This window comes from Callorhinus ursinus, unplaced genomic scaffold, assembly GCF_003265705.2.
Source record: "Callorhinus ursinus isolate GAN/ISIS: 27379988/994484 unplaced genomic scaffold, GSC_fseal_2.0 scaffold11, whole genome shotgun sequence".
Classification (NCBI taxonomy): Eukaryota; Metazoa; Chordata; class Mammalia; order Carnivora; family Otariidae; genus Callorhinus; species Callorhinus ursinus.
In genome coordinates this window covers 16,195,058-16,339,236 of record NW_027397073.1, presented here as the reverse complement: position 1 = coordinate 16,339,236, position 144,179 = coordinate 16,195,058, and the positions used below count along the sequence as shown (strand labels likewise).

Here is a 144,179-nt window from a genome sequence, read left to right as displayed (position 1 = left end):
ACACTAGAAACGCACACAACTTCTTGATCTTATTTTCTACAATCAACTAGACACATTTCCAAAAAATGATGAGGAGTTTCCATATACATTTACCAGTTTACTCATTTATCCAATGGATTTACTGAACCACAAGTCTGAAGACTGAAAGATGACTTGGAGCTATGCAGCTCCTGGGCCCACCTGCCTCCCTCCCCCAGCGCCCTTCCCTGCTCTGCTCTGCCTCCCGGAGCTGACCCTTGAGGCCCAGGCTCCCCAGCTCCCAGGACCACTGGCTTCCTGCTGCATTGGACCACAGGGAGGCAAGAGATTGGAGAGTGGGGAGAAGAGAAAAGTCACCCTCTGGTGGGATTTCTAAGAGGACATCCCTCTGTCATCGTCAGTAGCTCCAGGTCCCATGGGACAGGCCCACCAGGGTTCCAGCTTTTGCCCTGTGACCCGGAACTAGTCGTCCTGCCGCCTCCCTTCACCCGCGAAGCCTAGGGAATGGTAGCTTCCTGCTGATGCTCATTTCTGGGTGACCCCTGTTTGTTTCAATCACTTGTACAACCCCATATTGAATGCCTGAAAATAGTTTTTGTCTTCCTGGTTAGACCCTGACAGATAGAGAGATGATTTAGTTCACTTATGTTGGAACTGAGGCCCCGAGAAGATGTGTCTTAAGTAACACAGTTAAAAAATTATAAGAAATGTCTACCACGTGTAAGGCACTGTGTTAGGCTCTGTATAGACAATAAAGATGGTAAATTCCTAGGCCCTTCCTAGGAGCTTCTCAGCCAATAAGAGAAATGAGGTATCGATACCAATGGCTATAATACAGGACGGTACATGCTAAGGGCTATTAAAAATCCGACCAATTATGGAGGTTCGGGTCAGGGGCTGCAAGATAATGAGGGAAGGTTTCCTGGGTATTTAAAAGCTGAAGCAGGGGCTCCTGGGTGGCTCAGTCGGTGAAACGTCTGCCTTTGGCTCAGGTCACGATCCCAGGGTTCTGGAATTGAGTCCCGTGTTGGGCTCCCTGCTCAGCGGGGAGTATGCTTCCCTGCCCCTCCCATGGCTTGTGCGCTCTCTCCTGCTCACTCTCTCTCTCAAATAAATAAATAAATAAAATCTTAAAAAAAAAAAAAAAAAGGAAGAAAAAAGAAAAAAACCTGAAGCAAGCCTAGGAAATACACGGTAGGATTTTGGCAGGAAAGCTGGTATATGCCCGGGGTTGGGGAGGGGGCTGACCATTCCAGGCAGAAGAAACAGCCTCAAGGTGAGACTCTGGGGGAGCGGTGGGCTAAAAGGTAGGGCCACTGCATTATTTATTGTTTAAACAGAACAGGTTTGGGGCACCTGGGTGGCTCAGTCGTTCAGCGTCTGCCTCAGGTCATGGTCCCAGGGTCCTGGGATCGAGCCCCATATCGGGCTCCCTGCTCAGCAGGAAGCCTGCTTCTCCCTCTCCCACTCCCCCTGCTTGTGTTCCCTCTCTCGCTGTATCTCTCTCTGTCAAATAAATAAATAAAATCTTTAAAAAATTAAAAAAAAATAAACAGAACAGTTTTGAGGATGAAAAGGGACACTATTTTTTTTTAAGATTTTATTTATTTATTTGACAGAGAGATACAGAGAGAGAGCAAGTAGGCAGATAGGCAGGCAGAGGGAGAGGGAGAAGCAGGCTCCCCGCCGAGCAGGGAGCCCGATGCGGGACTCGATCCCAGGACCCCGGGACCATGACCCGAGCCGAAGGCAGCCGCTTAACCGACTGAGCCACCCAGGCGCCCCAAGGGACACTATTAATACTTACACAGAGACCACAGGCAGAAACCAGGGCCATGCCTGGGAAATGGAGACTGACTCAGGTAAATCAGGAGGTACGGTCACCCACCAGGAACTGGGCAGGGCCCAGATCGGGGGGGATTTTCCACCCCGGACTGAGGAGTTTGGACCTCAGGCTTACTGGGAATCTCTGGGAATCCAATCAAAGCAGCCATTTAGGGAGGAATGGAAACCATGCTGTAAGATGCTCACCACACGTAGCAGGGTAAGGATGGAGGGCTCCTGCTCTCCCTACCTGACATGGCCTGTGGTCCCTGCTCCAGCAGGAACACCTCATTCTTCCATATGTCCTGTTGGACCTACCACAAGACATGCCCAGCCAGTGTGTGGGACTTGAGAAAGGGGAGAGAAATTGATGGCATAAGACTTGTCTCCCAGGGGAGCTGCCAGTTTTGCAGAGAGATAAGACTTTCAGGTGTTACACAGGGAGCAATATGCAATTTGCAAACTCTAGTGTCATTGAATCTCAAAAGGCACAACTGAGGCAGGGAGCGTTTCTGGTGCTAGGAGGGGAGAGGTCAGGGTGGCCTGGATCTTCAGACAACGTGCCAGGAGCGTGGAACTTGAGCATAGTGTGGAAGGATTAAATTTTGGCTGGTGGGGAGGTGGGGAGGGCATTCCTGGTAGGTGTAGCAGAGCTGGAATGAGCAGGTCATGTGTAAGGGACAGTAAAAAATTGAGCTGGTGGGGAGAGAGCCCTAAAGGACAGGAGCTGGGGGCCGAAAGGCACAGGGTTTCTCAGGAGCACAGCACACGAGCGAACGGCAGCGGGAATTCTACTTTTCCCCTTCACCCGAGTGCAATTCTGAGCAGAGGGGGGAGGCAGTTTGCAAAGCCAGTATAGCACAGGGGTTAAGGGACAGACTTAGCAGCAAGACTGCCTGGGTCCACACCCTGCCCATTCACTGTGTGACATGGACAAGCTCCCAAAGTACAACAACTATACCTACCCCAGAGGATGACATGAGGACTGTGGGAGGTTATTCCTAGAAGTGCTTAAAGCAGGGCCCTGCACACAGGAAGCACTGAATTAGCAGTTCTCAGCCCTGGCTGAGCATTAGAGTCACCCACCAGGAATTGGTATTCACCATTCACTATAATGGTGAATACACGTCATTATGCATTCATCCAAAAGCATGGGCTGTGCAACACCAACAGTGAATCCTAATGTAAACCACGGACTCTGGGTGATAATGATGGCTCATGTAGGCCCACTGATGGTAACAGCTCTACCACTCTGGTGGGGGATGTTGACTGTGGGGGAAGCTGTGCGTGGGGTGGGTCAAGGGCGGATGTGGAAACTGTGCTTTCTGCTCAGCTTTGCACTGGACCTAAAACTGCTCTAAAGAATGAAGTATTCAAAAGGGGGAGAAATACCAGGGTCAGGGCTCTACCAAAAAAAGCAATTAAGCAGCATCTCAAGGATGAAGGGCTTCACCATGGGTATTTTCTAAGCTTCCCAGGTGATTCTAAAGGATAGCCAGAGTTCAGAAGCATTGAGCTAAATGAATGTTAGCTCTTGTATGATCGTGAAGGAGGTAAGGGAGTTGGTAAATTGATGGAAGAGGAGGGATCTTAAGGGTGGTTCAACATTCGCAAATCAATCAATGCGATAGAACACATTAATAAGATGAGGGAGAAGAACCATTAAGGTCCTCTCAACTGATGCAGAAAAAGCATTTGACAAAATACAACATCCTTTCCTGATTAAAACTCTTCAGAGTATAGGGATAGAGAGAACATTCCTCAAGTTCATAAAATCCATCTATGAAAAACCCACAGCGAATATTATCCTCAATGGGGAAAAGCTGAGAGCCTTTCCCTTAAGATCAGGAACACGTCAAGGATGCCCACTCTCGCCACCACTGTTCAACATAGTACTAGAAGTCCTAGCAACAGCAATCAGACAACAAAAAGAAATAAAAGGTATTCAAATTGGCAAAAAAGAAGTCCAACTCTCTCTTTTTGCAGACAACATGATAACTTTATGTGGAAAACCCAAAAGACTCCACCCCCAAATTACTAGAACTCATACAGCAATTCAGTAATGTGGCAGGATACAAAATCAATGCACAGAAATCAGTTGCTTTCTTATACACTAACAATGCAACTGTAGAAAGAGAAATTAGAGAAACGATTCCATTTACAATAGCACCAGAAACCATAAGATACCTCGGAATAAACCTAATCAAAGAGGTCAAGGATCTATACTCTAGGAACTACAGAACACTCATGAAAGAAATTGAAGAAGACACAAAAAGATGGAAAAATATTCCATGCTCATGGATCGTAAGAATAAACATTGTTAAAATGTCTATGCTACCCAGAGCAATCTCTACCTTCAATGCCATCCCGATCAAAATTCCAATGACATTTTTCAAAGTGCTGGAACAAACAACCCTAAAATTTGTATGGAATCAGAAAAGACCCCGAATCGCCAAGGAAATGTTGAAAAAGAAAAACAAAGCTGGGGGCATCATGTTGCCCGATTTCAAGCTATATTACAAAGCTGTGATCACCAAGACAGCATGGTACTGGCGCAAAAACAGACATATAGACCAATGGAACAGAATAGATAACCCAGATATGGACCTCAACTCTATGGTCAAATAATCTTTGACAAAGCAGGAAAAAACATGCAATGGAAAAAAGACAGTCTCTTCAATAAATGGTGCTGGGAAAATTGGACAGCCACATGCAGAAGAATGAAACTCGACCATTCTCTAACACCATTCACAAAGATAAACTCAAAGTGGATGAAAGACCTCATTGTGAGACAGGAATCCATCAAAATCCTAGAGGAGAACATAGGCAGTAACCCCTTTGACATCACCCACAGCACCTTCTTTCAAGATACATCTCCAAAAGCTAGTAAAACAAAAGCAAAAATGAACTTTTGGGACTTCATCAAGATAAAAAGCTTCTGCACAGCAAAGGAAACAGTCAACAAAACAAAGAGGCAACCCACAGAATGGGAGAAGATATTTGCAAATGACACTACAGATAAAGGGCTGGTATCCAAGATCTATAAAGAACTTCTCAAACTCGACACCCAAAAAACAAATAATCAAGTCAAAAAGTGGGCAGAAGATATGAAAAGACACTTCTCTGAAGAAGACATACAAATGACTAACAGACACATGAAAAAATGTTCATCATCATTAGCCATCAGGGAAATTCAAATCAAAACCACACTGAGATACCACCTTACACCAGTTAGAATGGCAAAAATGGACAGGGAAAGAAACAACAAATGTTGGAGAGGTTGTGGAGAAAGGGGAACCCTCTTCCACTGTTGGTGGGAATGCAGGTTGGTATAGCCACTTTGGAAAACAGTGTGGAGGTGCCTCAAAAAATTAAAAAGAGAGCTACCCTATGACCCAGCAATTGCACTACTGGGTATTTACCCCAAAGACACAGATGTAGTGAAAAGAAGAGCCATATGCACCCCAATGCTCATAGCAGCAATGTCCGCAATAGCCAAACTGTGGAAAGAACCAAGACAGCCCTCAACAGATGAATGGATAAAGAAGATGTGGTCCATATATACGATGGAATATTACTCAGCCATCAGAAAGGATGAATACCCAACTTTTACATCAACATGGATGGGACTGGAGGAGATGATGCTAAGTGAGATAAGTCAGGCAGAGAAAGTCAATTATCATATGGTTTCACTTATTTGTGGAACATAAGGAACAGCATGGAGGACATTAGGAGAAGGAAGGGAAAAATGGGGGGGGAATCGGAGGGAGAGATGAACCATGAGAGCCGATGGACTCTGAGAAACAAACTGAGGGTTCTAGGAGGGAGGGGGTGGGGGGATAGGTTAGCCCGGTGATGGGTATTAAGGAGGGCACGTACTGCATGGAGCACTGGGTGTTATACGAAAACAATGGATTGTGGATCACCACATCAAAAACTAATGATGTATTGTATGGTGACTAACATAACATAATAAAATAAAAAAAAAAAAGGAGGGATCTTTGCCTGGGCATGTATCAGGAGTGATTTTTGGCTCTCTTGTGGCACAAAAGTGTTAAGCTTTTGACAGCGTTTTGAACCTCTGGGAGCAAAACAGGCTGACCAGATATTCTTTAAATAAGAAATGAGCAAACTGACTTCAGGAAGGGGAAAAAAAAAAAAAACCCTACAGCGTTACTACCATCAGGCTTAGTTAATAGACAACTGAACTCTCTTATCAAAAGAAAACTCAAGGGTGGTTGGAAACAGTCCCTACCACGCACCCAGGCTAGCATAATGCCCAGAATGTGTCCAGAAATCTCAAGGTACATTGTGACCATAGAAAAACTCCTACATTAAATTGTAAATCCATCTTTGAAAGACATGGCATCTTGAGAACAGGACCAAGAACAGCACACTCCTAGACACTGGAGGACCCAGAGCTCTTTTATAAAATCAAGTTAGCTTAGAATCCAGAAAGACCAGTACTGCTAACTCACCAAACACCCAGCACGCCCAAAATGAAACTCTGGAATTTCCTATCCAAACCTACTTCTTGTGGCAAAAAAAAAAAAAAAAAAAAATTGTCATTCGTTCTACTAATCATTCATGGGGCACACTTCAGAGTCCCATTTTTTCATTCCCTTTCTGCATCCAATCTAGCAGGAACTCCTGGCAGAGGGATCCAGAGCCTGGAGGCTTCTTGCCACCTGATCCAGGACCACCCTGGATTGGGCCACTTCCTCCCTTGTCTGGATCATGGCATTGCTGTTTGCAGGTCTTCCTTGCTCTGCCCTGTGTCCTCTGCAGCAGCTACAGTGACCTTGCATGCTCCCACCTCCAGCTTCCTTCTGCCCCTGCTGGTCCCTCTGAAGAGAACACTCTGCCCCAGGATAATCCCACCACCGCCTCACTTACCCTCCCCACCTGTGCTCATAGCCCCTCAGCAGAGACAGCTTCCTTCTGAGACTCCTTCCCTTCGCTGCCCTCCTTTACTCTTTGTCACCTGACACCACTGGCTTTGCTGGTGTGACTAATGTGTGACTCTTTCTCTGTCCCTATCCTATGAGATCAGGACTTCACTGTGCTCCCTCACAGGGTCCCCAGGGTCTTGAATGGCTCTGGCATACAGGAGGCCCTCCATGAATCCTGATTTTTTAAGGCAATCCTCATGATCACTTCTCTTTGAGTTATACACCAGCACACACGTTAGTAGGTCTTATTTTGGAAGACGGCTCTGGTAGAGGGAAATGCAGTGAGTAATGTAATAGGACCCACGGGTACTGGGAGACAGAATTTTTGGCTTCTAATCCTGGCTTTGTTCCTAACCAGTTGTTAAGAACTTGGATGAGCCCCATGATCTCTCTGGGCCTTGGGTGATCTATAAAGTAAAACTCAACTGGGTTTGACCAATTAAATCAACCTTTCTTAGGTGCTGGACCTGAGTGTCAGTATTTTTTAAAGCGTCCTTCACGTGTAACAGAGAGCCAGGAGCGGGACAGTCCTTAGAGCTGGGCTTCCTGTGTGTCAGTGGGCACAGGAATCCCCTGGGACCTTGTTAAAATGCAGAATCCGATTGGCAGGGCGGGGGGCAGGGACTCGGGCAGTCTAACGAGCCCCAGGGGCTGCAGCTGCTGTTGCTGCTCCAAAATCAACTTTGAAGGGCAAGGTCTTAGAGTCGCTTCCAGCTCCAGGACTCCAGTGTTTGTAAAGAGTGAAAGTCCCTTTATTAAATTCTCAGAAAAATATCCACCGTCGCTTGACTCACTGCTCAATTTGAGCTGAGTTCCCAGTAAATGCCTGACAAGCTGCCCCCGCAAGCAGCTCTGTGGGTGTTGGAGCTAGTTTTGCTTTTTTAGAAAACCAACCACTGCACCCAGGTGGCGGGGGGGCAGGGGTGTGTGTGTGTGTGTGTGTGTGTGCACAAAACCAGACCCGAGAACTTCTCTCTCAAAAGCAGCCTGAGAGGCCTGCAGTCAGGGAAGAAACTGTCACAGGTTGATGGCTTCTCTTTGTCTGCTGCTCTGCCAGAGACTTGGTGCTTGCTATATCCCTCCCTGTCATTCTTCTGGGCCATCTCATTGTGCCTCTGCCTTGCTCCCGTCTCTTGGGACACTGTAGGTGAGCAGGGCTTGCCCCTGGCAGCCGGTAGGAAAGCAGGGAGCCACAAGGCACCTGGGAGGAGCAGGCTCAGGTTGTAGGAAAGCTGATCTAGGCTGGTGAGGAGGAAGAATCCTCACCCTACTGGCGTGGCAACCCAGGGAATGGGAAATGACAAGGACAGAGAGGGGGCAGCCACGTAAAGATCAGAAGCTCAGACTCCCTGGAGCTCAAATGGCCCCAGGGTCTGTTGACATAGTGGCCTGCTCCTACAGCTCCTGCAGGGGAGAGGCCTTTTATAATTACTTCCTGTCTTCACAGTCCTCTTAGACTGCATAGTCTCTAAAGTAATAGTCCGCTGACCACCAAGAAGCCACAGTAATTCAAATCAGGTCCCCACATTCATGGGGAGGAACCATGGAATGGTTCTGCAGGGGAGGAAAAAGTTTCCTCGACCCTGTCAGGGTCCCTGCATGGGTCTGAAAATTAAAAGACAAGGACAGACTAGCAGGAGAAAAGCATACATATTTTATTTAATTTTTGCACATACAAGGGACCCTTCACAAGAGAATGAAGACCTGAAGAAATGACAAGAGCAGAAAGCTTTTATACCTTTTAGACAAAGAAACACTAAGTTTGTGACGAATTGATAAGACAAAGGGGTTTGGGCTAGAGGTAGCAAATGGTGAAGAAGTAAAGTAACTAGGAAGATAAGAATGAGTTTGACAAGGTTGTGTACAGATCTCCTGGCCCCAAATTCCTTGTCTCTGGTAATAAAAATGGCTTCCCTCCTCCTGGCCCAGGAAATGTACCTTTCACATAGGATTTATGACCTGTTTCAGGGAAGCATGGAAAGGATGGTTGGGGTAGGGGTGGGGGGCTCAGACCTTCCTCCTTCTGCCATGTTTAATAATTCCTTCAGTTTAAATTATTTTATATGCCAAGGTGCCATATTTTGAGGAAGAGTGCCTGAACCCTATCAGCATTTCCCCCTCTCTTGGCAAAACTGTGGAGAATATAACAAAAGTACTGAATGCATTATGTAATTTATCCCACAAATCCTTACTGAATGTCTGATGATAGCCAGACACTGAGCAGGCCCTGGAGGTACAGCAGGGAACACTGGACACGTTTCTCTTCCCATGGAATTTACGTTCCAGCTGGGGGATACTCACAATAAACACAAATACAAATAAATAAGCATCATGACTGGAAGCAATCCAAGTGTCCATCCACAGGTGAATGGCATAACCAATTCTGGTAGATCCAAACAATGAAACACTGGAACACTGTTCCATTATTAAAGGAAGGACCTATTGACACACGAAAGGACACAGATGATTCTGAAGATAATTATGGGGAGTGAAAGAAGCCAGATACAAAAGAGTACATGCTCTATGATCTCGTTTATATAAAATTCTAGAAAAGACAAACCTGTCTCCAGGGATAGAAGGCAGAGGGGTTGCTGTGCAAGATGGGTGAGAGAGAGGGGCAGAAGGGCTGGGCTGCAAAGGGGCACTGAGAAATTGTTTGACGGTGGGAGTTACGTTCATCTTGATGGTGGTGATGGCTTCATGGGTGTGTGCATGCATCAAAGCTTACCAAACCGAACACTTTAAAGATGTGCTTCATTGTGTGTCAACCGCACCTACACAAAGCTGTTCAATGTATGTACACACACACACACACACACACACACACACACACACACACACATACATTATGTCATGTGCTATGTGAAAAATAAAGATAAGAAGGTAGGACATGCTGGGGGCAGGTGGGGTGGTACTATGGGTGGCTGGTCAGAGAAGGCCTTAGTGATCCAGGTGAGTTGGAGCAGACATGAGAACTAGCCATGGGGCTATGTGGGGAGGGAACATCCCGGGTAAAAGGAAGAGCAAGTGCAAAGGCCCTGTGGGAGCAAGCTGCTAGACCTCATTAACATCTTTGAGCTCTGAAATGGCCCAGAACTGAGTTAAAGCATTAAGATCGCCTGGGTGGCTCAGTCGGTTAAGCATCTGCTTTGGCTCAGGTCATGATCCCAGGGTCCAGGGATCAAGCCCCGCATCAGGCTCCTTACTCAGCGGAGAGTATGCTTCTCCTTCTCCCTCTGCCCCTGCTTGTGCTCTCCCTCATGCACACTCTCTCTCTCATACTCTCTCTCTCTGTCTCAAATAAATAAATATATCTAAAAAAAAAAAAATTGCCCCAAGCTTCACATACAGTCTTGCATCTGTCCTGACCACCCAGGTAGGGTCCATGTCTTTAGCCTGAGCCTGGCTTCTTAACATCAGCTCTGGAAATCTGCACTAAGATTATCATTCAAGAATTCAGAGATCGGTTTGATCCCATCTTCTCTGAAATGGGCAGGCAGCCTGATTCCGCTTTCAAATTCTTATGACGAAGAAACACTGTGTCTAACAAAATACAGACGCCCTCAGGGTAAGAAGAATTAACATTTACTAAGCATCTGGTAAGTGCCAGGCACTGTTCTAAAGACCTAATGTGTATTATCTCATTTAATCTTTACCCAATCTACCCAGCAAGGTAGGTACTATTATTATTCCCACTTTACACATCTAGAAACTGAGGCAGATAAGAGGATAAGCAACAGGCCCAATTAAGAGGGGCGGGGGCGGGGGCGGGGGAGGGCCAAGATTTGACCCCAGGCAGTAAGACTCTGGAGCGAGCCCTCATAAATATCCACATGTGGCCTCACAGCCTGTTACAAATCCTTGATTCTTAACCAGTGGGCCCCTGCACACCCCCACTGGCCCAGTCCACGCCTGTCCCTGTACATGGCCGGGACAACTTCCACATTTGGAGCGGTCTTAGGGACTGAATTGTGTCCCCCTAAAATTTCTATGTTGAAGCCCTAACCCCCAGTGTGTTGGTATTTGCAGATGCAGCCTTTGGGAGGTAGTTAGGGTGAGGTGAGGTCATGAGGGTAGGACCCTCATGATGGGATTAGTGCCCTGATGAGGAGAGACAGTAGAAAGCTGGCTCACTATATGAGGACACAGCAAGGAGGTCACTATATGCAAACCCGGAAGAGGGTTCTCACCACAACCCCACCATGCTGGTACCTTTATCTCAGACCCCAGCCTCCAGAACTGTGAGAAATTACTTTCTGTTGGTTAAGGCCCCCAGGATGTGGTATTTGTGAGCTGACGAATGCAGGCAGGGTCAGGTGGACCATGCCAGGTACAAACCCCTCTCATAGGTCCAGCTCATTCTTGGGTTCATCTGGGGCTCAGGTGTGGCCTCGAGGGGTCCTGGGAGGATCGAGAGAGTTGGCCTTCCTCACCCACATGAGTGGGACTCAGGCTGAGGCCTGGGCTGACGTCTTAGGAACTGAGGGGTTGAGGTGCTGGGACTGGCCCAGCCTTGTAGGACTCAGAAGAAGGGAGAGGGCAAACCAGGCAGTCAGAAGTGACGGAGTTTGGAGGCAGGCAGAGAGGAGGCTCAGCGTCCAAGGCTCACAAAGAACTAAAAGTAAGGGGAGGAGGGGGATAGAGTCAGAGATACGAGAAGCTTCCAGGCATGATGGGGCAAAGATAGGGGTAAATTTCATGGGAGGCCCTTGGCTGAGTGCATGAGAGGCAGGAAATAAGGCTGTGCTGGCCAGGACAAGGACACGTGTTCCCACACCAAATTTTGTTCTTAGTCTTGCCCACCTGCAACCACCTGCCCTGCGCCCCTCCCTTCAGAGTTGGAGCAAAGCCCATCCCGGGCCTGATTTGGTTCCAGCTCTTCTCCCTTGTCAAGCACCTTCTTTATGATGCTCACCTTTAAAACAGACTCAAACGATCGCTAGGACTAATGCCGTGATGTCTACAGCAGTGAGACTCCCCATCTTGTCAGTCATCAGAAGTGCTGGACCGAGATTCCGTGATTACAAATTGAGACTGAACCCCAGCTGGCCCAAAACTTCCCAAATGTTACTGGTCTGCTCTAAGTCCTCAGAAAGTGGTGATGGAGTGGCATTTACAAAGACATTTAGCACTCGTCCAATTTCCAGGGATTACTGCACCTTTCTCTGTCCCAACATCTTGGGAGGGGCTCCTGGATCAATCTGTCCCCTGTTTCCAAACTAGCATTGATTTGCCCTGAGAGCCAGCACCACAGTGAGAGCAACGGCCCAAGTCCAGCCCTCAGGAAAAGATGAGTGTCCCATTTCATGGCTCCCATAACCATTCACTCCTCTGACACACTTACCTAACCAAAGTCAAAACCAGAATGGGAGGACAGGCTGTGAATTCTCGGCACAGACCCATTACCCTGGGGACTAAATGGGAGTTTCTCGTCAGACCCTCAGGACTCATTCAAGAAACGCTCCAGGCATGGTCTGAGGAATGACTACAACAATTCATTCAGGAGGAATGCCCGCCTGGGCTCAGTGCTGGGAACACAGAGGTCTTCGGGGTGCTGAAAGTTCTACCAGTCATCCTTAAGACTCGTTAGACCTACTTAAGCTCACAGGAACATGAAGTCCACAAAATGCTTTCCAACCCCAGATGAAATGCCTTTTCCTATCTTAGTCAAGACAGCAAGATTCAGTCATCTTTATTTCTACCCAATGGTTCCTCGATGAAACACATTAATTATATCTCACCCTCCAAGAGGGAAATAGCAGAGGGAAAATGCAGCCAAGCTATGCTACCTTTCCTACCTCCAAGTTGCCCTATTTTTAATCAGTTCCAAAATTATAGTTCCACGTAGGGACATGTTCAAATTGCATAAAATAACTATTATTTACAGGGTATTCTAAATTCTTTGCACATCTTGATTTAATCCCCATACCAATCCCATAAAGCAGTACTACCATTATCCCCATTTTGCAGATGAAAAAACTGAGTCTCAGAGAGGCTAAGTAACTTGCTGAAGATGATACAGTGTATAAGATCTGGGATTTAAATCTAGACAACCCAGCTTCATACCCTTGCTCTAAATGGTGGAAATAATCTCCTGTCCTTTGTTAGTAAAGTTGATGGTGACAATTCTGTTAGCAAGACAGGTGCCTTGAAGTGTTTCTTGCAGGAATACAGATGTTTTAAACTGATTCTCCAATACTCATTTGCCCAGACTCATTCTTGGCCAACAACTCATGGTTTTTAGATGTTTGGCAAGGAGTTTGGGTTTCCCTGGGCGATCATATCCAGCAAGCGGCCTCCAAAAACCAAAGTCTTAGACAACAAGAACTTATAAACAACTCTTTGCTATAAACTGGAGTGGCTTCGAGAATAAAACACAGTGTCCCAAAGCTCCTGGCATCTGTCTGTCCACCTAGATGTGAGGAATAACTAAAAAGTCTAAGACATCACTAAAATCACAGAGTCCACCATCTAAAAACCATCCAAACTGGGTTTCAGGTACAAACATGAATGAGAAAAACAGCTTCAACCTGGGTCTGAGTTCCAGCTCACCTGTTAAATGTCCACTTCTTTCCTGTCTTGGAAAATGTTCCACTGATTCTAACACTTTTCAAAACTATTGATATAAAAGTATCCTGGCTCTAAATACAACTACTATGAGCTAGGGCAGAGTGATTCAGAGTAACTCTGGGACACACAGCTTTCAGTGAATGGTCAGTAAAATGATATTAGTTACTAATACCTAATATTTGGTGCATGCTTAATGCACGCTTTGCTGACCATTCTGCATGAATAATCTCATTTAAATCATCACAAAAAATCATTTTATGAAGACACCTAAGCATGGAGAAGTTAATTGACTTGCTCCAGGCCACACAGCTAATAAGTGGCAGAGCACAGCAAAAGCAAGTGTGGACTTTGAGGAAGGACCCGGAGAATTTTGTCATCATTCACAAACACATGAGGCTGCGGGGATAAGAGATAACAAAAATCCCAGTCCCTGCCCCTAGGAGCTGAACTTCCAACAAAAAGCTGAAGCAAAACTCGATCTCACAACCCTGAGATCATGACCTGAGCCAAAATCAAAGATCAGACGCTTAACCGACTGAGCCACCCAGGTGTCCCAGTCAGAGGGAGGTTTTTAAAAATGCAAACCTTCCCATGATCCTCTGCTGCCCCAAACTCCTTCCTGGTCTGGGCATCGTCTTTAGGATAAGTGTGCGAACCTCTTAGCTAGGACACGTGGGTTCTGGGTCCAGCCCCAGCCTGCCCTCCCGGCTGTTCCCCACTGCAGGCTGCTTTCCCGCCAGGCCCTGCCCGTACCCCTGCCAGAGACTGAATGCACCCCAGTCACCCCAGGAGGCGGTGCCCTCAGGCCTTTGCTCATGCTTTTCTCACCCCAGGGGACGCGTGGTCCTCCCCTCCCTCCCATCCTCCTTCTCCAGGCCCTTCAAGGCTTCATGCTAGCGGCACCTCTAAGAAAACTTCCCGGTACCTCCGCACTGGCCCCTCACCTACCCCCACCCGGCAGAGTCTGACTTAACGGGCCTTTACTCTGGTCTTCCAGGATGCTTTCTCTTCAGCTCCATCTTAACACATGCTTGGTGTGGTATAATAAAAATGAATACTCAGCCTTCGTCCAGGTTCCTGGCACATGGCTCCTAAAACCCTTGGAATCTCTGGAGTGATATCCTTTGCATGGTAATGAGAACCCTTAGGTAGCTTCAGGAGGGGGCCCGGTCCCAGGATGACCAAGGCATGATTACAGGGTTGGAACCTCCAGCTCCACCCCCAGGCCTCCAGAGAGGGAGAGGAGCTGAAGACTGTTAGTCACCAGTCATACCTACATAATGGAAGCCCCATAAAAACCCCTAAAGTCCTGGGTTCAGAAAGGGTCCAGGTTGGTGAATGTATCAAGGTTCTGGGAGAGTGGCATACCTGGAGAGGTCCCCAAGTGCTGCAGCCTTGACCCCATACCCTGCCCTACGTGTCGATTCTATTTAGCCATTCCTGAATTGTACCCTTTATACCAAAATGATAATCGTAAGTCAAGAATTTTCCCTGAGTCCTGAGTTGTTCCGACAAATTATGGAAACTGGAAGAGGGAGAGGAGATTGTGGGAACCCTCTGACTTTGTAGCCAGTCGGACAGAAATGAAATGTGGGTAATCTGGTGTCTGAAGTGGGGGTGGGGGGACAATCTGGAGGGAGTGAGGTCTTAAACCTACGGGATCGGAGGCTCCCTCTGATTATTTGGTGTCAGAACTGAATGGAATTGTAAAACAGTCAGCCGGTGTCAGAACTGGTTGGTACCAGGAAGAAAAACCCTGACTCATTCTGCTAATTGTCTTCTGATGTGTCTGCCTCCTCCGCTGGATTGTGAGATCACAGAAGACAGGGGCGAGACCTTCTCTTACCACCCCGCACCCTCCCATCTCGGGCTGTGATGAGAACCAACAGAGTGCGCTTGATGCTTGCAGAGTAATGAATGGAATAAGAATGAAAACAATTATTCTATAGGCAAAAAGGAGCCTTAGACAGTTGTTTTCAAGTGGGACAAAGAGGCTTGCAAGTAGGTGATTTAAAAAGATCAATTAGGTCGGTGTTTGACGGATAGAGGGGGTAGTAGATTATGGTTTGCCATGAATTCCTCCCATCCACTTACGCACGTCTTATTGCTGTGTGACTTCGCCACTCCACTCTTGAAGGGGTGGCAACTGCTTTCGTGCTGCTGAAATCTGGTCCAGTGTCTTGCTCTGACCAGGGGGATGTGGGGGGCTTGGCGTTACAGTGGAGCTCAACAGGTTCTAGCCTACTGGAGGATAGGAGCCCAGGTGGAGGAGAGCTGAGGTGGCCCAGCCGGCAGCCAGCATCAATGGCCAGACCTGTTGGTGAAGCCATCTTGGACCTTCCAGATCAACCAATCCGCCAACTGACTCAAGTGGTCGGAGGGAGCATTGAGTGAGCCAGGCCAAGCCAGCAGAGGAACCACAACCCGCCCACCAAACCAGGAGAAATAATAAGCCACTGCTGTTTCAAGGCACTCTGTTTTGTGGTGGTTTATTACATAGCTTCTCAGCCTCAACACTATTGACATTGTAGACTGGATAGTTCTTTGTTGTGGGGACTGCCCCAGCCAATGTCCAATGTCCAGCAGCACCCTTAGGCTCTCCTCCCTGGATGCCAGGAGCATCCCTTTCCAGCTGTGACAATCAAAAGTATCTCCAGACATGGCCAGATGTCCCCTGGGAGCAAAAACACAAGTGACCCAGGAAACCTTCATATTGATTTTTCCTTCAAAGTCTTGAGGAATCAATATCTAGTTTGAGGCATAATTGGAAAAATGTTCCTTCCCCCCTGACCCATAGATGCCTCCCAGGTGGCCCAGATGAACCCAGCTGGTATTTGGGGAACCAGTACTACATTACCAGATAAGTTGGTCAGCCCTAAGTCAAGGTAGGCAAATGGCAGCACTTTTTCTTTCTAGAATGTTCAGATACACCACGTATTCGTTTCCTAGAGCTGCCAGAACACACTACTACAAAGAGGGTAGCAAGAAAACAACACGACTTTATTCTTGCACAGTTCTGGAGGCTAGAAGTCCCAAATCAAGGTGTTGGCAAGGCCGTGCTCCTTCTGAAGGCTCTAGGGAAGAATCTTCCCTTGCCCCTTCCTAGCTTCCAGTGGTGGGGGGCAGTCCCCAGCATTTCCTGGCTTGTAGCTAAATCCCTGTGGTCTCTGCCTGTCTTCACATGGCTATGTCCCCTCTGTGTCTGCCTTCTCTTTTTTATAAAAACACCAGTTATTGAATTAAAACCCATGTTAATCCACCATGATCTCCCCTTCATTTACATAATTACAGCTGAAAAAGCTTATTTCCAAATAAGGTCACATCCTGACATTCCAAGTGAACATGAATTTTGGCGGGGGGACACTATTCAACCTGTACACATCATGAGCAGTCTCGTTCGTGGTGACTGTGCCGGCCTCCTGGCCTTCATCCCCACCAGGGCCTCTGTAGGGTCGGGGCTGAGCTGAGGAGGGATGGGAAGAGCAGCCTCACCGCTCCCTCTGATCCAGGTTTTCGGGGGCCCAGTCCACCCACCTCACCTCCCCCTCACTCCTGCCTCTCTTGTAATTGGTGCTCAGCACAGCGGGACGCGATCATGACCACTAAGAGGCCTCCTTGCTGAGAAGAGGAGTGTGTCTCTCTAGGTGTGGGTTCCTGGACAGATTTTTATCTCTTGTTCAGCTGCCTTTCTTTACGTTGTGTTCAGAAGAGACCACAATTCCTCGTTTGTGTACACGCTGTTTGCAACTTGCTTCCTATGATGTAGAAAACATCTAGTTGCATTTTCCTCCCCTCGTCCCAACCCGCACATCTTCTGAAAAAAATAAATGTTTTGATGCTACAGGGCAAACCATGCTATTATTGATGTTGCTCGCCCTTGGAATGCTCTCCCGGCTTTCCACTCCTCCGCCTGCCAGGCACACTTGACCTGTGCTATGCAAAGGTCCCCACAGCACTGATCAATCTCCTTGGAGCCGTCTCACTTGTCCAAAGTACATGGAATGACAAGATCAGAGCGGCATAAGGAAGGGGACCCAGGGAGGATGGAGAAGGACCGTGCCAGGTAAGGAAAGAGGGAAGATCAGAAGGTCAACTAAGAAGCTCTTGACCCCAGAGCAGAACTGCAGATTAGGCCTATCACACCAGGAAAAAAACCCTTGGGAAACACAGAAATGGGAGCTTTTGAACATCTGAAAGTGAAGACGTAATGACCCAAAGACTAAACTCAGGGAGACTAAAAACAAAAGTACTTTCCTTTGGGGGAACTATGAGTTTATGGTGGTTTATGGTGACCAATGATGGCAAAAAAAATTTGAGACTAATATTATAACGAACAACCAGTGTTTAATCTTTGAAAGGCATTGGCACAAAATACAATTCATTTGCCTAACCAGCATTTAACACACTGGGAGAAGTCAAACTACTTGGCAGGTGAATGTTTTAGGATGTAAGGAATTTTTCGTCTTGGGGCAGCCTGGCTGGTTCAGTGGGAAGAGCATGTGTTAACTCTTGATCTCGGGGTTGTGAGTTCCAGCCCCACGTTGGGTGTAGAGATTACTTAAATAAATAAATAAGTAAATAAATAAGAATTTTTCACCTTGGGCAATTACATTGGAATCACCTGATTGAATTAGTCAAGGTTAAGGTCAAGCATCAAAGGGTTTTAAAAGTTCCCTGGGGGATGTTCATGGGCAGCAATGTTCAGAACTTTATGGGTGTAAAAAGTCAGAACTTTCAAAAGACCATTAGTACCCAGCACATTGACTACGAAGCAGAAAAATGCAACCACATCTATTATTGTACTGCCCCACCAATACTCCTCGCACCATGACTGAATGCTTTTCCCAGTAAGTGAGCTACTTTTCCAAATGGCAAAACAGGAGTTTGGAAAGAGTACACTCTGTCATCTCAAGTCTTCAGTTGGTACCATAAACCAGTGCCCTGCTGGGCTTCTGGGACGAGAATGAGGACTCTGTGCCCCGTCCACAGCTCAAGTTCTCTTCCTAAATTTCTCTTCCCATTTTAACCTGCCCACCTGCCCCTGGGCTTCATCGTGGTCTTCTAATTCCTCCATCCCTGAACTCCCTTACCCCACAAACACTGGTTTTGCTTACATTTCTGGTCCTGTATTAACAGCAAATAACATAAATAACAAACTTCAATTCTTAAATGGCATGCCATCAGTAAAAGAATGCTCATTAAGTCTCCCTTCTGGCTAAAAAGGTGAGTATAATATTTTAGCTTAGTGTGAGACTAAAATTAATCAATCAAGAAATATGGATTGAGTGCTCAGAGGGACAAAGGCAAGAGTGGGAAACCCACGAAGAAGTACAGTATGTAGATACTCAAGGATCTTACCATCTAGACCAGGGATTGACAAACTATAGCCCACAGACCAAATCTGGCCCCCTACCTGTTTCTGTAAATGAAGTTTTATTGGAACACAATCATGCTTAAGAAGAAAATATTGTCTATGGCTGCTTTTACACTGCGATGATGGAGTTAAAGTAGTTGTGACAGAGACCATTTGGCCTTCAAAGCCTAAAATAGTTACTATCTGGCTCTTTATAGAAAAAGTTTGCCAATGCTGATCTAAATTAACATCATGTATATTTTTGGTACATATAAAGCCGTCCACCCACCTATCCTCTTAGTAAATATTTATGTTGCACTGTACTAGGCCCTAGGCGTTGCGTTAGTGTGAAACAGAGAAGGTTCCTGCCCCCCTAGGAGGTCCACAGTCTACTGAACTGTCAATCCGAAGCAATAAATAAGCACCAAAGCTGGGGGCCCTGTGCAAAAGAGAAGAGGATGTCTGAGGCTGGACAGAGCCGTGGTAACTAGAATTATTGTGAACCATAGAGATGGATTCTGAGTTGAATAGGATGAAGAGGAGGGAGGGGAAGGCCTGGGCCAAGATGGACTGAAGAGGCAGTCTACTCCATGGATGAGGTTCGGCAAGTGGCAACTGGACTGGCTCCCAGTATACTGGGGAGTGAGGGGGGAAAAGGCATGTGATTTGTTCACCACTTACCTTCTGTACTGGACTTGAGGTTTCATGAGGGCAGAGACAACACTTGCGTTGTTCATTTCTAGTTCTAGCATTATGTAACATGCCTGCCATATAATAGTAGCTTGATGAATATTGTTTAAAGAATTAAATAGTAGATGGGGGCGCCTGAGTGGCTCAGTCGGTTAAGCATCTGGCTCTTTGTTTTGACTCAGGTCACTATCTCAGGGTCGTGAGATCAAACTCCGCATCGAGCTCCATGCTCAGTGCAGAGTCTGCTTGAGATTCTCTGCCTCTCCCTCTCCCTCTGCCCTTCCCTGCACTCGCTCTCTCTCTCTCTCATAAATAAATAAAATCTTTTTTTAAAGGATTAAATAGTAGACAAATAAATGAATGTCTTGAATATCAGTTTAGATATTCTGTAAGCCAGTTGAGTCAAGCATTTCAATGATTCAGAGATCATTCAGTGATAAAATGATCTCTGATCATACTTTGATACAAAAGAGTGGTTAGGAAGATAAGAAAGCTAGTGTTTATTGAACAACTACTACATAGCAAGAAACTTTACAGGCATAAAATCATTTAATGCTTTCAGCAATCCTTTTATTTTGCAGATAAAGAAATTCAGTTTTGGAGAGGTTCAATAGCTGGCTACGGTCACACAGCCAGAAAACAGTAGAGACAGAATTCAAACCCAAGTCTTTGTTATTCTCAGATCCAAGGCTATCGGCACATGCACATGCCTACCAATCATTTTCGTACCATGCTCTGCAGAACTCGGGCTCCTCAGAGTCCCCATAAGGAACATCGTGACCAGTTCAGTAGCACTGGGGACCGAGAGCCCAGACTCTGCACCCAGCTTCAACCAAAGCCGTTCTCATTTTCTCTACTTCACATGTGGAGCTTCCTGATTTCATCCAAAAAATAGTTCTTGAGGAAACGAAAAAGAATAGAAGCCACTGTACTGGACCATACTACTTCCTAAAATAAAGCCAGAAAGCATGGTTTCCGCCTTCCACCATCACCAGTGTGCTATGGGATCATGGCCAACCACTCCTCCTTCCTTCCGGTGTTACACAAGAAAGATTCAATGACAGTGCCAAAACCCTGTTTCATTTCTTGACTTGCCAGAGAGAACAAGATTAAATGAGAAGCTCATTTAATGAATGAAAATGGCTGGACACCTTGAATACAATTCTAGATAAAGTTGTAATCCCATCAACGGCAGCAAATTAGAGGAGTGTGAACAATTTACCAGACAGAGCTCAGCTGGACGCCTTGGCTGGCGCCTGCTCATAGCATCTAACATTAGGATGCAAAAAGCGAACAGGAGCCAATCTTTTGGCCTTACCTGATAGCAACCAGCCCATGACAGAACACAGGGACCTTTGCAAACCGTCCACACAGGCACATTTACTTACCGATAGAGATGTAGCACATGAATATACTGATTCTGGAAGAATTTGTAACTGGAAACAATGCCACACTCATCGATGCTCAACCATTCTTATACCAAGTTACCTCTGGCTTGGGCTGACCTGATAATGAAGAAATAAGAATATTCTTATTACATTAAGTATTTTTAGAAAAGAAAATCCTAAAGCTATGAACAAGAATGGGGAATAAACACTAGGGATGAGCATGATAAAGTATGTCGAGTTGGGGAACTGGAAAATCTCCCTTTCCTTGATTCAAACGCATCGTTCAATAAGCATGACTGAGCACGCTACGTGCCTAAGATGGTGTGGTGCTGGGGTGAGGATGAAGCATACCAAATGAAAGATGCTCTCCCTAATCTCAAGGAGCTATTAAGAAAAATTATCAAAAACTTGTATTGAGGCAAAAATGTGGATGGTATCTTCTTTCAATGTCACAGGGGGACAAAGGTCCATCTAAGAATCATCTAGGGGAATGTACTCTGTTTAATTCAATAATTACTACTGATTAAAATCCCCAGATTTAGTGAAGTTACATGTAAACTGGTAGATTTTTATCCAACGGAGATGTAAATAAGCTCTGCCTGGCAGAAAAAAATAACTCTGTACATCATGGCTTATTGACCAGTGTTTTACCTGGGTCAGCAATCTTATCCTAACATTGTTTTATGAAATTGCCTATAAATACCTAATTCCTCAAATGTCCTCTGACCAGGACTTCCTACTTTCCAGTTCCCTCTTTACTCAAAGAATTGAACAAAAACCACTGAAGTGTTTGTTTCATATTTGCATGGAAGTCCCTTGACCTTTGGAAAATTTATACTTCGGCAGTGCTCAGAGTTGAGCCTATGTTACGGCACAGACGAGGGAAGAACGAAGTAGAGGGACAAATGCTGTCTCCTGAGGATAAAGGAGTCTGGGGTTAGCGTCTCCCAGGCTGGGACTGTGCACACCTGAGGGAGGTCTCATGGGAACTGCCCTAAGCCTTCTCCCTCAGAAGGAGCTCATCCTGCCCTTGTGATGCTGATGGACTCATCTGGTGAAACCCCCAGGAATCCCATTGACCTCTTGGGATTTTCTACCCCTTGTGACAGGCGAAGGAAGGTTTCCAGTGTGTCCCAAGGAGCTTTCCCCCTAGCCTCCGTATCACTGAAAACCTATCAAAATGTGCCATGTGTGTAGGAGGAAAGCCCAGTATTGGGAAACAAGACACTTTCTAGATCCATCCTTCTTGCGTTTCTGTCTGATTTATCACAGGATATTTGGTGAGTAGCCCCAGAGACTAAGAGAAGAACTGCATGTGCTTCTGAGACCTGTACCATGGACAGGACCTGAGCATGCTCAGAGCCCCTGCCTCCCTCTCTGTGTCATGTCTGATTTGGAGTCTCCCAGCTAGGCTACCTCTGTGCTAATACCATGAATGTGCTTGGTGGCAACTGTGGTTGTTACTCCTTGCCCCCCCCCTTTAGGTAGGTGCCTGACTAATCGGTCCCCAGAACCAGGAGCAGACAGATCTGCGTGCAAGGACAGATCCTTCTTTACCAGTGGCTTGGCTGAGTCCCTTCCAGGCAAATGACTAAACCACCAAAAATGAGCTTCCCTGAAAAACCATCAAGGAGGTTGCTGATCATAATTCATTTCTGCTGGTTCTTATCAGCCTTGTGTTCCCCGTACAGTCAGTTTTATTAGATTCCTTCTCAGGAAGCATCTAATTGCCCCTTTTTTTGTGTATAATTGACTCTTTTTTTCTTTTTTTAAGAAGGTATATAGGGTCTCTTGGGTGGCTCAGTCAGTTAAGTGTCTGCCTTTGGCTCAGGTCATGATCCCAGGGTCTTGGGATCAAGTCCCGTATCCGGCTCCTTGCTCAGTAGGGAGCCTGCTTCTCCCTCTGCCTGACACTCCCCCTGCTTGTGCTCTCTCTCTCTCTCTCTCTCTCTCACACACACAAATAAATAAAATCTTAAAAAAAAAAAAGTATATAAAGTATGCATGCAACTGGGCCTGGGGACCTCATTCTAATCACTTGGACCCCCATTTTTTTTATTCAGACTGATCAGGGCTGGTTGATGCCCCCAGTTTCTTAATGGCTGACTGGTTTTTTCCTTTTGTGCAGTATAGATCTGAATAATCAGCCAAAAATGAGACTTGCACAGGGAAGTGGTATCTTGTACCTTGTGGGTGGTTCTCTTTTCTCCCTCCACTTGCTGGAAACCTCACCCAAAAATCCTACCCTTGTTTTTTAAGCCTACCTGCAGGTCACATACTAAGAGCCACCTTCAGAATGTTTCACAAGCATCTGGCTAATATGTGTGGGGACTGGTGGCCAAGTTTAGGGTATGACCAAACACTGGGGCTTCCTGAGGAGCCACAGGGGCCCGAGTATGAAGACTCAATGGTGGGGGCGCCTGGGTGGCTCAGATGGTTGAGCGTCTGCCTTTGGCTCAGGTCATGATCCCGGGGTCCTGGGATCGAGTCCCGCATCAGGCTCCCTGCTCCTTGGGAGCCTGCTTCTCCCTCTGCTTCTCTCTCTCTCTCTCTCCTCCTCTGTCTCTCATGAATAAATAAATAAAATCTTTAAAAAAAAAAAAAAGACTCAATGGTGGACTCGTGCATGTCCCTCCTCTGAATGGCTGTGGACAAACACTGAGAAAGAGGGGGACCCTTGGCTCTGGCCTTGTCGAAGAGCCTGAGCACACAGTTGCACACCCCAGCACCCAGACCAGAGATGAGATTTTATTACGACTTTGGCTAAGGAAGCCTGGCCATTTCAGAAGCTGGCTCTTTTCTTCTTCTTCTCTAGAAAAAGCGATCTCAGAGGAGAAGAGTTTTCTGTGAATCCTCAGGAAAGACCACTGGTGCCTCTATGTTTTTGAAGGTAGAGACATAATCCAAGAAAGAATACAACCCACAAGGTACAAGAGACCATTTCGCTACCCTATTATTTTGCTTCTACCTTCTACTATTACCTTTTAATAACAAATCCTTCTTAGCACTGGGGGTACCTATTTGGGGTCAGGTCTGGGTTATGTACTCTCCAGTCCAGGGGGAGTTCCAGTCCCCTGCTTTTCCTCCATTGGGTACCCTCTGCCTTGGTTTTGATTTCTTTACTGCTGACTAGCCCACCTGAGGAACGCAAGCAGCCAGAGATGCATTTAACCAGTTTGGGGATATCAAGGAAAGAGTGATGGAAGATTTCAGTAAGTCATCTGAAGCAAAGTTATTCATGCCATTCCTATGCACACAGGAAATGAAGACTGTATTATTTGAAAAAAAAAAAAATTACCGGTGTGGGAGTCACCTAACCAAGAACCACAATGTGAAGTGAAAAAGATCACTAAAATGTGTCCAGGAAGTTACTCGAAGAAATCCTCCAGAAAAAAAAAAAAAATCATCATAGAGGATTTAGTTGTTCAACCGGTCACTCAGACCAAACTTCCCAGGTCCTTTCCACAAGTAATGCTTTAATAATGCCTTCGTGAGCCTAAAACCATGGTCCACAGGGAGATTTCAGAGGGTAATTAACGGCTGACGGCTACCAGATATTATGCAGTGAAGCGAAGCGTCTGACTTCTCAGGAACTTTCTGGGAAAGCAATGTCGATCGAAAACAAAGGGTGCGCCTCTGGGGCCCTCCCGAGTCTGTCATCCTTTCATGCCGGGTGAATCTGAAAAACAAAAATCCCTGACATCACCATTGGTTCCGGGACTCCTCTGACTTTCCTGGTTCTGTTGGTGGCTCTTTGGGAGAGAAGGAGCCCCGCGCTGCCCCCTGGCTTAGAGAGGGCTGGGCGTGGGCACTCGGGCTGGTGGGCAGGTTTTCTCAGGACCAGATGCTTCATCGTGGGGGGCTTGTCCTGTGCACTGTCGCGGGCTTAGCAGCACCCCTGGCTTCCACCCAGCGAATGCGACCAGCACCTCTCCCCCAAGTCGTGACCATCGAAAATGTCTGCAGACATTGCCAGTGTCCCTGGGGAGGGCAGCCCCAGCGGAGAACCAGGAATCCGAGTGGAGGGCAAGGCAGCTGGAGCCCAGACTGAGAGAGAATTCCCTAAGCCGATAGCCATGCCTAAGCCGATAGCCATGCCTAAGCCGATAGCCACTGCCATCTCTCCTTTCTCTTTCTTTCTTTCTTTCCTGCCTGCCTGCCTGCCTTTCTTTCTTTCCTCCAAGTCTTTTCACTGGGTTCAAAAAAGGACATAGCCGGGGTGCCTGGGTGGCTCAGTTGGTTAAGCGACTGCCTTCGGCTCAGGTCATGATCTCAGGGTCCTGGGATCGAGCCCCGCATCGGGCTCCCTGCTCAGCGGGAAGCCTGCTTCTCCCTCTCCCACTCCCCCTGCTTGTGTTCCCTCTCTCGCTGTGTCTCTCTCTGTCAAATAAACAAAATCTTTAAAAAAAAAAAAAAAAAGGATATAGCCACACATGCCTCCAAAAAAGACAAGTTGGTGAAATGCAAATGAATCTCCAGGAGGGAGGTATTTTGAAACTGGGAAAGTACTGTTCCTTTGGCTAGCATTTTTGGGCAAGCATGTACTCATCGATTCGAGAAGGCATTTAACACTTGATTAGTCACCGGGTGTGTTATTTCATTTCATCTCTTTTAAATTCCCTGAATGGTTATTAACACCTCCTGCATCTCGCGGATGAGGAAGCTGAGGCTCAGAGGCGACAACTTGCTCAAGATCATGCAGCTCAAGGGACTGCTGCCCTGGGGCACCCTTCAAGGTTGTGCCCGCTGACAGTGTTAGCGTGCAAGGCGTCCCCGGAGCTGCACAACTCACGCAGCCCCAGGAAGGCAGGTCTGTCTGAACGCAGAGGACCCTTTCCGCTCTATCTTCTGCGTACAGGGCTAAGCACCACTCTGGAGAGCCCCACGCTTGTAAATAACATTTCACTCTATCCAAATGGGAGGTCCCCACATCTCCTAACCTTGGTGAGCCGGTCTCATATGCCACAAAGCTCAGTAGGATACATTTAGCATGGACAGGGGAAGGGCCCTTAGGCCTGCAAACGGTGATTCTGGGGATGCCGAGGGTCCTAAAGCAGAAGTGAGCTAAACTCTTGGTGGAAGAGGCTGGATATTAATGGTCACAACTGTGTTGTAGAAGAGGAATCCCCTCTCCATATGGGTGGACCGGTTTCTTAACCGTTTAGGAATTGGTTCCAATTTGCAGGGCCTGGTTCAAGATGAAAATGAGGGGTTCCTTGTTCAAAAATGATTAAGCTATTTGAGATGGCAACAACAGAGCACTACACTGAGCCCTGGGGCCCTTCTGGGTGTGGGGATCAGTGTGTGAGGCTCACATCGTGGGATCCTGAGGCTGGCCCTGCCGGGTAGACACAGCCCCGGGAACATTCTGCTCACAAATGTCCACTAGCTCTTCCTTCCCTTTGATGCCTTTCCTGCAGCTTCTGATGTTCCCACAGCATTTCCTTAATCTCAAGGTGTTCTGTTTAGAAACAAGGTTATTCCTTGAAAACAAAAAAGCATTCCCAAACTGAAACACCCAAGCTCTCTGAATATCAGGATAAACATAATTAATTCAGGAGAATACACTTCCTTCCTTTCCTCAGGAGGAGTGTGCAGGAAGCAACTTTGTGCTTTGACCTGAGGTTCAGCTAATGCACATAACAGGGAGAGAGCTGGAAAGCTGAAAAAGGAGTATGCTTGCATCAAAAAGGAAGACAACCACTTGGGTTTGGAACACAGCACAAGGACAAGGAGAGAAGCCTGATGAGCTGCAGGGATCTGGGATGGGGGGGCGGGGCGAGCGGGGGGCGGGGCGAGGATTGAGCCAGAGAGACTGAAGGGAGGATTGTAAGAAGTTTTGTTCTGTGGTTGTTAATCGGATCCTCTCAACGCTTTAACACTCTTTAATAAAGACTTGAATTGCATTTCTGGTGCGTTTTGGTTATAGGGCATTTTAAACGCAGCTGTGCTGAGATTGGACCCCATGGGATCCCTGGTCAACAGGTGTTACCCCTTCTCGGTCTAGATGGTAAGTTAGTCGCACAGAACAGAAAGAAACTCCATCTGTAAAATGGCAAATAGACAGCTCCAATCCAGATTATGTGATAAGTACGTTTGGTGGTTGATGGTTCCGATTGGTATAAAAAGGCCAGATTTGACATGTATTACTATTTACTTAGCAATCACAGAAATGTCTAATGGAAATACTGCTCTCAGCTAGGTTGAAAGAAGTCTCAAAAACAACTAACTCCAAAGGACAACGTTCATGGTAGCCACCTTGCGTAAGGATGATGTTTAGAGAAGACGTGGTGAGTGTGGCTGAATTACTGTATGAATAGATGACTAAGCCAGAATGAGTGCGGGTCCCACAGTACTCAGAAAACCAAGAAAATGAATGGCAACATGCTGTCCTTTCACTACTGAGGAAATGTTGCCCACCACCCCCAACAAACATGCGCAGAAAGAAGCAGCTTTTCGGTTAATGCCAGTGTGTTTGCTTATCCATTTCAGAGGTTTGAGCAGGTGATGGGAGCAAGAGCTGTGGATTGGACTTGAGATAAAAGTTGGTATTTCTCAGTATTATTGAACAAAGAATGTTAGGGCTAAATGTAAGCATAAGGCAGCAGGAATGGAACCTGAGTTCAATTTCAAATCTTTTATGGTATTTCACAACTAAGAGGGTAAGTTGTATTCATGACCTCCGCTACTGTTTTAACTCCATATAAAATATAGAACAAGGGTTGGCAAACATATAAAAGTATAACTTCAGAAAGAGAGAGAGAAGAAAGGAAAGGAAGGGAAGAAAGGGAAAGAGAGAAGGGAAGGAAGGCATGGAGGGGAGAGGAGGGAGGAAGGAAGAAAGAAAGGCAGGAGAAAGAGACGTAGAGAGTCAGATTTAGAATCATCCTCCAAATAAAGATATTTGGGGTATTTATTGCTGGTCTGGTAAATTTGCCAAAGATGGGAACCATGCAATTTACATATCTTATATCCCCAGTTAGTATATTGACTGGACATGGCACATAGGTAGGTTTTACTCCCCACGAAAAGCGGTGAAGTTGGAGTCAGAAGTTCTAGTTCCAACACGTCTGTTGACCGTTTTTTGAGTGGCCACATAGCACCGGGGGTTAAGAGCTCCAGAGCCAGATACCCTGGGTTCACATTCCGGCTGCACGCCTTACTAGCATTGTCAGTAAGCGTGTCGCAGCCCCTCCATGCCTCAGCTTCCTCATCTGTAAAATGGTCTGTACGTCATAGGTTGTTATAAAGATCAAATGAGTTACTGCCTGTAATGCACTTAGTACAGGACTTGGCACAAAAGTAAATGCTCAGTAAATGTTCGCACTAATTATTGAAAAAAAATGCGGCTTCAGTTGAAAACACTAGCCCATCTGACTGGCAGTGACGCTGGGAGCTCTGCAACACTTTTTTTTTAATAGCTTTAATGAGATATAATCCACATGCCATATAATTCACTCATTTACAATGTACAGTCCAAGGACTTTCAATATATTCAGTTGTGCGACCATCACCACAATCAATTTTAGAACATTCTCATTTCCCCAGAAAGAATCCCTCACTCCTTAGCTTTCAAGTCTTCATCTTCCCATCCCTCCATCCAAACACACACACAGCCTCAAGCAACCACTAGTCTACTTTCTGTCTCTGTGGATTTGCCTATTCTGGACACTTCAGGTAAACAGAATCAAATGCTACGTGGTCCTCTGTGACTGGCTTCTTTCTCTTAGCACGACATTTCCAAGGTTCATCCACGTTGTAGCACGGGTCAGTATTCAGTCCTTTTCACACATTCTGCAACCCTTCTCGGGAGCAGGTGTTGGGGCAGAAGGATGACTCCCCGGCTGTCCACAGTCCTCGGATGCTTACTCAGACAATTGGGAGGGCAGTAGGGGAAGGGCTCTAGAGGCTGGAAATCTCTCCTGATCAGGAAGCATCATAGGACTGGGGACCAAACCCAGGCTTTGTCACTTGTCAGGGACAAATCTACATCTAGCTCTGCCACGTACCTGGTCAAAGTTCCTCATCTGTAAAAGGAGATGATGCTAGTGTTCTAAGGATTAGAATAATCCTTACGTAAATGGCCTAGGGAGAATCTGCTACATAATTGGTTTCTGAGGTGATAATCAAGGAAAGACGTCACTTGGCTTCATCAATTTCCTTTTCTGCTGTGAGTTACCACAATAATTTTTTTAAGCGATACACCAGTTAATGTCTAAAAATCTCTCCTCATGGAACATTCACCTGTAATAGTAATTTCAAGATGAGACTCCTCCCATTCCCATGCCCAGGGTCCACTGCTATGGATAGAAAGGGAAGAAAGGACAAATCAAACTGCCAAGAAGAGTTGGGGTGACGCTGGGAACCTTATGTGTCATCTCTGACTCCTCCCCAGGTGACTGCTTCCTGACAGTGAAGTCCCACAGGTTACAACACTGACAAACACGGTATTTGACTCATAGAGACGGTTCAGTCACCACCGCGGTGCTGACTATAAAGGAGAAAGGACAGTTAAGTCAGTCTGTGGTTCATGTTTCGTGGCTTCTCTGAAGTTTAGAACCCTTGAAGACAGATTTATCATTCTCTGCTAGATGTGGACAACCAATTACTGATTGAGCAAAGGGCCCTGGTGGCGTTCACAGACACCTTGGAGAGGTAACATGCTAACTGGAAGGAACGCAAGATTTGCATGATTTTATTTTGTGTTTTTTTGTGTTTTTGTGTTTTTTGTTTTTTAGCTGTGGGGTCCAGAACAAGCTGCTTCCTTTTTAAGATTTTATTTATTTATTTGACAGAGAGAGAGAGCGAGAGAGCACAAGCAGGGGGAGCAGCAGAGGGAGAGGGAGAAGCAGGCTCTCCACTGAGTAGGGAGCCCGATGTGGGGCTTGATCCCAGGACCCTGGGATCATGACCTGAGCTGAAGGCAGATGCTTAACCGACTGAGCCACTCAGGTGCCCCTAAACTGCTTCCTTTTTAAGAAGAAAATTTGGTTTACTTTTAGTTGTACAGATTCTAAATGCATACATTTGTATTTGTAAAAATACATCTCAGTACCTTCTCAAGAGGAAGGGTTTGCTAGACTTTCAGACATTTTTCTATCCATGTATGTATATCATCATCTAAATATATATATATATATTTATATTTATATAACATTTATATTTTATTTATATGTATATGTAAATATATCTGTATAATCTCTATCCATGTATGTATATAGTTGTCTAAATATACATATATAATTTTGTTGCATGCATGGCATTAAATTGTGTATCCTTCCCAGGCAGTTGGCTTATCTTACTTAGTAGTAAGCGTTGGAAGTCTTCCGATGTCAATCCAATCCATAAAGGGCTGCATCATTTTTTAAACACTGCTCAGCGACATCAATATTGCATAGCACGGCAATACCAGGCTTAATCTCTGTGTTCTTGTGTTGATGACATAGAGCCAGGCTGCAGTTTTTTACACTTACAAAATGTGTCTCAAAACAAACAAACAAACAAACAAAAAAACCCATCCTGCTACATGCTTCCTTGGGCACATAAGTGGTTCTCTATACTAAATACCAAGAAATGAAATTGCTGAATAAGGGGCGCCTGGGTGGCTCAGTCGTTAGGCGTCTGCCTTCAACTCAGGTCATGATCCCGGGGTCCTGGGATCGAGCCCAGTTTCGGCAGGAGGCCTGCTTCTCCCTCTCCCGCTCCCCCTGCTTGTGTTCCCTCTCTCGCTGTGTCTCTCTCTGTCAAATAAATAAATAAAATCTTTTTTAAATAAATAAATAAGAAATTGCTGAATAAGAGAGCATTCACATATTTTATTTTTTTATTTTTTTTTAAAGATTTTATTTATTTATTCATGAGAGACAGAGGAGGAGAGAGAGAGAGAGGGAGAAGCAGAGGGAGAAGCAGGATCCCAAGGAGCAGGGAGCCCGATGCGGGACCCGATCCCAGGACCCTGGGATCATGACCTGAGCCGAAGGCAGACGCTTAACCATCTGAGCCACCCAGGCGCCCCTCACATATTTTATTTTGATAGATACTCCAAAATGGGCAGGGCCCTTAACAGAATAGTAGAAGGATGTGGTGATGAAGGGCCGGATTCCTGAGTTCAAATCTTAGCTCTGCCACTTCCTAGCTCACCTTTGCTCTATCAACATTCTTCATCTGTAAAACTAAGATAATCACAGTATCTACTTCATTTCATTGTTAGGGAAATGACGTAAGTACAAAGCTCTTCTAAATGGTAGAGTAAGAACTCTGTATTAGCTGCTCTCAGGAGCTTTGGGTTTAACATCAGTAAAAATACCCAAATATCTTCCTCTTAAATTAGAGAACAGACCAGAGGTTATAGGAGAATTCTTTGAATATTTAGAGCCCTCGATTGACGCCAAGTTTTCTTTTGGCCGATCTGCCCCGTTTAGATAGCCGGTGGTGTGGCTGCTCTCAGCAGGAAAGCTGTTGCCAGCTCACAGGGTCAGGGAAGCAATCTCAACCCACGTGCAGAGAACAGGGAACCAGCTCCCCTGGAGCTGTCAGGAAAGCCAGCTGTCAGAGTGCTTTCTCACTGGGGACAGGCAGGATTAGTTCTGATTACCCAGCCTAATCCAATGGCAATTGGTGCCTGCATGAGCCATCTGAGTTACTACAGATTTGGACATCGTGTTAGTTAGGGAAGAGTACCCTCCCCAAAGATGGGTTCTGGGAATTTGGGGAGGTGGGTGGGAAGGAGGCAAACCAGGGGGGAGACAGAAAATGAACATGTCTTGGGTACCTTCTATGTGTCAACCCCCAGGCTGGATGCTTCAGAGACATTATCACATTTAATCCTCACAGCAAAACTACCAAGGCAGGTGTTCTTGCCCATTTCACGGATAATGACTTGAAAGCTTAAGGTAACTTTAAAAGTGTTGATGTAACAAACTTAATTTTTTGCTGTCTGCAAGTGACAGGGTTGGGAAATGAGTCCAGGTTTGGTGGAGCTCAAGCACTGTTTTCTTTCTTGGGTGTGATTTTAGGGTTGTGTGTGTGAAATAGAAGCTAGAAAAGAAGCCCATGAAAAGATGCTCGATATCATTAGTCATTATGGAAATTCAAACAAAAACCATAATGAATGAGATAGCATTTCACAACCACTGGAATGGTTATAACAGGATAGGCAGCCAAATGTGGGCAAAGATATAGGGAAAATCCTCAAGCATCGCTGGGGTGGGAATGTAAAACAGTATAGACACTTTGGAAGACAGTTTGGCAGTTCCTGAAAAAGTTAAACAGGAACTGAACAAAAGACTCAGAAATTCCATTCCTGGGTATCGACCCAAGAGAAATGAAAACATATATCCACCCAAAGACTTGCACACAGATATTCTTAACAGGATTATTCATAATAACCTAAAATTGGAAATAACCTAAATGTGCATTGGAAACAACCTAAATGTCCAATGAGCGAATAGATAGACAAATGGGGTAAAGCCATACCATGGAATACTATGCAGCAATAAAAAGGAGCAAACTTGGATACATGGTACAATATGGATGAACCTCAAAAACATTCCAGTGAAAGAAGCCAGACACAAGAGACCACATATTGTAAGATTCCATTTATATGAGATATCAAAAAGAAGCTACAGAGACCAAAAGTAGACTCATGGTTGCTGGAGGTGGAGGCAGTGGGGAAAACACTGATTAATAATAAATGTGCATGGAATTGCACTACTGGGTATTTACCCCAAAGATACAGATGTAGTGATCCAAAAGGGCACGCGCACCCCAATGTTGATAGCAGCAATGTCCACAATAGCCAAACTATGGAAAGAGCCTAGATGTCCATCAACAGATGAACGGATAAAGAAGATGTGCGGTGTGTGTGTATATATATACATATATACAAGGAATATTATGCAATCATCAGGAAAATGAAATCTTGCCATTTGCAACAACGTGGATGGAACTAGAGGGTATTATGCTAAGTGATATAAGTCAATCAGAGAAAGACAATTATCATATGATCTCACTGATATGAGGAATTTGAGAAACAAGACAGAGGATCATAGGGGAAGGGAGGGAAAAATGAAACAAGACGAAACCAGAGAGGGAGACAAACCATAAGAGACTCTTAATCTCAGGAAACAAACTGAGGGTTGCTGGAGTGGAGGGGGGTGGGAGGGATGGGGTGGCTGGGTGATGGACATTGGGGAAGGGTATGTGCTATGGTGAGTGCTGTGAATTGTGTAAGACTGATGAATCACAGACCTGTACCCCTGAAACAAATAATACATTATATGTTAATTTAAAAAAAGGAAAAAAAAATAAATGTGTATGGGAGAGCCTGGATGGCTCAGTCCATTAAGCGTCCAACACTTGATCTCAGCTGAGGTCTTGATCTCACAGTTGTGAGTTTGGGCCCCGTGTTGAGCTCCATGCTGGGCATGCAGTCTGCTTAAAAATAATAATAATAATAATAACAATAACAATAATAAATGTGCATGAGGGATCTTTTTGGGATGATGAAAATGTTCTAAAACTGATCGATGGTGATGGTTGCACAACTTGATAAATTTACTAAAAACATCATTGAACTGAACACTTAGAGAAGGTGAATTATAGGGGTGTGGAGCGGGTGAGCAAAAAAGAAAAGGTAAATTCTATAATATGCAATATATGCCTCAATAAAGTTAATTTTTAAAATAGAACCAAGGAAATGTGCCCTGGAGGTTTGCTTATATGCTACACAAATTTTTCTAAAAACTGAAGTGAAGTTCACATAACAAAATTAATCATTTCAAAGTGAACAATCCAGCGGCATTTAGTACGTTCATAATGTTGTGCAACCATCAACTCTGTCTAGTTCCAAATCAGTATCATTGCCCCAAAAGGAAACCCCCTACTCCCTTTCCCCCTTGCCCCAGCAACCACCAGTCTGCATTCTGTCTCTATGGATCTGCCTAGTCTGGATGTTTCATATAAATGAAATCATACAATTAAAAAAAATAGAGGCGAGAAGGAGACAAATATTTCATAAGTTCATACTGAGTTCATTGCAGCCTTACTTGTGATAGCAAAAGACTGCAAACAACCAAAATGTCTACTGGTAGGAATATGCTTATCTGTTTATCTGTTAAATGGAATTTTCTATTTTTAACAGCAATGGGCATTATAAATGAATAAGGCAGTTCTGTATGCTTTGATCTGAAATAATCTCCAAGATACATTGTTCAAAAAAAGCCTGGGTGGCTCAGATGGTTAAGCGTCTGCCTTCGGCTCAGGTCATGATCCTGGAGTCCTGGGATCGAGTCCCACATCGGGCTCCCTGCTCCTTGGGAGCCTGCTTCTCCCTCTGCCTCTCTCTCTGTCTCTCATGAATAAAGAGATAAAAATCTTTTAAAAAATAAAATATAGAAGAGAGTGTAGAGTATGCTATCACTTGTATAGGCAAAAAAAGAAGAATATTCTGATATGCTTATTTATACACATGATTCTAAAAACACACAAGAAACTGGTAATGTGGTTGCCACTGCGAGGAGACCCAAGTATCTAAGGAAAGGGGTGTGGGGAGCCTGTTAAGGACAGTGACTATGTCTGCAGATCCTTTTGGATAATTTAAATTTATACATGTTATTACCTAATACAATTTAACTTTTAAATATTAATAGCGAACAAATCCGTGTGCCTGACAGTGTGCCTGGCACATATCTGTGCTGACCCCCGAGGTGTAGCTGCTGCTTGCTCTGCATTCAGAAGTTGCTCAAACTTCTTTGGCGGTAGAATAGAGTCTTTCCACTGGTACTCCTCCCTGCTATTTAAAATCTATGACAGTTTCCAATTTTTTAAGGGAGGGCTAAAAACAAAGAGCTCAAGGTTAAATGAAACATGTGAGAGAGTTTCGTACCTCCCTGATTTTACGATTGAAAAATGCCCTGAAACGGGGAGCTCAAGTGACTTTTCCAGGGTCACACTGCTTGTTAGTGGCAGAGTCCACGATTCTTGATTCTGATTTTCAACTTACTCTCTCTTGAGAGGATATATTCCTCTGCCGGGCTTATCCTGGTCCTTTCTCAGGGTAAAGACAGGGTAGAAAGGAAAGATCATGATGCTACCAACATACAGAGCATGACAGTGTTGTTAATGAGACCAGCGGCCATGGATTAACTGGTTAACATCACTTTGGTTTGAGGTTGAACGTGGTGGGCTGAAGGCCCTGTCCCTTCCGGGCATGTGTCATCAGAGTCCTCACGGTGTGGTGAAGAAACCCTCTCTCTGGCTCTTCCTCATCTTGTCCTCTGCTTTCTCCTAGGCTCCCTGTGTGCCTCCTCGGAGAGAATATCTATTTTAAATTGGACCAAGAGGTGTGCAATTTCAGGCATCTGCAGATAGGGGAGCCCCTGGGAGGAGTTATCTTCCCTTCTGTCCTCTCCCTGCCTGGGACGGGGAAGGAGTGCTGTGGGGAGTGCCAGCGTCCCCTCCGCCACCTTCCTCCACCCTCCTTCCCCCAGCCAGTCACAAGGTCTCAGGAGAAAGCTGTGTGTTTTGGCCTCCGCTTGCCTTGTTTTCTGAAGAATTATTTTTATTGTTCATTATCAAATTGTTTTTAGTAAAGTGTGCCTTAGAGATAAGGTGCACCACCCCCAAGGAAAGCGGGGGAGTAGTCCTGCGTCCGTGGAGTTCGTTGCATTCAAACACAGGATTCTTCTGTGGGAGATTCTTTTCATTTGTTTGGCCTGGAGTTTGAAGCAGGCCCATCCTAAACCCTGTAAAGTATCCACGCTGCCCACGACTAACCTCGTGACTAAGGGAAGAGATGGCTTGACTTTAGAGTATATCCCAAACCTCCTAGACTGGCCATTTCCCCTGTCCTCCTAACTGCATTCCCCTATGCCTCTCCCATCACTCAGCCTGGGGACCAACGTGTGGAACCTCACCCTTCCTGCTTCCTGAGCCCTGATTGGTCCAAATTGGTCAAGAACTCTTGCTCAGTGATTGGCTTATAACCTAATTCTAAGCCAGTCAGCACGCGGCTCCCTCCAGAAAGTGGTTCAGGGGTGATCCAATCAGTGCAAAGCTTAGGTCTTTTCACTGCGTCCTGTAAACAGGAAAAAGAACGCGTGCGGAGCCCAGGGGAGGGTACCATTTGAGACTGTGGAAAGCCAGCCTGAGGTTGAAACCAAAGCTCAAAGAAGAACAGAGTCTCCAGAAATGCAGAGAACCAGAACCAGGGACCGAACTCCTGGACTTTTCAGTTGTGTGAGCAGTACATCCCCACTGTTGCCGTTGCTTAAGCTAGCCTGAGTTGATTTTTGATTGTTCCTTCTCAAAAGCATACCAAAGCATCCATAGCTTCCCCACCCTGGCCCATGGTGCCTGAAATTCCTACCACTGGCCCTCCATTCCACATCTCCGTGTCATACGTGCCTTCGCCAAGGTACAAGCAGAAGGGACAGATTTAAGATTAGAGAGCTTAATCAAAGAATGCTTCTCCAAGAAAGTTCTGGGGACACCTAACATAACCACATGAATTGGAGCTCCATTTGTATTTGCCTCCTGTCTCTTTCTGCCCTTTGTGTTTTGTTTTGCTTTTTGTTGTTTACACAGAAAGAACACTTTCCATCTGGTTCTTATGTTCAGTGCCACCAGTTTTCAAACCCCAGCTCAAGTGCTAGCTTGTCCGTGAAGCTTCCCCTGAGAGCCTCAGCTAGAAAAAAACAGCCCCCTCCCAAAGGGTGAACCGCTTACCTCAGTGTGCCCCGCCCACACTCAGTATCCCCCTACAGACACACTCCACTGAGAGATGTTTGCCTGCAAGACAACTCCTGGGTTTATCTTTTGTATTTACCCCAGCTCCAGCATACTGAGGCCAGGCCTTCCACATCTCTTGAGAAGGAGGCAAGTTTAGTGATTGGAAAGAATAGATTTTCCTCAGGAATTGCAGGCCAAAGAAACGGCTAAAGCAATGGTTCTCAGGTGTGGGTCCCTGGACCACACCATCAGCATCACCTGGGGACTTTTCAGAAATGCAAATTCTTGGGAACTTCAGAACCAGAAACTCTGGGGGTGGGACCCAGTAGCCTGCGTTTTAACAAGCTCTCTGGATTCTGTTGCACTTTAAAGTTTGAGAACCACTGGACTAGAGGAAAATCTTAAAACTACTGACTGAGGAGGAAATGAGCCTGGTTATCCAAGAGCAGGACCGAAGATCAACGTGAGTTGTGGGTCTTTTTCTCTCATGTAGGTTGGGCATTTATTCTCTCCTTTTTGCCAACCCTAAGATGACATGCTTACTTTCCCCCAAGTTTCTTTACATTTCTGAAGTTCTAGATTTCCTTTTTGGCAGAATTAAACCCAAAATAACAGGGTTCCTTGTGGATCTGTCAGTAGCTCAAGCAAAGAATTTATCAAGCTACTCTGATGTGTCTGGGCAAAAGCTGTGGTGTAGCTCAGTAAAGACAGTGCAATAATAAAGATGTGCATAACATTCTTTGGAGCTGTTCATGAGGCCTGCTTGTGACCCTCCTCTGCTCCGTCCCTCAGCGCCTGACTCACCCTCACTCCAGAACAAGGAAGCATCCTGTTCATTATGCACTTTCATCACTGACCTCGAAATTCCTCGAAATGGCTCCTGAAATGCCCCCCCCCCCCCCGCCAGCTACTGTCTCCGCTCAGCCCCCATGGCTGGCCCATTTCAGAGTGTTTTCACATGCCCTCACTCCACTATGCCTCTGTCCAAGCAAAAAGGGATCAGTGAAAGGGGCAGCTAGAATCTTTGAGAAAAGACCGGACTTGTGCCTTAATTTTCGTAATAATCACAGAGATATCACCTTGTATGCAGAGATTTAACTTTACTCTCCATTCCTATGAATTATGAGAACTCATATTTAAATATGGTACGGATATATGCTAAGAAGTATCAGATCCGATGATGTTGAGAAATCTCTACCTCTCCTTTTAGATAATAAATATACCATCAACCATTTTCAAACAGAAAATAGTTTTTCTTATTTATTGCAGATGCATTCTAAAATATAATCCTTTTTTGTTTTGCTCTCAAACCCACTGTTTTTAAGTACAGAAAGTTCCTCAAAAAATCTAATTGCCTATGTTATTTTTGTTTTATCGTGGCACCGAAGTCAAAAATGTGTCACTTCCACTATAATAGTTTGTATTATGAAAGCATTCAGAAGTTTTAGCAAAAAAAAAAGAATTTTTTTAATTAACCAAGGAGAAGAACTGAACTTTGGGGAGAAGCTAGGATGTGACAGATACTTAGGTATATTTATCATGTCCCCATCACTCCTGTCAGAATGGATGTTGCTACCTTTGTTTTATAGGTGAGAACCCTGGAGTACAGACAAGCTGGAAAACTGTGCTAGAGTGAGGATTTGATTGGAAATCTGACTCCAGAGCCTGGACTTTACTCAGCAGCCCCTGCCCCCACACACACACCTCTACCCAGATTAGAACATCTACTGCTTCCTCCTTGCATAGGCTGATATCTACATGCAGGTGTGCATGGGGCACTTAAAAACCAGTTAGATTGGGGGAGGGTGGTTTTTGCAGGTGACAAAAACAGGAATTCCACCCCACCTAAAAGTCTTCCCCAAAGTGTGAATGTTTTGCAAAAACTTCAAAAGGACAGTGTAATTTGGCACCAGATTTGTTTTAATTTGTTTTAAATCTTGATTTCCAAGATCTGAACATGCTTATTGACCCTCAGTGCCCGCTAATACAGAATTTGTTAATTTGTTGATTCAGAAGGTCACTCACAACATCCTGGATTTTGGTTCAGAAGCCTCACAGCAAAGCAGCTCATTCAATTTACCCTTAGCTGGTATGCTGTAAAGAAACATGTATGTAACTGACACCCGTCATCAGTGGTTTTTAAGTTTAGATGTGTTTATCCAAATGCAATGTGACAGTGGCACCATTTTATCGATGGATTTTTTTTGATTGACTTTTTGCCTTAGATTTTTAAAGACTCTGTTTAACAACTGGAGTATAAGATCATGCCTATAGTTAACAATACTGTGTTGTACACTTTAAAATTTATCAGGAGGGTAGATGTCATGTTAAATGTTCTTCCCTCCATTTTTTCTTTTTTTTTTTTTTAAAGGGAAAGGAGAGGAAAGCAAATCTACTTAATGACTTGATGAATGTCTGCATCAGCCATTTTGAAATGCCTGATAGCTTTTCAGCAATTTGCATTCTGGGTGTCATTCTGTGTCCACCCAGAAAGTGGGGATTTTCAATCACTCATATAATCCAAGAAATAACTTTTGACTGAAATCCTCAAATACTTCAGGCAAAAGGATCTGGGGCCTGAGTTACCTGGATAATTACTTCAATTTTTCATGTTACTTTGCAAAGCCTTTGCAGATCACTCCTTCAAGTCATCCTATCTGTTTGTTTTCTCTAAGTGTTGAGATAGCCCTGATGTGAGTCAATTTTAATTATTTAAACAGACATGAAAAAAATCATTTCCAAAAAAGGGTTTGAATGGACTTAAACAACGAATGTTAATTTGGCCACTTTAAAACCCTAGATAGCCAAATATGCCAGACAGCCCCTACTTGTTCCCTTCTGTTCCATTTCATAAGGAAACCATCGGCTTTGTTCCTTATTGCAGAAAATGCAAACAACTACATATTTAAAGCACAGCCATTCCTTATGTAAAAACCAAAGTCTAGATACTTACTTTTCAATACCTTTTGTCCAAGAGACATGATAGGAGGGCTGGCTCGGCTGTGGGTTCCCCAGGCTGTGTGGGAGGAATTGATTGGGTGTCCCTGCTCCTGGGACTGGGGATTCAGAGGAGTTACAGGGTTCAGGGTCTTTTCCACGTTCGAGTCAAAGCACAGTTGGGTCTGTTTCCAGAAAAGCTCCTATCTTCCTAAGAGGGAAAATTCCGTGCCCAGAGAAGTTCTGGAAGAAGACATTTTCCCCTTTGCCCTTGAATGAACTAGGTCATTGCTGAAGCTGGATAATATTTTTGAGCATCACTGTGATGAAACTTGAGGGCTGTTTCTGCAGGAGGTGTGACACTTCTTGACGCGGCCGCCAGGGAGGCCCTGGCAGAGGGGCCTGGTGAAATGCAGCTCCAGTGAGCTGACGAAATGCAGACGAGCTGTCCCTGAGGAAGTGGCTTACCTCTCAGAAAAGCAGAATCTTGTCTGATAAAGTCCCTGAGGCCAGAGTAACACCAGCAGGTCTCATACCAAGAATACCAGGCACTGAAGTACACATAGGAAACCCGTGGAGGGGGCGGAGGGGGTAGAGGGGAGGTGAAAAGAAGAGACACTGTGTCATTCGTTTAGAACTGGCATTACAGTTCTCTGAAGTCCCCTGAGAAACGCAGAAGCCACAGCAGGGCAGGATTCACCCTCCTCCCTCCTCCCTCCTCCCGTCGCGGTCCTCCCCCCACATCCCTCCCTCCCCCCCCTCTCAGTTTCTCTCTCACACACGCACACGCACACGCACATTCTCTCTCTTCCTATTTTGACTATTGTAGTAAGAAGAGAAGAGAGGAAGAGCACAAGAAAACCATAGAGAAATACCACAAATCCGTCAAACTGTCAAGAATTGTTCGTGTTACATACCAAAGTAGAATTTGTCAGGCGGACATTTCTTTGAAATTTGTCCAAATCCAAGACAGAAGATAAAAAATCCTGAAGTATTCTGCTGTAACTAATTTGCCTCTCTGGAAAAGTGTGTGCCACACCTGGAAACAGACAGCTTGGAAAGAAACTTCTTAAGACACTCACAGAGAGGGCTAAAATTAGCAGCTCTGAGTGGGTGACTTTGAAAGGGACATAACTGGATATATTCACTCTGTCCTGGGCAGTATAATCCTCAAAAGCAGATTGTTCTTACGTAGCGCAGTGTGTGCATCACTACACCTGGATGGAATGACATTTTCCACAAGATGAAAAGTCATCATCTAAAATTATTAAATATCAAGAAGTATACGGTTGATGTGTTCTGTTTCTCAGTTTTATCTTCATGTGAGAAGAAAGATATTGAACGCCGAGAGACCCTAAAATAATGTCTGTCTCTTTGGGAACACATCTATGAAATGCAACCGGATGCAGAAATTACCACCCCTTGGTGATGGCAGGCATCAGCTGATTTTATTTAAAGCTGGATCCTCTTCATAGAGGCTCTTTCCAAGTAAAAGGAGAGAGCGTTGTTAAGAGAGCCGATAAGAGGAAGGTGTGATGATAAAAAATAAATAAAAGTTATCACACAGCAGCAAGATAGGATAAAGACAAAAGGGAATCAACATCCCAGTGCAGTAAACAGACATATATGGTCGTGAAAGAATTGCGGCCTGGGAGTTCTTAAATGGAAAAGTTGACGCTCATTATGAAACTTGCTTTTGTTCCCGACGGTCTGAAATATGGACTCCTGCAGTGCCTAGCATTCATCTTCTAGTAAAATAAATTTAAGGAGCAGAGGATTTATATATATATATATGTATATATATATACTTATATTTATATATATTATATATAGTAGACTTGCCTATATATGTTTTATTGTTCATCTCATTAACCTGCAGCCATAGAATTTCTGTTTTAATCTTAGGTTTGGGGAGCAGGAATAGAAGACAATCAGAAACAGACCTTGGGATTAAACTCAATGAGGCCAGGACACTGTTCTGAATTTTCTGTGATTATTCAAAGGAGGGGATGGATGGTTTAAGGTGTTGAAGAGAAAAAGGAGGGCATATATTTGTGCCCTTTCAAAAGCATCAAAAAATACCGGAGTTTGTGATTAAAAATGAACACCTAAGGATGTGTAGCACCATTTCAGGTAAAGTAGTATGGCATAAAAGAAAATATGTGTAAGTTATCTCTTTTTCTGAAGCTAGAGGAGGATAAACAAAGCCCTCCCTCTGTAAGGGGATTGTCCATCCACAAAGCAGAGTTGGAAATGTATTTTTCATCAGATGTCTTAATTGCTTCTCTCAAAGGCTTTTGGGGCTTTGTTATTTTCTTGGCTTCTCAAATGAACAGGTGCCTCACATTTCCTTGGCTTGCTGGGGACCAGATCTAGTCAGTTCCCAACTAATCTGAATATTTAAAGCCAATTCATTAGGTTTGCAAGCTGCTTTTCACTCCCATAAATTGGGCTTGAATTGGTACGTGAGGAGTTTATCTGCTCATTTTATCCTTCCTGGCAGAGAAGGCCCTCAAATGTTCGTGTCTAATGATAGGAGTGATGAATGCCCTGTCCAGCAGAGCACATTCTTGGCAGAGGCTCGGTACCAATCACATGTCAGGTCAGATCAGATTTTCTGCCAGGGTCCTTGGGCCAAGCTGGAGCTGAGGCAGCCACTCCAACTTCAGGACACAGTCATCGTTTGTGTGAGTCCCCCACTACTGAGAGCATCAGCTCGGGTTCCCTCTCTCAGCAGTCCATCCCTACGCAGGGTCCAGGGGTTCTGATAGTTTCTGCACTGTGTCTGGCATCTTGCTCAGCAGACACGACCTGAATCCAACTCTTGCAACTTTCATTCAGTTCCCCGTATTGCCAATCAGGTAGGTCAACTCAACAGGCATTTTGATCCCTTAAGTACAGTGGCAACAGAAAGATCCATGTAAACAGGGCTGTGTTCTCTCGTGATGTTTCTCATACCAGGTAGCAGATAAAATTCTTCATTAGGATATGAAGTTTAAAAAATATTTGCTAAAGGGACACCTGGTTGTCTCAGTCAGTGGAGCGTGCAACTCTTGATCTCGGGGTTGTGAATTCAAGCCCCTTGTTGGGTGTAGTGATTACTTAAAAATAAAATCTTTATAAAAATACTTGCAAAATAATTTTTAAAATGCAATTTTCTCAGAATTCATATATCCGAAAGGGGCTTTTCCAAATATATGAATGTTGTTTGGAAGTTAGATTTCATTTTCTCCCGAAGTCTCAAAATAATAAATGGGTTACAGAACACCTTACAGAACTATTTAATCCATCATGTTCCCAAAGTACCGTATTTCAGCTTCCTAAAACCACAAGGATCAAAACTAGGTTAAAATTCAATTTAACTAAATATGAAAGTCTAAATATCTGCAAAAAAATATCCAGACTCCAACTTCCAAGATAAAATTTTGGCACAGTTTTAGTTTCATTTTAAAAACAGACATTCAAAAAAAAAGTATTACAACTCTCAGAACAGGAGCAAAATTCCAATTTTCATAAATTTGTATGCTAAACTCTAAGACAATTACTAAGTAAAATTAATTAGTTGAACAGTGTGTAGAAATTTAAATTCTAAAAAATATTTGTGTGTGCTGTTTATACTATTTTATAAAATTTTCCTCTTTAAGGCTTTACTTCTGATTCTAAGAGCAATATAAACTCTTCACTGAAAATCTTTCATATTTTGATTTTGAAATCTCCCACTACCCAGAGATAGCCACCATCTTGACATATTTCCTTTGATCTCTTTTATTTTCCCTTTCTGGGTGCTCATACATTCAGAAAGTGACATTAATGGGTGAAAAGTATGAAAATTTTAAGGTTTTTGAAACATATCATCAAATAAAATGCTAGCAGTTATATTGTATTACATTTCCACCAGCAGGTCTGAGCCCATCCATCTCACTGAGAGGACAACATCTGGCACTAAGCACATCACTGAAAATAATCTGGTAATCTAAGAAGCAAAACTGGTATTTTAATGTACATTTCTTTGATTACTAATAAGGCTCAAAATTGTTTCATGTGTTCATTGGCCCTTTTTCTTTTACAGACTGTCTCTAATTTTTTTGGTCAACCTTGAGTATTTTCCTTTGGCACATATAAAAGAATTTCATATGTAATTTGCTAGATATGGACCCTATCTTCCAATTTATGGTCTGACCTTTTATTTGTGAAGTTCTGATATACAGAAGTTTTGAATTTTTATTTACTAAAAACGATCTCGGGGTGAGGAAGGAAGGAGGAATTGTTTAATGAGTTCTGGGTTTCAGTCTTGCAAGATGAAAAGTTCTGGAGTTCTGTTTCACAACAATGTGAGTATACTTAACACTGCTCAGATGCACACTCAGAAATGGCAAATGTTGTTATTTTTTAAATGACAACAAAAAAGAAAACCATCTTTTTCCTATGGTTTCTTCCTGGACCTCTAATGCCACCAACCCTCTGTGCGCTTACCTACCATCCATGCGGCTACAGGCAGAGCAGAGAGTAAAGTTGGGTCTGAATCAAGCCCTTCCCCCTTTTTCATGTCACTTCATCTGTGCTGATGTCCTGGGTTCATTTGTATCTTTTTCCTTAACCCAGATATCTAAGATTCTCAGTTTCCTTGCTGTTGTAGGGGCTTCCACCCTTTGCAACTAAGAGATTGATATGGATAGGATTTGATTTGAAAACTAGATTTTCCCCTCATTAAAAATATAATGAAATGGGAGTTAAGACTTTTAACTGTGACTGAATAAAGAGGCTGGAAAATCTTCTCCCTCGAAAGCAACTATAAAGATGGATAATACAAAAAAATAAATAAATACAGACAAGTAGCCATTTTAGTGCTCTAGATATCAACCAGAGGCATGCAAAAATTTGAGAAGCACTTATGATTGAAAAAGTTCTCAATTTGGGGCACTAACAATGAGTCTCCATGGCATTCTTGCCCACACTTGCTCCCATTCCCCCACCCAGCTCCAAGGTCAAGGAGGTTCTGCTAGGGCAGGCTGGGAACACTGGCATTTTCTCTGCCATGGTCAAAGAGGACTCACTGGATTTGAAGCCGTGGAAAACACCTATGCCCAGCAGTGTTAGCAATGGAACTAACTCTTGGTAGCAGATGAATGGAGAAGGCCCACAGCTCTACTAGCTTGAGAATGGGATTGGGGTTCGGGCAAGCATCTGTGTGGCTGAGGCTGCAGGAATGTGCAGTGGAGACCAGGGAGGATCCAGCTGTCCATCCACACATTCCCAGCATGCACAGAGGAGACATGAAAGGACCCAGCAGAAAGTAAACATCAGGGCAGATTCAAACATGGCCAAAACTTGAATGTGTTCCCCTACCCACACAGATACGTCAGCAGAGGATGGAAGTTTTACTGGCTCAAGGTATTTGAGCACAACCTCTGTTTAATTGTTAGCTGACATGAGGCTATATAGACATAGGAGTGATCCCCTAGGAAGCCATGCTTTAAAAAAATTTAAAGAGGGGCGCCTGGGTGGCTCAGTCAGTGAAGTGTCTGGCTCTTGATTTCGGCTTAGGTCATGATCTCAGGGGCATGAGATTGAACCTCATATTGGGCTCCACGCTGGGCATGGAGTCTGCTTAAGATTCTCTCCCTCTCCCTCTGCCCCTCCACCACCACCACCCCCACTCATGCACTCCCACATACTCTCTCTCTCTCTAAAAAAAAAAAGGAAGGAAAAGAGAGAGAGAGAAAATTAAAGAAAACTGAGTAGAAATACCTGGAACCATGAACTGTAGGGAACAGATTTCACAGATTTATCTCAGGTAAGCTACTAAACCAACAACCAAGCAGCAGTAACAACTTGTGTGTGTTGGGGGGGGGGGATGATTAAATTCAGCTACCACACACACACACACACAAGAATTCAGTTACCACAATATATTATCTAAATTTTCAAGTTTTCAACATGAAATTATGAGACATGCAAAGAAATAGGACAGTGTATTCTTACACAGGAAAAAAGCAGTCAATAGAAACTCAGTATTACCCTGATACCCCAAAACCAGACAAAGACATAACAAGAAAATAAAACCAAAGACCAATGTCTTTCAAAAACTCAAATGCAAAAATCCTTAAGAAAATATTACCGACTGAAATGAGCAACATATGAAAAGGACCGACTCGGATTCATCCTACTAATGCAAGGATGGTTTAACACCTGAAAGTCAATCAGTGTAATACACTGTTAATAGTATAAAAGACAAAACTACATGATCATCTCAACAGAGGCAGAAAAAACATTTGGTAAAATACAACATCCATTCATGATAAAAACTCTCAGAAATTAGGAATAAAGGGCATCTACAAAACAAAACAAAACCCACAGTGAATATTTTACTTAATGGTGACAGAATTACTATTATTTTTTTCCCTAATATTGGGGGAAATCAAGACGTGACTCTTGCTACATCTATTCAGCAATGTATAGGAGGTTCTAGGCAGGGCAATAAGAAAAAAAAATTACAGCATCTATATTGGAAAAAAAGAAGTAAAACTGTCTTCATTCACAGATGACAAGATCCTGTATGTAGTAAATTCCAAGGATTCAGCAGACAAACCACTATAACTAATAAACAAGGTTAGCAAAGTCACAAGATGTAAGTCAATATACAAAGATCAATTATTTTTCTATATATGAACAACAATTCAAAAATAAAGTTAAGAAAACAATTCCATTCACAATAGTATCAATAACTATTAACTCTAGGAAACAAACTGAGGGTTGCTGTAGGGGATGTGGGGGGGATGGGGTAACTGGATGATGGGCATTAGGGAGGGCACGTGATGTAATGAGCACTGGGTGTTATACGGATGAATCACTAAATTCTACCCCTGAACCTAGTAACATACTATATGTTAATTAAATGAATTTAAATTAAAAAATACTTAGAAATAAAAAGAAGACATGTGTATTGAAAACTATATAAAACACTGAAAAGAGAAAGTAAGATAGATAAAATGAGACATTCCATATTTATGGATTGGGAGACTCAGTATTGTCAAGGTTGCAGTTCTCCCTAAATTGATCTGCAAATAACACAATCCCCATCAAAATCCCAGAAGGGTTTTTGTAGAAATTGATAAACTGATCCTAAAATTTATATGGAAATGCAATGGAATTAGAACAGCCAAAATAATTTTGATGAAAATCAACAAAGTTGGAGGACTTATACTCTGTGATTTTAGTACTAAGAAGCCACAGTAATCAAAATAGTGCAATACGGCCACACCATCATAGAGAGGGATAATCTGTATAGATCTATCAGAATTGAGAATCCAGAAATAAACCCTTACATTTATGCATACACACACACACACACACACACATATATTCAGCAACACAATGGCAAATAATCCAATTAAATAGGCAAAAGACTTGAACAGACATTTCACCAAAGAAAATATGCAGATGGCTAATAAGGACATGCAAGGATGCTCAACATCATTAGTCATCAGAGAAACACAAATAAAAACCACACTGAGATACCACTACACACCCAGTATGATGGCTATAACAAAAGAGACAGACAATACCAAGTGTCCATGAGGATGTGAAAAAACTGGAATCCTCTTACAAAGCTGATGGGAATGTAAAATGGTACAGCCAGTTTAGAAAACAGTTTGGCAATTTCTTAAAACATTAAACATATCCTTACCATATAACCCAGTAATTCCACACCTGGGAATCTACCTATGAGAAATGAAAACTCATGTCCCAACAAAATCCTGTATTCCAAAAACTAGAAACAATCCAAGTCCCTGTCCACCAGTGAATGGATAAAACAAATTATGGTACATCCATACATACAGTAGAATACTATTCAACAACAAAAAAGAAAGGACAAACAGGTAGATGCTACAACTTAGAAGAAACTCAATATTATGCTGAGTAAAAGAAGCTAAACACAAAAGACTACTTTTGAATTATTCCTTTTATATGAAATATCCAAAAAAAGGCAAATTTATAGATACAGAAAATGTATCTGTGGTTTTCTAAGTCTGAAGGTGGGTGGGGATTTAGCTACAAAAGGCCATGAAGGGGGTGCCTGGGTGGCTCAGTCAGTTGAATGTCCAACTCTTCATTTTGGCTTGGGTCATGATCTCAGGGTCTTGGGATCAAGCCCCACATCGGGCTCCACACTCAGCAGGGACTCTGCTTGGGATTCTCTGCCTTCTCCTCTCCCTCTGCTCCTCCCCCACTCATGCATGCATGCTTGCTCCCCCACTCTCTCTCTCAAATAAATAAATCTTTTTAAAAAATGGATGTGAGTGAACTTTTTGGAACGATGGAAATGCTCTAGAACTGGATTGTGGTAGTGGTTGCACAAATTTAGATATACTAAAAATTATTGAATTGTACACTAACAATGAAAGAATTTTATGTAAATTATACTTCAGTAAAGCTGCTTAAAAAATAGACTGAAACAGTTAATGGATCCCTTGCCTATCCTTTTAAAACAATTTTTATTTGTACTTTATTATTTTTCAATTTTCCCCAGCATTATTGAGGTATAATTTATATATAGTTTGCAAATATTTTCTCCTATTCTGTAGGTTGCCTTTTCACTCTTTTGATTGTTTCCCTGGCTGTACAGAGCTTTTAAATTTGATGTAGTCTTTCTAGTGTATTTTTGCTTTTGGTGTCATATCCAAAAAAGCACTGCCTAGATCAATGTCAAGAAGTTTTTTTCCTGTGTTTTCTTCTAGGAATTTTATGGTCTCAGATCTTACATTCAAATCTTTAATCCATTTTGAGTTACTTTTTGTGTATGGTGACAGGTAAGGGTCCAGTTTCATTCTTTTGCATGAGGAGATCCAGTTTTCCCAACACCGTCCTTCCCTCATTGTGTGTTCTGAGTGTCCTGGTCAAAGACTAGTTGACCGTACATGCATGGGTTTCTTTCTGGGCTCTCTATTCTGTTCCATTGGTCTGTGTGTCTGTTTTTGTGCCAATATCATACTGTTTTGATTACTATAGCTTTGTAATATAGTTTGAAATCAAGACGAGTGATGCCTCCAGCTTTGTTCTTCTTTCTCAAAATTGTTTTGGCTATTCAGGGTCTTTTGTGGTTCCATATGAATTTTAGGATGTTTTTTCTGTTCTATTAAAAAAAAATGTCCCTGGGATTTTTATAAAGACTGCATTGAGAGGCACCTGGCTGGCTCAGTCAGAAGAGCGTGTGACTCTTGAGCTTGGGGTCATGTGTTCGAGCCCCACATTGGGTGTAGAGATGACTTAAAAATAAAGGCTTAAAAAAAAAAAAGAAAGATTGCATTGAATCTGTAGATGACATTGGGTAGTATGGACACTTTAACAATATTAATTCTTCTAATCTGTGAACACGAGATGTCTTTCCATTTAATTGTGTCTGCTTTAATAGCTTTAATCAGTGTTTTATAGTTTTCAGTGTACAAGTCATTCACCTCCTTGATTAAATTTACTCGTATTTTATTTTCTTTGGTGCTATTGTAAATGGAGTTGTTTCTTCATTTCCTTTTCAGATAGTTTGTTATTGGTGTATAGAAATTCAACTGATCTTTGTATGTTGTTTTTGTATCCTGCAACTTCACTGAATTTGTTTATTAATTCTAACAGTTGCGGGGTTTTGTTTTAGTTGTTGTTGTGGAGTCTTTAGGGCTTTCTACATATAAGATCATATTATCTGCAAACAGAGATAATTTTCCTTCCTCCTTTCCAGTTTGGATGCCTTTGACCTGACCTTTATTCTAGAGTCATGTCAAAAAACAGAGGACCTACTGGATAAACCTGTGACTTTGAATGATTACTTCAGATCTCAATTGCTATGAACAAGAAACAGATACCTAGTGAATAAATCCTCCTGAACATGATATTCCTCATGACAGATACCCGAAGAGCCAAAAGTCTAAGACAAGAATTATCACCAGCCACCTGGTGTGACACTTGCTCATTTGACAGTGTCATTATGCCATTCCCTTATGCAACAAGGCGGCATTTGAGCCTGTCCTCCAACAAACGTACAGGTAGCAGGGGAAATGGTGTGCTCTAAAGGGGCTCTGCAAAGGTCAGGAAAAAGAGCTACTGTACTCCTTTACCACAGGTTACCTGCAGGGAGATAGCTTTGCAGAGCTGAATGCCCAAGATTCTGCATTAGTAACAATAATTTCAAAAGCAGAGTAAAACTTAACAGGATCTTAATTCAGGGTTTTTGGCAAACTATTATGTTTCCTATTCCTACCACATACTTTTATAGCTGTGTGGTCAATTAAGGGACCAGTCAATTCTACCTAATTGATAAATGAGCAGGAAACGTGTAAGTTCCTTACCTGGAGCAAAATTTCACAAAAGAGATTCCCTCCACATCACAGCTTTCTGAAGCTGTCGACCCCTGTTGCCTTCTCTCCCTTTCTTGAACTCCAGAGTCCTGTCCAAGCTTCATGCAGTTCTATCCCTTTCTGTGTGTAAAAGATTCGTGTGGCTGGGTTCTGAGCTCAGTTTTGCCGGTGCAGCAGACTCCCATCTTTGCTGCCCCCATCAGAGGGCTTGTGACTGATATGGCCCTTCTTTCTATTTCACAGAAACTTTTCTCATAAGGTGTCCAAACCGGTCTTCCCAAGGACACAAAGAGAATCTTATTGCAGGGTGAAAAACAGTCATCTCTGACCTGCGAACTGTGGCTATGTGTGCTTGTAACAACATAACCACCAGTTAACATTTGCGTTACACAGGCACTTCTCCATATGCATTTACTCAATGAGGGTTAATTTGGGTCCATTTCTTTCTGTCCAACTCCCCCCACCCCTAAGTGATGGGACCACAGCAGCAGCCCACCAGCCTCCCCTTTCCGGGTCTACCACTGTCACCCCCACTTCCCAGCACCACAGCCACCACTGGCTGAGGCTACTAGCAGGCAGCCTTCAGACCAGTCTTCTAGAAACACTGTTGTTTTTCATATTTCTCCTTTGCTGATAAATCTTCAATGATTCCCCATCATGAATGGAATAAAGCTAAACATCTCAGGTGGACATTCCCAAGTCCTCTATTGTCCTGTGATGAGAGCCAGCCCAGAAGTAAATTCTGAGGGAAATGTAGGCCTGGTTTCTGGATGACCCTGCTCTTCTTTGGGGAGGGTGCAAGCCTTGTACTCAAACACTCATCCTGCCCGGGTTCCTCAGCTTTCTTATTTGTTTCAGTCATACCCTCACCCGGTCGATGGGTTAACGATCAGAGCTTAATTAATAACACAGACTGTCAGTAGCACATGTCACTAGCACCTCAGAGACTTCTCAAAGAGAATTTATTTTACACTGGCATTAAGCAGGACTATGCGAGCGCACATTGCCAGGACAGTAATACTTTGACCAGTAGGTCGAAATGCTTTCACTGAACTCTGCTCCCCCCATAGGCACTCTGCCCCCACCAGGCCCTCCTCTTCGCTCCCCCAACACACCTACAGCCCAAACACCCCACATTGTATCCTTGCTGACCCGTCCTTCTGCCTCCTCCATGGTTCAACTTGAGGGGCACCCTCCTGCTGGCAAGCTCCTGATCCAACATTCCTGCGCCTCCCTTCTCCGAACAGACATGTCACCCATTGGTTTTGGCACTCTGAGGTCCTGGAATTCTTAAAAATCAGTGTGGGGATGGTGGGAGTTTTTTTAAAGGGTGGGAAGGAAGACCGCGCTAGGCTGTGCTTACCTCCTCCCTGGAAACCCACCCTGGCCCAGAGGAGGAGGTTAAAGCAGGCTCAGCCAACGACATTTTGTTGCCGCCTCTGACTACTACGGCACAGGTCTGTGTAGTTTCCTCAGCTACACTTGTGGAGTCCTGGAGGCCTGAGGCCGTCATTCCATTTCCTTGTGGTTCCTGCTCAAGAGGGCATGATCGATGCCACGCCTGGAACCAGCTCTGTTGTGGATGTGCTTTGTGTAGATACACCTGTCTAGACTTATCTGAGACGCATTTTAGACTTTTTCCTGCTCCATTCCATTTCCAGCCTAACGGGAGCAAAGGATCCCTTTTTTTCCAGAAGAACAAAAATAGCTGCAGGGCCTTCCCGATTACCTAATCCAACTTCCTCTTTTTACCCAAATCACACATTCCGACAAGCCCAGATTCAGACAGAGTTAAAGACCGGGAAGGGTCGGGGAGTAGAGAATAAGTCTGCTGTAGTCTGAAAACTGCACCATTAAAATGAATTTATTCCTGATCATGAGCAAACCATTTGTCCTGCTGCTGACATAACCCTCACTTGTGCCACACTGTCTGACCAGCCCCTTTCACTGCAAATAAAATGTCTCAAACCCTAAAAGCGCTGAGGATTTAATCCTCATTTTAACTTTCCCCCCATACAGGGAAGCTGAAATACTGTCACGACATAGCTTTCCATTTTTATCATTGACATAACAACTTATTCCTTTCCTTCACGCAAGTGTTGAAAGCAATGTCCAGTATCAATCCCTTAAGTTTTCTCGAGGGTTACCTCTCGCTCCAACCAGTCTGTAAGCTTTATGAGAAACACTCCAGGAGTCAACACAGAGCCTGGTTGGCAATGGCTCAAGATATGGTCGTTGACTGAATGAATGGACAGGTCTTAGATATTAGAGGCTTCTCACGGTAGTGTGTTGCTCATGCTGTCTCAAAGGACTAACTTCCTGAAACGCAGGTAAAATCAACTACAGTTATTCTGGGAAGCCTTAGCAGGCCCAGCCCCAGCCCCGGGAAAGACTGAAAGTTTTGAAGTGTCATTCCCTAGATCTTTTCTTTCGATTCCATTTTCTCCCCTATTCCAGTATTCCTTCTGCCCTTACCATGCAGTGTTGGGGGATTCCTCCCCATAAATTTCAGACCAGTATAGAAGTAGCGACGAGAACAAAACATACAGTCCAGGATATTTTCATGTCATTCTATGTGGAGTTTACATTGACCCTTAAAGCAGTTAGCCTTGAATTTCACTGTGCATCCAAATGTCTTGGGGCGCTTGTTCAAAAGCAGGATTTAGGGGCCCATTCCCAGAGATTCAGACTAAGTGGGTCTGAGTTCAAGGCCACAAATCTTCATTTTTAATGACAACCCCTCCCACACAACCCATGCAAGTAGCCAGTGAACCACATGATGAAAATCACAAAGACACTGATGGACAATCAACCACCTTTCGTGGTTGACATCATATAATTAGATTTAGCGCCATATTTCTCCATTCTACTTTAGGCTAGAGGAGAAAAGTCTGTGATAAACTCATACCCATTACAGAGTTAGGAATTGAATGCCTTAACTTTGGAGAATATTTGCATTTTAAAGAGAATGCCCAAAGAGGGCAAATGTTTACCTAAAAGACGTGAAACTCAAAGGGTCCACTTTAAGACATCACCATCATTGATGAAAATCAGCATTATGGGGGAAGGGGCAGTAAGAAGATACTGTCTTTAATATTCAAGGTACTCCTGTACTTCTGAAGTAAGGGAGATCCTCAGTTAACTGGTTAGAGAGTCTCTATTTCCTTAAGTTTGCTTATACAAAGCTATTTCAAGTGTGGGCTTCATAATCTATTGTTATGTCTTAGGCCACTGGTAAGAACTAATTATGCACTAAAATGTTAAACTCAGTCCACTTTCCTTAACATATCTGCCCCTAGATGGGTGGCCCTGGACACATTTTATCTCCCTGAAACTCCTTTGGTAAATGAGAATAATTACAGCTTCTTCCTTAGGTTGATGCAGTGGTAAGTTACTTATGGAATGTTCCTAATACATTACTTGCTATATGGTAAGTGCCCACTAATTGTTAGCAATTGGCACTGTGTGGGGAGGGGCTGGGCACACAGGCAAGCAGAAGACAGAACCTCTGCCCTCATACAGGTGTGCGTAGGGAGCTAAGAAAGTATACAGGAGGGCTTCTCAGAGGAAAGAGAGGGAATGGGGTGAAGGATGCTTCAAGGCAGTAACATAACAGGGGGGTTTTGAAAGATGAGTAGGCGCTTTGGGCAGAAGGATAAGGGGTCTGCAGAAGAACATTCTGATAGAAGTAAGAGCTTGTGCAAAGTAATGTGTAGAAAAGCTCAGCTTATTCAAAGAAACTAAAAAAGGAGTTTGGTATAGTTGGACTATAGTTAGCAGGGGTGGGCCTGTGACCAGTGGGGTCACACAGGACCTCTTGCTCACACTGGCCACATGTTTGGTTTAATGCTCTGCTATTGCCACCATGGAATTCTTAGTTATTCCTGAACAAGGGGCCCTACATTTTTATTTTACAGTGGGCCCTGCAAATTATGGAGCTGGTCTCAGAAGCAGATATGATACATGCTTCATCAGAAAATATAAGTGTGGGATGATGCACAAGTTACTCATGGGGAAGGAAAGACAGGTACTTTTTGGAAGGGAATTCATTTAAAAATTAATGTTGGTCACAGAAGGAAACTTGAGGATCTCTCTCGCCAACCTTAGAACTCAACAACAATAGTTGTTGCTGCAATTAGATCTTTTCAACCATCCATACATATGTACATATACCATGTCAGATGTTGGCTGATGGTGGAGAATTTCTTTTATCTTAGCTAAGAAAGTGTCAGATGTTTTACTCTTCCAGTGATGACTCCTCCCTGAAAGTCTTTTGTGTGTGCTCTCCTGCCAGAATATATGACTTGTTCTAGAATGTTCTCATGACATCCTTGTAGGTGAGTCTCATATTTTTCAGATAAATTTCTAGAAATGGAATTGCTAGATCAAACGGTAAGTACATTTTTCATCTTGATAGATATTGTTAAATTATCCTTCAATTTGGTTATATAAATTTACATTCTTCCCAGCAATATATGAGATACCAGATTTGAAGCACAATCTAGTAACAGGATTTTTTATTTGCCAATTTAATAGTGGAATTACATTATTCTATTACTTAGTTGCATTTCTGTTATTTAAAAAGAGGTAAAGTATCTTTTCATATATTCAAAAGCCATTTGAACTATGTTTGTCTATGAACTGCCTATTCATATTCTTTGCCCATCTTTCTGTTGATAATTAATCTTTTTAAATTATCTTATAAGAGTACTTTATATGTTAAAAATAATACCCCTTGTCCTTAATATAGCTACCAGTTTGTCACTTGCATTTTTGTGCTATGTATGCTGTTTCCCCACAAACAAAATCTTCATTTGTATGTACACAAATCCACCTATCTTTTCTTTCAAGTCGTCTGAGATTTTTCATATTCAGAAAGCCCTTCCTACTCTGAATATAAAGACATTTTCCTGAATTCTCTTCTTGTATCTTTATGGTTTCATTTTTTAAAATATTATCTAAAATGTTGATACAGTTGGAACTTGCTTTAGTGTGCTGCATGAGTTAGGGAAACAATTTTTCCCCATTTGTCTCAACACCCAAATAGTCAAAGTCAAAATTTTCCCACTGATTCAAAATGCCATCTTCATTATAATTTAAGTTCTCATCTATTTTGGGTCTCTGTTGCAGTCCTGTATTCTGTTCCATTGATCTGCCTACCCATGTGTGACATAAAACTATTTTAGTATTTATGGCTTCTTTCATCTATTTTGATATTTGAAAAGGCTGCTCTCTTCTCATTACCCTTGATTTTCAAAAACTTCCTGGTTGTTACCTATTTACTTTTTTTTTTTTATTTTAGTTATTTATTTGAGAGAGAGAGAATGAGAGATAGAGAGCATAAGAGGGAAGAGGGTCAGAGGGAGAAGCAGACTCCCCGCTGAGCAGGGAGCCCGATGCGGGACTCGATCCTGGGACTCCAGGATCATGACCTGAGCCGGAGGCAGTCGCTTAACCAACTGAGCCACCCAGGCACCCCCTATTTACTTCTTCATATGAACTTTATGATCCTCCTATCTGGTTCCCTCCACCAAAACCCTGTTGGTGACATGATCAGATCTGACCTTCAGAAAGATCATTCTGGCTACAGTGTGAAGACGCGTGCATGGGGGCAGACCAGCAAGAGATGCCATTTTAGGAGTTCACAAGAGAGATGATGGTAACTTGGACCAGGATGGTCGCAGCAGAGATAGAAAGGAAAGAGGATCAAGTGCCAAGGAAGAATAAAAAGTGGCAGGACTTGGTGATGAATGTGATTTGGTAGTTTTGGAAGAGGGAGCTGCTTTTCTAGTCTTGCCTGGAGAAGCTCTGGCATTTGGTCCAGTTCTATAAAGGACCCAATCTGGATCAATCCAAGGATGAAGGGTTAGTTTTGGAGTTGCCCTGAAAATCAGGGTCCTCTTGGGAAAAGACACAGAGCCCTTCTGTAAGGAAATATCATGCGTTCAGATAAGATACCCCAAAGTGAATTGCCTCCCCCCACCATGCCCTATATCAGGAATACCAAACCAGCTTCTAGAGCATTTCACGTGCTGTGGGGTCTACCCAAGTGGCAACAGTGTAATATGAGACATTCTATCACATCACTTCTGGGGCCTGCAGATACAACTTGTGGTTAATGAAGAAAAAAATAGGATAGTTCATAAGTTTTCCTTTCTTCAATTCCTCAAAAAGTTAAACATAATTACTCCTAGGTACACACCCAAAAGAATTGGAAGTGGGGACTCCATGAGCTCCTTGCACAATGATGCTCATAGCAGCACTATTCACAATATCCAAAAGGTAGAAACAGCCCAAATGCCCGTCATCAGATGCATAAATAAAATGTGGTCTATACAGACAATGGAATATTATTCAGCTTTCAAAAAGTAACATTCTGAAACATGCTAGAGCATGGAGGAACCTAGAAAAGTAATATGCGAAGTGAAATAAGCCAGAAATAAAAGGACAAATACTGTATGATTCCACTTATATCAGGTACCTAGAATACGCAAATTCGTAGAAACAGGAAGTCAAATAGAGGTTGCCAAGGACCAGGAGGAAAGGGAGAAATGGGGAGTTACGGTGTAACAAAGAGTTTCTGTTTGGGAGGATGAAAAAGTTCTGGGAATAGATAGATAGTAGCTAGGGTTACACAGCACTGAGAACTTGATGCCACTGAATTGCACACTTAAAAATGGTTAAAATGGTAAATACTTATGTATATTTTACCAAATTAAAAAAGAATTTTTTTAATGTTTTCTTTTCTTATGAAAGAATGTGTCACCACTGAGACACACTACACTCATGTGATTATGGCTAAAGTTGTATTAGCTCTCTGAGATCTAGGTATTACAGAGTAGGCAATACACTCTCTCACCCAAAACAATGCAAAATATTTTGGGAAACAAACTGCAGAGCCCACATCTCCGGAAATCCCCTCCCAAATAGCTAACCACAAAGGGAGGAAACATAACAGGGTGAAACCAAAAGTTTGCAGCCAAATCTCAAGAGTCCACGTTATTTCATTCGATACTAGGTAAGCGCAGTGTAAGTGTGCACTCAGGAATGATAGGATTGGAGCATTTAAGCTTTCTTTGCCTTAGTCTTTCCTTACCCCATATTTTAGAGATACGCTTGTCCCCAGATATCTTTTGAAAAGAATAGGTCTAAAGCATTCAGTTAAACAGAAGATACTTAAAACTCACTTGACAAATCACCTGAATATTAAGTCACCAGAATCAGGGAGTATCTGTTGAGCTCTGAAGACAGCTGGGAATGAAGCTGAGTTACTGTTGGTCAAACTGATGTTACAAATGACCTCAGGCTAGGGGCACCTGGGTGGCTCAGTCGGTTAAGTGTCTGCCTTCAGCTCAGGTCATGATCTCAGGGTCCCGAGGTTAAGCCCCACATCGCATCGGGCTCCCCACTCAGCAGGGAGTCTGCTTCTCCCTCTGCCCCTCCCCCCGCTCCTGCGCTTGCTGTCTCCCTCTCTCTCAAATAAATATTTAAAACAAAACAAACAAAACAACAACAACAAAAATGACCTCAGGCTAGAAGCTATTGAGCTAACAGCACTACTTCCACACACACAAAATATTTCTTCCAGAGATACCCTTAGTGGAATCTGTCATAAAATGTAGGAACATCTAAATGGAACACTAAGCAATCCATAGAGTGAATAGTAACCCGCTTTCCAGAAAAAAGAAAAGCATAATTGGTTAATATTGTACAAATAAGTGGATGTGAATTATTTATAGTGATAAAATTCTTTGGCAGAAATTTTCTAGAAGCAAATTTTTCTAAACACATAGTTTTCATAAGATTAAAGAATGTGCAAAAGTTCAGTGTGGGCTCAGTGATAGTAAATGAATCCTCATTCATTGCTGGTAGCAATCAAAAGTATACAGCCACTTTGGAAGAGTTTGGAAAACTTGTGTCCATACAAAAACCTACACACGTGCTGGCTAATTGAACATAATAATAAAAAAATAAAAATAAAAATAAATTAAAAAAAAACTGCACACGGATGTTTACAGCAGCTTAATTCATCATTGTCAAAACTTGGAAACAAGCAAGATGTCCTCCCATAGGAGAGTCGGTAAATAAACTGTGGTCCATCCAGACAATGGATTAATATTCAGCACTAAAAAGAAACGAGGTACCAAGCCATGAAAAGACATGGAAGGACCTTAAATGCATATTACTAAGTGAAAGAAGCCAATAGGAAGACACCACATACTGTATGATTCCAATGATATGACATTCTGGAAAAGGCAAAACTATGGAGACAGTAAAAAAATCCGCAGTTGCCAGAGAAGAATAAGTGGAACATGGAGGACTTTTAAGAGCAGTGAAAATACTCTGTATTATATTATAATGATGGATATACATCATTATACATTTGTCTAAACCCCCACAGAATGGATAGCACCAAGAGTGCTTCAGCAATGCAGGGGATCAGAATATGACACACCAAAGTATGCCACTTTGGCGTAATGATTATTTTAAGCTGAAGACATTTTTGAGACTCAGCAGATGGGGGGATACAGGTCTGGAAGCTTCCCTTATCTGGCTAAAAGCAGCAACTTCTCAGAAATAAGGTGGCCATAAATTCCTCTTCAGAGCTGATCTACTCTGAGAAGGGAGAACATGAATAAAACCTACCCCAAATTCGTTTTCCAGGGCAGTTTTATGACCCTGAAGATGGAAAGACCTCTCGTATCTATATAGAAAACATTATCACAAACCTTCTTATCCTTTTTTTTCCCTAAAACCCATTTGCCTTTCCTTTTTCTTTTTAAATTTTTTATTGTTATGTTAATCACCATACATTACATCATTAGTTCCTGATGTAGTGTTCCATGATTCATTGTTTGTGCATAACACCCAGTGCTCCATGCAGAACGTGCCCTCTTTAATACCCATCACCAGGCTAACCCACCCCCCCACCCTCCTCCCCTCTAGAACCCTCAGTTTGTTTTTCAGAGTCCCATTTGCCTTTCCTAAAGAAACCTATTTGAAAAGTTACAAACCTTTTCTAAGAGTGACTTACTCAACATTTTTGATGCTAACATCTTCTCCCATTTTCATTTGTTTCTACTGTAAATAAAAAAAAAAGGGGATGTAAAAAAAACCTGTTTGTTCTTCCCATAAGAAGCCTTTTCTTCCCTCCTCCCTTTCTTCTACTAAATTAGGTATAGAATCTTCTAACTCCAACCATTTAAGAAACCAGCTGCTTTCTTTGATGGTTCTCTTGTGCATACAAAATAAACCTTTTCTCCTGTTCATCTTTTATCAGAGTAATTTCCAGGCCCCAATTACTGACCATAAGAAGGTGGAAGAAACTTTTTTTTCCCCTCCCGTACTGCAAAAGAGGGAATTTGTTGGCTCAGCCAACTGAACTGCTGAAAAGGTAGATCCGAGCCAGGCTCAGGATGACCACAACCAGGGACTGGAGCACCACCTACCCTTTCTCCACCTCTCATTTCTTGTCCTCAGTGTACCAGTCACTTTTTCCCACCACCTTACTGGCTTCTTCCACACAGCCAGTGGGGACATGCCCACCAAACAGCTCAGATTTATACCTCCCAGTTTTGCCACCTCACAGCTTGAGACCCTCTTCATCTGACTGAAGGTCAGAAATTCCCAGGGAGGTGCCTGGGTGGCTCAGTCATTAAGCGTCTGCCTTCGGCTCAGGTCGTGATCCCAGGGTCCTGGGATCGAACCCCACATCGGGCTCCCTGCTCGGCGGGAGGCCTGCTTCTCCCTCTCCCACTCCCCCTGCTTGTGTGCCCTCTCTAGCTGGCTCTCTCTCCGTCAAATAAATAAATAAAATCTTAAAAAAAAAAAGAAAGAAAGAAATTCCCAGGACTGGCCCAGCTTGGAGAACATGCCTACCTCCAGCCAATCACTGAGTTAAAGAAACAGACTGGTAAGAAACTGGGAGTTCCGGGGCGCCTGGGTGGCTCAGTAGTTAGCCGTCTGCCTTCGGCTTGGATCATGATCCCAGGGTCCTGGGATCAAGCCCTGCATCGGGCTCCCTGCTTGGCAGGAAGCCTGCTTCTCCCTCTCTCACTCCCCCTGCTTGTGTTCCCTCTCCGGCTGTGTCTCTCTTTGTCAAATAAATAAATAAAATCTTAAAAAAAAAAAAAAAAGAAAGAAAGAAAGAAACTGGGAGCAACCACTGAACGACACATTGAGAAGCAGTATTTCTGAGCTGGGAGTTCTACTCTAGGTAGATCTACAAAACAGTAACCACCCACTGCATTGTCCTTCCAAACAGCATTGGGAAGACCTCAGAGACAGTGGCCTCACATGGCTCCCTTGGCATTCTGAATCCTCAATTTCTTGGGCATCCTGAATCCCTGGATTTCTCTGCTAACCAGGTTAGCAGGAGGAGTGGGTAGGGAGCAGTAGAATCCTACCATGAATCACAGCCAGTCCATCTGGAGCCTTTTTCTAGCTTGTCAACAGTGCTCAACTCCCAGAGGGCTGGACCCTTCTTGATTCTATCTTGCTAGTAATCAGAGAATTTCTGGGACAAGGTTGGCCAATATTCTAGATCCCCATCTTCTTTACTATGTAGCTCCTAAGTTATCCCCTGACTCTGTACTCCCTTGATTCCATGTTATTTGTCTTAGAAACTCAGACCCCCCCAAACTAAACTGTGCCGTGCTCCTCTTTGGAGTGGATCTTGGATTACCAAATTATCAAATAATGATAATGGGGAGGGACTGAAGATTAGCTCGTTTTCCCCCTCCCTGCCCACTGCCAGCTCTGTCTTAATCTCCCCTCTCAGCTTGGTTCCCCTTCTGCTGAGACCCAACCTGCACTGTCGCCCACAAAAGAACGTAAGACACTTGTGACACGCCCTTCAAAGCTTCAGGGAGATAAATTTAGACATAAAACAGGAAGTAAATCTCTATGTGGCTGAGAGTGATCTAAGGGAACTTATTGCCTCAAGATATTTTAAAGCCAAGGTGTGGGGGAGTAGTTCTTAAACATTCAGGTGGATCAGAATAATCTGGAAGGCTGGTAAACTGCATATTGTTGGTCTCATCCCAGAGTTTATTTAGTAGGTTTGGGGTGGGGCCTGAGAATTTGCATTTCTAAAAAGCTGATGCTGTTGGGTCCAAGGACCACATTTTGAGAACTACTATGTAGAGGTTCAAGAAGGGGCAAAAAACCTCTCTGGGTCACAGGGCTCTCATCTGAAAGTGAAGGTGTTAGGCTAGGTCAGCCAAAATGCCTTTAGGACTGACACCCATGCTTACAGTGTTAAACAGGTGACTACATGTGTACTTGTGCCAAGCTTTTCTCATTACTTATAATTACTGAAAATAATTATTGACTACTTATATTAAGGAAATAATTATTGACTACCTATATTAAGATATCATAGGGACGCCTGGGTAAAGTGTCTGCCTTCAGCTCAGGTCATGATCCCAGGGTCCTTGCTCAGCAGGAAGCCTGCTTCTCCCTCTGCCTGCCCCTCCCCCTGCTTGTGCTCTTTCTCTCTTTGACAAATAAATAAATAAAATCTTTAAAAAAAAAGATACCATAAAAATTTCTAGGAATTTAAAAGCTCTGATCTATATACAACAAAACCCCACTAAATAAAATTCATTACTGTCGCTTATGAAAAACTTATAGAAAATTTTAAGTAAATGACCTTTTACCCACAAAAACGTTTTTAAGAAAAGTTTTCACTGAGATGGCTTTACAGAACAAATTAATAATTAGCATATAAGGCTTAGCATATAACTAATGTTTAAAGGCCTTAAATATGATTTAAGCTGTTGGTCAACTAAACATGTACTTCTCCTCCCCTTTCCTCTAACAAATAAATATTACTTGCATTTTAATCTAATACTGTGTATGTCCATCCTCCTGAAATAGCCATGCTGTTCACAGCAACTAATTTTAGCAGATAACTAATATGGTACAACTTCAACTGTCAGTCATTTAAATATTGCCCCTCTGCCCCACACAAATAAATTGTATTTACATGTTAATTTGCTTAACTCAATCCTGGAGCAGCTGCAATTACCCTCCTTGGCTGGTCTTTGATCACATGCTTTCCTCCCTCTGGGACCTAATGCCTTTCTACTCAGAACCTTAGGATTGAAGGAGACTTAGTGTCTAGTCCACTCCCCTAATCTGACTCACGAAATGTGTCTTCAAGGTACCATGACAAGGAATTCCCAGACTCAGAAGAGACAGCCCACGCAATCAGGAGTTTTGAATCATCACTAACACCTTGTGAAAGTCTGCTGAGGTCCTCCATCAGTCACCCCAGAAAACAGAACAGGTCACCTTTGCAGGCATGGAGTAGAGAGCCAGCACCTTTCTCCCTGAGCGTGTTCACATGCAAAGGTTAATGGGGTCATTAACTGAGAATGATCACTGTTGCCACATTTTAAAAAATATATGTTATACCATTATTATCCAGGAAATAATCATACCTTCATTGCTCAGATTCCTTTAACTCTCTGGGTCCACCATTCCTAATCCTAGAAGGTTATTTCTCTCTGTTCGTGGCCCATTTCTGGGCCCTTGATAAGTCTCTGGAAAATTAATGAGCTTGAGTACATTAACAGTACAGAAATCCTAAGGTTCAACATGTTGTTCTGCCACTTTTTCATGTTTATATAATTTATCTCTTCAACAAGATCATAGGTTCCTAGAAAACATAGGTTCTGTTCTATTATTTGTGTCCCTTGTCTGCTGTGCCTGAAGGGATAGCCAGACTCTGGAACCCGAAGTCCCCTATCCAGTGTTGGGTTGGTTCCCAAGGGCCATATATATGGAAGAGAGGGATGTGATATAGGGGACATTAAAGGCACTTACCACCACTGGGCAAGTGACCAGCCAAAATCCCTATGGTGGGATTCTGCCATGATGAAATGATACAGATTAATGGGGAACCACTACTTTACCTCAAGGCCTAGAGCAGGACTGGTCTCATCTGCTCTCTCCATACTTCCTATCTTTAGGGACCACCCTTATCACACATTGCCTTTCAGCTGCATGACTAAATCCCCATGCCACCCCTGGTCTAGTTGGCCTTGGTTCCAAGGACCTAGGGTTGGAGTAAGGCATTCCCAAACAACATAGCAGGATACAACAGGACCTAATAAACAGAATGAGCCAACATGTATATAGAAGAACAGCAATACAAATACCACAGAAGATAAAAGTGACAAAAAACTGGCTGAAGGTAAGTCAGGGTCACTCAGAGGATGGTGTATGTCTACCAACTCAATGTTCTTTTAAGATAAGCCGGCCAGTTTTTCATGCACCAGCAATATAGCCCCTTGATTGGGATACTCTTATCAGCCCTGGCTCTTTGGGACCCTGGTTGAGCAGGTCAGCTCTGAGCCCCTCCTAGGGAGGGAGGGGAACTCAAAGGGGGATGAGGGGTAGGACGGGGAACACTGCCCATGTTAGAAGCTGTTAGGAGCTAGATGCCTACAAGAAGAATAAAGAGCCTTTCTCTCTCATAAGAGTGAGCCTAATGGATTTTTTCACCCTTTTCTCCTGGGCCCTCTACTGGTCTTTGCTTCTCCCATTTTTAACATTCTGACTCTGTGGAGGGAAAGAGAAGGAATCAAGTGTCCTTTGGCCCTTCGACTCTCATCAGAAGTCCTTCCTGCACCCCGCCCCGATTTCATCACTGACAGAAATACTGGTTCTCCCAAGGTGGACTGAAAGGCAGAGATCCTGGGGTGTCCCCAGAGCAAAGGTTCTCGCCTTAGCTTGCATATTAGAATCAGATGGGGAATTCAGAAAAAAAAAAAATCGCAGTGACCAGGCAGGATCCCCAAGCCAGTGAAATAAGAATCCTGGACATAAGATCAGATATCAGTGTATTTTAAAACGCCCCAAATGGTTCTAACGTGTAGTCGAGGCTGAGCCTCACTGCCCTGGAGATTGAGCATCCCTTCTTAAGCCTGACTGTACCTTAGAACACCCTGAGGGATACATTAAAAGCTACTATTGCCCCATCTGAGACCAATTAAAATTAGAGTCTCTGAGGACTATAGCCCAGGTATCAGTATGTTTTTCAGGTTCCTTGGGTGATTCTTTTTGTGTGTGTATGTGGTAAACTATATATAACATAAATTTACCATTTTTGCCATTTTTAAGCATACAATTTAGTAGCATGAAGTACATTCACAATGCAATGTTGTGCACTATCAAGTTCCAGAACTTTTTCATTATTCCAAACAAAAAGTGTATTCATTAAACAATAATTCCCCATTCCCTTCTCTCCTGCAAGCCCTGGTAACCTCTATTCTACTTACTGTCTCTATGAATTTGTCCCTTTTAGGTACCTCATATAATTGGAATCATACAGTATTTATCCTTTTGTGACTGGTTTATTTCACTTAATGTAATGCTTTCTAAGTTCATGCATGTTGTAAACGTGTGTCAGCATTTCCATCCTTTTTAAGGCTGGATAATACTGCATTGCACGTACATACCACATTTTGTTTATCCATTCATTTGTTAATGGACATTTGGGCTGTCCACCTTTTGCCTACTGTGAATAATGAGGCTACGAATACTGGAGTACAATAATCTGCTTGAGTGCCTGCTTTCAATTCTTTTGGCTATATACCCAGAAGTGGGATTGCTGGATCATATGGTAATTCTATGTCTAATTTTTTTCCCGTTTCATTGTGATGTAAGTGATGCACAGCAAAATGATTTGACTTACATATATCATGAAGTGATTGTCACAACAGTTTAGTTAACATCCATCACCTCATATAGATACAAAAAGATGTATGTGGAATGCTTCACAAATTTGCTGTCATCCTTGCTCAGGGGGCATATTAATCTTCTTTGTATCATCCCAATTTTGGTATATGTGCTGCCAAAGTGCACATTTAACTTTTTGATGAACTGCCATGCCCTCATGTGATTCTTTTTTTTTTTTTTAAGATTTATTTATTTTAGGGGCGCCTGGGTGGCTCAGTTGGTTAAGCGACTGCCCTCGGCTCAGGTCATGATCCTGGAGTCCCGGGATTAAATTCTGCATCGGGCTCCCTGCTCAGCGGGGTGTCTGCTTCTCCCTCTGGCCCTCCCCCCTCTCATGCTCTCTCTCTCTCTCTCTCTCAAATAAATAGAGAGAGAGCACATGAGTGGGGGGGAAGGGCAGAGGGAAAAAGAGAAAGTCTCAAGCAGACTCCCTGCTGAGCATGGAGCTTGAAGCAGGGCTTGATCCCACGACCCTGGGAACATGACTTGAGCCAAAATCAAGAGTAGGATGCCCAACCGACTGAGCCACCCAGACGCCTCATCCTCATGTGATTCTTAAGTAAAGCCAAAGATGAGGCACACTGGTGTTCTTCCTACATCCTGAGAGTACTAATTGGTAGTTGGTAAACATTATTGAGTGACTTCCTTCATTAACTGTATTGCAGCCCAATGCAGTTGTTTTTGTCACGAAGTCTGAACACTACTGGGTGGATGAATAGTACTCTTTTGAAAACCCCAACAAAGTGTCTCATGGCCATGAGAAATAGTGCCTCAATTGCAGTTCCCACCTTCAGCTGAAATGTGTCCCCAGTGATTTGTTAGTAATGATCATTTAAGTATCAGTTTCTGAGTGATTTGCTTTGTAGATAATAAATTAGACCTGATTCAAGACTTTTCCTATGACAATGCCGTATCTATCATGATACATAAAATTATTTCTATCATCATACCAGTGCTCAGATATTTTTCTTTTTTTTTTTTAAGATTTTATTTACTTGACAGAGAGAGACAGCGAGAGCAGGAACACAAGCAGGGGGGGTGGGAGAGGGAGAAGCGGGCTTCCCGCCGAGCAGGGAGCCTGATGCTGGGCTCGATCCCAGGACCCTGGGATCACGACCTGAGCCGAAGGCAGACACTTAACGAGTGAGCCATTCAGGCGCCCCTGAGCTTTATTTTCTTGAATCAGAAGGAAAGGTGGTGAAAGTGATGGGACTGTGTTGCACATGAATGTCTTCCACCTCAAAAAGCACTGCTAAACTACCCACTGATAGTCTCATGGGAGTTCAAGGGCAAAGGGATGAATAGGTGGTGCACAGAGGATTTTTAGGGAAGTGAAGATACCATCCGTATAATACAATAATGGTGGATACATGTTAATATACATTTGTCTCAACCCACAGAATGTACCACACCAAAAGTGAACCCTTATGTAAACTATGGACTTGTGGTGGTTATGTATCAGTGGAGGTTCATTAGTTGTAACAAGTGTACCACTCTGCTGCAGGATGTTGATAATGCGGGGGGTTGCATGTGTGGGAGCAGAGGGTGTATGAGAAATCTGTATCTTCCCCTCAATTTTGCCGTGAGTCTAAAATTATGCCCTCCCCCAAAAAAGCCTTAATAAAAACTATCCTTTAACAGTATTTGGCACAGAGTTTGGCACAAGGTAGGCATCAGTAAATATTTGTTAATGATCGAATGAATGAATGAATTTAGACAAGTAAATGTAGTTTGCTATGGATGATTCATTATGATGGGAAAGTATGGAATACTATTACAACACTTAGTTACTATTCCAAAGGTGAAATCAGAATGGGAAAACGTCCCTAATCTTTTGGGAGATGGCAGCAAGAAGGGGCTGCAGTGGATGTGGAGAACCTTGTATCTGAGGGTACACCGAGTGGCCTCAACACAGAGCTGAGTCAGAGGACATGAAAGGTGCTGGTATGGAATAAGGGTGAAAGACAAGGGGTACCACTTAAGTCACAAGACTCCTGCTTCCTTCCTCTCTGTTGTATACCAATCCCAGGACCTGCAGGTTTTCTCCTGCACTGGGCCTTTGAACACCTGTCCAGATATGAAATAACATGTTGTTCTGGCACTTTTAGTTAAAGTACCATCTAGAGTCAAATCATGTAAAGGAAGAGAAATCTATGAGTCAGTTTCCAGATTTGTATTTTGAAGATTACATCAATGGATTTCCATAGAAAGAAACCACAAGCTTTTTGCACTGTCTGGATTCACAAAGACCTATGCCACTTTCAACTAATGAGGAAGAACTCCCAAGTACATCATCTAACGATATGCATGAAATTTTAAGGTGCATTTAAAAGCCAGATCTCCACTCTCAATTTTTCTCTTGTGTATAATTGTAATGGTTGGTATAGGAAAGGAAAGCTGAATTATTGTTTATTATTTTGTTCCCAAAATTAATGTGGCAATTTTGAGAGTACTAATATACCCTGCATCTACTTCTCCCAGACACTTTTTATATGTATACATTATCTCTCATTTAATTCTCATAATATCATTTGAAGCAGGTACTATTATCTTCTGCTTTTTACAGATGTAGAAATTGAAGCTGAGAAGTTAAGTAACTTGCCTAGAGTCATGTATCTAATAAGTGGCAGCATCAAAATTCAAATTCAGGGCTAATTCTAAAGGTCATAATTTTCCCTATTAAACCATTATGCCCCTTAAGAGAACCACAGGGAGTGAAATTACATAATATATTAATATTTGATTAGGAGGAGAAAAAGACCAATCATAAAATGTAATGTCAGTCCATGGTAGAGGTTGGAGGGTGGTGGGTGGGGTGACTGAATAGGTTATAAAACTGCAAGGTAGGAGGCACCTGGCTGTCTCAGTCAGTAGAGCATGAGACTCTTGATCCGAGGTCATGAGTTCAAGCCCCATGCTGGGGGTAGAGCCTACTTAAAAAAAATAAAATAAAATTGCAAGGTGGAAAATAGGACCCAGACTAGAGTGAAATGAGGGAGGCAGTCCTCTTGGCAGGAGAGGAGAAGCCAAAGAGGAGATGGGAGCAGATGGACACGGTTAGTATCTAGCTGAGCTATATTGGACAAAGATCAAATTGGGAATGATTCTCCCAGGGTAAATAAGAGAGATGTGCATTTTAACCCTTAGGCACATATGAGAAGCTGCATAAGCAATACCTTGCACATAGCAGACTTAGAAAAAAGAAATCTTGAATCTCAATTTTAAAAGACCAGTCAACTAATAAAGACTAGACCAATAAAAACTAGAAGACTTGATTTCCATAATTGGCACATGCAGCTAATAGACTCTCCTATATGTTCAGTGACTAAGAAGGAAACAGGAAGGCACCAGAAGTAATTGGGAAAGGTTTACCAAGTCAAACAATATGAAACAAGCTTTTGCGTTTCTAAGGATAAATAGCTAGCATTTGTTATCTACTATGTGACAAGCAGAGTTACATGCTTTACTTACATCAGCTCCCTTAATTCTGGTAACAACTCTATACAGACTACTATATTTTCAATCCCATTTTAACAGACGAGGCAGAGAATTAAGTAACTTATTCAAGGTCATAAAACTAGAGTCCAGGAGATCTTTCTGGATGTAAAAGGTCGTGCACTTAGCCATTATACTGCATTCTGAACTCTGCACTTAGACCGGATGAAAAAGTACAGTGATTGCTTGTGCTAGAATGTGATGGGAGAATGTATGAAGCAATTAACTATCTCGCCAGAAGTTAGGGAGAATTTGAGTGCCCAAATTGCTACAGAAAATCCTGTTGTCCTGTGTGATGAAAAAGCTAATGGCACCGGAAATTGGGCAAGGAAGTCTTGTGTCTGAGAGTACCTGGCTGGTCACATTCCGTAAGTTGCTTGCTTTTGCCCCAAACTACTCTCTAGTTTTCAATGGGTGGCAGTCTGACTCGGAGGAAACCAGGCAATTCCTGCTAAAAACAATCATTGCTAAAAACAATCATTTCCATGATCTGCCGCCCAGTTAAAAAAAAAAAAGTCTAGGCACAGATTTCGAGCAAATTTCCATTAGGTATCTGATGTCTAGGAACCACTTCCCTTAGCAACGCCATACACATCAAACCCTAAAACGAGGAAGCCTCCGCTGAGGTTGCCCAACGCGGGAGCCGGCACACGCAAATCACTGAGTCAGCTGGGGCCGGCGATGGAGAGCCGCGAGCTCCCGTCTCCGGCGTGAGGCAATCTTCCTCCCACGGTCTCGGGAAGCCTCGACGCCGCAGGCTTCCTAGCCGAAGTGGAGCCGCCCAGGTGTAGCTCCTGCACCGCTTCCTCCCCCAGCGGCAACCACCCGACCCTTCCTGCTCAGCCCGACTCCACCTCCCCAGCTCCGAAGCGCGCGCCTCCGCGACCGGGCGGCGGCGGCGGCGGCGGCGGCAAGCGAAGGAAACGCGCGGCCGCGCGCACGCGCGCAAAGGGGCGGCCCGCCGGAGGCCCCGCCCCGCCAGAGGCCCCGCCCCCTCGGCGCAGCGGCGTGTCCCGCCTGCCCGGCTACCCCAGGCAAACCTGTCTCGGCTGGGCGGGGAGCGGAGCTTCCTCCTCAGAGTGTGGTGCGGCATAGACGGCTTTGTCCTTCCGCCCCTGCCTCCTCGGCGCCTGGGCGAGCGAGGGGGCGAGCGGAAGGTGCGCTGGAGCCGAGGCCCGCGATGCGCCCGGGGGGACCAGCACAAGTCGCGGGGTCGCCGGCGTCCGACGGGTCGCTGTGCGGGGAGCTGCTGCAGGCCCCGCCGCCCCCGGCCTTGCAGCCGTCTCCGGCCGCGCCCTCGGGGCTGCCGCTCCCCGCTTCGTTTGGCGCGACCCTCAACCGCCTTCCGGAGCCGCTGCTGCGGAGACTCAGCGGGAGCCTGGACCGAGCGCCCGAGGGCCGGGGCTGGAGGAGGCTGGCCGAGGTGGCGGGGAGTCGGGGGCGCCTCCGGCTCAGGTGAGGGACGGGGGCGCGGGGGGCGTGGGGCAGGGGCCCGCGGGGCGGGAGCGAGCGGGCACCCGGGTGGGAGGACCGGCGCGCCGGCGGCTGGAGTGGTGCGGGGGCCGCTGCGGTGAAAGGCGCGCGGAGGGGGATCTCTGTCCGGAAAGCGTGGGAATGCCAGAGATCCGAGGTTGGACCCTCCTCCCCGTGAGCTGAAAGGGAGAAGTGGGGGGGGCGACCCAGAAGAATCTGGAGGGAAGGCAAACTGTGTGCAAACCACTGGGACAGGGCAGTCATTCCAAAGGACCTAGCGTACAAAAGAACGGGATGTGGGCACAGACCGGGAAGACCTAAGGAAGGCGAAGTGCAGGTAAAGGGAGACTGAAAGCGAAGAGCTTGGGTGCAGGATTTCATGGAAGTTTTTACATAGGAGAGGTTGATCATGGGAAAGGCTGATGCTAAAACTACCATCTTCCTCCATCAAACCAACTGACCAGGTCCTCTTCTTGACTTCACCGTGAGCACTGAGCTCGAAGTAAAACTATTTTCCTCTTCCCAGGATAGGAACTGCGAACTATTGGTCTCGGTACTTCTTTACACTGTGAAGAATTATTGAGGACCCCAGAGAGTTTTTAATGTGGGTTCTATGTATTACACACATATATTTATCCTGTTAAAGATTAAAACTAAGAAACGTTAAAAATTTTAACTTATTTTAAAAGAATAACCTGTTACATGTTGACAGAAATTACATGTTTTTGTGGAAAAACAAACTTTTCCAAAACAAAACAAAAAAATTAGAAAAGTGGCCTTGTTTTACATTTTGAAGATCTCTTCTATGTCTTGTCTTTATTGCAGAGAACTGGCCTCTTTTTCGTGCTTCTGCATTCAGTCTGTGGCACTGTCCCAGATCATGTAACACTGGTTGCTCCACAATGTACACTTACTCAGGGAGTGAATGAAAACGATAAATAACATCTCGGTGTTACTGTGAAAAATCGTTTTGACCTTGCAGATCCCGTGACAGGGTCTCAGGAACTGCACTAGCGGTGCCCAGACCACACTAAGAACCATTCCTTTATACCATTGTTAGGATTTTGGTCTGCCTGGGAATCCCTTAGAAGTTTTTTTTTTTTTAACTTCTCATGTGACTAAACTTTGCCTTGGACTGTAATTATTTGTACACTTTCTTATAAACTCCTTGCGAAGAGGAGGCATCAGTTAAGATTCTGTGTGTTATGCATAGAGCCTATCTTAGACACTATAAATACTTTTGAGAGGGGAGCCATTCATTCACAATTATGTTTATTGAGTGCCTATTATGAGCGGGAAGTTCCAGAAGATAAAAAGATGACAAATATTTAGTTCCTATTCACAAGGATGTCTCTAGTAATGGATTGTTATTCTGGGACATTCATAAATAACATGTTAAATGCTGTGTTGGGTGTGAATAATAACAATGGATTGTTACCATTTATTGAGCACTTAGTATATACCAGTGCACTAGGTGTTTACATGCATTATCTTACTTTAGCCCTCACAACAACCTTGAGTTTCAGAGTTTGGGGTTAAACCAGGGTCATGATGATTTAGGGTTCTTTGGCCGCAGAGAGGAGTAATGATGTGAGGTTGGAATTAAGAAGTGGTAAACTTGCAAAATTGAGCAGACAGATGGCACAATTTTCTGTTCTGGGAAAGAACATGTTTCTCTTAGGGAGAGGGGCTGTGCAAAGAAAATTCAAAATACTATTACACTAGGTCTGTAGATTTCTGAATTTCTAGACTTAATAGTGTAAAAAGTTGTCTTCTTTGGGATCGGATCATCAGATCTGTGATTGGTTAGTTTGTGATTAGTACACTAGTTAGGGAAGGCTCTGGACTTTCCTGAGGAGGGCCTGGGAGTGAGGACTCCTAATTTGACAGTGGAGGAAAGAGAAGAAAGGAAGGCCCTGCCACTGAAGAAGCCTGGCTGAAGTAGTGGATACCTGACATCAGGTGTTCTGTGTTCCTCCCCAAGCTTTCAGTCAGGTTTTGCCGAAGGCTACAGAATGGTTTGTTTGGCAAACTAACAGAAAAGTCTGAGGCCACATCTCTGGCGAAGGAAGTATAGAGAGAAGGGCAGTTGCCTCGCGGGCAACAAAGGGCATGCATTCGTGGAATCTGGCAAATTCCAGGGTGGGAAGTCTGAAAAGAAATAGATGGGATTTCACCAGTCTTCCAGGATGGTGAAGACTAGCTCAGAATAGGTGAGTGGTGGTGGGAGTGGGGGCACCCCTGCAGGTTAGAAAATTGGGGAATATTAAAGTCATATACCCACTGAAATCAGAATTAAACTGGCATAACAAAAGGTTAGCACTGGGAGCTTAGGGGCTGGCGAGTGACATGTGAGGGGGCAAGGTAAGCTGGCAATGCTTACTCTGTTTAAGACAAAAAAGCTATTTCAGAGTAATTTCATACTGGTACTAGAAGAGCATCTAGGATAGCAGAAAGTCCCAGAGGTATTTTTCTCTAGTGTCAGACCGAGGAACTGAAGTGGGAGGGTCCAAGTGGACAACAGTTCCCATGAGGGGGTGGACTTTTTTCCCCTAAAATCTTCCAAGGTTGCCTATTGTTTCTTACATTTTTTTCTCACTCTATACATGTTTCCTCAAATAGATGAGAATTTGATGAAGAAACCCCAAGAGTCCATCCTAAACTGTCCATCAGGGATTAGGAGTAATTGTAAATGTCTTCATACGATTATGGGTGACTCAGAATCAGTCCTGGCTTCCAGTTTAGTTTCCCACAACCGTGTGCATACGGGAGTGCCCTAAATACAATCTCAGCCCTAATTCCATTCCAGACCGCCCTGATACTGAACAGCCTTTGCCATCAGTGCAGACAGATGCAGGTTCTGAGTGTCTTGCCCACCACACCCTGAAGGTGACAGAGCTTTCGGGAGGCTCTAACACTGCCTGGACTCCATGCAGGAGGGAGCTGAGGAAGGGGGCTTTGGGACACGAACCAAGGAAAAGCATCCCTGTGCACCTGCTGTACAGAAGGTGTTCTGTAGCTGCAGACTTCTGCCTTGCTGCAGTTTGTGATAAGAATGAGAACGTGTGCAGAGCTGGAACAAAGGATCTTCTCCTGTCTCTGTCTCTCCGGCCTGTCTCTTCGGTGTCTGAAATTTGGAGTGCCGTCAGATCCAGGCTTTGTGTCTCTTTATCTACGTGTCTCCACCCAGTCCCCTTCTCGGTGTATCCTTAAGTCTCAGGACTATACATACTTAGGTAGATTCCTCTTAGTTTGTATCTTCAGTCCATCTCTTTGCTTTGAACCCCCTGGATTCATTCCTGCAGATGTTGATTTGCCATCTCCTCATGAATGACTAAGATATCTTAAGCGTAGCGTGTCCAAAACTTAGCGTGTCTTTTCCCACAGACCTGTTTTTCATTCAGTTTTCTTTATCTCAGGAAATGGCAACTGCACCCCTCCGAATACGCAGGCCCAAAACTTCAGAATTATTCCTGACTCCACTTTTACACACCACGTCCGTTTTATCAGTGATCCGCATCTGCTATGCCTTCAGTGTGCATCCAGAATCCAACCGCCGCTGCCCCAGCCCTGGGCCAGCCACTGCCCTCTCTCACCTGGATCATTCCAGTAGCCGCCTAACTTCTCCTCCCGCTTTGCCTCTGCCCCCCGGCTGTTCTCAGCATAGCAGTGAGAATTTATACTCTTTTGAAACATCCAGTCGGGTCTTACCTTTCCTCTGCTCAAAACCCTTTAATTGCTTTTCTGTTTCAGGATAAAAACACTAGTTAGCCACCAGTCGTCTCTTGGACCCCATAATCTTCCTCCCTTTCTGTGCTTTCCGCACACTTGCTTTCTTGCTTTTGGCTTCAACACAGGAGGGTCTTTGTACTTGCCTTTTCCTCAGTCTGCGATCGTCTCCACAGGTGAGCTGCGTGACTTTACCTCCTCAAGTGTTTACTTACAGGTCGCCTCCTTCAGTGAGGTCTTCTCTGATCACATTATTTAAAATTACCCCGTACATCTGCTCCAGCTTTACTTAGCCCCCTGCTTTGCTTTTCTCCAGAGCACTTACAACCATTGGATGGACACACACACACACACACCTCTGTTTGTCTGCCTCTGCGTGCATATGTATGTTTATATCTTGTAGGAAAATCCAGGATGATAGGGAATTTTGTTTGCTGCAGTATCCTAAATACCTAGGAAAAATAGTTGGCCTATTTTAGATGATTAATAAGTAGTTAGTGAATTAGTGAATAGAGATTTCAAAGAGTAAGTGTTCCAAGAAGAGAAGCAAAAGAACCTAAAAGCAGTGCCATGGTTTGTACCCTAAGGGATGTATGATGTGTTCTATTTGATTATATATTTTTTGAAGTGATTTTATATATATATATATATATATATATATGAAGTGAAGAGAAATACAAATATATTTTCTTAGAGGCAAAGCCCATTTTTTTCGGTAATAGTCTTTTAACTTAAATGAGAAATTCCAAATTAGGCCTGGTAGAAACCACTTCAAAGCAGTCTTACAGGAATGTAACTAAAAAAGGAAAAAAAGAGTCTGGGTATTTAGAAGCATCATCTGAGCTGAAAGCCAGTGCCCAGGCGGAAAATCAGTAAAAAAGGAAAGGAGATACAGAATCTTGTTTTTCTCCTGTGCCTCTTGTATTGGAAAATTTTGTCTCCTTCATCTCGACCTCTTTCTTCATTTGGAAGAAAGAAGTCAAATTGTTTTTCGCTTTTTTCTATATCAGTATAAACATCAAAGCATCACTTGGTTGCATTTGGTGAGGTGGCTTCTGAATTTTTTGTACCAGAGTCCAACCACCTTTCTGAATCATAAAAAAAAAAAAATATTTAGCACACAACATCCCTGTTTTTATAGATCTCATATTCTAATTATCTAAAAGAATGGTAATCCTTCTATTGTCTCTAATACTGGTTTCTTGACCTGGGTGTTACAGGGACTAAGGAAAGAAAATTTTACAGAGTAGAGGAGTGGCGGGCATCTGCAGCTTTCGTTGTTGTCTTCATAGTCACCATTATTTCAGAGGAGAGAGGACGCTTTAACACTAAGAAATAGGAAAGACCATCTCAGAGTAAAAGGCAGTCTTATTGTCCTTGTTTTTATCATTTTACCTTGGGCTTCAAATTGTGCTGCCACTAGTCTACCGTCCAGCATTTGGGAACAATTGACCTATATTATGATTCACATTTAACAAAAAGAGAGTATGGAATATACACATTTAACTGAGACGCTTAGAAGGAACACCTAGTGAGTATAGAGACAGGAGGCCTTGAAGGACATGATCAGATTACCCAACCAGTAACTACTCAAAAACATTTTTAAGGAAAAGGGAAAACAGTTTCAGAAATCAGCATAATTAAGAAACTATTGTTCTTTTAATATCCCATGTTTTTATTGCATAATAAGAACTCACTTTTATTGAGTGTTTGTTATTTGCTACATACTTCTAGCATAGATTATCTAATTTAATTCTAACAGTCCTATGAGAGAGATGATACTAGTATTGAAATTATTTTGGTTGGATACATTTTTTTTCTAAAGTTATGAGATTACCAGCTTCACCACAGAATTATAAATCTTGAGTGACCATTATATAAATGCTATGGTAGCCTTTTAATAAAACTGATCAAAAGGAATGTGGATTAAGACTATTCCAGGAGTGCCTGGGTGGCTCAGTCTGTTAAACTTCCGACTCTTGATTTTGAGATCGAGCCCCGTGTTGGACTCTGCATTGACCATGGAGCCTACGTAAGATTCTCTCTCTCTCCCTCTTCCCCCACCCCCCCCTCTAAAAAAGGAAAAGAATGTTCCAAGTCGTATGAAAACTTGCTCACCTTGCATCTGGCACAGCTGTGATACTGTTATGTCTGACCCTTTCCATCTATCCAGTCCTCCAGCCTTTTTAGTTATGATTGAAATTCATGCAGTAATCATTCAGTTATGAATAATTAATATGGGCAAGACAGATTTTAGGTATTGAGGGGTTAAAAATACAGGGTTTCTGTTTTCAAGGAGTACTGTAATCTAGTTAGGTAGAGAACATGCCTATGAAAGAAAAGCTCATGGTTTTATTTATTTATTTTTTAAAGATTTTATTTATTTGACAGAGAAAGAGACAGCCAGAGAGGGAACACAGGCAGGGGCGAGCAGGAGAGGGTGAAGCAGGCTTCCCGCTGAGCAGGGAATCATGACCTGAGCCAAAGGCAGACACTTATCGACTGAGCCACCCAGGCGCCCCGAAAAGCTCATGGTTTTAAGGCAAAATTGTGTCAACTGAGACATAGAGAACAGGGGTCTGCAAACAATGATCCCTGAGCCAGATTTGGGCCACTGCCCCTGTTTTTGCAGTTTATGGGCTAAGATTGGTTTTCATATTTAAAAAATTGTAAGACAAAAGATAAGAAAGAAGAACATGCAATAGACTATATGGCCCATAAAGCCTAAAATATTTTCCTTCTGGCACTTTACAGAAATTTGTCGGGGCGCCTGGGTGGCTCAGTTGGTTAAGCGGCTGCCTTCGGCTCAGGTCATGATCCCAGGGTCCTGGGATCGAGCCCCGCGTCAGGCTCCCTGCTCAGCGGGGAGTCTGCTTCTCCCTCTCCCTCTGCCTGCCTCTCTGCCTACTTGTGCTCTCTCTCTCTCTGTCAAATAAATAAATAAAATCTTTAAAAAAAAAAAAAAAAGAAAGAAATTTGTCAACCTTTAATATGTAAGGTAAGTGCCATCAGGAGATATGTCTAACGTGTGTTTGGGGGACTTGTGTGGTCTGGGTGAACCTCACAGAGAAGCTAAAGTTTATATTGGACTACAAATTGGAAGGAAAGGGAGAGGTTGCTGCAAAGGTGTGTGATGTGCGAATTCTGCAGTATATCATGAAGATTAAAGACTTTGGTTGGCCTTTGTTAGTGGTTATGTCTCTTTGGGAAGATTTTTTTTATTATGTTAATCACCATACATTACGTCATCTTTGGGAAGATTTTGGGGGGTTTTCTGTTGTTTTGATTGTTTGGTTTAACTTATACTGTTTTTCTTCTCTTGAATGTTTCATACTTGTGCTTTCCCTTTCTGTGAAATGAAGTCCATACTCCTTGTCCCATTATTTATGGCCTTCTGTAGTCTGATCTTAGCCTGTCTTTCTAACCTTGTATATGCCTACTGAACACAGTAACACTGAAAAGGAAATTTGTTATGTATGTTAAATAGTGATAATAAAAAAAAAATAGTTTGAACAAAAGGACAATGAGACAGAAAGTAGATTCTTTGGAGCAGAAGTCAGCCAACTTGTTCAGCTTTGCAGACCAACGGCTCACCTCTGCTGTTCTAACAGGAAAGCAGCCATCCACCTTTGTAAACGTGTATGTGAACAAGCGTGGCTGTGTTCCAACAAAACCGTTTACAAGGTGACTGGGTGGGTTTGGCCCACAGACCAGCGTTTGTCTTGCCCCTGTGTTAGGGTATTTCTAGGTACTTAGAAGTACTTTGAATGTCACTAATAGTCTTTTAAATTTGTTGAAAAAATGAGCACATGTAGTAAAAAGTCCGACAGTACAAAAGGGTTTATAGTGAAAAGTTGAATCGTCCAGCTGAGCTCTCCTGCTCCGGCCCCCTCTGTAGGAAAATCGCTACTAGTTTCTTGGCTGTCTTTTCAAGGTTAACTCCGTACATATAAGAACAAACACATATTCTTACTAATAAAAATAGTATCATGCAGAACAAACACTATTCTGTATCTTTATTGTATGGATACATATGTAGGCACACTACTTTACTAATACAAAATACTGTATGTTAAGTTTTTTCATCTTTCAAGATGTCTCAAAGATCTGTGCCTCTTTTTTGGGTCATATAATGCTTAATAAAAGCAGAAGAACAAGTAGAGAAATGTATCTGATCTTCCTAATCCATAGTCCCAAATTAAAGGTAAAAATTTTGATCAACATCAAAGCCAAATTTCTCTCACATCCTGTTACAGGATTTCTCTCATCTTCTCATTTAGTAGTCTCGGGAGCTGAGTTGGAGAAGGGCATAAAGAGGAATTCCCTATGATGACAGAAGGAGGAAAGGACAGTAGCACTCATAATGGAAATAACTTTTCACCACTCAGCGACTCATGGTTTATCCCTACACCTACAATCATGCCAGACATAGAGCAGGCATATCATGTTGGAGAAAACTATTGATTTGAATTAAATCTGTTGTTTGCAGTTGCCTGGACTTGGAGCAGTGTTCTCTTAAGGTCTTGGAGCCTGAAGGAAGTCCAAGCTTATGTTTACTGAAGCTGTTGGGTGAGAAAGGTTGTACGGTCATGGAACTGAGTGACTTCCTGCAAACTATGGAGCACACAGAGGTTCTTCTGCTTCTTAGCCCCCCAGGTAGGTTCTTCTCTGAGGTCTATTCTCCAGGAGTTCATGGAGACAAACTTAGAGGAAAATATCTCATTTGCCAATGAATTGTATTAAATATTTTTGGAAAATGTAAACATATGGAGACTAATTTTTTCCTCCAGGTTGAGACTAAGGAACACATAAAAAGCAAATACAATGCAAAAACACTGATTGGATTGTGGTTCAAAAACATCAGCTATAGGGTGCCTGGGTGGCTCAGTTGTTAGGCGTCTGCCTTCGGCTCAGGTCATGGTCCCAGGGTCCTGGAATTGAGTCCCACATCAGGCTCCCTGCTCGGCAGGAAGCCTGCTTCTCCCTTTCCCACTCCCCCTGCTTATGTTCCCTCTCTCGCTGTGTCTGTCTCTGTCAAATAAATTTAAAAATATATTAAAAAAAAAACTATAGAAGATATTTTGGAGACAAGTAAAGCAATTTGAATTTACCATGTATATTAGGTATTAGGGAATTATCATGTGATAATGGTGGTGTAGTCTGTAGAAGAATGTCTTTATTCCAAGGAGATGCGTGCTAAAGTATTGAGGGGATGGGGCGCCTGGCTGGCTCAATGGGAGAGCATGCAACTCTGATCTCAGGGTCGTGAGTTCAAGCCCCACATTGGATGTGGAGCCTACTTTAAAAAAAGAAAAGGTAAAGTATTTAGGGGTAAGATTCTTTTTTTTTTTTTTTTTTAAGAATTTACTTATTTATTTGAGAGAGAGAAAGCAGGATAGAGAGCACGAAGGGACATGGGAGGGGGAGGGGCAAAGGGAGAGGGAGAAGCAGGCTCCCCGCGGAGCAGGGAGCCCAATGTGGGGGCTCGATCCCAGGACCTCAGGATCATGACCTGAGCCGAAGGCAGACTCTTAACCAACTGAACCACCCAGGCGCCCCTAGGGGTAGGATTTCTATAACTAATGTTGAAATAGGGCAGCCAAGGCTCAGTCAGTGGAACCTGCGATTCTTGATTTTGAGGTTGTGAGTTCGAACCCCATATTGGGGGTAGAGTATACTTTGAAATGAAGAAAGGGAGGAAGGGAGGAATAGTGCAGCCAAACATATTTATTAATATGTATGTATGTATACAAGTGAGATCAAGCAAATATGGCAGATATTTTATTAAGTATTTCACCAACATGATGCTTTTGAAATGTTGATTGATTCAACCGTGATTTTTTTTCTGAATATACCAATATTGAGTGAGATTTCTCACTTGCAAGGTCAGATGTGAAGAAAAGGAAACAGCCCCTTGTCTGCACAGCTACAGATAGAGTTGGTCCCCTGCAACAGTGTCAGGCAGGAGAGACCATGTGGTCTGAGTCACATGATGACAGCAGCACTGCAGACCTCCCTTCTCGGGTCCAGTTCACCATTATAGATTCCACCAGAAGCAGAGAAGCCAGTCAAGGTTGGGAGGGCCATGGTCTAAGGACTCATGCTCTCTGTGTTACATGGTTTTGATGTATGTAGTTTTTATTACATAACCAGCCTACTTGTGATAATATTTTGAAGGTAACATGAGAAACCTAAAATTATAATTCAGATCTTATTTTTGTCAGTTCTGGGTTTCGGGAATCTTCTAACTGAAAAGTCTTGAAGCAGGCTGGGCTTCAAGAGAGGCTGAGGACAGCCCTGTTTTCAAAGAATTGGTTTGTTTTCATCTTTGCCCCTCCTTTCTTGTTACTGGCTTCCTTCCAAGAGTGACTTTTTGCATAGTGGCAAGATCTCTACTGACTTGCATTCATCTTTGTCCCAGCAAAAATCATAAGATTCCCTCTAGTTAACTAGTTTTAATGACATGCCTATCCCTATACCTGTCACTGTGGCAAGGGAGATGGAATGTACCCATTTGCTGGCTTAGAGGCAGGAGCAGAGTTGGGTTGAGTCAGCTTTCCAGAAACCACATAGGATACTAAACAAAAGTGGGCCTGTTGGAAGGGAGTAACAGATGCTAGGAAGATAACCAAAGAGTCCACTACAAAGGAAAAGGACCCTAGATTACAAGTCAGGAAACTTGGACTCTCAGATCATCCTCTGCTTCCCAAGGCCTAAGGTGATGATAAAATAGGTGCCTCCTTTGAGTTGCACGTTGCGTTGGATGCTTGACATCTGTTCCTCAGTGCCTCTTTATACCAAGAGGTCTGGGGTAGGAGTAATTATGTCTAGATGAAATTGTTGTTTGTCACCAATCAGTGAACTTCTTCATAAGGTGACATTTGTTAACTTTTATATCCCCAGTGCCTTGAATATTACCCAAGAGTTGTGACGATTGAAATCTGCCAGTTGGGGCACTCAGTTAGCTACTAAGTTCTCATACTTCCTAGAATACCATACCAGGGCCTCTGAAAACTTAAGAAACCTCTCCAGGAAGTGAATCTAACTTGTATATCTCATTATCTTTTTTCAGTAATTACGCTAATCACTGTGACTCTGGTTGCCAAGTCTATAAAATGAGAGTAAGTGTTCTCTACCTGGCAGAGTTGGAGGAGTTACATGAATGCCATATGGAATGGCCTCAAGGCAGCCACAGAGGCTTCCTGTCTCCTGATCTGTGGTGGGATCACTCGCCTCAGATCTCGGGCTTCCACATTTTCAGTTTCCCATGCATGACACTGGGCTTTCCTGAAATTGAGTCACATGTTTGTTTATGTATAACGATCTGCCTGAAATTTTTGGCAATATTTTAATTTTTGACAAACCAGCAGTGAATACAGAGCCAACCTAATAAACATCAGTAATCTAATCCCTTGACAGATCCATTTCTGCTCTTTGTGTTTTTCTCCACATAGTAGGATTAGCACTTTACCATCAGTGTTCCCCATATAGATCATTCTGGTATTTGGCCTACAAGCTTTTTCAGAGTTATCCCCTAGGACTTCCTTGTATTTGAGGGGAGACCAGGAAAAGGAAAGCAGTTTCTATGTTAACATTTCTATATTAACACTTATTCACTGTTTCTGTGAAGTTTTATCTCATATTAGCTGTATAATGTCCATTGGGAATCAGTTGTTTCTTCAATATTAAGTATTCATTTTGAGGACATATTTTAGGATCTGATAAAGCTCAGTAATTTCAGGAAGAGGTAATTTACTGTTAGCTTTCTATGTGCATTTTATGTGAATAATCTAAAACTTACTGTATTTGCAGATATTAGAATAAAGTATAAGAATTATAGAGAAAATTTTAATTTTTAATAAGGATATTGAGAATAAAAACTATTGTACTTAAGAAGGTAAGCTCTGATAGAATCAACTTTAAGACTTTACTCATTCATTCAGTAAACACTTACTGGTTTCCAGTACCTTTGCTATTCCAGACGTTGCACTTGGTACTGTGATTCAAAGATGACTAGAACCAAAATTCTCGCCTAGGAAAAGTTCGTAGACAGGAAAGACAAACCTGTAAGTGATCACATCCAACACAATCGTAAACACAAGTGGAACAAGTCTTATCTGATCTTTGGGTTTTCCTTTTCAGTGTATTCCTGTATCTTGGTGAAAATACAATATAGAAATATTTAATGTTGGGGCTCCTGGGTGGCTCATTTGGTTAAGTGTCTGCCTTCAGCTCAGGTCATGATCTCAGGGTCCTGGGATCGAGCCACATGTCGGGCTCCCTGCTCAGCGGTGAGTCTGCTTCTCCTCTTCCTCTCCCCCTGCTTGTGTTCTCTCTGTCTCTCTTTCAAATAAATAAATAAATCTTAAAAAAAAAAAGGAAATATTGTCATGTTTTCTCTCTTTTTTTGTAGTAAGACAGTTTCATAGGAGGACATTAGTTCTTATTCCACAGAAAGTCCAGTGACTTTTCTCTCGTTGTCTCTATAGAGAGGTCTGCTTTTGGTGAGGGTGGTGAGTTCTGTCAAAGGTGCTGTGAGCCTCTGAACAGACCTTTCAGACCTAAATGCAGGAAGAAGAGGAAACTTTAGATTTATTTTAGTTTTATTTTGCCCCATTCCATTCTGGTTGTTTGAGGGCTGACAGCCAGAGATAGCCATGGGAGATGTCTATAATGAGGAGTTTCTCTGTTTTTCTGAGAAACTGAGTTTCTTTTATGTATTTGTTTTGGTAGCCCAGCAATAGCTGGGGCAGCATTCCCCTGCCTCTAACTAGAACGATTCCCTTGATTAGGAGTCAGCCTCCGTGGTCCCTCACTTAGGATGGGATCTAAGCTAAGGGTAACTCATCCCTAAATTCTTGCTCTCCGTGGGCTTTGACACTTAATATATTTTCTAAAGGAGCTCCATAGGATTGAGCTTCTGCTTTCTCTCTAATTGGGCTTTCTCACAGCACATGGATGGCTAGCTGCTCCCGATGCCCATTTCCCAGCACTGATTGTTTCCATATTTTATTCTTTTGGTCATTCCAGTGGGAATTGGAGGGGAGTGGGAGCATTAAATGAGTGTGCTGAAATTGTTTGAACCAAAAGTCTGTAATGATTTTTTAGACCTTTATTTTTTCATTAAAGGGTCAAAAATCCTGGTCCCAAGGCAAATGACGTTGGCATCTCTGTACTTCGCAAATGTCATTGAGCCCAATGTGCAGTTCAAGATGTTCCTGTTTCTTTTTTTTAAGTGAAAACATTTTGAGAGATTACAGGCTCCATCAGTTAGGGTAGTTATGCAGATCACAAAATGGCTGCCAAGGAAGTCATTCCCTGGCCTGGAATTGGTTAAGCAGAAGCCAGACGATAGGGGATATTTAGAGAGAATTAACATTTTATGTATGGGTTTCATTAGATGAATCCCAGGGTTCCAACTCTAGTTCTGTGATGTTATTTTATTTCTTTCTTTATATAAAAGGTTCTTCACTCTCCATACATACCAGGCCGCTCTGGCTGAGACCTCTTCAGTGGCACCTTTTCCACTTGCCCCACACCTTTTTTGTCATTAGGACAGGAGCCAAGGGGCGCCTGGGTGGCTCAGTCGGTTAAACGTCTGCCTTTGGCTCAGGTCATGATCCTGGGGTCCTGGGATCAATCCCTGCAGCGGGCTCCCTGCTCAGTGGGGAGTCTACTTCTCCCTCTCCCCTCTCATACTCTCTCTCTCTCTCTCAAATGAATAAATAAAATCTTTGAAAAAAAAAAAAAGACAGGAACCAAGATTGTTGAATATTATTCTCTAATTTCCAACATACCTTTAGTTCAGAACCATCTTATCTTTATAGTTCTGTGAAGGAACAGAACTGTGCTATTATGAACATTTAAATTTTAAATGTGAGCAAAGATTTGTGTAGAAAATGAGATTTCCACTGGTTATCATTTAGCCAGAGTCACAGTTACTGACAAAAGCGCATTAGAGCCCAGGTCTGCTGACCCTGACCCGAACTCAATGTCATTTCTGTCATGCTAGGAAATTTCTGGGTTATTCAGGAACTTGGTGATGAATTAGTCTCCCAGTTGCCTCTTTGACCTGTGGACTGCAATTTTTTGTCCTTGCCAAATTAAAAAATACTCATATTAGATCCTCTTTTATAAAGAACTTGTTGTGTGAGTGACGGAAATTTCTGAAAGGAAAATATCAAGAAGTGGAAGAGGCAGTGATGGTATGGATGGGAATTAAGGACAGAGGGGGAGGAGAGCGATAGGAAGGGAGTCGTGACGTCTGAAAGAATGTGTGTCAGCCCTGAGGTGTTCAGGGTCCCTGGGCAATATGGAAGCATCGGGGCTATGACGAGGAAACTGGGTTTAGCCACAGGAGGTGCAAATGTAAACTGACTTGTAGGAAGGACATACATGGACATGCTTTGGTTGTGTTGAGGGGATACTGAAGAGAGAGGGAGAGAAATGGTATTTATTCTGGGACAGGATGAGGCACTTTTCAATGATAGCTTAGAAATTTTTAGAATAACTCTGAGGAAGAGTTTAAGATAGAAGCTGCTGGAAAGAAATTTTTGGTTTGCAGCCTCTGAAAACAGATGTACTGTCATGTATACACTAGACCTGTTCCTGGAACAGCTGTTTGTAAGTTATATCAATATTTAAATGCATCCATGGGGTGCCTTGGTGGCTCAGTTGGTTAAGCTGCTGCCTTTGGCTCAGGTCATAATTCCGGGGTCCTGAGATTAGGCCCCACATCGGGCTCCCTGCTCAGTGGGAAGTGTGCTTCTCCCTCTCCCACTGCTACTCCCCCTGCTTGTGCTCTCTCGCTCGCGCTCTCTCAAATAAATAAACAAAATCTTTAAAAAAAAATTTTTTAAGTGCATCCTGAGAGAGGGTAACTTAAAGGGAAGCTATGGTGAATCCTCCTGTCAAGAATCACCCTGACTTACTGTTTTGAAATTCCAGCAGGCTTTTAGTTTTATTGTTCAGTATCATGAATCTGTGATCTCCATAGGTGTGTGTTGAATGAACGATCCTCATGTTCCATCGTACCTAGCTCAGATTCTCCCCGGTTTACAGGAAATCAAGTAACCTCTTTGACTTCTTTGCAGATGTTATCTGAAAATAGGCTTGTTTGCCAGGAAACTGTGCATTCACCCTTTAAAATAGAACTTTCATTTGTATGCCTTGGTTCACCCGCCATAGCTCTGTGCCATCTTCTTTCCTTACCTTTGTTCAGCACCTTCTGACTAGTGGGCGCCCCGCGAGGGTGGTTACAGGTTGACCATGGTTCCCTGCCGCACAAAACTATGTGGGAGGAAGGAAATTTGTGTGGTTAAGGCATGGGAGGTATTGCGACTTCTTGTCTTTACTGCTCACCAAGGGCGGTTTCCAAATCACATTGTGCCTTTCAATTCTCAGTCTTTGAAGCATTAAGTAATAAATGCGTGTATTTATTTGCTTGTTTATTGAAGACTAGACTAGTGAAATGGATGGTCCAGGACAGATGTGTAAACTGAGCTTGAACGTACATTAGAAAGCATATAGTCTCGTCTCCCACACAAAAGAAGGACACCTTTTAGGATATCCTGGCCTTATGGGCCCTATGTCCATTAAAGTTACTCGTTTCTTTGTAAGACACTCTAGGGAGAAAGCCTTTTAATTTCCATCACTCTTGTCTCTGTATAATAGAGAATGTTTGCCATGGTCAGTTTATAAGCACTGCCATGGTGCAAGACACTGCACTCTGCTTGACATTTTCCCTTCAGTAAGAGAGGCTCATGTGGCAGAAGATCAGCTTGGGAGGGACATTAAGAATCGCTGGGGGGGTGCCTGGCTGGCTGAATTGGTGGAGCGTGTGACTCTTTTTTTTTTTTTTAAGTTTTATTAATTTATCTGAGAGTGAGTGAGAGAACAAGAGCAGGGGCGGGGGAGCGGGAATCAGAGGCAGAGCGAGAAGCAGACTCCCCGCTGAGCAGGGCACCCAAGGTGGGGCTCGATCCCAGGACCCCGGGATCATGACCGGAGCCAAAGGCAGATGCTTAACCGACTGAGTCACCCAGGCATCCCAAGCGTATGATTCTTGATCCCAGAGTTGTGAGTTCAAGCCCCATGTTGGGCATAGAGATTACTCAGAAATAAAATCTTAAAAAAAAAAAATCACTGGAAAATGATAACTATGTGAGGTGATAAGTGTATTAAGTCAACAGTGGTAATCACTTTACAATGTATATGTATATTAAATTATCACATGGTAATGCTATAAATGTATAGAACTCTCGTTTGTCGAGCATACTTCCATAAAGGTGGAGGGGGGCAAAAATCACTGGATTGACAAAAGCAGGGGGATTTTAAAGCCCCAAAAAACCTAGGTTTGTATTTTGGTTCTGCTATTTTACAATGGGAAAAAAATTGGTCTCAGAAAAGTTAAATAGTTTACTCAAGGTAATTTGAGTGATCTTTTGCAAACTACTTCATTTTCTTCACTGTGACATAGATCTAACTAATATCTAATACATCTGGTTATTTTGAAGGTTAGAGATATAAAGCAGTAAATTGCTACCATAGTTGTTTTATTATGGTGATGATACACAGTCATCCAACAAATACATGTGGAACACTCACTGTGTCACCATACGCCAGGCACTGTTCTGAGTGTTGGGTAAACTGGTGACTAAGACGAACAAGGTCCTTGCTCTCAGGAAGCTTCTGTTTTAGTAGGTGAGAAGACAAGAAAACACAGGGACTTCAGATGGTTAGTGCAGTGAAGACCACAAAGTGGGGTGAATGTAGTCGAGAAGTGGGGGTGGGGGTTATCTAGTTTAGAGACGTTTCCCAGAGAAGCTAGAGACCTAGATTATGAGAAAGAAAGAGCCTGCCATGAAACAGTAGGGGGTTGGAGGGGAAATCCAGCAGAGGACTAGTAAGTAAAAAGGTAGAAAATAGCGTGGCTTCCGAAAAGAGGACCAGTGTGGCTGGAGCAAGGAGGACGGGAGGGGACGAGGTTAGAGAGGTCAGTTTACGTAAGACCTTGTGACCATGATAAGGAGTGTAGACTTTATTCGAAGTACAGTAGGTCAGTCGAGGGTTTTAATCAGAGGAGTGGTATGGATTAATTTATTTTTTTTATTTTATTTAGAGAGAAAGAGGGGAGAGGGAGAGCAAGAATCTCAAGCAGATTCCCCACTGAGCGTGGAGCCTGTGGTGGGGCTCAATCTCACCACCCTGAGGTCATGACCTGAGCCAAAATCCTAAGTCGGATGCTCAACCAGCTGAGCCACCCAGGCGCCCCTGGATTAATTTATGTTTTAAAAAGACAGTTGGGCTGCCGGTTGGAAGCAAGGAAACCAGTTTGCAGGCTGTAACATGGTACCATCACAGCTGATGGTGGCTTGGGTTAAGATCATGGCATTGAAGATGTGTGAAGACGGGGAAAAGCGGAACTGGCGGGACTTGCAGAGAAGTTACATGTGGAGAATGAGGAAGAAAAGAGGGATTCCGGGGGGCACTGCTAAGTTTTTGCCCTGAGTAACTGGATGCATGGGGATAGGCTGAGTTGGCAAGACAGTGCGCTCTCATGCAGGAGTAGATTTTGTTTTGGAGGAATTTGGGACACGTTAAGTTGGAGACGGCTAGAAGACAGCCACATTTGAAAGCCCATTTAGCCACAAATCCTCTATTTTTCATATTTATATTTGTTCCCTTTTTTTGTTGTTACAACTTTTTTTTTTTCTTATCACACGTAAACTTTGAAAATCAGAATCTTTGTATCTTGAAGTTGTGATGTATGTGTCTCGTGGCTAAAGAATGGCATTGGGAGCCTTAAATGCAGTGCTGTAAATTTGCCGGCCAAAGTGAGAGTGCTTATTCCATTTTCTGTCTTTACCATGTCCTCTGCAACCAGCACATAGTACAGGTTCCAGAAGAACTGTTACTTCTGCCATACTGTGCTAACTTGGCATCAACATAAAGAATTAATGAATAGGAAAGTTCTCCCTTGGCAAAAGTTTTAAATTCTTTTTTGAGAGGCTCTACTGACTTTACTAAAGATTTTCTAGGGTTTCTCCAGACCCTCAAATGTAATAGGTATGCAATAAATATTTATTTATTTTGGATTTTGGTTTTATTTGGTATCTTTCTGGAATGGTTTTCACATACCTGTTTTACCTTATATACTATTTTTGTCCTGGAAAGGTTGGTATCTTGGATGTACTAAGATTGCTATTATTGGACTAACTCCAATTGTAATCTTGTTTTATTCCTTTAGATTGGTGGCTTATAGAAGAAAAAGATACTGTTATGAGATCATATTCAGGATAGATGAAGAAAGAAAATAAAACTAGGTGCAGGGAGTTACATTTTACAAGTTTAATGATCTTTTCTTCCTTCCTGGAAGCCAGCTAACCCAGTTTTATGTATTATAACTTCGGCAAATGTAAAACTTCCTAACTTTGGTTTCCATTGTGTCAGTTATCTGTTGCTGCATAACAAATTACCCCAAAAGCCAAAGCTTAATACAACAACCATTTTTTACTTCACATTTCTGAGGATAGGAACCTGGAAATGGCTTAGCTGGGTGGTTTTGGCTCCAGTTTTGGCCTCTGATGAGGTGAGGATCAAGCCGTTGGGGCAGGGCTGCAGCCGTCTGGGGTTCAACTGGGGTTGAACTGTCCTCTTCTCGGATGGTTCACTTACATGAAAGTTTCTTTCCTTAGCACTTGGGCCTCCCACAGGGCTGCCTGAGCATCTCATGACGTGGCAGCAGGCTTCCCCAGAGGGAGTAAGTGAAAGGGAGACGAGGGGGTGGGGGGGGACAGGGGGCAGGTAGTTCCATAATTGACTTAGGATTTTCTTTAAAGCTTTCCCAAGCTTTGATGCTGAGAGTCATTTCTCAGATAAGAAATGTCTGTATCACATGTGTCGGATTTATATCCTGCTGTTCTGTTTCTGTGCCTTTCTGTGTACAGAGTTATTTTCATTTTAATGCTAAATCATAGCACTGAAATAAATATGTCTTGAAGACCTTTTCAGTGGCCACCGCTTGCAACAGTGCCCCTAAGTCAGTGGGAGTGCCAGCCACATGAGCGTTTACGACCGAGTATTTGAAGAGCTGGCACTGAGAACTGCATCATGCCTGCTGTCTAGCAGGCATCTGTTATAAGGTGCATCCTGATTTCAGAGGGGTTAGGACATGAAAAAAATATTTCTAAGAATTGAAAGATGGCAAACAGTTTTCTCCCCCAGCCACGGGAAGTACAGTAGATCAAAGTCTTCTGTGGATGAGTTTCTTTCCTCTTGGTTTTACAAAGCCTGGAACTCACAGAGGCATAATCTGGTGGGGAGGGAGATATGAATGGGCAGTTTACAGCTAGGATGAATATACAGGTAATTTCCAAAATACTTTTTGGTTTCAGAAACTTAAACAAGGAAAACCTCTCTTCCATGAGTTATTTAACTTTTTTTTTTTTTTTTTTTTTAAGGCATAAAGATCACCGTCAACCCAGAGTCAAAGGCAGTGTTGGCTGGACAGTTTGTGAAACTGTGTTGCCGGGCAACTGGACATCCCTTTGTACAATATCAATGGTTTAAAATGAATAAAGAGGTAATTTTTAAAATGTATTTTACTTCCCTTGTCATAAGAAGAGAGAATGATAGCAAATTATTTAGCATCATTATCCTCAGTGTGTTTTTTGGAACTTTGATCTGATAGACATGGCTGTGTTATTACTGAAGTAGTCAATAATTATTATTTTGGTAAGACAGTTCCAAAAGTTGTCTTATAAAAAAAATGGTAAATGGGGCACCTGGGTGGCTCAGTCAGTTAAGCATCTGCCTTTGGCTCAGGTTGTGGTCTCAGGATCCTGGCATCGGGCTCCACACTTATCAGTGAGTCTGCTTCTCCTTCACCCTCTGTCCCTCCCCCTACTCTCTTTATCCCTCTTGTTCACTCTCTGAAATAAATAAATAAAATATTTTTTTTAAAATGGTAAGCAATAATAAAATCAATTCTCTAGACTCTAAAAATTGTGGAAATCAGTATTATTACTTAGAACAACATTAACAAATAGTACATATCACCAGTACATTCTAACGTACCCATCCAAAATTCCTTAACTACAGATTATGTTCCAACCAAAATGTCTCTCTCTTTTTTTTTTTTTTTTAGTAACTTTATTTTCTTTGGCGGTGTGTGCCCTCTAGTCTCAGAACTTCTGGAATTGCTTCTTGGGCCAGCAGCCTGTGTGACTTTGAGCACATTGAAGCACACAGTCTTGCTCAAGAGTCAGCACTCACTCACTGTGACAGTATTACCCATCTGGACATCACTGAAGCAGGGGGACAGGTGTATGGACATATTCTTGTGGTGTTTCTCAAGGCGGTTGTACTTTCAGATGTGGTGGAGGAAGTCTCGGTTGATGACAGTCTTCTGTACCTTCATCTTGATCACCACACTAGACAGAATCTGCCCTTGGATCGAGACATTACCAGTAAAGGGGCATTTCTTGTCAGTACAGGACACTCAGTGACCTCCTTGGGCATTTTGAAACCCAGACCAAAGTTTTTATGGTATTGTAGTAGCTTCTCTTTACCAGTTTCTCCAAGCAAGTCCCTCTTCTTATTTTGAAAGATGGTTGGCTGCTTTGGGTAGATGCACTCAGTATGAATGTTCACTGTCTTCCCGACCACCTGAAAAAAGGAAACCAAAATCTTTAAATAAAAGATTTTTAAGGTGCCACAGAAGGCTAATGGAAGATTATTTTAAATGTTCCACATAACTATTATATCAAAAGATTTAGGCTATTGTGGTAGATTCTGAAGTAAAATTCAGTGTGGTGTATCCCTGCACCACCCAGTAAATAATTTAAAATTACATATTGGAATTCTTTTTTCTTAAAAGTTCTTTGAGCTAGGGGTGCCTGGGTGGCTCAGTTGGTTAAGCGTCTGCTTTCAGCTCAGGTCATGATCCCAGGGACCTGGGATCGAGCCCCACATGGGGCTTCCTGCTCAGCTGAGAGTGCTTCTCCCTCTCCCTCTACAGCTCCCCCTGCTTGCACTCTGCTGCTCTCTCTCTCTCTCTCTCTCTCTGTCAAATAAATAAATAAAATATAAAAAAAAAAAAAGTTCTTTGAGCTACTCTGCCACTGAGTGTTTCCCACTGGTCTGGCTAGCCCATGTTGAGTCTCGCTTTGGTTGGCTCCTCTCTTCTCCCACTCCACCTCCCCTAGCCCCCTTCCCTCCTAGATTGTACCTTGAAACTCCATACTCTTTTCAACCTGTTAGTCAAATAACTAAGCTTTCATCCAAATTCAGTACTAAGTCTACATTTGCAAACCTGAAACTAAGTTAAAGAGCCGTTCTAAGATCATGATCTTTCCTTTAATGGGATCATCCTGTGCCTTAGAAGAAATGTGTGGTGTTATACGATTTTTTATTCTCATCCCTTACACAGAGGTAAGGTAGAGCCGCTGAACTGTAGTAAAAGATTGCATATAGGCTTTGGTGCTGGACAGGCCTGTGTTGGAACCCTGAGTGTCATTTTTTTTGTGATACAAATTCCTGTCATCCAGGGTTATAAGAATTTAATAGACAATGTGTTTCATGTACCTAGGCTTTCAGGAGATGGTAACTGAAGTTATTTTTAACATTTTCTCAATTGCAAAGTTGCTTTTATCTTAGTCAATGTCTTTTGAAAAGGGAGAAATAACAGATAAAACTTGCTACATTAAGCATATCATTTGTAAAATATGCCCTGATTTGAGAAAGGTAAAAATGTAGGAGGTGGGGAGTACTTCTTAGATTAGAAGAGTTGTAATCGATTTTAAAGCCCTCACAAGGTCGAGTTTTGTCAGACTACCTTTATGGCCATGGGGTTATTTTAAGAGATATTCATTTAACAAGTACTTGATGAGCACTTGTTTTGTGCCAGGCCGTGATGTAAGGCCGTGATGATGAAGCACTGACGTACAGGGTCCTGCTCCGGTGGGGAGAGACAGCAAACAAATAGAATTCTTTGAGTTAAGAACTATGAGGAGAATCAGAAGGGTGATCTAAAGTGAGAAGCCACTAACCGTCTTAAGCAGAAGTAACATGATAGGATTTATGTTTTTAAAACACAAAGCTGCCGCTTAAAGAGAAGCAAGAGAACAGCGGGAAGACCAGTTAGCTAATGCTTGTGGTAGACTGGAAATAGTGGCAGGGCAGTGAAGAGGGAACAGAGGGCTCAGGTCAGGTTATTTTAGAGGGAGAGTTGATCACACCTGATAGGTTAAAGGAAGAGAGATCAAGGATGACCCCTGGATTTTTTATGGAAGCATCTGGGGACGTGTTATATACTGAGGTATTGAAGATTGGGAAAGAAATGGATTTAAGGAGAAAAATCAAGGATTTGGTTTTAGATGCATTAAGTTCAAAATGCCCATTAGACATCTACATGAATCAGCTAGGCAGTTTGGATATCTGGAGAGTCTTTGAAAGTTTATGTTACGGAAGACAAACCAGTAAAGAGACTAAGAACCTGCAAGAGAGCTGGGAGGAAATCCAGCAGAGGATGGTATGAAGCCTAAAAGGGAAGGCATTTCAAGAAAAAAGGGGTAGTTAGCATTTTCAGTGCTGCTGAGAGGAGCGGGTGCATGTCAAGGGAGGCTTGTTTGGGGTTTTTTACTTATTTAAGATACAAAGGACTAGAGTATGCTTTCAAGAGTGATACAATAGAAGAGAAATAGATGGTAAAGCAGAGAGAAAATTGCAGGAGCAAGGTCAGAGAGGATGGAATTGACAGGAAAGGAAAATGTTTTCCTCTGCTCTCTTATGTTCATTCTCTGGGTTCCTGTGAATTAACTGACAAAATACAGATTGACAAGAGAAGAAGTGTATTAGTATCGGAACTTACAAAGGAAGTAGTTCCATGACTAGTTAAAGTTAAAGCCTTACATACCTAATTTAGTAGGGAGAAAGGTAGAGGGACAAAGGCCTCTATGAGAGGAACAGATGGGTTTCTTTAAGAAATACAAAGGGGTTTCTAGAAGAATAAACAGGAGATGAGAAAGTTTGACCATGTTTATTCATTGTGGGTGAAAGTGGTTTTCCCATCTTCATCATGGCCATAAAACTCTCCTGGAGAGGGGATTTGTAGTAGGTTTATTTTTGGTCTCCTTCCTGGGCAAAGCCACCCTGAAGAAGGAATTTATGGTAGCCTCATTTCCCAGAAGTGTCTACTTTTAGTCAGATGGGGGGTCTCTGAGAAAGCTGCTTTCTGCACCTATTGATCCCAAATGTCTGCAGCTTGAACTAGTCTACATACCAAGTCTGAGGTTCTGAGTGGATCCCCACAGATCCTAAGCCCAAGTAGCCTTTGCCAGGAAGACGCATTTTCCATTTTAACAGAAAGAAGAGAGCAGTTATAAAGAGATACATAGATAGCTTTGGTTGCAGGAAGAGGAGAGTTTCTATCTGAAGTCAGTAGCTGAGAGAAGCAGGATTGATTGTAGGAGGTTTGAAGAGACACAAAATATGCATTAATAGTCTAGTAGGAAAGCAGACTTAGTACATTAACATGGTGCCAAGGGCAGCCTGCCATCCTAGTTGTCAAACCTTCAGCAGAATGCTCTTGCTCTGGTGCAGGTTCTGAAGGGGCAAGAGTGGAATTCAGTTGGTTGGGGTTTGGAGAGGGATACTTTTGAAAGGGAACTATGTAATATAACAGGGCACTCGACTAAGCCCCTTGACAATGTGCCAGAAGTGGGTGGCACTATACAAATTGATGAGAGCAGCAAAGGTGAAAGAAACCTTAATGTGGTGACCAGAGCCCTGGGGGAGAGCTTGGGAAACCCTTGGGTGGCCATTTCTTCCCATCACTGGCATGCTTTCCATAGCCCTTCCCTGCCCAGATCCTGAAAGAAGAGTGGTTGTTCAGGAGTCTGTCCTTTTACGGAATTTTGCAGATGAGAAAATGGGGTCTCAAGGTGAAATAACTTGCTTAGGTACTCACAGCTAATTTGGCCAGAACTGAAATGAATAGTCGGGCCTAACTTTCTCTGTTATTTATAAATTTGCCATTGTAGATTCTTTAAATACTAATGATTTGAATAGTTTTAAATGACAGAACAGATACTTTCCTGTTAGTTTTTGGAAGATCTGTGGAAGAGATCTTAACTCTCTAGTTAATGGATTTGTAAAAGAGTGTGGATTTCTAAGACTTTAGTCTTAAATTATTCAAAATGTGGTTTGTTTTTTTAAGTAAAAAATATTTTAGAACTTGGGGGGGGAAATATGCTTTTCAAGGCTCCAGAGAAATCAACACCTTTTTTTGCATGGCACATTTTTATAAGGCATGTTTTGATGAGTCATTCATTTACAGTCTCTTACTGATTCTTTCACAGATCCCAAACGGAAATGCATCAGAACTTATTTTTAACACAGTGCATGTAAAAGATGCAGGCTTTTATGTCTGTCGAGTTAATAATAATTTCACCTTTGAATTCAGCCAGTGGTCACAGCTGGATGTTTGTGATGTCACTGAAGTAACAGAAAGCTTCCAGGGTAAGTGAGAAATTAAGTTGAATTTTGGGATGGGAATTGCCTTATTTTATTTTGAATGTTTACTTGAATTTCACAATATCACAAACAGGACCGGAAGCTCATGTACGTACTTATCACCAGTTGGTCAGACTTTATCCCGTGTGCTTTGGTCCCTTCTCCACAGACATGTGCACGTGCAGATAGATGCCTTAGGCCAGCCCTGCCACTGGCCTCTGCAAACGTCCCTCCTATTTCTTTCTACACTGTATCTTTCTCCCAAACTGTTGTATTACGCTGACAAAATCACGTTGCGGAATAAGACCTCTAGAGTTGCCTTTGCCGTGAAAGGGCAGGTAGCGTATCATTCTCCACAATAAAGCATTTCATCAGACTTTTTTTTTCCTCTCTGTCATTCAGCTTCTTAGGCCAGTAACTAGTACTGATTTAAAAAATCAACCTATTCTAAAGAGTAGCCATCAGATGTTATTTTCTGTAGTCACACTCACAATCAAGATTTATATTCTTTGTCATTTTACCACAGAAAGAATAGGTGGGAAACAGACTTGTTGTTACCTGTCTCCATTCTTCTTTCTCAATTTAGCTTTTCCTACACCTAAATAAATAATCTCTAAAAATAGTCATTATTAAACAAGGAAATTATATCTTTCTAGGATATTTCTATGCGTGTAATGAACTTTAATATGTTTATAAGTTAAATCCTATTCATTCAGCAAAGACCGATCACCTGCAATGTGTGAGACACTGAGTTTCATGATGGAGACTTGGTATTGGGTAACAATGACAGGTCCTCCTTCCTCGAGGACTTAGAGCAACACATGAGGGTTCAGTAAGTAACATTTTCTGGGGGCGTCTGGGTGGCTCAGTTAAGCACTGGACTCTTGATTTCGGCTCAAGTCATGATCTCAGGGTCGTAAGATTGAGCCCTGTGTTGGGCTCCATACTGAGCGTGCAGTCTGCTTAAGATTCTCTCTCTCCTCCTCCTCCCCCACCCCTCATGGGTGCACACGTGCACATGCTCTCTCTCTCTCTCTTTAAAATAAATAAATCTTTAGGGGCGCCTGGGTGGCTCAGTCGTTAAGAATCTGCCTTCAGCTCAGGTCATGATCCCAGGGTCCTGGGATCGAGCCCTGCATCAGGCTCCCTGCTCAGCAGGAAGCCTGCTTCTCCCTCTCCCACCCCAGCCCACCCCCTCACTTGTGTTCCCTGTCTCGCTGTCTCTTTCTGTCAAATAAATAAATAAAATCTTAAATAAATAAATAAATAAATTTATCTTTAAAAAAGTAATAGTAATAATGCTTTCTGGTGTCTGCCTCAGGAAGAAATGCTAGTGATCATCCATCCATATTTATTCCATGCTAAAACTCCTTTTAATAACTTAAATCAAACAGCAGAATGTAGAACTTTCTATGTTGAATGTGAATATCACTCAAGATGTTATTTGCCCCCACCAAAAAGAATCTGTGGCCAAACGTGTGGAAACCACTCTAACTATTTTGCCCTTTTAAATAAACAAAGCATATAACACTTAAAGCTCTGAGAAGTCCTGCAATAAAAAAATCTGTTTAACTTTGTTTAACCTAGAATTTTCTGAACGTACTTGTCTACGGCATCCTTTTAACCACAGAACATCTCGTAGTGTTTCTAGATGTATCACAGTTTTATGAAACAGTTTTAGGAGGTACTGTTAAGGATCATAAAAAATAACTTGAAAACACCTTTTTATGTTGTTTTTTGTTTCTGTTTTTAGTTAAAGGGGGAACATTTTTTCTTACTGACCTAGGGATTTTATTTATGTTTAGTGATATTTTTCTTTTAATTTAAGGAAGTGTGGATGGCATCTCTGAACCCAAGTTGCAAATCTGCGTTGAACCAAGGTCCCAAAAGCTGATGCTTGGTAGCACATTGGTCTTACAGTGTGTTGCTGTTGGAAGCCCTATTCCTCACTACCAGTGGTTCAAAAATGAATCACCATTAATACATGAGACAAAAAAGCTATACATGGTAAGAAGTTGGTTATTTGGGTATTTTTTTGTGTAGATATATAAAATAAGTAGTATAATTGAAAATTAAGACAAACATTAAAATTCATATTCATTGAGGTGTTTTAATGTTTAATGATAATCATTAGTTATCATGACTTGAGCCGAAATGTATTCAGTTATTAGCTCATTCTTATATTTACAGAAATGCTGGAACATAACACTAGCCCACATCTAAGGGCTGATACTAAAATGTCAGATAGGGGCGCCTGGCTGGCTCAGTCGGTGGTGTGGGCAAGTCTTCATCATGGGGTTGTAAGTTTGATCCCCATGTTGAGTGTAGAGATTACTTAAAAATAAAATCTTTAGGGCACCTGGGTGGCTCAGTCGTTAAGCATCTGCCTTCGGCTCAGGTCATGGTCCCAGGGTCCTGGGATCCAGCCCCGCATCGGGCTCCCTGCTCAGCAGGAAGCCTGCTTCTCTCTCTCTCACTCCCCCTGCTTGTGTTCCCTCTCTCGCTGTGTCTCTCTCTGTCAAATAAATAAAATCTTTTTAAAAAAATAAATAAATAAAAAATAAAATCTTTAAAATGTCAAATAGTACTACACCTAACTCACCATTATTGGAATCATTGTATCATTTGCCTGCTAATATTTAATCTAATAAATGAAAATAATCTAAGAATGTCTAAAGTCCTCTTAAATGTTACAGGTTTTTTTTCCTAATTCAAAATAAGTTTCTCTCCAAGCCAATTTAAATTGAAAGGAAATGTGTGTGTGTGTGTGTGTGTGTGTGTTCTGATATTGATAATAGGTACCTTATGTGGATCTGGAACATCAGGGAACCTACTGGTGTCATGTTTATAATGACCGAGACAGTCAGGATAGCAAGAAGGTAGAAATCATCATAGGTAAGTACTCTTAGTGTTCTGGTAAGTGGGGTAGAAGTTACATAAAATGAAACATTAAAGCAATGGAAATTCTGCTTTTTACCCCATTCTATTTAATGTCGTGTTGAGTATCCAGAGTTATTTATATAGAAATTCAAGAGAATACATACTAAATTCACAATCATAAACATTTGTGGCAAAAAAAAGTATTCTTTAAAACTTTAGTTATAGGGGTGCCTGGGTGGCTCAGTTGGTTAAGCATCTGCCTTCGGCTCAGGTCATGGTCCTGGGTTCCTGTGATTGAGCCCCGCATCGGGTTTCCAGCTCAGCGGGGAGCCTGCTTCTCCCTCTCCCTTTGCTGCTCCCCTGCTTGTTCTTTCTGTCTCTCTCTCTAAGATAAATAAATAAAATCTTAAAAAAAAAAAAACTTCAGTTATAAAAAAAAACTTTTAAGTGGGAAAAGATTTTTAATAAAACACTTTTAAAAACCAGGCATCACAGACATAGGAAGGAAAGAGTGATCATTAATCAACCGTCCCCATTATAAAGTTTGTAATCTGGGAGTTTGCTCTGTTTAAACTTAATGCATTTATAGATAAGTTGTCAGCAGTAGGAGAGGTGATGCATATGTTGGTTTGCCAACATATTTCTATGATATTTATTTCTCTGTTTACCTGATGGCTGCCCTTCCTAAGATCATGAATTACAGTATATTCACATTTGTTTTCTCTGGAACAAGGAAGAACAGATGAGGCAGTGGAGTGCACTGAAGGTAGTGTAAATCCTTTGGTTTGAAACCACATATCCTGCATGCTGGTTCCTCTGGGGATTGGTGGAGTGCTCTAGCCTGCTGAGTGCAGTGATGGAAAAAATACTAGCTATAAGAAAGAAATTTCACCGAGTCTCAGGATTTGTAAATTGCCAGGGACATTGTTAAACTGACACACTATTAAGGTAACTAATTTTCCATTGATTTTCTATTGCATATAAGAATAGCATTTCTGTACATCTTACGAATAGGAAACATTTACAATTAATTCTTAATGTTAATTTTTATCTTTATAAAATTCGTTAAAAAGATGGATGGCTCTACTACCATGAATAATTGTTTAAATGACTTTAGCCATCCTTTTAGCCATGATTATTTGCTGTTCAAATGCAAATGTGGCTTTTGTGAGAGTTTCAGGATAGGCGATTTCTTGTTAAACACATGTTTTATCAAATGCCTAATATTTCTATTTCAGCATAAAATTAGATCCATTTTTTGAAGCTATAAGTCTGTAGATTAATCTACCTTGTCATCTTTACCATAATTTATAAGAACTGGAAAATCTATTTCAATATAAGCTTTTAAATTTGTTTTAATTATGCAAAGCATTGTACATAAGTTCTAACGAATAAATTTTAATACTTGTTACCTTCCCTTAGTACATCACATTGTTTTACAGAATTTGGTTTGTAAATAGCAAAGTATTTTTTCAATTTCTGCTTCTTTAAACTATTACATAATCTTGGGCTCTACTTGGGTAAAGTAAAAAACAAAAAAAGTTAAATCTTTTGTTTCCTGGGTTCTGCTGTCTTTCGTATCTCTGTGGTATCACATTGAAATGCTGCAATTACTGTTTTTTGTCCTAATGCATACTTTTGAACAGGAATTCTCTAGCGTAAGGGGGATTCCAATCCTGTTGTCTATAGAGGCCTTACATGAGGGACACTAAGTGAAGAAATCCTAACAAACTCCTCTTCCTTCTCTTCTATTTTGCCTAATTGCATGATTTTTAAACTTTCCAAAGTTGAATATCTCTAAGAACAAATATAAACTAGCCCTGCTGTTTGGCTTCAGGGTGATGCATGGAAATTACCTGCTGTGCTGTTTCTTTACCTGTATGATCATCTCTGTAGTTTTTACAGTAGCAAACACACTGTCAAATTCTAATGTTCACATAAGCCTTTCAGCACACTTAGAGATGAAGATCCGAGTATGAAAACTACTTCAGAAATTTCAGATGGGAGAATTAGATCCAACTTTTCTTTCTAAAAAAGTGTAAATGTTGAGATGTTTTATGTTTAGTGGATTGACACATACCATTAACAGTATCCTACATCATATCTTTTTTTTTAACCTGCAAAACATGATGTTACTTGTTTCACTTTATGTATTTTGTTAAAGATATTTGGTCAGGACAAAAGGTGGGGATTGAATAAGTGAAGCTCAGGGGATTTTTTTAGGGCAGTGAAACTATTCTGTATGATCATTGTAATGGTGAATACATGTATGCAAGTCTTTAAAATCATCTAGTAGGAGGTCAGGGGAGGGGGAATCCCAGGATGGAAAGCAGAATGTCGCCAGAGAATCTAAATGCGTTACAAATGTATGCAGCAACCTCAGTGAAGAGGGGAAGGAAGAACAAGGTGCTGACCTAAGTAACTAGAAATGAATGAAGTCTGTAAGACAAGAGGCAAAAGAAAGTGTCTGGAGCCCTGTACTCTAGTTGATGATGCTCTTCCGTTGACTTTACATCACAGATAAGAATAAGTTCCTCTGTGACATCTTATCAACAGCATAACATTTGTAATTTACTGTTAATGTTAATTTGCATCTTCATAAGATTTGTAAAGGAAAAATAGATGGCTATAATGTCATGGGTATTTGCTTAGATGATTTTATCTCTCCTTTAGCTGGAGAGAACGGGTTAATAATTCTGAAACCACTGTACCTCCAAAAACACATTCCACCAGTCTAAGCATGAGGAAAACATCAACTAATCCAAAGTGAGAGACATTCTACAAAGTCCCTACCAGTAACCTTCACAACTGTCAAGGCCATCAGAAACAGGGAAAGCCTCAGAAACGGTCACGGCAAAGAGCCCGGGGAGACATAAGAAAATATAATGTGTCCTGCATGGGGTCCCGGGGGAAAAAAGAACAGTAATGGTTCATTAGTTGTGACAAATACACCTTACTAAACATAAGATGTTAAAACAGGCTGGGTATGGGTGTATGCAGGAAAGAGTTCTTTACTGTCTTCATATTAGTTCTGTAAATCTCAAACTATTCTAAAATTAAAAGTTTATTAAAAAAGAAGAAATCATTTGAGATTGTTTCATAGTTTCCCGTAGAGGCCACAGACCTATCCCTTGACTGTTTCTGTACCAAAAGGCCAGAATATCTAAAACTTTGAACAAATCATGAATGAGTCTGTTCAGCTTTTTGTCATTTAATGAAAGTAGCAATAGGTCAAAAGTTCTACACAATATCAGCAGTAGCATTCTTTCATGCTTGGTAGTTGCATGGCTTCTCCCTGAAGGCATTTGAAAAGTTCTAAACTAATGAAATATTATAACATGATTTAATAGCTTGAAACCTGCTTTTCTGATTAGTCTTACTACTTGTACTAAATTGGCAGTTTGATTATTTAAAACTTATTTTCTCTTATTTCATTTTAGATGAATTAAATAATCTTGGGCATCCTGGTGAGTACTATAAACATAAAACATTAGCTTGAATATAATAACTAGATATTCTGCTATTGTAGTACTAGTAAATTTTTTCGTTATTAAAATAATACAGTTCAGGGTTGAAATTAGTACTTACATGAAGGATAATTTGATGCAAGTGAAAATATTAAAAATATTCTAGATTATAAAACTACAGAATAAGTATACTGCAGAAACAAAATATCAATGTATATTTTTATCATTGCATATAACTGTGTCATAAAAAGGCAGTTAATGGGGTGTCTTTATTTGAAGTAAAAGGTGTGTGATTGAGGATTGTTGGTGTTATACAGAGAAATAGTTGGTCATGGACCATTAAGAGATGGACAGCAGGGACACCTCGGTGGCTCAGTTGGCTAAGCATCTACCTTTGGCGCAGGTCATGATCCTGGGGTCCTGGGATCGAGCCCCAAGGTGGGCTTCCTGCTTAGCAGGGTATCTGTTTTTCTCTCTCCCTCTCCCCCCCACTCATGCTATTGCTATCTCCCTCTCTCTCTCAAATAAATAAATAAAATCTTAAAAAAAAAAATAAGAGGGGCGCCTGGGTGGCTCAGTCGTTAAGCATCTGCCTTCAGCTCAGGTCATGATCCCAGGGTCCTGGGATCGAGCCCCGCATCGGGCTCCCTGCTCCACGGGAAGCCTGCTTCTCCCTCTCCCCCTCCCCCTGCTTGTGTTTCCTCTGTTGCTGTGTCTCTCTCTGTCAAATGAATAAATAAAATCTTTAAAAAAATAGTAAGAGAGACTGACAGCAGAAGTATTCATCATTCTCGCCAATTTTTATCAGATTTCTGATTAAAGCTAAAAGGAAACCCTCAACTATGGTGAAAAGCATAGTAATACTGAAGACCACGTAAAGATAGGGGACATCAGCATGGGCCTGAGATCCTGGAAGGCAGTGATGGAGCCTGTGAAAATATCTGAAACTAAAACCTTACACTAGTAGTTTAGGAAGTCAGTTACATCATTTAATATTTACAGTGATCCCTTGTCTTCTCAACATGTTATTTCTCATTTTTTTTTTAGCACCGTAACTAGTCTGCTTAGTTTCGTGCCCATATTTTACTAATACACCTCTATTATTGCAAGTGATGATCAGGCTGTGCCCGTTACGCAGATGCAAATGAGACACACCGGAAGGCCTCTGTTACCGGCATGCCGTCGTCCTGAGGGGCCTCACGGGGACGTGTGCTTCAGACATCCAAACCCATGCAGTGAGGGAGCTAGTTGTTTCCCTTGGTCTCGGTAGAATCCTCTTTCCCTCTTTTATTTCTTGCTGTTCAGCGAACATTGTGAAAGTTATTTCAGGAAAACTTTTGCGAGAAACCACCACTAAGCTTCTAAGATTTTCCTGGCCCCCTCTTTCATTATATCCTTATTCCTCAAGAATCAAGAGATGCCCCCAACACTGAGTTTTTGAAAAAGAAAATTTTTAATGAACTTTTAATAGATTCCAGTAGTTACATATATTATTAAGAATGCAAACAGAGTTACCCTGTCTATAATAGTAGACATGTTATTGACTCAACTCCCATCTTTCCCTGCATCTTTTCCTGCATGGTCCTTGGGATGGGAGGTTTTTTCATTTTATGTATGTAGATGGCAAAGAGCGTGGACTGTGGAGTGAGACTTACAAGCTCAATTACTTTGAGCAAATGACTCAATCTCCCTGTACCTCAGATTCCTTATCTATATTATGGAGGAAGTATATACCTCATAGACAAGGTGAGGCTTATCTAAATCCATTATATTTAAAACACATAGAACAGTACCAGGCAAGCCTTCAGTAACTGCTAACCATTCCTGCTACTGCTTAGTACCACCCCCACCATTTCCAGACTCATTTCTCCCTAGCGTATTAGAGATTACTACCCCCAGCTATGGTCATTAATTACCAAAACAGTCCCCTGTCCTGATTCTACTCTGTCCATCAAGGTGTATTTATCAAGAATATTAGGGGCACCTGTGTGGCTCAGTCGTTAAGTGTCTGCCTTCAGCTCAGGTCATGATCCCAGGGTCCTGGGATCGAACCCCGCATCGGCCTCCCTGCTCAGTGGAAAGCCTGCTTCTCGCTCTCCCACTCGCCCTGCTTGTATTCCGTCTCCCACTGTGTCTCTCTTTGTCAAATAAATAAAATCTTCAAAAAAAAAAAATCTGAAAATATTAAAATTATTAGTTAGCTGTTAGGAACCACATTCTGTCTTTTGATGCTGCTGATGTTATTGTTCATTGTTTCCATATATCTTTAACCCTGCAGATGTTTGTATCATGGACAATAACACCTTATCTTTATTATATTTTTATATTTTTGTAGACAATAAAGAGCAAACAACTGATCAGCCTTTGGGTGAGTAGAGCTTTAAAATGCTTGGTCCAGGGGTGCCTGGGTGGCTTGGTCAGTTAAGTGTCTGACTCTTGATTTTAGCTCAGGTCTCAATCTCAGGGTCGTGAGTTCAAGCCCCACATTGGGCTCCATGCCTGCTTAATAAGTGTAAATAAAATGCTTGGTCAAAATAGGGGTGCATGGGTGGCTCAGTCAGTTGGGCGTCCAACTCTTGTTTTCAGTTCACGTCGTGATCTCACAAGAGTCTGCATGAGATTCTCTCTCTCCCTCTCCTTCTGCCCGTCCGCACCCCACTTGCAAGCTTTCTCTCTCTTTCTAAAATCAATAAATAAAATATTTTTTTAAATAAGTAAATAAAATGCTTGGTCAAAATGCAGCTTTATAATGCTTTTATGGTGGTCATGAGGGGGATTCAAGACATTTTAATTTGACATTATAAATATTTAAATGACACTGAGACCAAATGTTTTATTTTGGATATTTGTAGAAGAAATTATAGAACAGGGATCTTAAAAAGATTATGAATTCAGTTTCTGGGACCTAGTCAACTTCTGTGGAGCAATTTCTTTGTTTTGGCAGCATGCAAACAAACAACTAGGTAAACAAGAAACTCGCACATGTTACATAGAAGTGATTAATCCTGTGTCTTAGGTTAGAGATCGGAGAAGCAGCAGAGAGGTTGCAGTAGCAGCTTTATTTTTTAAAGAATGAATAGAGGGGCGCCTGGCTGGCTCGGTCAGTGGAGCATGCAACTCTTCATCTCAGGGTTATGAGTTCAAGCCCGACCTTGGGTGTAGAGATTACTTAAAAATTAAAAAAAGAAAAAAGGATGACTAGAAGGACCTTCCAGACAGAGGAAGCATGAAATTGCAAGCACACCATTGTAGAGAATGAGCCGGTATGTTGTATTTTGGGAACTGCAAGTAACACACAGTCCTCTAGAGCACAAAGAGAAGGTGGGAGAGAAGTCGGAAGACGCCAGCCCTGGAGGAGCCCCGTTTCTCATGCAAGCCATTGGAAGGAAACTTGTTGGTAGAGGGCTGTGATTTGTCTCTCTGAAAGGCCAGCCTTGTAGGGGTGGAGAAAGTAAACTGGAGGGAGACAGTGTTTTGGTTAGGAGAAAAATTAAGAGACGGTTGCAGTAGTCTAGATAAGAAATCATGGGAATCTAAACAAGATGGTACCAATGCGAATGCAGAAGACCGAGCAGACTCTGAAGACCTTTAGGCGATGGAATCAGTAAGCCATTCTCATGACCTTGGCTATAGGGCATAAAAAGTAGAGAGGAATCACCATGCCTGCTTGGATTCCTGGTTGTCCCACTAGGTGGGCAGTAATAGTCCACTGAGTTAGAGAATACAGAATGGAAGGCAAGATCCAGAGGATAGATGACTGTCCTTTTGAGACGTAACCTGTATGAGGTATTTGATCACATCTAGGTGAAGATATACAGCAGGCAATTGTGTATATGGATCTGGAGCTCTGGGGGGGTGGGGGGGGCAGGATTACAGGTAGAGTTAGGAGCATCATCAGCATAGAGATGGAAATTCAGACCAAGTGGTAGCATACATGAGATTACCACAGGCCACAGAGAAAAGGGCACAAACTGGGTAACCTTTGTTGGGGGGGTGGGGATGAGGAGGGGAGTCCATACAGTTATTTTTTAACAGAATCAATTGTCATTAATCAGGTGTTATATCAAAATTTAGATTTCTAGGTTCTTTTGAAAAGTGGCAGCTCTTGAGGGGTAGCTGTGCTAAATAGTGGCTGCCCCCTTAGAAGGGTCTTGTACTCCTCTGTCTTCCCGTTGTACAACCTTGGGCCTCCTTCACTCTCTCCCCCTCCCTGTCCTCCCCTCCTTCCCCACGTGGTCTTGCCATGTAGCTAAATTTTTTCTTTACATGGTGTCTGGGTCTCAAAAGTGGGAGTCGTCCAGACTTCCTAAGTTTAGACCCAGAACTGGCAAGTGTCACGCCAAATTATGTTGTTCAGAGAGAATCACAGGGCAGCCCAGATTCGGGGTGGGAGCTGGCTTGCGGGTCTGTACCCTGAGGGCAAGGATAGCGTGGCTCCTTGGAGGTCACCACACCTTCTACCACATCTGGAGAGGTAGGCTTGGATTTGACTTTATAGGACATAGAAGTTAAAAGATTTTGTGCAGACCAACAAGGACTGTATATTTAGTCAAATTTGGTGCTGATACTCAATTTTTGATAGCCAAGTGTTTTTACACTTAACAAATACCTAAACAGCACTTAATCTGTATCAGGTTCTTTTCCGGGTACTTGGGAATATTATTTATTTTAGATGAGGTAAGATGAGTAACACACTATTCAAATAATTACACATGGAATTAATACAGTAACATTGTACCGGTTTTTGAAGAATACATTGCATTAAGCTTTGGAAGATGCCTAGGATCATGTAGTTAAAATAGCTTTCTGAAGTGGTTTTATTATTCTGTTGCTTAATCAACTGGCATTTTTGTTTCCTTTTTCCAATAAATGGTTTGTGTTCAAGAAGTTGTGGGTGGCTCTTACAGTAAATGTTTTTCTTCAGAAGATTTCTTCCATCTATTTTGTCATTTGCAAGCCATCATGAATTGCTTATGTAGTTGTTATTTTGAAATTGTCTTTGATTCCTTGCCCTATCTCCCCAACTTTGCATTTTACCCTTCTTTCTCTGTCGTATCTCTAAAGTCTGGCTTTTCCTTTTCCTTTCTACAACCAATTCCTGGCATGGGTCTTTGTCATCTCTTACGTTGACCACTGCGGTCTGCTTCTCTATTCCAAATGCACCCCAGTTCGCCTGTCACTCAGGAACTGTTTCACAAGTAGATTGGGCAAGGTAAGATTTACTTACCCATCATCTTTATTACCATTACACTCGAGAAAATGCTCTAAGACATTTTAGGAATTGGCTGTTAAAAACTGTCATTGGGGAAAATTCTTTTAAGGCACTAGGGTCAACTATTGATACATACATTTTGAGCCACATAGTTCTTAAATTGTTGAATCCTGGCCTTCTGTAAACTGTACCGTGTGTTCTTTCTGAATAGATGACTAAATCCATGAATAAAGAGTTGACATTAGCAAAAAACATGCTTAGTTTGAAAACTGGTCTTTTTCCCCTAGACTCCAGTGATTTTTTTTTTTTTGGTTATATTTCTTATAATTGTTTTTTGCCAGTAAAACTTAGTCTAGGATGTATATTAGAATTAAATTATTAGGGGCACCTGGGTGGCTCAGTCATTAAGCATCTGCCTTCAGCTCAGGTCATGATCACAACGTCCTGGGATCGAGCCCCACATCGGGCTCCCTGCTCAGCGGGAAGCCTGCTTCTCCCTCTCCCACTCCCCCTGCTTGTGTTCCCTCTCTTGCTGTCTCTCTCTGTCAAATAAATAAATAAAATCTTAAAAAAATAATTATAATATTCCATCAAAAAAACAACAACTCTGATTTATAAACACTTTACTACCTGCATAACTTTGGGACCCATGACTTGGGCTGTAGCGTGTAAGCCACACACACGTCTTACTTCCCCCACTTAGAGGTAGACTGCACTGAGTCTGTCACTGTATCGACGGGTCTAAATTCTGATGGGGTTGATGGACTCAAAAAAAATGCACTGAGAATTTTCTTTCTGTGGATTAGCCAGCTAACAGTCTTGCCAGACAGTGGGTGCTTTGATGTAAGAGCTCGGATCTAGTTTATTTAAGAAGAAATTAAAACAAAAACAAAAAAAAGTAATGTTAAGTTTTATACTGCCTCCTATTGAATTCTATCCTGAGTGTCCTCAACTTTTTCAATGATTTTTAGAACGAAGGGCAGTTCAGTAGAAACTTTATGTCTGAATCTTTGTGTTTTAAATAGTCTTGATAATTGACCTTTTCTTTTGAATAAAAAATTATCATTTATGTAGGCCTTGAAATGACTTTTACTGAATTTTCTAATTTAAGTATCATTTCATTTTTTTCTAAAATATATATACTTGGGCGCCTGGGTGGCTCAGTTTGTTAACCGACTGCCTCTGGCTCAGGTCATGATCCTGGAGTCCTGGGATCGAGTCCCGCATCGGGCTCCCGGCTCGGCGGGGAGTCTGCTTCTCCCTCTGACCCTTCCCCTCTCTTGCTCTCTCTCTCTCTCTCTCTCTCTCATTCTCTCTCTCTCAAAATGAATAAATAAAATCTTAAAAATAAAATAAAATACATATGCTCATAGGAATAGGCAACTTGCAAGAAGCCTCTAAGACTGTGAATGTAGAATAAAGATGTCATGACAGAAGGATTGATGCTTTTCACAAAGTGGAGTTTTCTTTCACTCTGAGAGAGCCCCGTTTTAGAGTTGGCACTGGTTTTTCTCCAGACCTGGCTTAACACTAGACCTAAATGTTCTGTGGTCAGAAAAGACATTTTACCAAAGAGTTTTCATCAATTTAATGATTTGAAACATCTGAAATTCTACCCCATATTGCAGACATCAAGTCAGCGATGGGATTATTTATGCCTGTTTCAATCTCAGGAGAGTAGTCTTCATAATTTATAAAGGAACTACTGAGCAGCGTTTAGTGACAGAGGATGGTTACCTAGTCCTGACCTGTGTCAGTCGGCAGCTCCCAATCCTGCCCCGTGCGGCTCCTCAGGCAGTTGGCTGGGCTCTGCCGGGGGACCTGGTTACAGCTTGTCCGCTGCTCCCTGGCGCCTCGGGCACGGTTTGGACCAGAACCTGGGCTGCATGTCCCCACTGGCGGTCCTCACAGGCTCCTCCCGTCTCCAGCCTTCGTTCACTAACTGCACCCCAGATCAGCCTCCTGCAGCCACTTCAGGACAAGCTCTGCGTGTGGTAAAGCTAGCTGGTACTTTCTAAGGCATAGGTGTGAGTTTGTTTGCCCCTTAAAAACAGAAATTCCTCATACGAGACTACATCTTTGAGCAAATTCTCTGCACTAAGGTCAGAAAATAAACTGTTAAGATATTCATACAAAAGGTCTTCACATATCCATCCCTAAGGTCACCCAAACAGGATTTTTTTTTTTTTTTTAAGGAAGCCGAAAGGAGACAGTACATCAACTAAAAAAATACAGATAGAGTTCTTGTTAAGTCCCTGCTTTTCTGTCCTCTTTGGTTTTCCCCTTACTTGCTCTGGTGAGACTTCGTCCTGTTCCTCTTTTTGGTATTTCTTTTGTTTTTAGCCTCTTCCCACTGTCAGCAAAACAGAACCTAATTTGATGGGTACCCAATTTACTAACATTGCTTTTTAAAATTTGCTCTAAAAGTCTAGTTGAATATTCTTTGTTAATTTCTTTACTAACTGAATAAAAGTATTAATATTTGTTACCATTACGCTTCATATGCCGCTCATAAATATCCTTTGCCTGGTTCTCAAAAGCATCAGTAAGTTTCATTTCATCAGTTACCAACCTGTGTTCCTCAGGAGAGTATACTGTATAAAGTGGTCTATAAAAAGTGATAGTTCTAAAATGAAATTAAATAATGAGATCTTATTTGTAAAGCATATGTCTTATAATTATACCACTTCCATAGGTTTTATTTTAATCTTTATATCCTCCTCTAAATTCCCCCTCTTTTTTTTTTTTAACAGCAAAGGACAAGGTTGCTCTTTTGATAGGAAATATGAATTACTGGGAGCACCCCAAGCTTAAAGCTCCTTTGGTGGATGTGTATGAATTGACCAATTTGTTAAGACAACTAGATTTCAAAGTTGTTTCACTGTTGGATCTTACTGAATATGAGATGCGAAATGCTGTGGATGAATTTTTACTACTTTTAGACAAAGGAGTGTATGGTAAGATATTTATAATCTTTGTTTTTATAATTATCCACTCTTCATTGTACAAGTTAGGTTAAGAGATAAAAATCAGAGAAGGGTGTGGTAAATACGTCCAACTGAAGAGTTTTATTCTTGTAAAAATGATGGATTTGATCTTCATTCTGTAGTTCCATGGGAATTACTAATTAGCTCAACGTCTTTACTCTTATGTCTCTTGTTTTAGCGAAACAATATTGTTCTTATTAGAATTCTTTCTTACCTTAGGTGACTTTGTTTTTTATTGATAAGACTCAAGTACAGTGAAGCTCAATGACCAGATGGCACATTGTATAGTCATATATGTACAGTCCTGCTGTGTGCGTGTATGTGTGCGTGCATGTATGTGCGTGTGCGTGTGTGTAGTACAAAGGGAACCAAGTGTACATTCTGTATGTTTTATTCCTTTTTCTGACTATTGCCTGGTATTTTCTAGTCCTTTAATGGGAACTGGAATTTAGCAAGGATATGTTGGTGAATGAAGCATATGAAAACAATTTGTCAATGAAAGCTCTATACAAACATAGTTAAATAAAGGTGGACCTCCACAAAAATTCTAATGGTAAATTTATAATCGTTTTTCTCATTCTCTCATTTAAATGTTAAGAACACCACATTTATGGTAAAGATTTTTTAAAGAGCCAGAATATGCTGTCCATAGTAATTTCTTTGGTAAGTTACTTGTAGAAGCACGCACGAAAGGCCAGCCGGTGGGATTATCTGAGCTGTATCTCCCAGGGTGTGCGCACGGTGGTACCATGTGCTCACAGCCGACTGCCAGCACAGCGGCATCTTCAGGCCTGTCATTAGGCATGCCAGTGATAAATAGAAAGTATCAGTTTAGTTTCTATATTTTTCAAATTATTTTACTTCAATAATTTCTAATAATTTCCCTGAGCAGGGAGTGCGATGCGGGGCTCGATCCCAGGACCCCGGGATCATGACCTGAGCCGAAGGCAGATGCTTAATGACTGAGCCACCCAGGCGCCCCTGATTATGCTCATTTCTTACTGACATTATCACCGTAGCTTTAAGCCCTTCGTCTAGCTTTTTATTTATTTATTTATTTTTTTAAGTTTTTATTTATTTGTCAGAGAGCACAAGCAGGGGGAGTGACAGGCAGAGGGAGAAGCAGCCTCCCCCACTGAGCAAGGAGCCCAATGCAGGACTTGATCCCAGGACCCCGGGATCATGACCTGAACAGAAGGCAGACACTTAACCGACTGAGCCACCCAGGCATCCCTTGTCTGGCTTTTTAAATCAAAACTTTTAATTGCCCCTGCAAAGTCAAGAATCAGAAATACTAAAAAGTATGTGGCAAGAACAGCTGAGCTGAGGGCGCCTGGGTGGCTCAGACGGTTGGGTGTCTGCCTTCGGCTCAGGTCATGGTCCTGGGGTCCTGGGATCAAGCCCCAGCAGGGAGCCCACTTCTCCCTCTCCCTCTGCTGCTCCCCCGAGCCTGCTTCTCCCTTTTCCTCTGCTGCTCCCCCTGCTTGTGCTCTCTCACTCTCGCTGTCAAATAAAAAATAAAAAAATCTTAAAAAAAAAAAAAGAACAACTCAGCCAATGCTGAAACTTTGCCCCAATATAAAAACATCATCTTGGAGTACAGAATATAAAAGCATATTAAAGCAAAATGGGAGCTGAAGGAAGCTAGAAGCCTTTTAAATCCTACTGATTTGTGTCTTAACAGGGTGACTGCATTATATTTTAAAGTTTTGTGAATACCCCAAACATCAGGCACACCTGCATTAAATGCATAAAAGTGTGGTAGAGGCCTGAGGGTGAGGACCCTCCTCCTGCACTGTGCCTTTACCTCCAGTTGGCAGCCCCAGGTCACGGGTAATATCCTGCTGGGTGGGAGAGGCCGAGGCAGAGCTGGAGGAATTCCAGCATGAACAGCTTTAGATGTGGAAAGCACAGACACTCAAGTTTATGCCCTTTTATATCCTGTTGCCCGTGGGTTTGTAGAAGAAGCAAAAACTGCAACAGAACAGAAAATAGGTAATTCACTTTTAAAATATATAAAACACTCTAAGAGCAGGAATAACTGATTTCTACTATATCTCCTTACAGACAAATGAAGGTAAAGATTTCCAGTTATTATATGTAGATGGCTACGATAGAGAGTAACTCTTTGGCTCGATATCTCCCCCTTCCTGGTGCCTTTCTATATTCATCGCTTGCGGCAGCTTCGCTGTGCTTTTGGGGAGAAGGATATTGAAGGAGTCTGGTCAGAATATGGCAAAAGCCTTATTTACTCTAGAAGAGTCGTTCGGCTCAGCAGAGCTGAGTGGTGAAGCAGGAGGCCTCAAGTAAGCTCGTTCATGTCCAACGCTCTGGCCTTTCTGCTGACCAGTGTATAACTAGAACCAAGTTAGTTAAGTTTCATAAGCCAAAAAGGATTTATGAAGTGGGTAAACTTAACATAAAATGAGGTGATTGCAGAATAAATAAGACAAAATGGCCCGCTAAAAGTATTGTGGCTATTGTTGTAATTTCCTGAATTCCATTTTTCCTTCATCTTTAGATGGGAGATTTGAACCAGGTGGCATTCCACTTCAGGCCTCAATTAGAGAAACCCGGCTTTCATATGTCATTAATATATTAAGGTTCAGCCCAAGAGTTCATTTGAAAAAAAGGAGTTTTTAAAATGTTAGTGTAACATCAAAAACTAATGATGTAATGTATGGTGATTAACATAACAATAAAAATTTAATTAAAAATAAAAAGTGTAGTGAAGCCATGAAAAACCAGTACGCTGACGTTTTGTATTTTCTAGAGCAAAGGTCCCTAGAAAAGCAGCAGTAGATTATTAAGAGACAGTGCTGTGGGAACACGGTGTTTGACCTGGCCAGCATCCAAATTCTGGCTCTGTCATCTATTCGTCAGTGTCTCAGTGTTTCCATCTATAAAAGGGAGATGATAATACTACCTCCCTGGTTATGAGAAATATGTCATGAGGATTATAGGAGGTGATTACTGGATAATTAAAGCACTTTATTCAAACAGGGCCTGGCACAGAGGAGGAGCTGTGTATGTTGAGATGGTGGCCGTGGTCCTCATCAGAGCACTGTGCTAGATGCCCTGCAGCGCAGCTCCAGTGGGACAGTCTTCCACTGAAGCGATTCTTTTCTCTGTAGACAAGAATACATATCTGTAATAAACTATATTCTTGGAAATCATGTTCCCAAGAAATAAAATTCCCTAAGAGTCTAATTGATAGGATTGTATTTCTAACCATGTTAAAAATTTTTGTCATTTTTTTAAAAGATACCTATTTTGTGCCTCTGTCCTTGAGTAATGGGATAATCGATTAATAAGGAGTACTAGAGATACAGTTCTTAAAATACCTTGCTTTGGTCTAGTTTATTTTACGTAAAAAAAACCTCCCACAATGTAATGTAGACTTTGATACAAAATGCTTACACTTTTCATAAATCATGTTCAGATGGACAAGAGGTATTTTGTTCCAAGTGCCTTAGTTTTGGCGATTGCAGAGGAGGACATACGGCATTGAAATAACAGACCACTCTTAGGTCTCCGTGGTTGATGGAGGACGAACCTTCCTTTGAAGTTGGTGCTTCTCCCAGGTTACAAGTCTTGATAGAGACAGATGAGTTACGTGATACAGTGGGGGCAATCCCCAAGCTGGCTGGCTGGCTGGCTTAAGTAATACCAGTTGTAGAAATGCTACCATTTCTACTGCAAGTCAGACCCTTTAGGGAATGTTTTCCAGATCTACTTCTGTCGTGATTGGTTTGCACTGTTAATTTAATGCATTTTCAAAAAGTATGTGCTGAGTTTCTTATTATATCCATAGCCCAGATAAAGGAGTGTGTAGGTATTGAAGGAGATACAGAAAATAACATGATTTATAGTCTCAAAATTATAAGTCCCTTAATATAATGAGAAAAAAAATGCTTTTTTGAGTCCAAATACCTATCACCTATATGATTTTAAGCAAATCATTTGATCTTTTTAATTTCCTCAAGAATAAAATAAGGTTATAAATCATTTAAAGGTTGCTATATGGATTAAAATCAGTTCATGTATATGAAGGTGCTTTCAAAACCATGAAAAAGCTATACCAGTGTGTAAGATTAATGTCTATTGTGATTTTTATCCAAGAAATTAAACCTACAAAGAACTGTAGGGTGTCCCAGAGTGGTGCTGCAGGGCTTCAGAGCGGGGCAAGCCTGAGGTGTGTCAGAAAGCTAGAAACTGGACGATAACCTGCCAAGTGTTCTGAGCCTGAGAAGACCCTTGAGGATTTGTCATGATCTCGGTGGATGGGAAGGAGATGGAGTCACCAGAGCAGGGTCATGAAGGTTAGAAATAAGCAGAGCTTGCTTTCAGAAGCGGTGAACAGACCGATGGGGAAGACCATCCCATTTTGTATGCAGGTCCCCCGCTACGGGAACGCAGAGCACTCCTGTGATACCTTCCATAAGCCCAAGTGGCCTACGGTGAAAAAGCACTTAGAGTGCATTTGTATGGAAAAATTTTAGAGCATTCCCAGACCCAAACAGACTTCTCTAATATCTAAGGACACATCTTGCTAACAGATGCACGACACAAATGGAGACAAAGCCCAGAGGCTCACAGACACCGTTCACAGCTGGGGATGCTGCTGAGGTGCCCAGGGAGGTTCCCAGGGAAGGAGCCTGAAGTGCTGCTCACGCTGCCCCTATGGGGCTCGTGCTCGCTGCAAACACACGCTCAGTGCTGTTTTTGCTTTTGCCTTTTTTCGTCAAAGCAAAAATCCTCTTCAGGTTTCTTTTGATTAGCAAAAGTAGATACTAATGTAGGTCTTCCGTGAAAGCCAAGTGGTCTGAAGCAAACTTAAAAACCAAGGGGTACCTGTACTTGACAAAAGTATACATTTCACACTTTTGAAGCGTACAATTCAGCAGCTTTTAGTATATTCACAGAGTTGTGCCTCAGTCACCCAATTCCAGAACATTTCCTCACCTCAAAAAGAAGCCCCATGTCCATTAGCAGTCACTGTTCATTCCTCCTTATCCCAAAGCCCTGGCAACAACACATCCACTTTGTAGCTTTATGGATTCGCCTTTTCGAGACATTTCATAGAATGGAATCATTCCATACGTGTCCTTTTGTGTCTGGCTTTTTTCACTTAGCATAGTGTTTTCAAGATTCATTCATGTTGTTGCATTATTTTTATGGCTGGATAATCAGTCATCTGCTGTATGGGTCTACCACATTTCCACTCATCAGATGGACATTTAGGTTGCTTAAACTGTGTGGATGTTATAAATAACATTGCTATGAACATTCGTGTACACATTCTTGTGTGGACACACATTTTCAGTTCTCTTGGGTGTATGTACCTTGGATTGGATTGCGTTTGCTGTTGCTGGGTCATATGATAATTTTGAGTTTAACTTTTTGAGGAGCTGCCTCAACTCTTTGCAAGGTGCGTGCACTTTGTTGTATATTGTATGGTCCCACCAGAAGTATTCTATTTTCCCACCGGAAGTAAATGAGGTTTCCACTTTCTCTACATCCTTGCCAACACTTGTCACTGCCTGTGTTTTTATTATAGCCACCCTAGTAAGTGCAAAGTGGTGTCTGCTTTTCATGCACTTATTTGCATTTGTATATCCTCTTTGGAGAAATGTTTATTCAGGTCCTTTGCCCATTTTTTACATGGGTATTTGTCTTTTTATGGTCAAATTGAAGAGTTTTTTATGTATTCTAGACATGGGTTATCCTTTTAGATTCATGCTTTGCAAATATTTTCCCTCATTCTTCAGGTTTTCTTTTCACTTACTTGATCTCCATTGCTTAGTGTATTATATCTACTCACTGTGTCATGATTTTCAAAATGCTCCCTATCAGTGCACTCTCACTTCCATTTACAGTGATAATTGGATTCCTTGCCCGGCTGGTCTCCTTTCTATGAGCTGCCATTCTTGGTCCTCACCTTGTTTGTTTCTGCTCTCCCTGCCTCTCATGAACCTTGCTCTTTCTCTGCCTTTCTAGATTGCACCCAGGCTCTCAAGGCCACCCACTGCTGCTTCACCTCACACTGATTCCTCTCTGCACCCTATTCCTATCGGACTGGGTTTCCTTAATCACATAATTTATGGTATTTCATTATGTGCTGACTTTCTTTGTTCTTTAACAACATGAGCAGGACTGAATGAGTTGCAAGCTCCTTGGGGCAGGAACTTTGTCTTTCTTTTCTTTTTCATTTCTTTCAATGCCTACATGATTTCATTCAGGGCACAGATGAGATAAAATAAACCCACACTGAATAAATGAATGCACCCTTTTTGTCATTTTTTACTTGAAATGTTACATATGAAAGAACCATGTTTCTCATTTTAGTAGGAGTTCCAAGAAAAGTAGACCGGGGTACCGCCCTCTAGGACCATGAATGGACATGTATGGAATGATTCCATTCTATGAAATGTCTCGAAAATCTAAGACCAACAACAATGAAGCACGTCGTTTTAGTGTTCAGAGCCCCATTCTTTGCTAGGAATAGGGACTATGGATACAAAGGATTAGCTTTTCTGTTGTTCCCTAACGCCTTTTTACTGTCAACGTTAGAATACCATAGAAAGAAGTCGTCATATCCAGAATTCTGAGAAAGCAATGTTAGTGGGCCCTAGAGATTGCATGCCCAGGGGAATATGTCTTCACAAGTATTTCTATCAAATATTTTTATAAGGAAGCCGATACTGATATTCTGGGGGAGTTTTTATACAGCCAAAACAAACTTCAAGAAAATCTTCAGAGTTGTTAGGTGCAGTTTTTATAGTATCATTTCTCAGTAAAGAAATAATGACTCATTTATGGAATACTAAAACCCAAATTTTAGATTATTAATTCAAGAGACTCTAGATGGAAAATTAATGATATTTCTATCTCATAACAAAAAGAAAAAATAATCCATGAAATTAGATTTCTCTTCTCTGCTTAGAAAAAGCTACATTTAGGGGCGCCTGGGTGGCTCGGTCTTTAAGCGTCTGCCTTCGGCTCAGGTCATGATACCAGGGTCCTGGGATCGAGCCCCGCATCGGGCTCCCTGCTCCGCGGGAAGCCTGCTTCTCCCTCTCCCACTCTCCCTGCTTGTGTTCCCTCTCTTGCTGTGTCTCTCTCTCTCTAAAATAAATAAATAAAAATTAAAAAAAAAAAGCTACATTTATATTTTTATAGCCCTTACTAACATTGTGTGGAAATGCCTGTGGAATTTCTTATAGTGGATATTGCCATTGCTACTCATCTGAATTGTGTTTATTTGTTCATCGTTAAAAACTTAACTAAGCTCCTGCTGTGTGCCAGGAATACACAGATAAAGATAATACCGTCCCTACCCTGGGGGAGCTCCTGGTCTCATGGAGGAGACACATGAAGAAGTCTTTAGCCTTTTTCTTCGTTATACATCATGAGATAAAACTGCATTCCATGTTACACCATATGTTACAAGTGTATTATTTTTATGAATTAAAATACAGTTTAGGACAGCATCTCAGTGTTGGTTTAAAATACAGTATTTGGGGGCACCTGGGTGGCTCAGTCGTTAAGCGTCTGCCTTCGGCTCAGGTCATGGTCCCAGGGTCCTGGGATCGAGCCCAGCATTGGGCTCCCTGCTCCGCGGGAAGCCTGCTTCTCCCTCTCCCACTCCCCCTGCTTGTGTTCCCTCTCTTACCTTGTCAAATAAATAAATAAAATCTTAAAAAAAAAAATACAGTATTTGAAGACTTGTCTTCAAATTTAATTAACATTGTTTTTATAATTGGGTATTTCTTAAATAAGCTTGCATTAATTTGAAGAAAACAAAGTCTGGTTTTTTTTTCTAAAGAGTGCTACACGCACGTTCAGAGTACAATTTAGAATTAATTTTTACCTCCTTTTTTTTCCTTTCCAGGATTATTATATTATGCAGGGCATGGTTATGAAAACTTTGGCAACAGCTTTATGGTCCCTGTTGATGCTCCAAATCCATATAGGTCTGAAAACTGTCTATGTGTACAAAATATACTGAAATTGATGCAAGAAAAAGAAACTGGACTTAATGTGTTCTTGTTGGACATGTGTAGGAAAAGGTAAACTGCCTCATCTTTGTTAAACAAAGCTCATCGGAGTTAGGTAAATATCAGCCTTGACAGTGAAATCTAAGGCAAACCTAGGAATGCTAAGAAGCACTCAAGCTTGTGAGTTTGTAAAATTGTGAGATTGAAACTGACCAACAAGGAAACTAGAAGGAAATAGATTTTCTCTATATGTAGTTAATTACTTTAACCTTTTTCCTATTTGTTATAGAACAAAAGTGAGGAACTAAAGGGTATGGGTATTTATTCATACTCCAGAAGGTTCAACTCTTCAGAATGCCGGTAGATGTCTCTAGTCATCACTGCAGTTATTTCTCCAGGAATTGACAGAAACAGCACCCATAGAGGTGGGGCCTCTGTAAGTCCTGGTCTCGCAGATACAGAAACTGTAGCCAGACCAGGTGTTTGAAGGTTTGGATCCCAGCTGTTTGTCACTGGGTTACTAAGAAACAGAACCAGTGATTATTCCTCTCAGAAATACAGTTTTGTGCTTGCTCAGCATTTACCGATCAGAAACCAGTGCTAGAGTTCAGATATAACTCCAGTTTTAAAGCTAACCAGAGAAAAGATGGTGTGACTGTCTGCTGGCTCAACAGCAGAGGAACTCTAGATTATTTGGAGCAAATATGTACCTGATTTGATAAAGGAATTTTGAATCTATAATCTTAAATTATGTATAATAGAATGGTGTTACCAGATTTTCCATTGTATTATTACTTAAGCTCTCTTTAAAATGCTGTTTAACTTTTTTCACATTTGTATCTGTCCTTCTTCCTCCTCCCTTTTAAATAGAAATGACTATGATGACACCATCCCAATCTTGGATGCTCTAAAAGTCACCGCCAATATTGTGTTTGGATATGCCACGTAAGGAAGTTTTACATTCCTGTTCGAGATACCTTCATTTTTCGATGACTTCTTTTTGATTATAGATTAGAAGCCTAGATATATCCATAGAAATGTAGGCATAAATTTTCATCCTTGATATTCTTGAAATGATAAATGAGTTAAATAATTGACTTTAGCTCCTCATGTCTTGGCATTTTTTTTTACTAAGCCCCAGAGCATTTAGTTCCTGCTTAAAGATCAGCTCTGTAATGAGGGTGTCATGCAAGAGGCAGAGAAGCAGATGAGGCTCATCAGTATTTACACAAGCTCCATGTGGCAAGTGTTTACTTTTTAAAAATTTGTCTTTTTGCTGTGTTTAAGGTGTCAAGGAGCAGAAGCTTTTGAAATCCAGCATTCTGGGTTGGCAAATGGAATTTTCATGAAATTTTTAAAAGATAGATTATTAGAAGACAAGAAAATTACTGTGTTACTGGATGAAGTTGCAGAAGGTAAAATAAAAAAGAGAAAGTTACTCAGGGTTCTCTGGTAATTATTTTATTCCTACTGTTACTGTGCAGGTTTGGAGTTAGTATTTATTTTTATAAAACAGTTTTTTCTAGAACGTTCCACAGCACTCCTGTTTCATTCCTTCCTCCTTGTCTCCCTGGTGACTGAGCTTTGTGCCATCAGTACAGCAAGACTCGAGCTGCAAGGCTGGTCCCGGGCAAGGCTGAAATCAGTAAAGCTTCATCCTCAGCTCTGTGCCTCGTGCCTGGTGCACCCCTGTCAGCTTGTTTGCAGAAAACTTTGTCCAGAGAGCAGCCTCTCCCAGGATCAGACAGATCCAACCTTGCAGAAATTTTGAGACTCGGGCGGAAAAGGCTGGGTTCATTTGTTTCTTGATGGACTTAATGGTTTTTAAATTCTGCTTTCAGGACATGACCCTAGAGGGCTAACATCATGTCTTCCATTTCCTTCTGTTCTCTTTCCTTCTCGGGATGATGTTATGCTCCTGTCAGGTGCCAAACAAAGTACATATCCTATTATCCCGATAGACTGCCAGATATCTTTTGAAATGCCATTTTAAAAGCCATGCCAAAAGACAGTCCTTTTGCAAACCAGCCCATGAGAAATGGAGTTTCATGGGTGTTCCAAAGATGGCAGGTGGAGTATAAGGTATGCGAGTGTTTCACTAAGAGCTGTGAGTCACTGTTTATTTTCATGTTTTTATCAGTGTAGATCTTTTAGCTGGATCACCTGACTTAACCACTTTCCCATTTAACTTAGACAGCCAGAGCTTTGACCTCCCCCCACCATCCTGCTTCAACCGGAAAAGTTCTGCTTTTATCTGGTTTTTATATTTGGCTTCTATTTAAGAATAGATTCTTCTATTTAAGAATCTTAGTTTTATCTCTTTTTTTTCCAGATATTAGTAACTACATACCAAAGACCAGATATTATTACTTTATAACGTTATTTATTAATAATAATATATACAGAAGTAAGAGAAACTGTAATTTGTTCATATGAAAGATATGATATATATATGGCTTTGTAAATTTAAATTGACATTTATCAATAGTCACAAGTCTTTGCCTAAAACATGTTGAATGAAAACACATTACAGAGCATGCATGTAGCGTAACATTTTTGTTAAGTTCAAAACCTAAAACATTAGGGGGCGCCTGGGTGGCTCAGTTAGTTAAGCGTCTACCTTCAGCTCGGGTCATGTTTCCAGGGTCCTGCAATCAAACCCCGCATCAGGCTCCCTGCTCGGCGAGGAGCCTGCTTCTCCCTCTCCTCCCCAGCCCATGCTCTCTATTGCTCTCTCTCGCAAATAAACAAAATCTTAAAAAAAAAAAAAACAAAAAACCTAAAACATTAGCATACACTACTTGCCAGTGCCTGTGCCTGAGTGAAAATTAAAATATGCATGGGAATATATATACTACATTGGATAGTGGTTATTTTGAGTTGGGGGAGAGGAGTGGTGGTGCTTTAGCCATATCAATGTTTATAACACATTATTTCCTTTCTTAAAATAAAAATATCTGAGGTAAAGATGGCATGAAATCTTACCTTTTTCATAGATAAGTAGTCATTTGTTTACTAGATACATGTATTTCTCAACAGAGTGTAGACATAAAATTATCATGGCTACTCTTTCAGTAAAGAAATATACTTTCAGAGGTGCCTGGGGTGGCTCAGTTGGTTAAGTGCCTTTGGCTCAGGTCATGATCTCCGGGTCCTGGGATCGAGCCCCATGTCAGGCTTCCTGCTGCTTTCTCTCTCCCTTCCCCACCCCCGCTTGTTCTCTCTCTCTCTCTCAAATAAATGAAAATCTTAAAAAATAAAAAGTAGGGCGCCTGGGTGGCTCAGATGGTTAAGCATCTGCCTTCGGCTCGGGTCATGATCCCAGGGTCCTGGGATCGAGTCCCGCATCGGGCTCCCTGCTCCTTGGGAGCCTGCTTCTCCCTCTGCCTCTCTCTCTCTCTCTCTGTCTCTCATGAATAAATAAATAAAATCTTTAATAAAAAATAAAAATAAAAAAATAAGTATACTTTCAGTTCTTTGTGAATTTTAAGGCTTAGAATATTAGGGATGTGATAATAGAATTATAGAAGATAGAAGCTAAAAGAGGGGTCTTTAGAAGTGGCCTGGCCCAATATTTTTCTGTTTGTTCATTACTTTGAACCTTGCCTGGCACATAATAGAACGTGTTAGTAAAATAGTTGTTGAGTGAGTGAGTGATACTGAGAACATAACTGGATTTGCAGGAGAGTTCTTGACCTAAGTATTTAAAACATGAAAAGATTGTGGTCTTAATACTTACTTCTTATTTTTTAGATATGGGTAAATGTCACCTTACCAAAGGCAAACAGGCTCTAGAGATTCGGAGTAGCTTGTCTGAAAAGAGAGCGCTTACTGACCCAATTCAGGGAACAGCGTATTCTGCGGAGTCTCTGGTACGGAATCTGCAGTGGGCCAAAGCACATGGTACGGTGAAGCCTGGTTCTTAATGGGGTTTTTCTATAACATGCTGTATTAAATCACGAAGGAAGTTTTTTTCCTCCTGGATAAATAGTTTTCCTCTCAATTTTGTAGTGAAAACATTTTAGCCTGGTGGGGAAACCCAAAACTAAACAACTTATCTAATATACATTCCCTTAGATTTTATTATATTGTGAGCTGTTGGAAGTATGCTATTTGAAAAATCAGACAGGCCTGGGTTCTGATCCTGTCTCTACCACTTGATAAACATGTTATATATAAATGTGGACAAGAAATAATACTTGGGAGGGTTGTTGGTATTGAATGCGATCACACATGTAAAGAGACAAGCATGCTGGTCAGTAAATACTATATGCTCATCAGTATTACTGAGTATTCTCTCTTTTCAACTCCTGAATAAGTGAGTCGGTGAGCAAGAAAAGAGAAGGCGAGGTGGAAATCATATCTATAACTTAATTACCTTTGGTAATTCTATGTGATTTGGTGAAAAGGTAAGTTTAAATTATTGACTGAAATGAAGATTTTGGATTTTCTGTGAGTCCCAAATATCTGTAAATCCCTTATTGTAGATAATTGAAAATTGTATTTGGTGAACTTCTATATAATGTCTTTCTTTTCATAATAGTCTGTTCTCTAAAATATATTTTTGGTTAAATATGTTTAAGCACATTAAAATATAAAATGCCATAAATATATTGTCTTGGCTTTCCAGATAATTGGATAAATAATTGAAATTGATTCTTTTCCTTTAAAAAATCTCTAAACAACAAGTGTAACAAAATCATGGTGGTAAAGATCAATAGTAAAAAAAACCTTTTATGAAATGAAACTAAGGGAGCATCTCTTTACTTGGTGGATGAGATGCTGCCCAATTCATGAATTGCCTAATAAAGCCAATTAGATCTTCAAATTAAAAAAAAAAACTTTAGACGTGGGCTGGTCCAATATTTTTCTGTTTGCTCATTACTTTGAACCATGCCTGGCACATAGTAGGTGTTCAGTAAAATAGTTGGTGAGTGAGTGAGTGAATGAGTGATACTCAGAACATAACCGCATTTGCAGAAGAGTTTGTGGCCTAAATATTTAAAACATAATGAAAACATTGTGGTCTTAAGATAATACTTATTTCTTATCTTTTAGATATGGGTAAATGTCACCTTACCAAAGGCAAACAGGCTCTAGAGATGTGGAGTAGTTTGGAAAGAGAGCACTTTTTTTTGGTAACAGATTTGGCATTTTTTATGTTAAAGAGCTCATGCAAAATGGTAAAAGGAAAAACATTACGACTCCCTCAGTTAGGGGTACCTGGGTGGTTCAGATGGTTAAGTGTCTGCCTTCAGCTCAGGTCATGATCCAGTCCCACATCGGGCTCCTTGCTCAGCGGGAAGCCTGCTTCTCCCTCTCCCACTCCCCCTGCTTGTGTTCCCTCTCTCACTGTCTCTGTCAAATAAATAAATAAAATCTTAAAAAAAAACAAAAAAACTCCCTCAGTTAATCATCAAAGGATGCAAATTCAGCCTGCACAATTGAGAATATATTAAGAAATAAATATAGAAAATGGTAAGCTTAAGTAGTAATTAGAGAAAATAAAATTAAAATTATGATAGTGTAGTTTTTCCTTTTTAATCCCATCAACTAGGTAAACACTTTGAAAATTAATATTACTTCATTTTGGAAATGTTATGGTGAAATCTATATTCTATGTAAATGGAGAATGTCACATGTGTGAGGCACCATCGAGCAGCTATATCTAATAATCTTTAAGCATTAAGTACATATGTATAAGAAATACTGACTATAATAGAAAAATAATAAAACCCAGAAATATTACAGATATTCAAGAGTAGTGGAATTGTTCAGAGTAACAAATACTCAGTGACATTATGCTTTATTAAAAACTATTTTCATGAAGACTGAGGCAACAGTGAAAATTTATCTACAATTATATGGGTACTTTTGATTACCACTGTAAAAATTACATATGCAGAGGGACGAGAACTGGAAGGAAATAGTAAATGAAAGATTTTTATTTGCTTGACCAGCAGAATATGGGACTTTTTCTTTAAGTGCATGCATGCCTGCGTGCGTGCGTATGTGTGTGTGTGCCTTTGAACAATGTGTTAGTTATAGAACATTTTTAAGCGAAAGCAAAAGCTCTCACTGTTGTTTTCCCCCATAAAGAACAATTGTCTGTTGCTTAACAGAAAACTTACCAAAGCGCTCCTCAAGGGATTATTTGTAAGTTGTTCTTTTTGTTCTTTTTCAGAACTCCCAGAAAGTATGTGTCTTAAATTCCAGTGCGGTGTTCAGATTCAGCTGGGGTTTGCTGCCGAGTTCTCCAACGTCATGGTAATCTACACGAGCATAGTCCACAAGCCACCCGACGTGCTGACGTGCGACGCCTACGTCACTGATTTTCCTCTTGTAAGAAGCCCCTTTCTTCTTTTATCCAAAATAGCACAGTGTAGCCTCACTTACTAAAGACTAAACATTTGGAAACTTAAAGTTGATGGTAAATTTAAAGGAAATATGAATACCTCTATCTTCCATTTATATAAATATTTGTATTTTAGTAACAATGGTCAAAATATTTAAAAACTAATCCCTAAAATACCTTAAATTTATCAAATTTAGGAATGTCTAAAGTTCACCCAGGAAAGAAGCCTTTAATTTCCTTTACCCTAAGTAGGATATCGAATATTAAGCAGTAACATGGTAGTATATTGGAAGCATAGAAATTTAGTTCTGTTTTTCCGTAAATTAAGATATGATATTTATTTCATGTTGGCCTAAAGAAGCCAATAAATATACCCCTCTTTCCTACATTGAGTGTAGTAAATTGAGAAGTAAGCAAGGAGTGAGACAAATCCAGAACATCACCTTTGCTACTGATAAAGACTTCATGGAAGACATTGTTTAGTATGAGAGCAGATGGTCCAGCACTGAACCCCAGAATTAGACAGGTCTGTCTACCAGCCATAACAGCGCTGGACTCAGAGGGGCCTCCTGGGCATTGGGCAGGGTAGAGCTTGAGGCCTTCTCTCAGACTTTCAGAACACATCTCCCGCTCTTACCCAGGGGTTGGCTCTTAGAGAAGGAAAAGGGAAGGACTGCCTGTACATGTCCATTTATTCTTTTTAAATATATGAATCATATAAATCCGCCTGCACCTTCCCAAAAGTAATGAGTGAGCAGGGAGAGAATCCAGGGGTCACAGTCTAATGGGGCTGGAACTTAAAAGGTAGCTTGAGAGGATTAAGAAGTGTTTGTGGGGGTAGTTTGAAAGTAACTAACCTTGCAGAGCTAACTTTTTAAGTGTATCTGTGCAGAATTTGGAATTCCTGTTACACTCTAAAATGTTGTTTTTATTATTTCTTTAGTCCTGTCTAAGGGCTTACCTATTGAGGCCAAAATTCATAAGAGGACAATACCTGTTAAGATATTTTACTATCATAGACAATGTTGTGACTTTAATTGATTACATTAATAACATCCACTGATTTTCACAGGACTTAGATATTGATCCAAAAGATGCAAATAAAGGGACGCCTGAAGAAACTGGCAGCTATTTAGTATCTAAGGATCTTCCCAAGCATTGCCTCTACACCAGGCTCAGTTCACTGCAAAAATTAAAGGTTAATGCTTTTCCTGTTTATTAACTACTGACTTTATGAAAGTGAAAATGCATTTTGGCATGTGACAGTTGTATTAGTTTATAGATGAACTGCTTCATTGGTTATTAAATTGAAGTAGAGATAAGTGATACACAGTCTTATCAGTGACCCTTGTCATACTCTCTTCTGTCCCTGGTGATGGCCTGAGGATTTTTCTGTGAGAGTACATGTGATTACTCTCCATATTGTTGAAAAGTTAGAGATAAGGAGCATAGTCTGCTTTTAAATACCTTCGCACCTTCAAATAATCATTTCCTAGTTAAGGAACAAAAAACAGACTATTGTCACCCTGTTTACAGCTAATCTTAGCTGTTACTCCTTTGTCTTTGAAATAACCCTGTGATGTGATTCAGTTATACTTCTCCACCTAGGACTGTGGATTATTATTTCATGTTTTTTAAAACAGCTAAACTTTGGGGCACCTGGGTGGCTCAGTCGTTAAGCGTCTGCCTTCGGCTCAGGTCATAGTCCCAGGGTCCTGGGATCGAGCCCCACATCGGGCTCCCTGCTCAGCGGGAGTCTGCTTCTCCCTCTCCCACTCCTTCTGCTTGTGTTCCTTCTCTGGCTGTGTCTCCCTCTGTCAAATAAATAAATAAAATCTTTTAAAATAAAATAAAATAAAAAAATAAAAAATAAATAAAACAGCTAAACTTTTGGCCTAGGTGTAAAGCCAGGTTTTTTCATTAAAGGATCATTCTCCATCTCCACTAATAGGGAAGGGTAATTTTCCCAAACCCCACTACTTGGAAAATGCCTTTAAACTGTTCATCTGGAATACAGTACAAGATCTCTGTGATTCTGGCTACTGTCAGTAGCAGGAACTTTAAGTACTGGATGAGGGAAAGGGAAGGTGATTATAGCTGGCCTTTCTTCGTGTGGGGAAGGTGTAAACGAGCCTTGAGGATTTGGAACCTGGGAAAGGGGAGTGAGAGTGTGTGTTGTTTTGTGATCACGTGTGTATTTGTATTTGTCAGTATTACTCTAAGATTGATATGCTTTCACAGTTGATAAAAATAATTCTTTTCCTTTTCAGGAACATCTGATCTTCACAGTCTGCCTGTCATATCAGTACTCAGGATTGGAAGATACCGTAGAGGAGAAGCAGGAGGTGAATGTTGGGAAACCCCTCATTGCCAAACTGGACATTCACCGAGGTTTGGGCAGGAAGACTTGCTTCCAAACTTGTATTATGTGTAATGGCCCTTACCAGAGCTCGGCATCCACCTCAGCGGGAGCCGGCCATTACCACTCAACTCAAGACTCATTCCATGGTGTTTACCATTCGCATCTTGGTAACTCCAGTAACGTCTTGCCGTCAGATGGCTGTCACTGCAGCCGGATGGCAGATGCATTTATTTCAAGTCACCACACCCACCATTATCCATGCCAGTTTGGTAGGAGCAACGTGCCGGTGGAGACAACTGATGACATGCCATTCAGTCTCTCTGAGGGGCTCCGGATTTCTGAAAAGTGACCTTGTTTTTGGAAGTTATTGTAATTTCTAGAAGCCTCGTATGCAACAGTACTGACATGAAGAGAGGCATTATGAAAAAGCAAATACACGTATTTGTACAGAGAGAAGTTTAGTAATGGTATTTCCTGGCAAACCCAGGACCTTGAGGTGTTGGAATTATATTACCCACAGACTTCCTCCTTGTTCTAAGAGTTGGTGAATTGGTTGATTTGTTCTGTAAGAATGAAGGATGGATATGTATATGTTTATAGCAAAAATATTTTCATTTTGAGCACCCTGAAGTAAGTACAATGGGAATGGCATTGTAAGTAAGTCACTTGTATTTTTAGAATCAGGAAAAAAAACCTTGGTGATCATCAGGCTTAACCTAGTTTCATCAGTGGGAGAAACAGATTGAGGCATCTTGTTTACGTTAGAGCTGGCCCCAGAACTGAGACCTCCAGATTTCTGTTCCAGTGTTTATTCCACTACACACTGCCATCCCGACAGGTTCTGAGATAGGTATTATGTTTGTAGATAGATTTAAAGATAATATGTAAATATGCATGTCTGTATATAATCTAGAAATGTACAAACTTTAATTTGTGATTATAGGACTTTACTGTGAGTGTCAGTTAAGATGTTTGTATATACATCTTATGTAGAACAGGCTGAAGTTTCTTGTTCCTAAGGTCATGAAGGCACATGGAGAGGTGATGAAATATTTGTCTCTGTTAGAGCAAGACAGCAGGATAACTCTGCTACTGGATGATCTTGGCAGCTGGTGATTGAATCTTACAAACACTGGATATGTCTTCCTTGATAACATTTTCTTAATGAATTTTACTGGCCTTAAGAGATAATCTTACCACCTTTTGTCCTACCTAAAGCAAGTTAAAAAGGCAACTGCCAATAACAAAAATATTGAATTAGTAATTTTAAAACGTTCTGCAAAGGAAATACCAGGCCCAAATGGCTTCACTGCTCTATTCTACCAAACATTTAAAGAATTAGCACCAGTCCTTTGCAAACTCTCCTCAAAAATGGAAGGAGAGAGAACACTTCCCAACTCATTTTATGAAGCCAGTATTACCCTGATACAAAACCAGGTGAAGACATCACAAGAAAAAAAAGATCAGTATCTGTTATGAAGAGACTCAAAAGCCATCAACAAAATACTAGCAAACTGAGTCTAGCAACTAGCAAAAAAAGGATTATATACCATGACCAAGTAAGATTTGTCCCAGGAATGCAAGGTTTGTTTAACATCCAAAAATCAATGTCATCTGCAAACGATTCTCATTATTCACAGTAGTTATAGTCTAGGAAGTCACTATGAATACTGAACTAGTGAATGCAGAGCCATTGCTCCTAGGGGAAATGTGTGTGTATTCATATCTCAAATAGATTATAATCTTAAATCCTGAAAATTTATCCTGGTATACTGTTTTATTTTACAAAAGAGAAAATGAGGTTCAGAAACATTAAGTGACCTTTCTGAGGCCACGCCACCCCACTAATTACTACCAGAATTGGGATTCATACCCGTCCGACTGCTCCCAGAGCCAAAGCTTACACAGCCCTGCCTCCGCCCCCCCATCTTCTGGTCATGTCTGGGGGTGGGGGCTGAAACAGGAAGGCAGAAGCATTGTCTTGTTCACCCCCACTGGGAAGATGCATATGGGGAAACTCAAAATTTTCGTGGGTCTGCACATATCTATGAATGATCATAAAAGTGGTGACAGTTTTGGGGTTTTTTTTTTTTAAGATTTTATTTATTTGACAGACACAGCGAGAGAGGGAACACAAGCAGGGGGAGTGGGAGAGGGAGAAGCAGGCTTCCTCCGGAGCAGGGAGCCCGATGCGGGGCTCCATCCCAGGACCCTGGGATCATGACCTGAGCCGAAGGCAAGCACTTAACAAGACCCACCCAGGCATCCCCATGGTGACAGTTTTGATTTGGGGACTACAAACAAATTTTACAAATAAATTGGTAAATTCATAAATACAGACTCATAAATAAGAATCAATTGTCCCATGTTCATAAAGGACAAAATTTAGGACAATTTAATTGTCTTAACAGTTGCAGAAAGAACATTTGATAAAATTCGGCACCCTTTCATGATAAAAATACCTAACAAACTAGGAATAAAATGGAAATTCCTCAATATGATAAAGAGCATCTACAAAAAGTCCACACTCAACATCATTATTGGCAACAGACTGCTGAATGTCCTTGTCCCCAAAATCAGGAACAAGACAAGGATGTTCACTCTCACCCCTTTTATTCAACATTGTACTTGAGTTTCTAGCCAGGGCAATTAGGCAAGGAAAAGAAAGAAAAGTCAACCATACTGGAAAAGAAGTAAAACTATGTATTCACAGATGGCATAATCTTAGTAGATAGAAAATTCTAAGAAATTCATTTAAAAACTAAATGAGTTCACCAGGCTACAGGATAGATACAAGATCAGTATACAAAGATCAGCTTTATTTCTGTCAGCAGTGAATGTTCTGAAATTGAGATTTTTAAAAATTCTATTTACAATAGCATCAAGATGAATAAAAACTATGCAACATTGTTGAAAGAAATTAAGACCTAAATAAACAAATACATTTTTGTTCATGGATTGGAAGACTTTACATTGTTAAAATGAACATGCTCCCCAAATTGCTCCACAGGGTTACTGCAGTTCCTGTCAAAATCCCAGCTGGCTTGTTTGCAAAAATTGACCAACTGATAAAATTCATACAGAAATACAAACTGATAAAATTCACATGGAAAATACAAAAGCCAAAATAATCTTGAAAAAGAACAAAGTTGGAAGACTCACACTTAACCAATTGCAAAACTTAACTACAAAGCTACAGTAACCAAGATAGTGATACTAGCATAAAGAAACATGGATTAAGGGAATATAAAATATAACCGAGAATCCAGAAATAAGCCTATAATGTTTATGATCAATTGATATTTGACAAGACTGCCAAAGCATTCAATAAGAGTAATCTTTTCAACAAATAGTCCTAGGACAACTGTAAAGCCACATGCTAAAGGATTCCCCTCCTCACAGATTTCAGCCCAAGATGAATCACCTACCTAAATGTAAGAGCTACAGCTGTAAAACTGACAAAAGAACATACAAGCAAGTCTTTGTGACCTTGGACCAAGTAATGGTTTCTTACATACAACACCAAATGCACAAGCAACAAAGAAAATAAATTGGACTTGCTCAGAATGAACTTTCATGTTTTAAAGAACACCGTCAAGAAAGTGAAAAGACAACCCACAGAATGGGAGAGTTTTTGAAAATTATGTCTGATAAGGTACTTGTATCCAGAATGTATACAGAACTTTTATAATAATCAGCCATTTATATACTAGTGCTTAATTATGGTTACTGTAGAGCAATAACCAGTGAACTGTCCGACGGGCCTTCTGTGCGGACGCTGTGTGTGCGTGCACTCAGGGTGTGCCAACCCCTAGCCCTGTGGTGGTAATGGAGCAATGGACGTGCAGCTAGTGGCTTCCATATTCAACTGTGCAGCTGTTCATTCTGTATATTTGAATTTTTTAAACATGTATTTATAATTTTAAAACTTTTTAAAATAGCAATTGTGTAAAAGAAATTTTTGAGTAACTATTGTGCATTTTTTTGTGTCTCTTCTATCAGCCATGCTTTTATTTTAGTTGACTTCTTATGCCAGTTGCTTTATAACATCAGCAGAGGATTTTAGTTTTTTATTTTATTTTTTAAAGTTTATTTATTTACTTGACAGAAAGAGACACAGCGAGAGAGGGAACACAAGCAGGGGGAGTGGGAGAGGGAGAAACAGGCTTCCCGCGGAGCAGGGAGCCTGATGTGGGGCTCGATTCCAGGACCCTGGGATCATAACCTTAGCCGAAGGCAGACGCTTAACGACTGAGCCACCCAGGAGCCCCGGCAGAGGATTTCATACATCAGTACAATTTAGGAAGGGTAACCCATTGATAACAATTACAATGGGAGGAAGAAATGAGGATAGTAAAGGCTCACCTAAATCCAAAGCTAATATTTGGTTCTGGGGAAGGAGATATTTTCTGGAAAGTAACAAAAAATTCTAAAGTTAACAATTTATAAGTTACATGTTTTCTGATTTAAAAAAGTCAAATCAACACATGGGTCATCAAATATAAAACATGAAAGTGGCATCCATCTGAAGGTGAACAGGTCAAATAAATCACAGCCTTGAGAAAGAAAGTCTTTGAAGGATACTGACACAGAAAAGGGACAGTAGACTTTTCCTTTTTCCCCGGTGTTTATTACTTTTCATACCTCTTCCTTGCACACAAAGCAGCCATGAGGTGGTCTCTTCGATAGTCAAAACTTTTTTGTTTGTTTTTTTAAAGATTTTTATTTTTTGACAGAGGCACAAGAGCAGGAACACAAGCAGGGGGAGTGGGAGAGGGAGAAGCAGCCCGATGCTGGGCTCGATCCCAGGACCCTAGGATCATGACCTGAGCCAAAGGCAGACGCTAAACGGCTGAGCCACCCAGGCGCCCCAAAATTGTTTTTATTAGACTCAGGAAATCAAATCATGTAGCCACAACTCAGATAATTGATACACTGATGCATAGATCGTCACAAGTTTAATATCAAGATGAGATCTGATTTCTCTTTTAACAAAAGGCCTCATAAATTTTAAATTGTTTCCTCTTATTTGAACATGCCCCTAGTATTTTTTTTATAGATGTTATCTATTTGAGAGAGATAGCGAGAGAGCACCAGCAGGGAGGTGGAGAGGGTGCAGAAGGAGAGGGAGAAGGAGGGTCCCTACTGGGAGCCCGATGCGGGGCTCGATCCCAGGACCCTGGGATCATGACCTGAGCCGAAGGCAGACACCTAACCAACTGAGCCACCCAGACGCCCCTCCCCTAGTATTTATATACTATCATTGCTTTTAACTGTTAACTGATGCCAAACACTCAGAATTTACACATTACTTTTAGGGGTGCCTGGGTGGTGCAGTTGGATAAGCATCTGACCCTTGGTTTTGGCGCAGGTTGTGATTTCAGGGTCTTGAGATCAAGCCCTGTGTTGGGCTCTGCGCTCAGTGTGGAATCAGCTTAAGTTTCTCTCTCCCTTTCTCTCTGCTCCTCCTGCTCATGTGCTCACTTGCTCTCTTTCAAATAATTTTTTTCCAAATAATGTTTTTAATTTATACATTGCTTTTGTGCAATTTCAATCTTTTCCTATTTTGACATTGCCACTTTTATGCAGGCCTAACTAAAATACATTTTTTAATATTTTCCCTTGAATTATATGACCTGTTTCTCATATTGATAAAAGATTAATTAGTAAAGAAAGAGATACCCAGAATATGAGAATGTTTGTATAAATGTATTTAATTTTTTTGCAATTTGACAGCATTAAAGGTATTTCAGCGTCAGACACAAAGTGTGACGTTAGGAAGGAGGAGTTGGCTCATTTCACCACAGAGCAGCAGTGTGGCTTGAAGTGTGGGCTGCAACTTGTCCATGCTTCTGTTTCCTTATCTATGAAATGCGGGTGAGGATATAACATCAGAGGGCTTCTAATACTGGCCGTACTGAGACGGTAAGTCCTTCGAAGAGCCTGCTCTTTGAAAAGGCTCATCGTCTTTCAAATCTGGCCTTCTCAAAACCACACCAGTCAGTACGCACACAGTATGGTGTGTATTATTTGTTACCAAGGTGCTTCCTACAAAGTACTCTTAATAGTACTGGCGATGTAGTATTGCCTTCTTTTTTTTTTTTTTAAGATTTTATTTATTTTTATTTGAGAGAGAGAGAGAGAGAGAATGAGGGATACAGAGCACAAGAAGGAAGAGGGTCAGGGGGAGAGGCAGGCTCCCCGCTGAGCGGGGAGCCCGATGCGGGACTCGATCCCAGGACTCCAGGATCACGATGCGGGACTCGATCCCAGGACTCCAGGATCACGACCTGAGCCGAAGGCAGTCGCTTAACCAACTGAGCCACCCAGGCGCCCGCCTTCTTTTTTTTTAAAGATATTATTTACTTATTTGACAGAGAGAGAGACAAAGCAAGAGAATCAACACAAGCAGGGGGAGGGGGAGAGGGAGAAGCAGGCATCCCCCCCGAGCAGGGAACCCGATGCGGAGCTGGATCCCAAGAACCTGTGATCATGACCTGAGCCGAAGGCAGACACTTAACCAACTGAGCCACCCAGACGCCCTGTAGTATTGTCTTCTAAAATAAGTTGCGATTGGGGTGGCTGGCTGGCTCAGTTGGTAGAGCATGCCACTCTTGATCTTGGGGTTGTGAGTTCAAGCCCCATGTTGGGTGTATACCTTACTTTAAAATTAAAAGTGTTTAAAAATAAGTTGCAAGTGAATGTTCACCACAAAATCACTTTTCAAAAAACATGGAAATTTAACGTCACCAATTACTAGTATAAAATACATTATGTCTATACACAAAGACAATTGATGAGCAGTATTTCTCTGCTGGGATTATTTGTCTTTGCTTACCTGGATTTTCCAGTTTTTATACAGGAAACAGCTATTACATAATTTGCAGATATATGCATTGTATAATGTAAATATGTTAAACTTCAATACTTTTCATTCTACCTGTTACAGAGTAGCTAAGTCTAAAGTAACTACCAACAAATCTGAAGTAATTCCCAGTTTTTTCCATCATGTTTGAGTTTTGTGGAACAGCATTTAAGTAGTAGAAAGGGTTGGCTGGGGCGCCTGGGTGGCTCAGTTGGTTAAGCGACTGCCTTCGGCTCAGGTCATGATCCTGGAGTCCCGGGATGGAGTCCCACATCGGGCTCCCTGCTCGGCAGGGAGTCTGCTTCTCCCTCTGACCCTCTGCCCTCTCATGCTCTCTCTCTCATTCTCTCTCTCTCTCTCAAATAAATAAATAAACAAATCTTTTAAAAAAAAAAGAAAGGGTTGGCTGAGTATTCCTACATTAATAAGTTGTTAGCACCAGGCTTTGACTATTTTTTTAAATTTTGAAACACTTCCAAACTTAGAGAAAAATTTCAAAACCAGTACAAAGAATTCCCGTATTCCCTTCACCCTGGTTCCCTGTGTTAACATATTTCCATGTTTTATCATTTTGTCTCATAAATGTGTGTGTGTATATATATATGTACATATATGTTGGTATGTATATGTACATACATCTACAAATGATATTTTTTCCTGAGGTGTTCAAAAGTGTTACCTTTTTGCCCCTAAATAAATACTTAAGTATGTACTGCCTAAAAACAGGAGCATTCTCTTACATAACCACAGTACAACTGTCTGGATGAGACAGGATTCCAGAACCTCCCTCTGCTGGAGCCCAACACTGGGAACCACGATGCTCCCCTCGCTTTTCCCTTCTCTCACACATCGTGACCTGTGGTCTTTGTCCAACGTCTAAAAACTATTGTTTCGTACTTTGTGTATAGCTTTCTAGTTTTTTAAGGTGGAAGAGTGAATCCAGTCCTATCATTACATCATGGCTGGAAGTGAACATCCATCTGTAAGTGATTTTTAAAGCTAATGACATAGTTGAAAATAATTTTGGATTACTTTGCATATATTGCAAGAAACACCACTGTGGGCAAACCATTCCCTTTCCTATTCGCAATTCCACCCCCAAACTGACTTTTAAATTTTTTTTTCTCCAAACTCACTTTTTAAAAGGCAGCTTGCATCCATTATTTTGTAGAGTAAGTGGTTCATCAACATTATCTAATGAATACATGGGAGCCTCAGGTGTACATGTTTATGCAAAGGAAGGAAAGCAAGCTTTTGGGGTGGAGTGTTTCACATTCTACATGCTACGTACAATCATTTTACACACAGTCTCATTTAACTCTAAACAGCCTTGCAATTTGTAGATGAGGAAACAGGCTAAATCAAGACGTTAATTCAGTGTGGATAGCTGACAAGTGGCAGAAGCAGGATGACTCATACCCAGACCAGAGCCCATTATCATTCCCCAACGCTGCTAATTATCCAATGATGAGGAGATGCACAATCATTATTATCATAAATGCTCAATCAGTGCAAAAGTGGCATGACATTAAAAATTCGTATTTGATAGAGTATCAAATATTGTATCTAAGAGATACAAGTCTTTGAAGTTTGCAAGAAACTGTCCTACTTTGAAAACAGAAGGAAAGGCATCTTGAGTTTGGTAACTTAAACTTGCTGTTTTCCCAACACAGCAGAAAAAGAGCCACAAGTGATTTTTTTTTTTGAAGATTGATTTATTTGAGAGAGAGTGTGTGCACATGTGGGGCAGGGAGGAGGGGAGCGGCAGAGAGAGAGGGAGAATTCTGAGCAGACTCCCCACTGAGCATGGAGCCTGACGCGGGGCTTGATTCCAGGACCGTGAGATCATACCTGAGTCAAAATCCAGAGTCGGCTGCTCAACCGACAGAGCCACCCAGGTGCCCCCCAAACAGTGATTTTTCATGATGTGTGTTAACAGTGTGGCTTAATACTTCATTCTTCTAAGTGTATGAAAAATATTTTTTAAACACTGAAACATTATTTTTTTTAAATTTTTTATTGTTATGTGAATCGCCATACATTACACCATTAGTTTGTGATGTAGTGTTCCATGATTCATTGTTTGTGCATAACACCCAGTGCTCCACGCAGAGCGTGCCCTCTTTAATACCCATCACCAGGCTAACCCATCCCCCCACCCCCTCCCCTGTAGAACCCTCAGTTTGTTTCTCAGAGTCCATAGTCTCTCATGGTTCATCTCCCCCTCCGATTTCTCCCCCTTCAATTCTACCCCTCCTGCTATCGTCTTTTTTTTTTTCTTAACGTATATTGCATTATTTGTTTCAGAAGTACAGATCTGTGATTCAACAGTCTTGCACAATTCACAGCACTCACCATAGCACATACGCTCCCCAATGTCTATCACCCAGCCACCCCCTCCCTCCCACCCCCCACCACTCCAGTAACACTCAGTTTGTTTCCTGAGATTAAGAATTCCTCATATCAGGGCGCCTGGGTGGCTCAGTTGGTTAAGCGACTGTCTTCGGCTCAGGTCATGATGCCAGGGTCCTGGGATCGAGCCCCACATCAGGCTCCCTGCTCAGCGGGAAGCCTGCTTCTTCCTTTCCCACTCCCCCTGCTTGTGTTCCCTCTCTCACTGTCTCTCTCTTTGTCAAATAAATAAATAAAATCTTTAAAAAAAAAGAATTCCTCATATCAGTAAGTTCATATGATACATGTCTTTCTCTGATTGACTTATGAAACATTATTCTTAAAGGAGAAAATAATTTACCATCTCTAAAGATGAAAGTCACAGGTCACATGCCAAACATTTCTAAAGGACTTGACCTAAACATTAGTAATGTTGCTATATTATGCTCAAGAGAGTTCTAACAGGGGAAGGTGTTAAAATATATTTTTTAAAGTATTTTCATATAAACTTTAGTTTTACCACTTTCATCTTTGGTAGAATGTTCTTTATTGCAAAGATTGAGTGTTTTCCCTGAAGACTGATAATTTTTTTTAAAGATTTTATTTATTTATTTGAGAGAGAGCATGAGATAGAGAGAGAGCATGAGAGGGGAGAGGGTCAGAGGGAGAAGCAGACTCCCCGCTGAGCATGGAGCCGGATGCGGGACTCGATCCCGGGACTCCAGGATCATGACCGGAGCCGAAGGCAGCCGCCCAACCAGCTGAGCCACCCAGGCGCCCGAGACTGATAATTTTTATACTGTATTTCTCCCATGCACACGTTGCACACGTATCCCCCTTGCTGCTGGACTTGGGTTCTGACACTATCATCTGACCTCGGTGCCCTCTATCCTGTGCCGCAGCCTGGGTAAGCGGCTCTGTCTCCCCTCCCAATTTCCTGTTGTAACAGTTGACCTCACACCTGAGTCCAGTGGTTTTCAAACTGTTCAGAATAAGCTTCTCTTGGGGGAGGAGGGCGGCGCCTGGGTGGCTCAGTCGGTTAAGCATCCGACTCTTGGTTTCAGCTCAGGTCGTGATCTCAAGGTCGTGAGACTGAGCCCCGTGTCAGGCTCTGCGCTGGGCGTGGAGCCTGCTTAAGATTCTCTCTCCTGCTCCCTCTGCCTCTCCCCCCTCCACTTGTGCATGCTCTCTCGCTCTCTCTCTCTAAAAAAGAAAAAAAAGAAGAGCTTCTCTCTGGCTGGTGGGCCTAGGACTCCCCACCGGTTTCATCTAGAGCATCTCTTCCTTTATCTGTTTACACACTGCGCAGAGTTGGAAGGCTTAACCAACTGAGCCACCCAGGCGCCCCAATAAAGTATTTTTTAATAAAGGTATGTACATAATGTCTGAAAAGACATTGTGCAATTGCACACTTAATAGATTACAGTATAAACATAATAATATAATAATTTAATAATAAAATGATAATAAAAATAAGAGATTACAGTATAAACATAAGTTAACATATAAACTTTTATGGGCACTAGGAAACCAAAAGTTCATTTGACTCACATTATTGCAATAACCGCTTTATTGCGAACCAAACCCACGATATCTCTAGGGTATGTCCATACTGACCAGCAGTTTTGGCAAACAGCACAAAACTTGGCCCTCACATCAACTTTGTCATTCAAGATGTGGCTTCTTGGTAGGTGTTATTAACAAGGCAAGACGCCATCTAATACTTTCCCATTTGAACCCGTTATTGCTAAATAGGTATTAGGTTTCCTAAAACCTGATTTTTCACTTTGGTGTCACCTGACCTAGTTGTGGCCCAGGGAGATCTATGATTTGGAGGCACGCGCGCGCAGTGGCATTCCCACCAGCAAGGCAAAGTGTGCTTGTTGGGGGAGGCCAAGCGGTGGCGCTCTGAGGCCAGCATACTGGGCCCTGCCCTCCCTGGCAGCAGGCACATGCAGAAGACGGAACCACGGTCAAAGGCATTCTTGTAAGTATGAACAAGAGGAGGCGCTCCATCGAATCCCGTGGTTACCCAGGCTAAGATGCCCCAAACATCCATCTCGCTGGCCAACCTTGCCAGTGAGCCCAGGATGCTTCCAGGCCAGGAGTGCCTCTGTCCCGCACAGCACCTGGACGGCGCTGCCAAGGTCTGCCGCCAATGCCTGTTCTGACAGGTGTTTTTTTAGCAGAAGCGAATACATTTGGTCGGCTTGCAGACCCACGCCCTCCCCCACCCGGCCTGGGACCTGTTCTAGCCATGTCAGCTGACTTCACATGTTCCAGGTCTGACCCGTGATGTCTCGATGCCATGGCGTGACTCTCAGGACCACCCTTCCGCTCGTGTTCAGGGCCTGGACCCTTGGTGGCAGCATGTGTGGGACACGGGGGACCAAGCGGGCCAGCTGGGAGGGCTGAGGGCTGCACACACTGCAGGGGTTACTGCACAGCATCAGCTTTGTCCGGAGACTGAGAAGAATGTCCCCAAATAACTTCGCGGGGAAGGGTGAGGAAGACTACTGAGCAAGCCCTGCCCCGTGGAGCGGCATAGCCGACCCCTCTGCGGGTGAGAGGTGGGAGGAAGGAATGAAGGCTTTGGGGTGCAGGGGGTGCACGTGGGCAGCTGGTTTGTCAAATGCCTCTTGGCCCATGCTGCAGCAAAGCTCTCCAATCTGATGCCATAGGGCCTGGGGTCCCCAGCCAGCCTAGACCCCAAGCTCCCGGGGCCGGGGATACCTGCAGGACCGCAAAGCTCAAGAGGCAAGGCAGGATTGTCCCTTAGAAACTTCCAAGGGAGCATGGCCCGGCCAAGACCCCAATTCCTGCCTAGTAACACTAAATTTGGATTTCTGGCCTCAGCACTGTGAGACAATAAACGTCTGTTGTTTTAAGGCACTGAGTAAGGGAATTGGCTAGGAAACACAGAAGGGCCGCTCACAAAGCGAACCCCAGCCGTCAGATGGCTCCAGCCCCAGCCTGTCTTCGCAAGGACACTGAAGGCAGAGGATGCCCAGGGGATCCTGAGCTGCGGCAACCTTGTTTTCCAGAGCCTTGCCTAGAGTCACTCTTTGGCGGCAGTCTCCTGCGCCCCCTCTTGGCCGGCAGAGAGAAGTGCGCCCGCTCCAGCTGTTTGATATCTCAGGCGAAACGGGAGAACCGGGGAATTTCAAAATCGGACACAGAAATCTGTTTGTAAGAAAACATTCTTAAACAGTGCATTCTTGCCCCCACCTCATCTTGAAAAACAGGGCGAAGCCTTTGGCACCTGTCCCGAAGCCTCAGCTCTGCCCTGTGTCCTGCCATTTTTCTTGGGAAATTAACTCCCCGGTTGATGGCAAATTTCCTCTCCTTTCCTTGATTCATCAACAGGGACCATTTCCTGCAACCGGACCCACACCTCCCCGGAGCCACCCTGGACCTGTCACCCCAGAAAGCAATTTAAACCGTTCCCGTTCTGATCCAAACTCTGTGTCCAGCTCACCTCCTCCGGTGTCCCCTCGACAGTAACTAATCAGCCGAATCCATATTGCTCAAGGGGCGGGGGGCGCTCTAACTTCATTCCCAGCCTCCCTTGACTTAACTTACTTTCTTGCCTAATCTGGATGCTCCAGCTCATTCTACTATGACTCTAGCAAACACCAACGCCCCCCCCCCCCCCGCCCGCTGGCCCTCCCTCTGGCGAAACTCAACCCCAACCGCCTTCCACGCACATTTTCTTACTCCGCAGACCCTCGTTCCTCCTGCCACCTTCTGCGTCTTGGCTGGGAGCCTGGCCTCCGCCCTCCCGGAGACCGTGGAAACCGCCAGAGCCACCACTAGCAAGCCCACATCTGCATCCACAATTCCGGGCACGACCTCCTCCTGTCTAATACCCCCCACAGATCCTCGGGGTCCTGCCTCCTTTTTTCTCCCCCAAATTCCATTTCTCTGGATATCCCTTCTCCCCTACATCATCAACATCTCTCTTTTTAACAAATTATTCTCATCTGCTTCTCCCTCTCCCTCTGTCCCTCCCCCTACTCGTGCTCTCTCTCGCTCTCAAATAAATAAATAAAATCTTAAAAAAAAAGAAATAGGGACGCCTGGGTGCCTCGGTTGGTTGAGCATCTGCCTTCAGCTCAGGTCATCATCCCAGGGTCCTGGGATCAAGCCCCGCATCGGGCTCCCTGCTCGGCGGGCAGCCTGCTTCAGACTGGCTGCAGGGTCAGGCGGCATGGCCTAAAGGCAGGAGACGGACTCTTGCAAGATGGGGTTGGACAGTACCTAGAGCTCTGTTCTGGAAAGAAAATAGGAGCAGGTGGCAATGGTGGGCAGACAAGCTGGTGACAGGGCACATCCCGGAGGGACAAGCAGGGCGCGGCCACACCCCCAGGGAAGCTAGGAGCCAGGGGTCTTTTGCAGGTCTGCAGCTCTCCATAGGCCTCCTGCGCCTGCCCTTGCTCGCTGGGGCCGGCCTTGCCTTGGTTTTTCTTCCTCTGGTTTGTTTTTTGGGGTTGGTTTTTGTTTTTTGGGTTTTTTTTAGATTTTATTTATTTATTAGAGAGAGAGCATGATGAGGGAGGGGCAGACTGGAGAAGCAGACTCCCCGCCGAGCAGGGAGCCCGATGCTGCGGGGCTCGATCCCAGAACTCCCGGATCATGACCTGAGCCGAAGGCAGACGCTTAACCGACTGAGCCACCTAGGCGCCCCTTTCCTCTGGTTCTGACCAGGGGATGCCATGGGCTGAGATGACCAGCAGAGGGCAGCACAGGCTTGGGTTTGGCCTGGGCCCTCCGGTTTGAGAGCCAACGGGGCCCTTCCCAATTGGCTGTGGGAAGACGCAGGAGGAAGTAGTTTTGCATTTTTATAACCCTGAGCTTCCACGTGCACTCAGGGCCTCCCCAACCCAGCTGGTGGCTTAGTACGATGACGGGAAGTCAGGGGGCCAGAGGAGGCCGGACAGCCCCAGGAATGCAGGAGGGGCTGCCGGCCCGGGGCAGTTGGCAGCCAGGTTTAGACAAGCCCTTGCCCATAGTGGGTCCTCTTGCACCCACGACCCTGGCACCAAAAAGCGCAGAGATGCTCAGAAGGGCCCCTCCTGGGCATGGGCGTGGCTACAAGCCCCTGGAACCCTCTGGGGGAAGCTCTGCTTTGAGGAACGGTCAGCAAATGCCCACCTGCAGCCCCTCTTGGGAGGAGTCTGGGTACAGAAGCAAGAGAACCCGCAGGCCCAGCTGGGCTCTGAAGCTCCCCCCGCAGCGAGGGGAGAAGGAGAATTGCTCACGGAAGACGCAACTCTGGACTTGAATGAACTTCCTGGAATTGGAGGTCAAATCACCAGTGAAGGTGCTTCCGTCCCTCCCACCCCACATTTTTGGGATTTTTTTTTTTTTTTAGTGATTGTATTTTTTTTAATTGTGGTAAAATATACCTAACATAAAATGTACTGTCTTAGCCATTTTACTTCTTTTAAGGATTTTATTCATTTATTTATTTGAGAGAGAGAGAGCATGAGCAGGGGGGAAGGGTAGAGAGAGAAGCAGACTCCCCGGCTGAACAGGGAGCTCGATCCCAGGACCCCGGGATCATGACCTGAGCCGAAAGCGGCTGCTTAACCAACTGAGCCACCCAGGCGCCCCTCATCTTAACCATTTTAAATGCGTACAATTCAGGAGTGTTAAGTGCACTCACATTGTTCCCACTCTTTGTTTTTATTGCGACTTTTCATATACAGAGCCTGGGGCACCGAGAGTGAACCTCAAAGAAAAGGCAGAGATCTGGAGAAAGACTTTGCTGAGAAAAAATATGGAAGGAAGCCAAAGCGGGTATGAGAGGCTTTTCAGGCCATCGGGCCCAGATGAGCTTTCCGGGACGCATGGGCCCCGGGGCTTGGGGTGTCCTATGCGGTACATCTCCGTCGGAGCTCCCCCACACAGTCCCTGTGCATTGGCGGCTCAGAACCTGCAGCTCATCCGGAAGTACAGTGAGTACCCCAAAGGGATCCCTGCCCACGTTCAGAAACGGGACCAAAGCCATTCAAAATCCCCTCAAATATCACCTTGAAAATAATCTGTATAGTATGTAACTGAGAAGCACTTAGGACAAAAAGTTTAAGCAGTAAAATACCTTAGATATTTGGCCTTTGATGAGCTACAAAGCTGAACAACACAGAGCTTGAACCCCTAATATTAATGTCTAATGTTTAGACGGCATCTCCTATGAGCCTGGGACTGGACTGACTTCTCTCACTCAGGCCTTAGCAGTGGAGGTACTGTTACCAATTCCAAGCTAGAGAGGAGTAAACGGACGCCCAAGGCTGACTTGCTCAAGGTCAGAGAGGAAGTGAGTGATGGGGCCTGGATTTGGACCTGCACATTGGCTGCAGTGATATGGCCTGAGGACCCCCTCTCCGGCCAGCACAGCCCTGGGGGCTGGAGAACAGCTAGGGGTGGACTGGGGGCATTCCTGCCCTGGGGGAGCTCAGAAATGGGTGGAAGCGTGAGCCCCCCTGTCTTGGAACAACGTCAGAGCCACTGGTCCTGATGAGCTAGCGCTGACCTACATCTGTCCCTTCTGACCGGTAAAGATCCACATCAGAACTGAATAAGAGGCATCGGTGCAACCACAGGGACCTTCACATGTCCGCTCACTGGTCACACCACTTTCCGCCACGCGTCTCGGTGGGAAAATAATGTCACCAAAGGACCAGAGAAAATCCAGAATGTTTTACCACTCCAACACTTCTTGAGAAGTGCCGCCTGGGGAAGACCGTCCTCAATGTGTCCATTCCTCTTCGTTCTTGACTTCGCTGCCCAAGAGCCCCTGGCCGGGAGACAGCCCAGGGAGGTTGTGTGATCCCTCCATGCGGAAGGGCAGAGAGAAAAGGCGGAACGGGACATCGGGAATGATGGTCTATTTTCCTGTGCTTGGTTTTTGAAATGCATTTTGGTTCTTCTGTGTCAAGCTAGTGAGAGTTCGAACAGGGTTTCAAAACAGTGTCATATGTATCATATGACCTCACTGATATGAGGAATTCTTAATCTCAGGAAACACACTGAAGGTTGCTGGAGTGGTGGGGGGTGGGAGGGATGGGGTGGCTGGGTGATAGACACTGGGGACGGTATGTGCTATGGTGAGCGCTGTGAATTGTGCAAGACTGTTGGATCACAGACCTGTACTTCTGAAACAAATAATACATTATATGTTAAGAAAAAAAAAAGAAGATAGCAGGAGGGGAAGAATGAAGGGGAGTAAGTCGGAGGGGGAGACGAACCGTGAGAGCCGATGGACTCTGAAAAACAAACTGAGGGTTCTAGAGGGGAGGGGGGTGGGGGGATGGGCTAGCCTGGTGATGGGTATTAAGGAGGGCACGTTCTGCGTGGAGCACTGGGTGTTATGCACAAACAATGAATCATGGAACACTATATCAAGAACTAATGATGTAATGTATGGTGATTAACATAACAATAAAAAAAACCCAGTGTCATGGCAGGTGAGGCCGGCAGCTGACCACGGGGTGATTTTCAGAAACCTCTATGGCTGCCCGTGGCTGGGCCTCTCCCTCGGCCTGCACCCGCTGCACTGTCACCAGAGCCGGGGCCGTGGGGAGGGACCCCACCGCTGCTCTGAGTGGGACAACCCGGTCTGTGTGTTTCCCAGCACCCAGCCCTACTTACAGAACAAACCCGACAGCCTCTAGCGCCCCAGGGGTGGACTGATCCCCTCTTCTCTTTGTTACCTGTTCGCTATTTTCTGTAAATGAGGCCTGCTTGCGTTTGTGTGTACAAATGGGTGATGTCTGCATGTGCTTTGAGCTATAAGTGTTTCAGCAGAAATGGGGTGCTAAACCAACAAAAAACGAATGCAAACGACAGCAAGTACCGAGCACGTGCGGACAGGCCTGCCTGATGTCCAGGTGGCGGAAACATGGCATCCGAGCCCATGGCATCTGTGCTTCCAGAACTTCTACGGTCCCTGCGCCCATCTGCTAGCGCTCTCCCACGCTGCCCCAGCCGGGCCCGAGACAAAGCGTGCGCCCTCTCTCCTGTGCGTGCCTCCCTGAGTCTCCTGCCAGGCATGCCTCCGGTGAGGACCCTCATCCCAGCACCAGTCACCTAGAACGGACGATTTCCGGCTGTATCAGCAGAGAGAACAGGATATGATTTCTGTTTTGGGGGAGCACATCCTTCCCTCGGGACGTTCTCGTCCCATCCTGTTGGACCAACTGTAAATGTCCACTTGCATTTCTTTCAACCAGGGCTTCTCAATCTTGACACCATTGAAACTGGGGACCAGATAATTCTTTGTTGTGAGGAGCTGTCCTGTGCAAGCTCAGCGCTACTACTGGATGCGAGTAGCATCACCCAGCCACCCCACCCCCCGACTCCCAGGTCTGACAACCAAATACATCTCCAGATCTTGCCAAATGTCCTCCAGGGGCAAAACTGCCCAGCTGTGAGGAATAGCTGATCCAGTGGTTAGAAGCTGGGGATGTCACAGAACATTCTACAGTGTACAGGAGAGCCTCTATGACAAAGAATTATCTGGCCCCAAATGTCACCGCTGCAGAGAGCCCCACCCGGTCTCACCTAGCATTACTCACCTAGCATTACTCACCTAGCATTACTCACATTTCTTTGTCTTGCATCTTAACAAATTCCTGTTTGACACACCCCTCACTAAGACTTTTCTTCCTGATCAAAGGACTGAAAGAGCTGTGTGAACGGAACGTTAAGAGCTTTCAAGCGGGGAAAGTGTGCATATCCCAAACTTGGGGCTATCCCAAACTTTGTCGGTGGAGTGAACCTTCTTCAGAGGGGAAATGTGGCAGGGACGCGAGGCTCTAGGGGAATTGACCAGTGAGTGGGTCCTCCTCAATGCTGACCATGGTTTGTAGAGAGGGTCCCCCGGGGGACATCCAAGCCACCGAACCAGGAGAGAGGGCAGCAGTCCGGAGTGCTCAGGGCCCGCATGGACCGCGGTGCCTGCGACAGTGCCGGGGGCGTCCGAGGCACCGGTGAGCTCAGATCAGATCCTGGAATCCACTGCACGATCTGACAGCAAGGCCGATTTGTGGCCAGAACCATCTTGGAGGTTTTAGGACCCATGAACTGGGACACATCTCCGCAGATAGAGAACTCTTCCTTTGAACGTGGTTCTCTTGAAGAGCAGAAGGAAATGCTTAACATTTGGTGTTTGTGGTTTCCATCCGGATTCCTCTTACTAACTCAAAGCCAGAAACAGTCTCATCAGAGATGGTCCAAAAGAACTTGATGAGGTTTGGTTGTTATGAAACCCGTTTTCCATTCCCCATGACTGCTGTGGCCAAGGGCATCTCCCCAGCAAGCCGAGTGGCCCGCCCAGTTGGTAATTCAGCTTTAAAGGGCTTCCTGGGCTTTCTGGAGGAGAAGAAGCTTGAGCTGCACCAATATCTCACCACCCCTAGGTCAGGAGAGTCCCAGGAAGGACCTCTCTGGTGGGAGGTGGAGGGAGGTGGGAGACACGTCAAGAAGCACAGCCACACTGGCACATTTCAGCACCCCACCGGGCAATTCGTGGATGAGGGTTCCCATAGTCCTTGGACTTAGAGAGATTGCTGTTAGGGAAAGATTTAATGCCATTCAGTCTCTCTGCCCTGACTTCCCAGTGTGGGAGGCAGAAAAACAGCCCCCAAAATTGTCCACATCCTAATTCCCTGGGGTTGTGATCTTATACGGCAAAAGGGATTTTGTAGATTTGACTAACAATCTTGAGATGGCGAGATTGTCCTGCATTATCTGGATGCGCCAGCACCATCACAAGGATTCTTAGAAGGGGAGAGCTGGACATGAAAGGTGATGTGTGACAGAAGCAGAGATTGGGGGGATGCTCTTTAGAGATGGAGGAAGGGGTCACAGGCCAAGGAACCCAGGCAGCCAGTGGGAGATGAAAAGGCAAAGAAACGGATTCTCCCTCCA

At 42.7% G+C, this 144,179-nt stretch overlaps 2 protein-coding genes, 1 long non-coding RNA gene, 1 other non-coding gene and 1 pseudogene across 5 annotated transcripts in view; 2 read left to right on the top strand and 3 right to left on the bottom strand.

Moving 5' to 3' along the window:
* Positions 1 to 40,095, bottom strand: part of ALPK2 (alpha kinase 2) — a 120,888-nt gene extending 80,793 nt beyond the window's left edge. Inside the window, 4 exon segments of the mRNA XM_073898124.1 lie at positions 20,757 to 20,835; positions 20,838 to 20,873; positions 24,308 to 24,435; positions 39,439 to 40,095. Of these exon segments, the coding sequence (XP_073754225.1) occupies positions 20,757 to 20,835; positions 20,838 to 20,873; positions 24,308 to 24,416 (224 nt within the window). The 5' untranslated portion in view covers positions 24,417 to 24,435; positions 39,439 to 40,095.
* LOC112835167 (uncharacterized) lies at positions 29,230 to 38,791 on the top strand. The gene is made up of 3 exons (XR_003211129.2): positions 29,230 to 29,411; positions 36,858 to 36,948; positions 38,075 to 38,791. It is a non-coding gene; the product is annotated as an uncharacterized lncRNA (long non-coding RNA).
* Positions 40,096 to 64,538: 24,443 nt separating the features above from the next.
* On the bottom strand, positions 64,539 to 64,642 carry LOC112835423 (U6 spliceosomal RNA). Its single transcript, XR_003211228.1, has one exon. It is a non-coding gene; the product is annotated as a U6 spliceosomal RNA (small nuclear RNA).
* Positions 64,643 to 69,043: 4,401 nt separating this feature from the next.
* Positions 69,044 to 126,515, top strand: MALT1 (MALT1 paracaspase). 2 transcript variants are annotated; one of them, XM_073898116.1, is made up of 17 exons: positions 69,044 to 69,466; positions 77,703 to 77,869; positions 88,675 to 88,796; positions 93,574 to 93,733; positions 95,556 to 95,734; positions 96,526 to 96,622; positions 97,341 to 97,373; positions 100,048 to 100,074; positions 102,410 to 102,442; positions 108,040 to 108,243; positions 116,168 to 116,345; positions 117,144 to 117,218; positions 117,561 to 117,688; positions 120,027 to 120,176; positions 122,458 to 122,615; positions 123,701 to 123,826; positions 124,899 to 126,515. In XM_073898116.1, the coding sequence occupies exons 1-17, from the start codon at positions 69,192 to 69,194 to the stop codon at positions 125,337 to 125,339; spliced, it is 2,553 nt and encodes an 850-aa protein (XP_073754217.1). In that variant the 5' UTR covers positions 69,044 to 69,191; the 3' UTR covers positions 125,340 to 126,515. The 2 variants fall into 2 exon arrangements, with proteins under 2 accessions (XP_073754217.1, XP_025742192.1); XM_025886407.2 differs by lacking the exon at positions 97,341 to 97,373.
* LOC112835329 (small ribosomal subunit protein uS17-like) lies at positions 89,398 to 91,284 on the bottom strand (annotated as a pseudogene).
* Positions 126,516 to 144,179: the final 17,664 nt, after the last annotated feature.

Bases quoted from the DNA above. Each gene is read 5' to 3' on its own strand.
- MALT1 (XM_073898116.1), top strand. From the start codon at position 69,192: ATGCGCCCGGGGGGACCAGCACAAGTCGCGGGGTCGCCGGCGTCCGAC. The intron at 77,870-88,674 runs GTAGGTTCTTCT...TTTTTTTTTAAG, and splicing joins TCTGCTTCTTAGCCCCCCAG to GCATAAAGATCACCGTCAAC. The intron at 100,075-102,409 runs GTGAGTACTATA...ATATTTTTGTAG, and splicing joins AAATAATCTTGGGCATCCTG to ACAATAAAGAGCAAACAACT.